Genomic DNA, 121896 nt, shown 5'->3' on the forward strand with positions numbered 1-121896 from the left:
AGGCTGAGGTGGGCAGATCACTATGTCAGGAGATTGAGACCACCCTGGCCAACATGGTGAAACCCTGTCTCTACTAAAAATACAAACATTAGCTGGACATGGTGGCGTGTGCCTGTAATCCCAGCTACTCAGGAGGCTGAGGCAAGAGAATCGCTTGAACCCGGGAAGCGGAGGTTGTAGTGAGCCGAGATTGCACTCCAGCCTGGTGACAGAGCTAGACTCCGTCTCAATAAAAAAAGAAAGTTCTACTTTTTATACAGTAACCACACTGATACTTAGGGAAAAAAATGAATAAAACTACCTTTAAAAATCAAGAGACAAGCTGGGCATAGTGGTGCAAGCCTATAATCTCAGCTACTCAGAAGGCTAAAGCAAGAGGGTCCCTTGGGCCCAGGAGTTTAAGGCTGTAGTGTGCTGTGATCATGCCTGTGAATAGCCACTTCACTCCAGACTGGGCAAGGTAGCAAGACTCTGTCACTTAAAAAAAGAAATCAGGAAACAGAGGAGACAGTGAGACAGAGGGAAAACATTATGGCAAATTAACCCACATACAGCACCTTTTCATTTTGTTTTTTATCTGTCTTAACTCAGGTCACAACAACTCCATCCCTTATCATCAGGTATGTGTGTCCAGCACCTAACTATGTTAAACTGGGAACAGTTTAAGATACCCAAGTACAGCATGGACTTCAGTAACGAAAACCTTCCTGCCACTTCCCAACTGATTGCCCTAAGACAGTGCCTTTACTTAACTTCTCAGCCTCGGTTTCCTATCTATTGCATGAGCATAATCATCTTGGCTAACAGTGATAGGGCAAAGGTCAAATTCAGTAAAATATGTGAAATATCTGTAAGCTATAAAGCACCATGCCCATATTTTTGGACATTATGTTTTATACATCGATTTACTTAACATTCATCCTGGCAACCTCCTCATTTGCATGCCCTCTGGCAAACAGAAATCTAGGACACAGCACAGCAAACTTGGAAGCATAGAGAAAATGCAAACTATGAGCAAACCTAGCATAAACACACAGATTTACCAGGAAATCATTTATACTGTAAGCAAAGAAATAAATTTTGGTGCATAAATGTAGGGGATTCATTATTAACTGAATCTTACTCTTTAGTCAAAGAAGGTTTCCTGAAGAAGGAGGGATGTCAGGCAATTTTTAAATACCAGAAAGTTGAGCCTAAGATGCACTTATGAGGGGTAAGTAGTCCATTGACCCAGGACAGCAAGTAGATGTGTCTAATCCCATCACCCAGGCTACTAAGAGAAGAAGAGGGGTATGAGAAGACATGAGTACACAGACCAAGTTCCCTGTTTCACTGCGAGTCACATGAAGACCCTGAAACGTGAGGATGTCAACTCAGAGCCTACAGATGGCAAAATCAGGATTCTTATCCTCTACATACTTACAGATCTCTACTACCCTTGGAATTCAGGGCTGCTTAGAGATAGAGAGAAAAAGACAAGGTATCTCATGCGGGCTCTCACGCTTGCTCTGATTCTGGCTTCCTCTCCTTGGCCTTTTGTATCATCTCCTGGGGGTCTCTAGAGCTACCTAAGTAGCTAACAAGCAAGCTGAAAAGCTCATCTTCAGCAAGATCACTTTTGCAAGCGTAACAGCCTCAGATGAAATAGATTGGCTTCTTAAAGGACTTTGGCAGCACTCAGAAAAAATCCTTTTGAAGCAGCAGTGCATGTGAGAGGGAGTGGGGAGCAGGGACGGTTGGGTGGGCTTACGACATTCTAACAACCAAAGGTCTCATGATACCTTGGCTTTTCCTAGAGAGACAGGACTCAGGTGTTCTGGGCCCTAATGATCCACTCCTGTTTTCACTGCCTCCTCTGTCCCCCACTTGTCCTTGTCCTTCCTCTAGGAGGCAGCAATACAACAGGGCTGTGGCAGTGGGCTCGATCATCCACTCTCCAAAACGCTTGAAGAACACAGATGGACTCTTTCTTCTGAGTAAATCCTCCTCGATTAGAAAGCTCTTCGGCTGGCCCTATCTTAACATCTGCCTGAGGTCCATATACTGTCTACGAGATGCTCATTAGTACTGCAGGCCCTAGAGTCATCGGTAGACCTTGGACACCAGTAAAACATGTAGAACCATCTCCTCCAGAGCCAACAACTTACTATGAAACCTTCACATTTGCACTGCCAAGCAGGCAGAAGGGGGCCTCAGAAAACCACAAGCTTTGTCTCTTTTCATACACCTCTAATATCGAGGTGTCAGGTCAGACAACTCTACCAAAACTGCAGTATAAAATCCTTTATACTGTAAGCAAATAAATTTATTTCAATGGACCACTTAACCCTCATAAGTGCATCTTAGGCTCAGCTTTCTGGTATTTAAAAAATTGCCTGACACCCCTCCTTCTTCAGGAAATCTTCTTTGACTAAAGAATAAGATTCAGTTAATAATGAATCCCCTACATTTATACACCAAAATTTATTTTTTTGCTTACAGAACCAAATTTATTTCTTTGCACCAGGACCAAAATTGCATTATACCCTCCTCAAGAAGCTTCGTAAATGATTATTTGGTTTTGAACTTTGTTTGTTTTTGGTGTTTTGCCTGTCCTACTCAGAAGGCAGCTTTTATCCTGACGACGTTTCAGTTTTAGCTATGGCTCTCTCTAAAGCTGCTAGTTTTGTATGGGTAGTTCCTTCCTTAGAAGGAAAATCTGCAGTATCTTTTTTAAGTTCTGCGTCAGAAGACGGCCTGGACGGAGGGTGGGGTGATTGATGAGTTGGAGCTTTGCTGCCACCTGGTGTCCGACCGAGGAGGATGACGCAGTTCCCTAGATAAAGACTTGCAAGCTCTAGAGCCTCATCTGCTTTGCCGTGCGCGTGGGTGATTGTGCAGAGTTCTGGGTCACGCGCTTGGCTCTGATTTAAGGAGGTCAACCACACATACCCACAGGCAGAAAAACGGAGGCTGGCGCCTGCCGTCCCACCCCATCACCAGGACAAAAGGGGTGGGACCAGCACTCCCCATTTCCACAACCTTTCCCATGGCCTTTGGGTGACTTTTCCTGCGCTCCTCCCCCAATACGATATTCTCCCCTAAGGAATAAATGGAGAGACAGAGGGGGAAGCAGGAAAATGTAAGCAATGTGACTTTCTCTGGGCTCCTCATTCCCCTGCAGAGAGCTCTGAGGACTAAAACCAAGACTTGAAGGAGAAAAAGAGGTTTTAATATCCAAGCTCTGAAATCTCCAGGTTATGCAAACCATCAAAGTGATGTGAATGGCCTCCCGTAAGGAGGGATGGAGAGGACCCTGTGAACCAACTAGAAATAAACACTTAGGAAAAATAGCTTCAGCTTATTTAACTAAAGTTACGTCTGATGGCTGTTTGTGATTCCTCTGCAAGCTTGAACCTCTAATAGCACCTGCTATGTATTACGTATGCCCAAAGTGGGGACATTCATACAAGACTCCTTCACACTTTTAATAATGATAATGCTGTGAACTTTAGTTAATTAGAAGGATCAGGGACTGGGCAGCCTGATTAATTCAATTTTCTAGTTAACTAAGAGTTAATGTGGAAGTTATCCCTCTTTTCTAGGATTTTTGGTAGTTACAGCTCTCAGTGCTCATCTGTGTCTGTGGAATATTTCTGTCAATGTGAAGACTCTGACACATGCTTATCAAATTTTAGAAGGTATAGGCTTGAAAGGTTTGGTAATGCGTTACATGGCAGAAGTCATTCAAAAGTAATTTAACGGGCTTATATTATGAGTTAAGACTAAAGTCCTGGAAATATATTTTTTTTAAGTTAACCATACAAATACAGGATGTTGAAACTTGGCTTAATAGCAGTTCATGTGGGAAGCCCCAGGCATTTTAGTAACCCAATGTGGCTGCCAAAAATGACAAAGCAGTCTTAGGCAGCACTGAAAGAGAAAGGCAGTGTTGGGAGCAGGAAAGATGGGAGCTCTACTGAATATGCCATGGTGGGGTCATGTCTGCAGATCTCCATTCTATTCTGCCTGCCACAGCAGAAAAGGAAAAGGAACTGATGAAAATTTTAGAAATCACGGCATATGAGGAAAATTCAAAGCTGCTGACAATGTTTGCAGTAGAAGAATGGAAGGCCTAGGGAGAAACTGAAGAGCTATATTCAAACATGTGAAGGGTTGTCATGGGAAAAGAGGACAAGGCTTAGAGCTGTTAAAAGAAAAACTTTAGACAAAACAAATTTAACAGAGTTTATTTGTCCAAAGAACAACTCATGAGTTGGGCAGCACTCAGAACCAGAAGCAGTTCAGAAGACTGCTGCAGCAGCTTGGACAGCAAGTTTATGGGCTAAATGCAGAAGGAAGGCAAAGAAAACGTATTTCAATATCGACTAGAGTCTTTACCAATCAGCAAGCACAAACTAACTTCTGTTGGTGGTTTCTGACTGATAAAGGCTCTAGTTTCATTTCACTGTTTTATGCTGGGATTTGGTTTGCTTAGTGGGAACTTAAAGCCCAGGAGCCATTCCAGCCTAATGACCTCCCAATTTACATATATATATATATATATATATATATATATATATATATATATATATATATGTTTTTTATTATTATTATACATGACCTCCCAATTTAAAAAATATTTTAGCAATTCCTCACCTATCAGCCTCTTGTTATGATAGACTGACCACAACATGGCCAGAAACACCACTCCCTGTCATGATCATGGCTGGTTTTTCTTCTTCTCAGCACAAAACTCCTGAGTCACAACATCAGGCTCCTGGAAGAAATATTCCTTTTGTTGTTCACCCATTTTTGTCACCCTAATCACAGTGAGACCTTCTCTCATACCTTTAATGGCTACAGATATACATTTAATACCCTTGAAAGAATACAATGCACCAGGACCAGGGAGATTGCAATGAGGACTATAAGAGGATAATACCAAGACACTGGAGTATGCTCCTTAGCCAATGCCCCCATTAACCAGATCAACTAAAATGAACAAAATAAAAACAAAGGTTAATGGGTAGAACAAGCTATCAACTTAGTCTCTGGGTCCAGAGAGCAGTTAGTAGAGAAGATTTCTAGATTTAAACTCAGAATGTATTTTCCTGGTTTGTCATTTAAATGTCTCTGATTATGTCATTGGACATTTCAGTGTATTCCCTGAATGGTCCATGCATGCATCAATAGGCATGAGAGCTGTACTCTAGAATTTAGATCAAGTTGTTTAACTATAGCTTGTAGGGCTTCAGGAACAGAGGAGTTTATAGATGAAAGAATCTTGAGGATAATGAGTGAGGCTAGAATATGATATCCACAAGGCTACACTCTATTTTTCTGGTGAAATATAATTTTTCTCTCTACAGCTGGTCTCATTTCTACCAAAGATGATCACAATAAGACCAATTTGGTTGCAAAATATGTCCAGTCTGCAGTAAACTTGGCCTGATTATTTATCTAGGTGCAGCAAGAATAATGATTGACCATATGAGCTCTTTTAAGCCTCCTTTGTTGGGACTTTGAAGTAAGGAATCTAAAAGGGGACTTTCAAAAGCCTCTCCATGCTAAGAAGCCAAGCCAAGGACCCACCATCAAACTTTGCCTGCCATGTGTAAATTTTAGTGAACTGCTCTCTTCTCAAGATTCTCAAAATATTTTTAAGGCTCTCAGGTCTTCTTTTAATAAGACCAGGGAACCCTTCAAGACAGTTACCAAGCCAGTTTGCTACAAGGTGCTTTATTGGTGTTGAAAAGTCAGTCTTCGTTCTTTAAAACTGTCTGGACCATGTGAGTATATTTACATTCTCAAACATGACATTCCAGTCAAAGCCTTGGTAAGATAACCAATGTTTCCAATTGTGTCCTGTAATAACAAAAACCAATTCTTATTGAACTTATGCAAATAACTATATTGCCATGAAAATAAGAATGCTCTTTCATAGTTTCTGAATTCTGAAGGGATCAGTAGGGATAAAATGAATGTTTCAACTTTGTTCACAAAGGTAAACTTTACCAAATTGCTATGTATAGCTAGCTTAAGAGAGAAGAAAAAGGCTTCCTTAAATCTGAAAAACAAAACATCGAAGAATCAGCAATGTTTCAAATGCAAAGACCATGAAAAACCATCATTCTTCTTCATCAGTTTGTTCAGTCCCATGAAATTAATCCTTCTTCTGCCTGATGTTGTGTTAGCAGGTTTTGTTTTGTTTTGGTTTGGTTTGGTTTGGTTTTTCGGGTTTTTTTGTTTGTTGGTTGGTTGGTTTTTTTGAGACGGAGTCTCGCTATGTTGCTCGGGCTGGAGTACAGTGGTGCGACCTCCGCTCACTGCAACCTCTGCCTCCCAGGTTCAAGCAATTCTCCTCCCTCAGCCTCCCGAGTAGCTGGGATTACATGTGCCCATCACCAATGTTGTGTCAGCAGTTTTATGAATCAATTATTTTCTTTATTAGAGTTCTGAAAATTCTTACCCAATTCAATGGTGCAATATTAAAGTTAGAAACCAGTACTTGTCAGAGTCCTTTCTATGACTCTCCTTAAAGACTAAACACATTAGCATTATAGTTGACGAAACTTAATTTTAAGACTTAAGATGGTCATGGTTAAAGATCTGAAGAGAGTTCACTACAATAATGATGCACTTGACAAGGAAATGTGGTTATTTCTGTGGCATACATTTTAACACAATAATCAAAACTATGACGGATAACATCATACCAGGATGATATGGTTTGGCTGTGTCTTCACCCAAATCTCAACTTGAATTGTATCTCCCAGAATTCCCACCTGTTGTGGGAGGGACCCGGGGGAGGTAATTGAATTATAGAGGCTGGTCTTCCCCGTGCTATTCTCATGATAGCAAATAAGTCTCACAATATCTGATGGGCTTATCAGCGGTTTCTGCTTTTGCTTCTTCCTCATTTTTCTCTTGCTACCACCATGTAAGAAGTGCCTTTCACCTCCCACCATGCTTCTGAGGCCTCCCCAGCCATGCAGAACTCTAAGTCCAATTAAACCTCTTTTCGTTCCCAGTTTTGGGTATGCCTTTATCAGCAGCATGAAAACGAACTAATACAGTAAATTGATACCAGTACAGCGGGGTGTTGCTGAAAAGATACCTGAAAATATGGGAGTGACTCTGGAACTGGGTAACAGGAAGAGGTTGGAACAGTTTGGAGGGCTCAGAAGAAGACAGGAGAATGTGGGAAACTTTGGAAACTCCTAGAGGCTTGTTAAATGGCTTTGACAAAAATGCTGATAGTGATATGAACGATAAGGTCCAGGCTGAGTTGGTCTCAGATGGAGCAGATGGAGATGAGGAACTTGTTGGGACCTGGAGCAAAGGCAACTCTTGTTATGTTTTAGCAAAGAGACTGGTGGCATTTTACCCCTGCCCTAGAGATTTGTGGAACTTTGAACTTGAGGGAGATGATTTAGGGTGTCTGATGTAAGAAATTTCTAAGCAGCAAAGCATTCAAAAGCTGACATGGGTGCTGTTAAAAGCATTCCATTTAAAAAGGCAAACAGAGCATAAAAGTTCAGAAAATTTGCAGCCTGACAATGCAATAGAAAAGAAAAATCCATTTTTTTTTAGGAGAAATTCAAGCTGGCTTCAGAAATTTGCATAAGCAGCAAGAAGCCTAATGTTAATCCCCAAGACCACCAGGAAAACGTCTCCAGGCCATGTCAGAGATCTTCACAGCAGCCCCTTCCATCACAGGTTTAGAGGCCCAGGAGGAAAAAGTGGTTTTATGGACCAGACCCAGGGTCTCCTTGCTGTGTGCAGCCTAGGGACTTGGTGCCCTGTGTCCCAGCCACTCCAGCCGTGGCTGAAAGGGGACAATGTACAGCTCAGGCCGTGGTTTCAGAGGGTGAAAGCCCCAAGCCTTGGCAGTTTCCACATGGTGTTGAGCCTGTGGGTGCACAGAAGTCAAGAATTGAGGCTTGGGAACCTCCACCTAGATTTCAGAGGATGTATAGAATTGCCTGCATGCCCTGGCAGAAGTTTGCTGCAGGTCGGTGGGGGCACAAGTGGATAACCTCTGCTAGGGCAGTGGGGAAGGGAAATGTGGGGTTGGAACCCCCACAAAGAGTCCCTAATGGGGCATTGTCTAGTGGAGCTGTGAGAAGAAGGCCACCATCCTTCAGGCCCTAGAATGGTAGATCCACTGGTAGCTTGCACCGTGTGCCTGGAAAAGCCACAAACACTCAATGCCAGCCCAGGAAAGCAGCCATGAGGGAGGCTGTACCCTGAAAAGCCACAGGGGTGGAGCTGCCCAAGACCATGGGAACCCGCCTTTTGCATCAGTGTGACCTGGATGTGAGACCTGGCATCAAAGGAGATCATTTTGGAGCTTTAACATTTGACTGCCCTGCTGGATTTCAGATTTGCATGGACCCTGTAACCCCTTTGTTTTGGCCAATTCTCTCATTTGGAATGGCTGTACTTACCAAATACCTGTACCCCCATTGTTAACTAGGAAGTAACTAACTTGCTTTTGATTCTACAGGCTCATAGGCAGAAGGGACTTGCCTTGTCTCAGATGAGACTTTGGACTGTGGACTTTTGGGTTAATGCTGAAATGAGTTAAGACTTTGGAGGACCGTTGGGAAGGCATGATTGGTTTTGAAATGTGAGGACATGAGATTTGGAGGGGCCAGGGGCAGAATGATATGGTTTGGCCGTGTCCCCACCCGAATGTCAACTTGAATTGTATCTCCCAGAATTCCCACATGTTGTGGGAGGGATCCAGGAGGAGGTAATTGAATCAAGGGGGCCAGTCTTTCCCATGCTATTCTCATGATAGTAAATAAGTCTCACGAGATCTGATGGGCGTATCAGATCTCTTTTGCTTTTCAACTTTTGCTTCTTCCTCATTTTTCTCTTACTGTCACCACCACATAAGAAGTGCTTTTCACCTCCCGCCATGATTCTGAGGCCTCCCTAGCCATGTGGAACTCTTAAGTCCAATTAAACCTTTTTTTCCCCCAGTTTTGAATATGTCTTTTAAAAAAAAATAGACTTAATTTAGAATTTGATTTTGAGAAGTTTGTCCAATAAATCAAAGGTTTAAAACACTTTGTCAAAATAGGATCCCAGGTTACTATGAAACAATAGTCATTCATTTAACCAGAGTGATAATTTAAAATTAACCTTTAAGGCTGGGCTCGGTGGCTCACACCTGTAATCCCAGCACTTTGGGAGGCCCAGGCGGGTGGATCACCTGAGGTCAGAAGTCCAAGACCAGCTTGGCCAACATGGTGAAACCCCATCTCTACAAAAATACAAAAAAAAAAGGTTAGCCAGGCATGATGGCGGATGCCTGTAATTCCAGCTACTCAGGAGGCTGAGGCAGGAGAATTGCTTAAACCCAGGAGGCAGAGGTTGCAGTGAGCCAACGTAGTGCCATTGCATGACAGCCTGGGCAACAGAGTGAGAACCTGCCTCAATAAAAAAAATTAAACTAAATTAAATTAACCTTTAATTTTAAATTAATAATTAATAATTTTAAATTAATAATTAATAATTTTAAATTAATCTTTAATTTTTCTGTAATAAGAAGCCAAAATTAGATAAGCTTAAACTTATGTTCATTAATGTTTCAGCATTTTATCTTATTTGGAAATGATCTAAATGTTTAAATTAAGAAACAATATTTAAATGAAGTTAAGAAACATCAAAGACAAATACAGAGAGTTACATAGTTACAGAAAAACCTTAGCTCTTTTAATAGAGAGAACTCAGTTTTCTTAAGTAATTGAAGCCCTAATACAACAAGAACAGACCAGTACTGCAAGAAAACTTTGTACTCACATTCTTTTGACACTGAAGCTTGTAATTTTTAATAACATCATAAATTCATATAAATCTTAGCCAACTTGATCACACATAAAATTCCTTTTCCAAGATTTCTCTTCCACAAACCTTCTACAACTTTCTTATATCCATTCAGTTTAGTCCTACACCTTTCTCCTGTCCTACTGTGGAATAATGAGTCATTCAATTTTAAGACAAAAATTACTTTATTTTTCCCTTAGCAACAAAACAACAACAAAAATCCTCATGCCTAATAGTTTTACTTACCAAAAACATGTCTTACACACCTCATATACGAGTTGTTTCTCTTATTATTTCTAGTTTTAATTATCACATGTTAACCAGAATTCTTAACTCTCATTAACTTTAATTTTTAGAAGCATGTACTTTCTCATAGTACAATTTTTCAATGTGGCACAAGACATGTTTGCTAACAGACCAAATATCTTTAATTTTTCTGTAATAAGAAGCCAAAATTAGATCGGTTTAAAGAAATTAATGTTTCAGTATTTTATCTTATTTGGAAATGATCTAAATATTTAAATGAATATTCATCATTTAATTTCATTTAGTGAAATTCCAAGGGTGTAAGTTATCAAAGAGATTTGGGAAACTATTTTTAAATAGACACATTAAAATACAAAACAAAGCTAGCCATCATCAAGTTATTCTCTGTTAGCTATTTTTACAGCATGTGCAGATCAGACAGTCTTCGTGAAAGCAAGAATCCTAAATGTTAAATACGTGATTTTTGTTGCTATTTTTCTGCTACATATAATATACATGAAGTAATGGACACTGTACTTCCACTTGTACATTTATTCTTAGGTTGACCTCATAGATCTATAATCTGAAACATGCAGTAAAGATAACATAAACTTATTTGACTAGTAAACCCAAGTAAAATTAAAATGTTTTGCTGATATTGTCCTCAAAACTGGTAACTCAAAAGACACAACTACTTTTATTAAACCAAAAATACTGAACTAGTCTTGTTTTGTTTTCCAAAGATGTACTTAAGTCATGTGAACTTGAAAAGCATTTGGGTTAGTTTCTATACTTCCAAGAGTTTAAGGAATACTTAATTTATATAAGCATTCATTTTTCTCTAAGCCAATTAGAGCTCTTTTATAATTTTGTCAATACCATCCAGAGGTAGAAAAAGGTTACATATATATAACATAAATAGACTTACTTAAACATAGACATATGCAGAGATCCTATAGCTTTCATTTTAGTTTTAGTCACATACCAGGTACAATATATAAAACTCATCAGTTCGTAAAAGAATATCTGAATCAGAATTGTATTTCTGGCCAATGGAATGAGATTATCTGCCCAGATGGCTAGAACATTTTTCCAATATTTGTAGAAAAGACTTGAAAGATTTTGTGTTTGCTAGTTTCCACACAGCTCCTTTTTTGTTTTCCTCCAGTGAATCATTTCCCTTAAATTTGCATTTCCAAAGTGCTCTAAGATATGACAAGGTAGAAAATTTACATTTCAAAGACATGGAGCTTAGACTTTATGATTAAATCCCATCATTTGCAGAAACAAAAAAGCATATAGGTGAAGGACCAGTTAAGACAAGAAGACCAGGAAAGCCACCTTAAAGAAAAGTGAGTCTTGTTAAGTAGCCTTAAGCCAGTTCCTTTCCCATTGTAACAGTTTTTAGTGATGCGGTCTTTCTTCTCTTTCTGATGCAGAGAGGCCTTACAAATGAAGGTTTCCTTTATGGAAGTACATTTTTCTTACAAAACAGTCCCAAAATAATCAGCTGAAAATAGTACTTATGCTGAAAAGGCATATTTTGGAGACTAATTTAGCTGAATAGGCAGCTTCCTAGCCCAGCCTGTGTTTTTCAAACTATATTACTGAGTTTAGAGCAGAACCCATAATGAATAGGGCAGACAAGGCATTTTCTATGCCTGGACTCAGCATGAGACCAGAATGTTTTACAAATAGTACTTCTAATCTTGCCTTATAGTCAGAGACCGGTTTATTCTTTTTTGTTTGTTTGTTTACAAGATGGAATGACAGAGCAGTGGACTTTTTTTGAGGGAATATTTCAAGAATGGATTCTAGGAGATTATTTGCTATTTTCATAGCCTTTTATTGGTCCACTCCTGAAATATTGAGTGGTCGAATCTGCCAAGGCGTTTGAGCCGGAGCAACTCCATCTTGAATAGGAGCTGGGTAAAATGGGGCTGAAACCTACTGGGCTGCATTCCCAGATGATTAAAGCATTGTAAATCATAGGATGAGATAGGAGGTTGGCATAAAATACAGGTCATAAAGACCTTGCTGATAAAACAGTTTGCAGTAAAGAAGCCAGCTCTAACCCACCAAAACCAAGATGGCAACAAGAGTGACCTCTGGTCTCCCTCACTGCTACACTCCCACCAGAACCACTGACAGTTTACAAATACCATGGCAACATCAGGAAGTTACCCTATATGGTCTAAAAAGGGAGGCATGAATAATCCACCCCTTGTTTAACATATCATCAAGAATTAACCATAAAAATGGCCAACCAGCAGCTCTATGGGTGGCTCTGTCTAAGGAGTAACCATTCTTTTATTCCTTTACTTCCCTAATAAACTTGCTTTCACTTTATTGTATGGACTCACCCTGAATTCTTTCTTGCACGAGATCCAAGAACCCTCTCTTGGGGTCTGGATTGGGACCCTTTTCCTGTAACACATATTTGATATCTTTCTCAAGTACCTGCCATTTGGCTCCAGTTATTAATTTATGGGCTTTGCCAGGTGCAAGTATCATGTGACTAAATTGGTAAAGATCAAGGGTCTTAGATTATATACTTCAATGAGAATTTTAAATTCCTAAACAATTTTCTGAGGTTTTTCCTTTGAAAGGGGGAAACCATTTACTATTGATCTGAACTCAAGTCTTTGACCAAAGAAGTTAAAGAAGCAAATCTGGTTTCCCTGGGGGCCTAATTTTATAAGGCACTTATCTACTTTTATTTTCATGTATGGGGTAGGAAGATATCTAAGTGAAAAAATTTGTAGATTCAGAGTAGGAGAGAAGGATAAAAAGAAAATAAGAGTAGTGAGATATTATTTTTTCTGTTTCATCAGTTAGTTGCTTAAGCTTTTCATTTGCCTTTTGTAAGGATTTTTTTGGAGGGGCAATTTTTGATTCATTTCGTCTTTTTGGAGCCTCCATATGCCAATAAAAAAATACCTCCCATTGTTTCTGAAGAATTTTGGGTCCTTTATTTTCTAATGCACCTCACAAGTGAACAATTTTAACTAGGTTAAAAATTCTTCACTGTGGCCATTGTAACTCTTAAGTTGTCTTTGGTAAGGTCTACCCATTTCCCTAGAAAAGCACAGGGCCTGGGTCCCTAGTCATCATACATGAGATTGGCTAGAGTTTCAGATGATGGAGTTCTAGACTCCTTGGATCCAGATGAACCCATGATTCCCTGTCTCCTCATATCTTACCTACTAGAGGCCTCTCTTCTGGAACCAGTTTGGTTTTTATCATGACTTCCAGACCCAGTCCAGATTTAAAATGTTCAAATGAACTCAGAGAACTTGACACCAGTTGCAGAGCTTGTGTACAAGAGTAATCTCCAAATGCACAGCAAGAAGCAGTGAGCACAAAGGCTTCAGTGAGGTACCTATGCCTGTTTACTCATTGCTCCCAGGAGTCATCACGGGGAGTGGGGGTAAACTCCTTCAGATTCGAATTCTGACACCAAAACTGTTAAAAGAAAAACTTTAGACAAAATGAATTTTTGAAAGTCTATTTAAGCAAAGAACAATTCATGAATTGAGCAGCACTCAGAACCAGTAGTTCAGAGAGCTCCACGGCAGCAGCAATGGGCAGAAAGTTTTTATAGGCTGAATACAGAAGGAAGACAAGGAAAATATATTTGGCAAGGTGTGGTGGTTCACACATAATCTCAGCACTTTGGGAGGCCAAAGCTGGGGGATTACTTGAGGCCAAGAGTTTGAGACCAGTCTGGGCAAGGTAGTGAGACCCCATCTCTATTTAATAATAGAATATATGTAAATATTGATGCAAATATTGAAATTGATACCTTAATATAATATTAAACATAAATATATTTATATAATATATAGTATATTAAATATATTATAGTATATTAATATATAATATGTAATATATAGTAAATAATATAATAAATGTTAAATATATTTTTATGTTATAGATATATATAATATAAATATGTTAAATATATATTTATGTATTATATGTATTATATAAAATAAATATATATGTTTTTTGTTTTTGTTTTTGGCAATTTCTGATTGTTAAATTCGCTAGCTCTGTCTTACTGTTTACATCGGGCTTTGATTTGCTCAGTAGGAATGTAAAGCCCTGGAGCCACTCCAGCTTAATAGCCTCCCAACTTTAAAAAAACTTAACAGAACTTTCTAACAGAGTTGTTCAAGTCTGCATTGCAAGAAAGTAGTGGGCCCACCATAGAGTTCATAAGGTCTAACACTGTAAGATGTCACAGAAATAATTCCTATCATGGGTTAGGGGTTGGCCTAGAACACACACACACACACATACACACCCACACACACCTATAACATCTCTTTTTGGCTCAGCTACTTACCAGCTGTGTGACCTTAAACAAGTTTCTTAACCTCTCTAAGCTTCTGTTTCCTGCTCTATAAGAAAATAATGGAGCCTATGTCATAGAATGGTTGTGAGAACTAGACAGAAAATACATGTACAGCATTTAATGCCTGGCACATTAGTAAATATTCAACAGACATTAGATCTTACACTAACTCTCAGAGTTAATGATCTTAAGTTCCCCATAAGTTATGGAGAGGTGAATATAACACAGTAGGAAGGAGCATAGGCTCTGGAGCCAGACTGCCTGGATTTCAAGTGCAGCTCTGCCATGTAAATAATTTAACTTCTCTGTTTCTTCATTTTCTCATCTGTAAAATGGATATCGTAATAATCCTTACTTCAAAACTTGTTGTGAGGAGTAAACGAGCCAATATATGTCAAGTGCCTAGAAGTGTGCTTACTATGTGTAAGTACAGTCATGCATCACTGAGAACAAGAATATATTCTTGGAAATGTGTTTTTAGGAGACTTTGCTGTGTGAACATCATAGAGGATACTTACACAAACCTAGAGGCTATAGCCTACTACACACCTAACCAATATGGTATAGCCTACAGCTTCTAGGCTACAAACCTACAGCATGTTACTGTACTGAATACTGTATGCAATTATAACACGATGGTAGTTGTGTATGGGTAGATATAACCATAGAAAAAGTAGTAAAAATACCATATAAAAAATAAAAAGTAGTACACCTGTTTATGACATTTACCTTGAATAGAGCTTGCAGGACCGGAAGTTGCTCTGGGCGAGTCAGTGAGTGAGTATGAGTGAATGAGAAGGCCTAGGACATTACTGTACACTCCTGTAGACTTTATCAACACTGTACACTTAACCTACACTAAATTCATAAAAAAGTAGTTTTCTTTCTTTGATAATAAATTAATCTTAGCTTACTGTAACTTTTTTACATTATAAACTTTTTAATGTTTTCAAATTTTTTGACTCTTGTAAGAACAGCTTAAGACACAAACACATTGTATATTTACACAAAATTATTTTCTTTATATCCATATTCTACAAGTTTTCCTATTTTAAAATTTTTATTTTATTTTTTACTTTTTATACATTTTTGTTAAAATCTAAAACACAAACATACACTTACCTAGGCCTACAGAGGGTCAGGATCATTAATATCACTGTCTTCCACCTGCACATCTTATCCCACTGGAAGGTCTTCAAGGGGATTAACACACATGAAGCTGTCATCTCCTATGATAACAATGCCTCCTTCTGGAATACCTCCTGATGGACCTGCCTGAGGCTGTCTCACAATTAACTTCTTCTTATTAAGTATAAGGAGTGCCGGGCGCAGTGGCTCATGCCTGTAATCCTAGCACTTTGGGAGGCTGAGACGGGTGCATCACCTGAGGTCAGGAGTTCGAGACCAGCCTACCCAAAATGGTGAAACCCCATCTCTACTAAAAATACAAAACATTAGCCGGGTGTGGTGGTGGGCACCTGTAATCCCAGCTACTCGGGAGGCTGAGGCAGAAGAATTGCTTGAACCCAGGAGGCGGAGGTTGCAGTGAGCCAAGATCATGGCATTGCACTCCAGCCTGGGTGACAAGAGCAAAACTCCATCTCAAAAAAAAAAAAAAAAAAAAAAACTTCAGAAAAAAAAAGTGTAAGGAGTACTCTTTAAAATAATGATAAATAGTACAGTAAATACATAAACCAGTAACCATAGTCATTTATTTTGAAGTATTATGTACTATACATGATTGTATGTGCTATAATTTTATGTGCTGGCAGTGCACATAGGTTTGTTTATGCCAGCATCACCACAAACACATGAGTAATACATAGATGATTGATGGATAAATAGATAGATAGGTAGACAGATAGATAGATAGATAGATAGATAGATAGATAGATAGATTAAAGGGATATGACCTTCTGCAACTGGGGGAGCTGGCTAAGCAGTTTCTGTAAAATTGTTGTCTTCATGTCTGATGCTGGAACTTGAAGTCCTCAGGGCAAGCAGTTGGGGAAGGAGTGAGTGTACAGTGGAGAACAAGAATAAGCTAGAACCCACAAGCATGAGCCAAAACCCACACAGATAAATAACTAGTGTCAGTTCTTGTTACCTCAGCATGAATAGTATGAGTGTCCTACAGAAACCAGGGCCCATCATCATTGGAACTAAACAAACACACCTGGCCCAGGAGTCAGAGAAGCTGAAGGAAGAGTCAGATAGGCTGGAGCAATTGCAGGCCCAGCCACCGCCTCGCTCCAATGGATAAGCGAGAACTTGTATGAGCTGAAACGTGGATGCTGCTTCACTTCCCATTAGACTCTCTCTGGGGGATCCCCTAAGTGGCAATATATAAGAAAAAGATTCTGGGAAATACAGTTCAGCCTAGCAAAATTCACACATGACAAAGCTACTACATTGAATCAGAGAATACAGCTAAGACTTGAAGTCAAAATGAAGCTCTTGTCTCAACTCAGACCTTAGGGCAGGCCTGTGGCAATTGATCTGACCTAGAGAACAACAGAAAGGGGAGTGCAGCCTCCTTACACAATGGAGAATGGCAGAGTATAGACAGGGGATTCAGTGGCTTTACCAATGTGGTAGCACCGAGAGACAGGATTATTACTAAGCTAAGGAGGTTTAAGTATCAGAGCTCTTACTTGCAAAGATCTGTCCAAGATGTTAGGGGGACACTATCAAATCAATAGTCATAATTTTTGCATTTCCAAAATTGTTCAATTTAAGGCACGACACGACCTGGGTCCCTCCCTCAATCTCTGCTTAACCTGGTCCAGTGGGCATCTGATTGTCACTGGGTTCCCTATGTGTTATTTCTTCTCCCATAGAAAAAAGCAGGTGAAATGGAGAGGTGGCAGAATTTTTTGTCCCCAAAACTTCTTCAAGGGGACAGAATCTCCTAAAGAGAAAGTGTCTTTCTTTAAGGGTTGATAAAGGAACAATGGGAAAAGAGGCAAATTATCACAATCTGTAAAGAAACGGCCCAGCTGGTCACCAAACACATTTCCTCTTCTTCATGGGCACAGGCCTAGACATTTCCCACCCCCTCTCGTGGCCTGTGATGGATTTCTAATGGAATATGAAAGGAAGCAATAGGCATTGTTTCCAGCGTTTGCTGAGAAGAATCATCCATATACACTTTGTCTATGTACTTTCTCCTGCTGGCTGAGGTAAAAGAGAGAAGACATCCACCACCACTACCACCAAGGGAAACTTGAGAGCCTGTGTTAAAAATGGAAGAGCCACGAAATGGTTTCTTCAATCCAGAAGCCATGTCAGAATGTCACATAAGTAAAAACTGAAGTCTTACTGTGTGAATTCACTGAGATTCAGGGCTCTAATCTATCGCAGAAGCTAGGATCCTGTACAAAGACACATACCTATATAATTGTTTGTTTTTGGTTTTTGGTTTTTTGGGGGGTGTTTTTGTTTTTGATTTTGTTTTTTTGAGATGGAGTATCGCTCTGTCACCCAGGCTGGAGTGCGATGGCGCGATCTTGGCTCACTGCAACCTCCACCTCCCGGGTTCAAGCGATTCTCCTGCCTCAGCCTCCTGAGTAGCTGGGACTACAGGTGTGCACCACTATGCCCAGCTAATTTTTGTATTTTTAGTAGAGACGGGGTTCACCATATTGCTCAGGCTGGCCTTAAACTCCCGACCTTGTGATCCATCCACCCGGCCTTCCAAAGTGCTGGGATTACAGGTGTGAGCCACCACACCCGGCCCAAATAAACCATTTCTTTTTAATCAAAAATAAGTATCATATGAACAATGTGGTAAAGAAACTTAAAGAGAGAAAGATCTGTTTTGTCAGCCATGAGAGCTTCATAAGTTAGACGGATTGTGTATTGGACCTTAAAAGTTAAATGCGGTTTAATAGGAAAACATTAAAGAAAGCAGTTCCACGTGGAGAAACAGTAAGAGCCAAAACTAAGATGTGGACAGGGTAATAGTAGATTGGCTAGAACATAAGTTTTATGTAAAAGAATACTAGGCAATTAAACTGGAATGGCATGTTGAGGTCAATTTTGGAAGGTTTTCCGCAGGAGGCTAAGAAAATTGGCTTTTATATTTCTAGTAGTGAGTTATTGAAGGTTTTTGAGCAGAGTGGTGATGCAACTCACATGGAACTTTAGGAAGATGGTGCTCATAGCAATTGTAAGATGGCCTAAAGACAGAGAGGGGAAGCCATAGCCATAATCCAAAAATATGAGAATAAGAACATGAATGACAGCAGTGTTGTGAGACAGTTTTTTATGGGTCTCTCATAGCTTAGTTGTCCAAATAATGCGAAAAATGTATTGTAAGCTCTAAAGCACAATATAAATATCAATTATTATTTTTATTACCATTAACATTATTAAAGGAAAAGGAAGGGGATGAAATTCCAAGCCAATGTTTGCTGCTTAAACAAGCAATCCTCAATAAAGTTGGAGGTGGGAGACAACAGATTAAACTAATGATTAAAGTGGGTTTTGGGAATTATTTGTAATTGTCAATTTTTTAAATTCTCTCACTCTCCCCATTAATATGGAAACTTCAGAGTCAATCATATCAGAACCAATGGGAAACATCTGATGAGGGATTGGAGAGAGACACAGAAAGATTATGCTGGGAATTGTTATTAAGAAGATTCTCCCATGAGTAATGGTAAGTTTATCTTTAGCGATCATAAAATTTTATTTAAAATGCATTTCTGTGTTGCTTACTTCTCCTAACTTCATTCATCTTCCACTCTTCATTTTTTGTATCCACAAGTCACACCAGCTTTGCTAAAGTGATAACTGATAGCACTCAGTCAGGATTGAGACTAAGCATAGCACAGCCTTTTCACAGGACTTGCAATGTCTATAGAGCATAAATTGGTGGGAGGGAAGATGAAAGTTGTACTTGCTTTTGTATTTGGATAAAAACAAGAATGTAAGCATCACTCCATGGGGACCCAGTACTGGGGAGATGCTTTTCTACCCTGGTACCTTTTAAGTGCATTACACTGAAATATTTATGCATGTTGCATTGCAAATAAAAGGAATCAACTAAATGCTAAACTCATAACATGATTAATTTATTGGACATCTATGGTCCTGTACCTCCAGTAATCACTGGAAGTCTTCAAACAACAAATAACTCTTTAAAAAAAAAAAAAGATAAAATAATGAGGTCAGCAGGAATAATTGGATACTCTGTAAAGGTCAGAAACGTGATATCAGAATAAAGGAAAGAGAGTTTAGTTCAGTTCAGAAACACTCACTGAGCCTCTACGATGTAATGGGCATTTGTGTAAGTTGCCACAAATACAAAGATGAAGGAGACACAGGGCCCGTCCTTGGGGAGCTTCAGCCAGTGAAGGAGAAAGATGCCTAAAAATATAAAACTGAGGCAGTTACAAAAATCAAGACCTTCAGATGTCTACATTGTCAATAAAAGACTGAACTTGGGAAAGTCCACCAACTGATACAAGAAGAATTATGTGGAAGGTTCTCCATTTTTGTCTAGGCTCTAGGAGGAAGAAAAATTTTTCCTTGATAGTTTAAAATCTCAAACTGAGATCTCAAATTTAGGGGTGGATAGTTTAAAATCTTGAACTTGAGACTGGATTTAGCACTGGTTCAACATGTGGAGACAAGAAAACCCCAAGGTAAGAAATTAACATTAAAATTGGTCCTGATCTGATCTGGTAGATTGTTTTGTTTTGTTTTGTTTTGTTTTGTTTTTTTCAAAAATGGCCATAAGAACATTTCCCATGCCACATGCTCTTCTTACAAAATCCCTTTGACATACCTGCTATCAAAAGATGGAGTCCACTTTCCCTCACCCTTGAATCTGGGTGAGCTGCAACCATGACAGAAGTGATACCCTATGCCTTCCAAGGCTAGGTAGTAAAAGGTAAGACAGATTTTTCTGGCTCTCTTCTGGATGCTCACTGTTAGAACCCAGCCCCATGCCATGAGCCCAGTCACTTCAAGAAGACACATGTAGGCTGTAGGCATTCCAGCCAACAGTTCTAGCTGAGGTCCCAGATAACATTCTGTGTCAACCACCAGACATGTGAGTGAAGGAGGCTTTATATGACTCAGCCCCCAGGCTTTGGTTCTTCTCAGCTAAGGTCCCAGGTACCACGGAGTAGAGACCAGCCATCCCTACTGTGCCCTTTTTGAAGTTTTGTCCAATAGACTCCATGAGCTAATTAAATGGTGGTTTTGTGTCACTACACTTGAGGGGGTTAGTTATGCAGCAATAGCAACTAGAACAAATGGTGATACGTCAGAGGTACAGAATGAAAGCAAATATAAGCCATTCTGAAAAAACACTCATGACTCAAATCACAGGCAATGAGAGAGAAAGAGACAGAGAGAGAAATCCTCCAACGAAGATGACCTACCCATCAAAAGTACAAATATACAATAAGAAATCATTCATGAGTGTGAGTCAATAGACACAATAAACTGCAGAATTAGATCCCAAGAACTTTGAATAATAGTATGATAATCACACCAGCATATAAAATAAGTATATTTACAATTATTTAAATTTTTTAAAAAACAACAAGCAGTTGTAAAACTTAGGAATAGTTTCACTGCTGCAAATAACACAAAACCCAAAATAATTTACTTTAAGATAGAAGGTTATTTTGTCCTATGTAAACAAATCCCAGAAGTAAGAAGTCTAGGGCTGATATGATAACTCAAAGAGTATGGTGAACTCATAGTCCTTCTATCTTGTGGCTTCTACCTCATAGTTCAAGATAATTTGATTCTCAAATTGTGGCTTCTACCTCATGGTTCAAGATAACTGCTCAAGCTCTAATTATTACATCTGCATTCCGCCAACAAGCAAAGGGAATCCAGGCTAAGAAGTTCTCAACCCTCCCTTTAAGAGCACTTCCTGGAAGTCACACCGTATTGGAGCACATTATTTGTGGCTTCAGCTTTTTCACAGGACTTTCAATGTCTACAGAGGATAAATGTGAGGGAGGGAGGAAGGATAGAATTTGTATGCTCTTGGGTCTTTGCATAAAAACAAGAATGTAAATATCACTCCATGGAGGCACAGAACTGGGAAGATGCTTTTCTACCCTGGTACATTTTAAGTGCATTACACTGAATTATTTACACGGACAGTTTGCTTATACTCTGTACTGGGTTGAATAGTGTCCCTCAAAATTCATATCCACCCAGAAACTCAGAATTTGACCTTTCTGGAAATAACATATTTGCAGGTATAATTAGTTAAAATGAGATCACACTGGATTAAGATGGGCCTTAATCCAGTGACTAGTGTCTTTATAAAAAGAGGAAACAGACAGACAGACACACAGGGAGAACACCAGGTGATAATGGAGGCAGAGATTGGAGTACGGCATCTACAAGCCATGGAATGCCAAAATTGCCAGCAGCCACCATAAGGCAGGAAAAGGCATGGAAATAGCACACACATCTGTAGGAGAGGCTGGGAGGTGCCTTGATTCTATGTTGCCAGAAATGACATAACAATTACATTCATTTAGTACCAATGTTTGTTAGCTATATACTCTGATTGCCTCTTCATACAGTGATTTTTGTAATATTATTTTCCATAGAGAAACTAGAAAAGTAATTTAGTCTATCTCTAAAATGACTAATCAAGATTTAACGTGGTGGGATTTGGGGGTATTAATATTTTAGAACGGTTTCTTTCCATGTCACAAGCAGTTGTTGCTAATTTCATGTATATTTCTAAAATTGTCAAATTTAGGGAGACTTGTATTAAGTTTCTTTTATATCCGAGACATTACAAGTGTATTTGCTGCTTATGGTGTTGCTAAGGGTTTCTGCCTTACAAACACAGGACTTCTAATACATACATTTTTAGAACGCCTATCAAAAAGAGAAATAAAGTATGGTGTATTGCCAGACATGGTGGCTCACACCTGTAATCCCAGCACTTTGGGAGGCCGAGGTGAAAGAATTACTTAAGCCCAGGAGTTTGAGACCAGCCTGGTCAACATCATGAGATCCTCATCTCTACGAAAAATAAAAAAGATTAGTTGGGTGTGGTGGGACACATGATGTAGCTTTGTAACACAGGGTGATAGCAAGATTGGAAACTTATTTATTACTGCTTACATTGTAAATTGATGCAACCAGTTTAGAGAACAATTGAACAATACCTGCAAAAGTTGAGCTACACGTATTCTAAGTCTGGGATTCTACTTGGAGGTATCTACCCTGCAGAAACTCTCATGTATGTTCACCAGAGAAATGTACAAGGATGTTCATTGCGGCACTGTTATATTAGATAGGAGTTCTAGAGTACTAGAGCACTGTTGACTATAGTTAACAGTATTATATAGTTTCAAATAGCTAAAAAGAGGATATTGAACATTCCCAACGCAAAGGAATGATAAATGTCTGAGATGATGAATATGCTGATTATTCTGATTTGATCATTTTACCTTGTATGTATCAAAACATCACTGTGTATCCCATACATATGTACAATTATTATTCATCATTTAGAAAATAAAATTAAAAAATAAATAAATCTCTACTCACCCAGGCCCTTACACAGTGGCATTTCTAGAAACTTATTTCCTTTTGCCAACAGAGCCTCCATTCCAGGCTTCCTCTCTTTGGCTCCAAAACTCACAAAGGAGCCTAAAGTTGGTCTTTGGATACACAAAAGATTCACCTATATTTCAAAATAAATTCTAACTTATTTTGTTAGACATAAGTGAACAGCTGTCTAAGGTATTTTAAGGTATTATATATTAGTATCTCTGCAAGACAGTACTTTGGTAAGTTATAAGAGGTGGTCATTTCTCAATCTGCTAGAACTTTAGGCTATTGTGACTTAAAGTATTTTCTCAGTTGGGGTGCAAGGCTTATTACTGTGATTTTCATTTCTGGCTACAGGAGGGATGTAACAGTTGAGACTGAGAGAAGGAAGTGGTAGGGTTAAATTGAAAAGTATTTCTGAGGTAGCAGAGACCAGGCTTAGTGGCTAATCAAATGTGGCAAATGAAAGAAAGAGACTTAAGTACCTGGGTAAATGGTGATGTCATTCATCTACCATCATCTATAATGGGCAATATAGAAAGAGAAGCCATTATTGAGTTTTAGGTGTGTTGACATTGAGGCACCCATAGGACACAGAGTGGAAATGTCCTGTAGGTGGTAGTGTAGTATACATGGAATCCAGAATCAAGAGAAGAGGTCTAGCTGGAGAATATTTATAAGCTCTTAGCACTTACATAGAAACTTGAAGTTATGAGCTGAGCATATCATTCGAAGAACATATAGAGCAGTAGATTTTAATTTTGGGGGGATGATGGATCCCATTGGAAATCTAATAAAAGCTATGGATCCCTTCCCCTCACTTTTTCTCTTCACCTCCCAAAAATTACCCTAAGTGTATATAAAATTCTGCGTATACCAAAGACCTTACTTATGAAGTTGCTGATGTCTCAGGTTTATGTACAACTCTGAGAACATTCAAGAAAGTGCTGCCTGGCTCACACCTGTAATCCCAGCACTGTGGGAGGCCAAGGCAGGTGTATCACCTGAAGTCAGGAGTTTGAGACCAGCCTAGCCAACATGGTGAAACCCCATGGTGTATTTTTAGCCTCCACTAAAAATACAAAAAATTAGCCGGGCATGGTAGAGCACATCTGTGATCCCAGCTACTTGGGAGGCTGAGGCAGGAGAATCACTTGAACCCTGGAGGCAGAGGTTGCAGTGAGCTGAGATCACAACTGCACTCCTGCCTGGGTGACAGAGCCCAGGATGTCTCAAAAAAAAAAAAGAAAAAGAAAGAAAGAAAGAAAGTGCTCCCCAAGCCCTTATCCTACCCTTATCCCACCTATAGTGTAACCTCTCTGGACTTATGAGGCACTAGCCCACATGGAAAGAGATCAGGGCACTGGAAGAATGCTTTGCTTTCTCTACTTCCTATCTCCTCCCTATGTAAACCCATTGATGAGGTTCCTACCTCTTAAACAACAGTTAAATAATTGATCCTGGGCAATGTCATCACCACACCCCCAGGACCTCCTTTGGAACGCCTAATGTCTGAACTGATGAGTAAGCCCTATCCCTGTGTTTCAGAGTGCTGTGAGCCTGCATGACTCACCAACTCTGATTCTTGATCTGTTTTGTGAACTCCCACTAGTTCTGGGCCATGCTCTGGGCCTTGAGTTTTACAATAACTTTAAAGATGAAAATCTTAAAATCACATGCCAAAAAAAAAAGTGAGAGACAGAGATCACATGCTATTTTCCTAGGTCTCAGATCATAGCCAAGTATTTGGCGGGGTACATTTGATAGGGCTGGGAGAGATAAACAGGATTGTCTACGATGAAATAAAACGGCTGCTTTTACTGCATCCAATGCTTCTAGCTGCTCTACATAACAGTTTGCCTTCTGTAAATAATTGTGCTAAACAATAGACCCACCTACAGGATGCTAAGAAAAGTGCAACCGTAGGAATTTAAGGCCATCTGTTAGCTTTTCTACTCTCTCTGCTCATCTCTGCCCTATCTCTTTTCAGAAAAATATTCATTCCCCATGTGGTCAACACAGCAGGATTCTGGACTCCACAAGTACGTGTCCAATGTTACAGGTTGACCAACTCATCCTGGGAAAATCCAGGCTGTCTCCATTTTAAATTGAAATGGAAATTTTGTTGGAAATAAATGGAAATTAATGCAACGTTTATTCCATTTAAATTGAAATTTTAAATTGAAATGCCTATATCCCAGGAAGCCCCTCAGTCTGAGGCACTGACAAGAAAGTATCAATGGTCCCTGTATCTTATCCTCTCTGCAGAGCAAGAAATTTATGGCATCATCTTGCTGGTAACTGACTTGGCAGCAGGCTGACCAAACAGTAGCATAACTTACACATATGGGCTCCCAATTCAAAGTCTAATCAATCATTATAAAGATTACAAAGTCCTTCTCCCTTTCATCACATTTGTGAACTTTAAAACTGCAAAGTTAAGTCTTGGATTTCTGAATGCTTTGGCTACAGCACATTTTTGTTTTGTTGTCAATAAGTGCACTTTTTAAAATGTCTATCCTAAAATCAATCACCTCAATACCAATCAATATTTGCCAGGCTTCATTAGATTTTGAGATCACATTGCTCTTAATCAAATTATAATGTGCTCTTACCCACATTCTCCTTCTCCAGGAAATTCAGACTTTCACCAGAATCTGCCCCAAAAGGTTTCTGGAAATGCCCTAGAGATGCTATCCAGTCCTTGGAAGACCAGCAATCTGCCACTAGGCCCCGGATGGTCCCTGGCCCATGAAGCCCTGCTCATTCCACGATCTCCCTGTCTCCCGCTTTCCCACTCCCTACACCCAGCCTCCTCCCAAGAGTGAACACAGACTCTTTTCCCTAATCGCCACCGCAGCCCTGGGAATCTGATGTAAATGTAACAGGAAACCAAGGGGAAGTGCCAGCTGAGTAACGTAACTGCTCCTGCTTGGGACAATCCTCAGTACAGGGTGACATTGGGTTGTGAATGGGAACAAGAACTTCATCATCAGGTAGGTCTAAATTCTGCCCCTACTAGTTGTGTTACACTGAAAACCCCATCTACGCTGTCTGAGCTGGCTCCCTCCATCTGTAAGATGAGGAAAATGATGGATAGTATCTATCCCATATGAAAACTCATACATGAATGTTCAAAAAGTGGAAACATCCCAAATGCCCATCAGCTGATGAATGGATAAACAAACTGTGGCTGTATTTATCAATGGAATATTACTTGGCAGAAAAAGGAATGCAGTACTGATATACGCTACAGCATCAAGGATCCTCTAAGTGAAAGAAGCCAGTCACAAAAGACCATACATCACATGACTCCAGCCAAATGAAGTGTCCAGAATGGGAAATCTATAGAGAAAGAAAGGAGATAAGTGGCTGCCTAGGGGAGGGGGTGGAGGTGAGTAGGAAGGAAGTGGGCAGTGACTATTAATGGGTATAAGCTTTCTTTGTAGGGTGACAAAAATGTTCTAAAATTAGATTATGGTTATGGGCACACAACTCTGTAAATATACTAGAAAAGTCCAATGAATTTCCCCTTTAAATAGGCTGTGTAAATTATATATCAATAAAGCTATTAAAAATAATAATCTGTCTGGGCCCGGTGGTTCATGCCTGTAATCACAGCAATTTGGGAGGCCGAGGCGCGTGGATCACCAGAGGTCAGGAGTTTGAGACCAGCCTGACCAACATGGTGAAACCCTGTCTCTACAAAAATACAGAAAAATTAGCCAAGCATGATTGTGAGCACCTGTAATCCCACCTACTCGGGAGGCTGAGGCAGGAGAATTGCTTGAACCCAGCAGGCAGAGGTTGCAATGAGCCAAGATCGTGCCGCTGCACTCCAGCCTAGGCAACAGAGCAAGACTCTGTCTCAAACAAACAAACAACAACAAAAAACTTTTCTAAAGAAATACGATCTTATAAAGACACAACTTTGACAAAAATATACAAAGAACTTTTTATCAAACCAAACATGTTTCCCCACCTAAAATTTCCAAGTACTGCTAAGGATTATTTCTAAAAATTCTGGATTAATACCTGTGGGGTGCCTACCATGTACCTACCAGGCACATGTGCAAGGTGTTGGAGGTACAGCAATGGAAGACAGTTTTTGTCCTCAAGTATAACCAAGACAGTCATCCACCCTGTAATAACACAATTAGCCATTTCTCTAATTTAAATTTCTAACTCTAGTAACCATCAACACCCACCTGCTCAAGTTAACAGAAATCCATGGAGTATCCTCAATCTCTCATGACTTCCTGTCATTACAACCCTGGACATTTTCCCCCAACATATCCCACTTAGCAACTTTAGCCCAGGCCCCAAGTGTTAAAGCTTGAGGATCCACTCTTTTAACCCACACACCAGCCATTTTTCTCAAGGCATAGCAGTGTCCAGGTGGCTGCATAAGTCCACATTGGGTCCAGAAGCATCTCTTACCTCCAGTTGCTCTTGTGTGGAAACCAGTCATCCATTCAAACTACTCCTGCCATTGTGGTAATATAATTTTGTCTTAGAGGAAATATACTTTTCCTGCTGCCCAACCTTGGTCTGGGCTAACCCAAGCCATCCAATATATTTCACTACATTTTAACCACAAATAGAAAAGGTCTTTCCTTCTAAGAGATTACTATGTTCCCACCTAAAATATGTCTGATTCCTCCTCAGCAACCTCCAAGCTCTGAGCCCTCCCCATCTAATAAGTATGTAGGAGGGATACCACAGCTCCATCCTCCAGAACCAGCCCTAGTTAACCCAAAACTCCTTGTTACACTCTTCCCCAAACTCCACCCCCTAAAAAGTGTTCTTTCAGAACAAAGTGAATCTACCCCAAAGGTTTATTGACTTATTCTCTAGGGACAGGGAACTCATCACTAAATAGACATACTTGTGCATACACACACACACACACATAAACACACACACAGTTACTCCTACAAAGTGCTCCAAATAAGAGTGGTCATGACCAGAAAATGTGAATTTCCGATGTTTCCATGTTGAGAATGAGAGATTGACCAACTTCTCACTCCCAACTAGTTGAATTCTAAGTCCTCACCTGGGCCTGACCAGTTGCTCTGGCCTCCGGGTTTCCCAGACTCCAGTTTTATTTCAGTAGCCTAGGTACTTTGGCAGGAAGGGGGCTGGAGAACTGAAACGATTGGCTGGAGATGAAATCACAGGGACACCTAAAACTGTCTTCGTGTGGCTGAGTCAGTTCCTGGAAGAGGGCCTCAGGACCAGGTGGCATCTCTTGTTTTGTCACAATGCTAAATCTGAAAGATATCTCAAAGACCAGTTCTTTAGGTTTCACAGTAATGATGTTAGCTATAGGAGTAGATGGGGGAGTTATAAATCATGTGACCCCCAGTTTTGTGATTCTGGGGCAGTAAACAACTTATAGAAAAACAAACTAAGCAATGGCAGGTCATGGTTTAACTATGCCTATTCTACAGCAAAGTCCAAGGCCCTACCACAATTTTAGGCTTGTCTTATGAACGCAGCTTCAGTCTACAAAAAAAAAGCAATTTAGCCTGTGAGGTTAGAAGCAAGATGGAGTCAGTCACGTTAGATTTCTCTCATTACTTATTCCAAAAAGGTAGTTTCACCAAGAGTTTGGGGGGGTTCTATTCCTAGAAGGTTGGGGGGTTGGACAGACTTCCCCATAGATGTGTCTATAATGATGATGATGGAAAAGTTTTGGTGTCTTCAGACCACAGAGGCTGTTCCTTTATATCTTTTTTGGCACCACATATCCCTACCTTAACCTCTGTTCCAGGATGCCCATACTCTCTCTGTTCACCAACCTGGCCAGTAGCCATCAAGTGGCTCAATAAAGTGGGAATGGGTGGAGAAAATAAAAAGGAAGGAGTTGAAAGAAGGGCCACTTGAATGCCCCAGTTGCCATCCCCTACTTTGGCTGACCCACAATTTCCGTAAAACAGAATTCATATTCTTCACAAATGTGATATTTTAACTTGCTGATATTCACTCAAATCTATTCTAGTCTTGAAGAAAGTGGTGAAGACCTACCAAGCTTCGAATATCCTTTATTGAGTTTTTTTCTTAATAACTTAGGTGATGAAAACATTCCTCCCCTAATTTGACCACCATCCAGTTCTGGGGGGTGTCCACCAAGTGACACGAAGGGAATCAGCAGTTTCCCATAAGCATCTAGCTAAGCATGGTGGACAGAGGTGGTTGGTAATGAGGCTGGCTCATCCAGGGAAGGGAGGGCTGGTGAGGTCACACAGACTCAAATAAAGGCCCCACATTAGGGGACACTTTCCAATAGGCCAGGCTTCAGGGAGAGTTAGAATCTCTACCATCTGGCTAAAAGTATTGCATAACTCTTCTATTCAGGTGGGATTTCAGTTCCTCTTAAATTTCATGAAATAGTCCAGAAAACCTGAAAGGCACCATTTTTGTTTTATAGTGAGCTGAGTAGAGAAGATACATGAGCAAGGAAATGGTATACAAAACTCCAAAGTTTGTCTAACACATTACAGAAGCTAATCTGTCACTTACTAAACTGACTTATGTAACTAGTGTTGTTTCTTCTGCTCAGAAATTAGCCCTAGACTATTTAAGGAAAAAAATAGAAAGTGTCTCTGGCTAGATAGCTAACAGCAAATAGAGATCCTATTTGTGGAACCAGCTATCATGGTGTGTGTATTTAAGAATCACAGCAGGTTCCAAGCTGAGTATCCTACAAGACGGAGAGACGTGATCACCCCAAACTCAGCTAATGCTCACGTTATCATGCTGCAGAGGACCCCATTCACCTGAGCAATATAAATGAAAATATAATGGAGGCTACGAGCTTCTTTCTGTTCTGTGCCCCTGGGCCAGGTCTTCTGTCTGCTCCAGGCTAGGGGAAGTGCAGGAAGGGTGAGACTCAAGGTGGGTTTTTATTCCCTAATTACACTTGCTGAGCTGTTGGTACAGGACATGTGAAGGACTTGGTGCCAAGACTTGCTGCAGTGACCAGTAAAGAGGCCTTGGTCAGACCTGCTGTGGCAATTACAGGCCACAGTAGCCTAAAGTTCTAGCAGATTGAGAAATGACCATCTGTTATAACTTACCAAAGTACTGTCTTGCAGAGATACTAATATATTAATACCTTAGTGACCTCTAATGGTATTGTAAAGGGACTGGGAAACAGGAACAATGCTGCCTTAGGAGCATGCTGACCAGACAGCTTTCCAAATGCATGGATCCATTGTGCCTTGGCCACTCACAAGCCAACTAGTGGCCCAGAGCGCTGGCCAGGCAACCTGAAGTCAGGCAATGTGTCTTCCCTGGACACCACGTAGCTGGAGTAGTATTGTTTCCTGAGATCCAAAAAACAGAACAGCACAGAAATATTGGGCAGTGACAGCAGTTGTGACACCATAGCATGTTAAAGGACCTTTCGCTGTAGAAAGAGCCAAGGACTCAATACTACCATGTTTGGACCCCTCAGACTAAGCCTTGGAGTGGGCTGGGTTTGCACGGGTTCAGCTGATGGAATAGTGGTGGAAGCAGCTGAGCCAATGCTAGGCTCCAAGTGGAACTTTAGACTCCTCAAGTGGCGGCCCTGAGAAGGGCTGCTCAGCCAGTGCAGTCTAAAGTCAATGTTTGGAGAACTGCTCATCACCCAGGTCTGGAAACCTCACTCCCAAGGTTATTAGCACATCCAGTAGTAGGTAGAAAAAGAGGAGGAAGACTCATGAAACTGATTCTGCTCACTGGTTACAGCAATGACCTTGGCTGGGGCAGAGGTAAAAACTCATCTGAAATAAGGTTCCTGGAGTATTTATCATTCTATTTCTCTCTTCTAGGCAAGGAGTTTCCAAACCTAGCCCAGGGCCAATGCCTGGAGCTCTTGTTTGAAATGCAGATTCCTGAACACCAGCCCCAAAGATTCTGATCCAACAGGTGTGGGGTATACCCACGAATCTGTATGTCTATCAAGGGTCCCCTGTTCCAGGTGATCCTGACTTAGGGGATCCAAGAACCAGTATTTGGGAATAACCACTCTAACACACCCCGTCTCCATATATGATTGTCATTCACTGACAATTGGTGGTGCCTCAGATGAGGAGCCCGTGTAACTAACAGCCAGCATGTTCCTAGGCTCCCACATGGATGCACCTATGTGTCATGGGGCATGTGTCTCTGAGATCTGCCCCCCAGCCACTTCACACCGTCCTTGTAGCACACATGCACATTACACCAATTCAGTTCAGCAAATGTTTATTGGGCACCTACAACAGGCAAGGCACAGTACCAGCTGCTGTGGGTTACAAAGACAAGAAGGCTAGGCCTCACCCTCGAGAGGCTTACAGTCTAATAGGGAGAGACACACTCACAGGTAATAAAAATACAAGGCAAAATGAGGTGAGCTCTATGGCAGAGGCAAAAACAATGGGAGAACAGCGAGCAGAGATAGATCAGACATATCTCAGCAGATCAGATGTTGGATGCAGGGAGTGACGTTTCAGCCAGGCTCTGGGAGGTGGGTCGGATTCGCACAGGTGAACTGGAAAAAAGAGGACACTAAGGCACAAGCAAGGTATAGAGGTGGGAAAGTGCAATGAATGTTCAGAGAACAGAGATGCCTGCCTTGACCAATACATAGGAGGCCAACAGGATAACAGAGGGACCTAAGCTGGGGAAGTGGTTTCAGGCCAGATGGTGTGATCGCTCATAGTAGGATTTCTTTCTTTCTTTCTTTCTTTTTTTTCAAATGAAACAAAGTCTCGATCTACCACCCAGGCTGGAGTGCAATGCCACAATCATAATTCACTGCAGCCTCAGCCTCCTGAGATCAAGCGATCCTCCTGTAAGTAGTTGGGACTATAGGCACAGGCCACCATGCCCAGCTAATTTTGTGTGCATGAGTATTTTTTGTAGAGACAGGCTCTCACTTTGTCGCACAAGCTGGTCTCGAACTCCTGACCTCAAGCGATCCTCTTACCTTGGCCTCCAAAAGGGCTGAGATTATAGGCTTAAACTACCACACCCAGTTATAGTGAGGAGAATTGACTTCATTCCATTGGTAATGGTGAACCATTGAAGGTTTCTGAGCAGAGGAGTGACATGACTTCATTTCCACAAGTCTGAGCACACTGCTGTTTGTAATACATGATTAGCTTTATTCTTTTTGTCAACCTTACTCTATGGCTTACACCCCATCCTGGTCTCAAAGCAGAAGTGTGAACCTGAGCCCTGTGGCCACACATACTTTCCAGGCTGCACAAAGCAGGAAGCAGTGGCCTTAGCTAGGTAAACTCTGAGCTCATTTAACAGCTTTGCACCTTCTCCACAGAAAAGGAAGTGAGGCTTTCCAGAACGATTTGAGAATAAGAGGCAGGGCACAAGGACGGTACTTAACAAACTTCTGTCACCTAAGCATGGCAAGAATAAGCTGCAGAGAAAATGGGAGTGCAGAAGAAAATGGTGGAGAGATGCAAATGATCTAACTAGCATCATCCAAACTGAACCCTCTCCCAGTATGACTTCTGTAATAACCCACCTCCACCTCCAGCTAGTGGGAAGGGAGATTCCACAGTCTGACTCACTAGATCAGTTGATGGGGTTTCTAAGCACTCTACACATGGAAGGATCTCTGTGCATAGAGGCTCCTAGGATCCTGCTTAACCATCCAGTGAGGAAGGAGAATGGTGCCCACCCGCTCCTGGGCCACCCCAGCCTGCGAAGGGATGCGAGGCCACTGCTGTCCAGGTGGACACAGCAATGCTGGTTAGCGAGGGCTCCCCCAGAACCTCCACACCAGCCGAAGTGGGTGCTTGGGTGGAGAGCACAGAAGGGGGTGAAGTCACAGCTGGGTTTCCGAGGAGAAATGCTCCTGGGGTGCTGGCGTGCACCTCCGGGCCTGGCCCACTGGGGCCTCCGGCACCATTGCTGATGGTCCACAGGCATGGGTAGGGGCTGCAGAGACAGAGAAAGAGGGGAAGGGAATGTTCAATGGCACTCCAAGGAAGGAGTGCCACCTGACAAGCATGTACACAGTGCTGAGAAGGGCATGGTTACAGGAGGGCTTCTGGCCATGGCTTTATTTCTAGCTATGACACAGATTGGTCCTGTTTCTGCAGAAAAGCTAAGAGAAGCAGCAAAGTATGGTGGAATAATGATAAGATTAAGTATTCTGGTACTGGCCCGGCCACCAGCGAATTATTTGGTTTTAGACACAGAATTTCATTTATCTGGGCTCCCTTGCAGCCTATGTAAAATTGGCAGGGCAGTAGAAAAAAAGGTATTAAAACTGTATGATTTCTGCATATGATCTCTCCCTGGCCAATGTGGCATTATAACCAGGAAACATCACTGTCAGAAGACTGAAGTTTAAATCCCAGCTCTACCACTTAATTAGCTCTGTGGCCTTGGCTAAATTATTTAATATCTCTGAGTGTCAATTTCTCATCTTCAAGATGTGGATTCATAATTTTACCTACCTTACAGAGATTGCTACAAGGATTAAAAAAGAGGAATATATGGTCCTTAGCATGTAGTACTCAGTAAATGGTGGTTGTTATCATTAATTCTTCCATTCCTGGTCTCCGCCTGTGAGCTCTGGTGCCTGGCTGAAAGGCTGGGAGCTACAACATTTTCTTTGCCTTCTCTAGTTCTGTAGCACTGGTTCACACACTTGGTTGCACATTCGGCACATTGGAATCACTAGGGGGGTTTTTTAAAGTAATATTGGTGCCTGGATCCCACTCTCACCCCACTCCCCTGCCCCAGAGATTCTGATTGAACTGATCTGGCATGCAGCCCGAGTACGAGGATTTTTTTAAGTTTCCCAGGTGATTGTAATGTACAGCCAAGCTTGCATCTTAATATAGACGCAGTTGGAACAGGTGCAATGAACCCAATGTTTTCGGCCTGTAGTCATCACTATGTTTCTTACATTTTAGAGTTTCTGCATTGCCCAACACTGTATTGCTTGATAATATGCTTATTATCCAATGGCAATATTGAATACATTTGTTTTGTTTTGTTTCTAACAAAATATTTATGGAGTCAGGAATGAGTTAAACACACCAACAGGGAAGCCAGAGTTGGCAATGCCATCCTTCACCTGGTGCCATTTTTCAATGCTACAGGCCTCTTTGGACCATATGAAACCTTCAGCAGCCCATCCTCTGAGCTCTCTCTGAGCTAGCTCAGCTTATGGGGATTCTGGCCCCAATCTTCAGAAGATGCTCTTCTACATTATCTCTTACAGACCCTTTCTGATGCCTCCTGGGCCAGTGGGAGAACCATGGGCTCTGAGAGGTACTGCTTACTGCAGAACCTTCAGGAAGTTTTTAAGGCCTCTGAGCTTCAGTTTCTTCATCAGCAAAATAGGAATTTTAATACCTGCCTTATAGTTGTCTTTGACTACTACAGATGACTTATATATGGATGACATATATATGTAAGTATCTAGTATACAACTTGGCACATGATTGTTTAATATCTTCAGGGAACCTCATCTCCACTCTCTTTCTCACTTCCTACCACAGCCCAAATCAATGTTTTTCCCTCAGATCCTCTAGATCAGTGTCAAATGCAAATGATCCTCTAGATCAGCGTCAAAATGCAAACCATAAATGCCAACTACATATGTAAGTTTAAATTTTCTAGTAGCCACATTTAGAAAAAAGTTAATTTATTGTTAATATTTTATTTAACAAAAATATTCAAAATATTATTTCAACATGCATTTGATGTAAATACATATAATATATGTATATATTTACATCATAATATTTACATAATAACATCTATATTTACATATACTGTTATATTTTTATATATTTATATATTTTTAATATATATTTTATAGATATTAAAATATATATATTTATACAAATTATAAATATATATTAAAATATATATTATCTATTTTATATATAAGTCTATATTATATTTAAAAATATAAAAATATATGTAATATAGTAGTATATATATTTTATATATTTTTTTATATATATATAAAAAACTGGGATTTTTATTCTTTGTTTCACACTAAATCTTCAAAATCCTATGTGAGTATTACACTCAACTTGGACTAGCTGCATTTCAAGTGTTTGACAACTACAGGTGGCTGGTGGCTGCTGCACTGGACAGCACAGCTCTACACCCTTGTGGGCCACAGCAATATCAGCAACACCCAGGAACTTGGTAGAAATGCAGAATCTCAGGCCTCCACCCAAACCTACCAATCAGATTCTGCATTTTAACAACAACCTCAGGTGATTCTAAGCCACCACATTCTCCTAACCTTTCCTAACTTTTTCTGGACTTACAAATCACAAGTCATCTGATGTCTTCCCAAGTTCCATCCTTTTTTTTTTTTTGGAGGCAGAGTTTCGCTCTTGTTGCCCAGGCTGGAGTGCAGTGCCTCAGCTCACTGCAACCTCTGCCTCCTGAGTTCAAGTGATTCTCCTGCCTCAGCTTCCCAAGTAGCTGGGATTACAGGCATGCACCACCACGCCTGGCTAATTTTTGTATTTTTAGTAGAGATGGGGTTTCACCATGTTGGCCAGGCTGGTTTCAAACTCCTGACTTGAGGGGATCTACCTGCCTCAGCCTCCCAAAGTGCTGAGATTACAAGTGTTAGCCACCGCACCCAGCCAAGCCTCATCTTTTAATTTTGAATCCACTTTGGACCTTCTCAAAATTCTGCATAACCATATTGAACATAATAGCTGACATTTACACAGAATGTTACTGCTTACAAAGCACATTAATGCATTTTCTCATTTCTGCATTTGATGCTCACAGTAACTCTGCAAAGTAGGTCATATTATTTCCATGATACCGATAAGAAAGCTGAAGCTCAGTAAGGCTAAGAAAATTGCCCAAAGCCACAAAATCACTACTAAGAGGTAGAACTGGGACTCAAACCCCTGCCTGTCAGACTCAAAGGGGCCTTCTCTTCCCACTTCACCACTCAGATTTCTAGAAGTCAGAACTTAATGCAGGTTGCTAGTGTGAGGATTAAACCATGGGGTCCCCCATGCTACACTTAACTCTGTTACCAGGGTTGTGAGGCCAGGCATCCACAATATGTCCCCCTTTTAGGATGGGTGACTCATGGGAAAATGGACAATCATGGGTCTTGACTTCTCAGTGTATATTTATACTTTTCCTCTTCAATTCCTCTACAGTCAGTATCTATTTGCTACCACCATAGTTTAAAGTATTTCTGACTGGTTTAAGACAAATGATCCCAGGCCATAATGTCTTTACCCTTTTATTTATTTATTTGTTTATTTTTTGAGATGGAGTTTCACTCTTGTTGCCCAAGGTAGAGTGCAATGGCGCGATCTCAGCTCACTGCAACCTCTGCCTCCTGGGTTCAAGCGATTCTCCTGCCTCAGCCTCCTGAGTAGCTAGGATTACAGGCATGCGCCACCATGCCCAGCTAATTTTTGTATTTTTAGTAGACATGGGGTTACATTATGTTGGCCAGGCTGGTCTGGAACTGCTGACCTCAGGTGATCCACCTGCCTTGGCCTCCCAAAGTGCTGGGATTACACGTGTGAGCCACTGCACCCGGCCTATCCTTCTAAATAAAAGAAATAGTATATGACTGAGCTGTTTCTCCCCTTATGAAAGAACTCCATCCTGTTGCCACCTTGACTTCTTAGTGTTTTAGAAGTCAAGACAATAGGTTAGACCAAGCCACCCTAGGAAAAAGAATGAACTTGAGTCCCCAGTGCTAAAGTAAACCCCCAAGACGACCAATGAGTGAGTTGATGGTGTTGGTCTTACCTGGGCCCTGGATTGATTGGTCCGTTGGTGTGGGGTACAGACAGGATGCTGGCATGGGGTGTGGAGGATAAGGAAGTCCAGCTGTCAGGTCCCGAGAAAACTTGCAGATTATTGCTTGAGCTTTCTATCAAATTCACTTGGGGAAATAACAACAGTTGAAGTGATAGCAAATGTAGAAGACATAAAGATGGTGACCAGTGACATTATCCTAGGGCAAAATATAACCATGGCTTGCACTACAGGCACCAACAGTTTGTTAGTTCTTTCTCAGGGAAATAGAAAATAAAAAGAAACGTGGGTTTCCTCAATGTTAACCATATGCCAGGTGTCATTCATAGTTTAATCTTCACACCAGTGACTCCTTAACTCCATCTTATAGATACGCCTCAGGGTGGTAGAATGATTTGCCCTGGGTAACACCGATCTGTCTAACTCATTTCACCACAGTCACTCTCTTTTAAGAAGGGACCATACCAGCCTCCCCTCAAGCTAAGCCTAAGGGCCACCAGTGCCCCAGATGAGATTTCTGAGGTCCAGGAACTTATTCTTCTCAGCCATCCCTGAGTAGGTTTAAATATCTCAAGTACAGTGCCTTTTGGCCAGGCATGGTGCTCACACCTGTAATCCTGGCACTTTGGGAGTCCAAGGCAGGGGAATCCCTTGAGCCCAGGAATTTGAGACCTTTCTGGGCAACACAGAGAGACACCATCTCTACAATTAAAAAAAAAAAAATTAAGAAAAAAACATACCTTTTTACAAAAAGAAGAAGATAGTATGATCTCACTTATATGTGGACTCTAAGAAAGTTGAATACATAGAAGCTGAGAGTACAACAGTGGTTACCAGGGGTGGGAAGCTGGGGAAATGCGATATTGGTCAAAGGATATAAAGTTGCACTTGTGTAGGATGAATAAGTCTAGAGATCTAACTTACAATCTGAAGACTATAGTTAATAATATTGTACTGTGTACTGGAAATTTGCTAAAAGAATAGATTTCAGGTGCTCTCATCATGAAAAAAAGTAACTATGTGAGGAGATGGACATGTTAATTTGCTTGACAGCAGTAATCACTTCACTATGCATATCAAAACATCATGTTGTACACCTTGAATATATACAGTTTTTATGGGGGTGGGGGAAGAACGTCTTCCATTTCTTTGAATCTCTATTTGCATAAATAGTATACAAATAAGAGAGAGGAAGAAGGCAGAGGGAGGGAGGAAGGAAGGGAAAAGGGGGAGAAGGGAGAGAGAGAAGGAAGATTCCAACGTCTATCTCTGGTGCTATGGTTTGAATGTGTCCCCCAAGGTTCATGTGTTGGGAGCTTAATTCCCAATGCAAGAGTGTTGAGAGGTGGGGCCTTTAAGAGGTGACTAGGCCATGGGGGCTCTACCCTCAGGAATAGGCTAATGTCAGTATTGCAGGAATGGGTTTCTGATAAAAGGACGGGTTTAGCCTCCTGCCCTCTCCCCCTCTCTTTCCCCCACCATCCATGTGATGCCTTTCGCAATGTTATGATACAGCCAAAAAACCCTTACCATATGCTGGCACCTTAATCTTAAACTCCCCAGCCTCCAGGACTATGAGAAAATAAATGTCTATTGCTTATAAATTACCCAATCTCAAGTATTTTGTTAAAGCGCCACAAAGGGGACTAAGACACCTGGCCATGTCTCCTCTTTTTACGATCTGGCACTTCCAAGCTCTCCAGCCCTAACTCTTACATCTTCCCTCTGTCCCCGCTCCCCCCTACACTCTGCTTCAAAGCTGTTCCCAGACAACCTAGGGTCTTTCCCCTTTCTGTATCTTTGCTCAGCCCACTCTCTCTACCTGGAATGCCCTGCACCTCTGCCTTTGGCACATGTCATCCTCCACCTTTTACCCCTGCCCACTCCCACTCTGTCCTTTTCTATTCATCTTTCAAGGCTCCATTTAAATGTTAACCCCTCTGGGCAGCCTTTGCTCCTCCACCAGGCATATCTAGCTGCTCTTTTTTCTTCATTCCCATGGCACCCTGACTTATGTGTTTTATAGACTGTTTCTCAAACTCTAGAGCGCTTATGAATCCCCTGGTGATCTTGTTAAAATGCAGACCCTGACTCAGGAGTAGAGCCTGAAAGTCTACATTTCTAACAAGTTCCCAGGTGATGCTTCTGCATTATATTAGGATTCATTATTTACGTATTTGTGTAACCCCGAGCTCCTCCAGGGAAGAAGCTATATCTTTTTTTTTTTTTTTTTTTTTTTGAGACGGCGTCTTGCTCTTGTTGCCCAGGCTAGAGTGCAGTGGCACAATCTTGGCTCATTGCAGCCTCTGCCTCCCGGATTCAAGCAATTCTCCTGCCTCAGCCTCCCAAGTAGCTGGGATTACAGGCGCCAACCACCACACCTGGCTAGTTTTTGTATTTTTAGTAGAGAAGGGGTTTCGCCATGTTGGCCAGGCTACTCTCGAACTCCTGATCTTGTGATCCGCCCGCCTCAGCCTCCCAAAGTGCTGGGATTACAGGCATGAGCCACCGCTCCCGGCCCTGAAACTATGTCTTAATCACTTTCCTATCCCACTGCCTAGAAGAACATGGTACACAGTAGGTGCTCAGAAGATGTGATTTGATGCTGACCGCAGGAAAGAATGAGGAAGTAGAGTGAGCCACTGCTCAGTTTCTGCTATTGGTAAGCTACATAATCTCCCTACCTGGCAGCAACTGTTGAGGTTGCCAAGAATAGCAGGCTAAGGGACACAGGGACAGGTAGCTGGTGACCAGGAGGACCCTCTACAAATGCAGAGCTCAGGGTGTCACTGAGGAAGGAAGGAGGCTGGAATCCAAATACTCTCCACTGTCTCCCATGCCGTGAACTTTACTTTTTTTATTGTCAATCTCTTCATATTAGTATAGAATCTCCGTAAGGGCAGGGCATTTGTCCATTTCATTCCTGTGCTTGAAACAGAGCCTGGCATATAGTCGATCCTCAATAAATATTTGTTGCATGAATAATTTAATGAAAAAGTAACCATTGTTTTCATTTCTCCCTTCTTTCTACAAATCTAATAATCAGGCAAGGTCCGGGCCTACATAAGGCAAAGGTGGAAAAGGCAATAGTCAGTGAGAAAAAAGCACACAAACAATACTGCTAACTTAAAAAAAACAGCCAGACAGCAAAAATTATTTTAAAATATTAAGGTTGGGTTTGCATGTCTCCAACTGAATCAGACTAAGGCCTGAACATATAGGGATCCAGCTTCCCAGAGACCTTCCTAATAATTCCCTAATGCTAGACCCAGTATTCCCTGAACTGAGCCATGAATGCAACTATAGAAAAGAGACATGTGAAGGTGATGAGCTGAGTGTTTCAGACCCACACAACTTGACATGGCTTTTAGAGATCTGCCTGAACTGCTCAGAATATCAGTGTCCTGGTCTTTCACGCTCATTAGAAACCAGGAGACTGGGGGTTTTATGAAACAATTTTTTTAAAAAAACTAAGATTGTTATACCTAGTTAATCAAATATTTGTACATAAAATAACAATAAAATAAAACACAAAAACAATAATATCATAGATGTATATTAGATGACAGGGGTTCCATCTTTAGCTACTCCTTTTCCTAGCTGTTTATCCATTTCTCCTGACTGCCCCCACCCCAGCCCATACCCCAAGGGTTTAATCAGCAGAGTCACAGACCTGAGGGAGAATGGTTTCTGTGCATGTACGCAGAAGGGTAGGGAGCCTGCCGGTGTCCTCGGAGACCCGAATAGTGCTCACAGCCATGGTGGGTGTGGGGAGCAGGCAGAGGCAGAGGAGCGGCATACTGGTAATTGGAGTTTCCTGCTGTGCACACTCCGTCTGGATTGGAAAAGATCCAGCCTCCCACTAAAATAGACAAGAGGAATACACCAAGACTGAGTCTGTGAACTCCCACACCAAAAATCAGGTGACCAGCTACTTTACACAGCTACAATTCTTGTAAATGACACTGATGCCAGCCTGTGTGATGGTGCCAGCCTGTGTGGTGGTGCCAGCCTGTGTGGTGGTACCATCCCCTAGCTGCCACTGCCCTTGCCCATGGGCAGCTAACTTGGCTTCTCTGGAAATGCATGACCAGTCCTGAAACTGCCTTTGCAAAAATTGTATCAGTGAGAAAATTTTGGCAGTTGAAGAGATCTGATCTACCCAATCTCCCTCTTGCCTTTAGCCTTCAAGCTGCCAAGCTAGCTTTGGGAGACATTTAGCTTATAGTTTAAATAATAGTAATCCTTCTCTAAAACTCAACTGCCTTTGTAAAGCTAATGAAAGACTACCAGGCTAGGAGCATAGAGGAGCCTGAATTCTGCTAAGATGTAGACACAAATGATTGCCAGCCATTATTCCAGACTTTACAAGATACACAACTTTCCCAATTACTCCTGCAGATAACATCACTATTGTAGAACCTAAGATAGGCCTTTAGAGATATCTTTTCAGGTTTTTGGCATATCTGACACCAGTGGCTCCACCTGGACCCACCAACCCCACCTGTGGCCCCACCCAGAAGTGACTCAGCACCAGAGGACAGCTTCAATTCCCTGTGATTTCATCTCTGATCCAACCAATCAGCAGCAAGCACCTATTGTCTAGCTACCCCCACTTCTTCCCTGAAATTGCCTCTGAAAAAGGTAACCTAACCTACAAGTTTTTGAAGAGATTGATTTGAGTAAGAGCTCTGTCCCCAAAATGGCATGGCCAGATTCATGTCTATTAAACTCTTTCTTTATTGCAACGCTGTGATCTTTGTGTCAGAGGTGTTTGAACCAGAGTGACTCCATCTTGAATAGGGGCCAGGTAAAGTGAGGCTGAGACCTACTGGGCTGCATTCCCAGATGGTTAGGAAATCTTAGTCACAGGATAAGATAGGAGGTGAGCACAACATACAACAAAGGCCTTGCTGATAAAACAGGATGCGGTAAATAAGCCGGCCAAAACCCACCAAAACCAAGATGGCAATGAAAGTGACCTCTGGTTATCCTCACTGCTAGTTATATGCGAATCATAATGCATTAGAATGCTAAAAGACACTTCAACAAGCACCATGATAGTTTACAAATGCCATGGCAATGTCAGGAAGTTACCCTATGTGGTCTAAAAAGGGGAGAAATCAACCCTCAGCTGTGGAAATTGCCCACCCCTTTCCTGAAAAACTCATGAATAATCCACCCCCTGTATAGCATATAATCAAGAAATAACTATAAGTATACTCAGTTGAGCAGCCCATGCCTCTGTTCTGCCTATGAAGTAGCCATTCTTTTATTCCTTTACTTTCTAAATAAACTTGCTTTCACTTTACTCTGTGGACTCGCCCCGAATTCCTTCTTGCATGAGGTCCAAGAACCCTTTGTTGGGGTCTGGATCAGGACCCCTTCTCAGGAACATCTTTTTGTGCAACCAGCAGGAAGAACCTATCAGATGGTTACAGTCCTATCAAAGGACTCTATCAAAGGGTGGAAAACCTCTAAAGCAACACTGGAATATAGCAATATGAAATACGATGAGTTCATGTCCTTTGTAGGGACATGGATAAAGCTGGAAACCATCATTCTCAGCAAACTATCGCAAGGACAAAAAACCAAACACCGCATGTTCTCACTCATAGGTGGGAATTGAACAATGAGAGCACATGGACACAGGAAGGGGAACATCATACACCAGGACCTGTCGTGGGGTAGGGGGAGCGGGGAGGGATAGCATTAGGAGATATATCTAATGTAAATGACGAGTTAATGGGTACAGCACACCAACATGGCACATGTATACATATGTAACAAACCTGCACGTTGTGAACATGTACCCTAGAACTTAAAGTATAACAAAAATAAATAAATAAATAAATAAAAAGAAATACGATCTGAATGCAGAAGTTAATAGAAATGCAAAGTTAAGGTGCTTCAGGCTTAATTAAAATAAAAGTCAGTCTAGGAGGCATTACACGTATATGTAACTCATGGACCTTCAGCTACCAGGGAAGGTAGGGAATGATTAATGTGGTTACGCAGGAAGAGTGAAAGCCTCTCTATTTCTGCCGAGTGTGAAGGTGCCTTCAGTTCTCACTCTAAGCAACAGATATCATGATGCCTTCCAACCCCACCCCACAAAGAGAATTCTGACAGCACAGAAAGGGAGAGCTGGCCTAGCCACCTTGACAACAAGCATTTTGGTTTTTGGTTTTTTTTCCTTTTTTCTTCTTTTTCATTCCACTTATTTACTGGCAGGCAGCAAGCATTTTGCAGAATATTTTGGACGACTGCAAAATGTTTTGTAGAAAGATTCTGAACAGAAGACTATTTCGAGTGAGTTTATGGGCAAAGACTGAGACTTAGTACTGCAGGCCCCAAAACAAGAAGCTTGTTCTCCCGCTGACCATGCCTCAGCTAAGGGATCAGTGGATGGGGATACAGATAGGAACAGAGCTGTTCCTTAAGAACATTGGCTAAGGATTGTCACCTGGGCTTCGGCAATGAGGAAATGGAGCTTGATATTAGAACCCACCGCCTTTGCTTAATACTTTTTAAGTACAAGTAAGCAAATTGTACAAAGTTCATATTACAATCATTCCCAACAAATCCTTTTCTCATCTTCATTTTCCCAGAGTTGCACAAACTTATGGCCCAAGGGGTCATAACTAACAGACTAACAGAATCAAGATTCATGCACCCAGCGGGCAAAACCAGGCAAGTGGCCCCTCAGAACCAGACTTTGCCACATATAATGTACACACCTCAAGAAGTTTGCTGAGAAGATTGCAACACATGAACTTTGAACTCCTATGGTTCTGCACATGGCCCTAACCTAGAAAACGAGGTTTTTATTCCAGTTCATTCCACCTAAAGGAAAAAACTGAGGGGGAAGTGAAAAAAGAAAAACAGCTCAGAACAGTCTGAGTTATGTGAGGCATGCAAAATTTATCAGGCCCAGAGGGATGTGAGTGTGAGAAGCAGCTTCAGTCAAGGGCACCCCCTGCACCCATGCCCGGGAGCAATTCTTTAAAGGCATTTTTGTTCCTGACTAGCTGCCTCACCCATTATCTTCACGTTCCTGGAATGTGTGATACAAAGAACAATATATAACCAATCAATAGCTCATGGTACAGTAAACAGTTTATGAATCGCCTCTTCTTTTTCCCTTTAAAAATCCACTTGTAACTGCTGCTAACCCAAGTATATATTCAGGGGAACTTGAATCTGTGCTCCCAAGTTGTAGTCCTCAAACTTGACCCAAATAAACTTTTTACTTATATTAATGTTGCCTCAGTTTTTTCATTTAGGTTGACAGTCATTTTTGAAGAGTGCTTTTCGGCCGGGGGCAATGGCTCATGCCTGTAATCCCAGCACTTTGGGAGGTCGAGGCAGGCGGATCACAAGGTCAGGAGTTCAAGACCAGCTTGGCCTATATGGTGAAACCCCATCTCTACCAAAAATACAAAAATTAGCCGGGCATGGTGGCACATGCCTGTGGGCCCAGCTGCTCGAGAGGCTGAGGGAGAGGAGTCACTTGAACCCGGGAGGCGGAGGTTGCAGTGAGCCAAGACTGGGCCATTGCACTCCAGCCTGGGCAACAGAGCGAGACTCCGTCTCAAAAAAAAAAAGAGTGCTTTTCTGAGAGCTGCTTCTCTTTATGCGGCTATACTCCCAGGTCTGTTATGGAAGGTGCAGTAAGATTGAAGGGAAGGAAGAAGTAAAGAACTCTGCAGCTGGCAAACTGCATAAGGGATCTTTGCAAGCCAATATAATCCAAATTAAAGAGGGTTTCAGACATCAGGGTTAACTTTCCTACTCTGATGTCACTGATCGTGGGTTGCATTGCAGCTGCAGAGGATTCCCTCCACCAACCTGGGACGTGGACAAGGTAACACCCTGATGGGAACATCCAACACTACCATCAGAATCCCAGCTATATTACTCCACCTCTTCCTACAGCCTTCCAGCCCACAAATAAAGACTCTTCCCCATGGAGGCTACAGCCTGCATGACACATTGCTATGGGGACCAACTCCAAAATTAGCAAACACTAAGAACAGGAGAACTCCAAAACAGAGAGACCAGAGTGGCAAGCATAACGTTAGGAGGCAAGCCGAGAACACACTGTTGAGGGCTCAGAGCCTTACTGACACGAAAACCAGAGTCTAAGAAATTCATCATTTTCATTCTTATCTCCTGCCTACGATTTTTTTAAGTCTCTTAAGCCTAGGAGCATTGGCTCTCTCTCTGGAATTCTGGAAAGGGCACAAATTTGTCCTTAATAGAATAAACCGTGTGTTGGGTTTTGATTTGGAAGTCCTTAAGCAGTCCTGACAGGCAAAGAGTCTGAGTGTGGAAGGAGCTGGCTCCAGGTACAGCCCCACGCGCCTCCCGCCTCATGTACACCCAACTCACAGTGAGAATAGGTCACATGCTGGCTCTCAGAGATGGCCTCCGGGACGTCTCTTAGGTGATTTCTGAAAGAGTAAAGAAAATGCACCATGGCTGTCCAATTTTTTATGTATGTCCACTATAAAGCATACCCAAAATTCTCCTTGAAGAGCAATCAATGTCTTAGAATAAGAAAACCAAACACCTTTTTCCTAAGCTCCTGTCCTTCCCCATTCTCCTTCCTTCGGGGTGCTGTCTCTACTTGTGCAATTGCTCTTGGAGTTGCGATTTTACTGTTTACCCCTCTTTACCACATTTACAGCTATCCCTGTTTATTTTGATCTGAATAATTTGGGGATATTGCTCCTGACTGACAAGATTCAAGCAATAATAACAGCACAATTCCAGGGCACAATTACATATGTGATATGCTAGATCCACCAATGACCGTGTGAGGGGAAATATTAACATATTTTTCTAATTTTGTAGATTAGAAAAGTGGATCTCGAGGAGGTAAACTGACTTATGCAAGAACAAACAGCCAGTAAATTACAGAGCAAGGATTCAGTCAGGACCTCTTACTCAAAGTCCTAAATTCTTTGTATTATACCATGCTACTGTCACTTTGAATCTAGATTGTGTCATCTCACATATCAGTTTATCCTTTAGGCCTTTTGTTAACTGAAAACGTTATAAGTGTGTCTTGTATATTATCATAATTTATTCCAATATTGGAGCTAGGCACAGTAGCTCACTCCTGCAATCTCAGCAACTAAGGAGGCGGAGGCAGGAGGATCACTTGAGGCCAGGAGTTTGAGACTGTCTGGGCAACATACTGAGACCCCCTGTCTCTTTAAAAAAAACACATAGCCAGGCATGGTGGCACATGCCTGTAGTCCCCACTACTTGGGAGGCTGAAGCAGGAGGTTAGCTTGAGCCCAGGAATTTAAGGCTGCAGTGAGCTATATCACACCACTGTACTCCAGCCTGCGTGATAGAGCAAGACCCCATCTCTAAAATAATAATAATAATATATTCAAATATTGGACAGGACAGGGTCATGTGATGCATCATTATGAACATCTGTCCATTAATCTAGAGCCTTATCAGAGCCTTTAAGGTGAACAGGAAAGATTAGACAGTTATAAAAACTATTTAAAAGATTTGAAACTCAAGCAATAAAATCTGAACATTAAAAAGATAATCATATTATACTGTAGGCTTTGTCAATTAAAAAGTCAGTGATAAGCACCATCATCTTCTTTTTCCTGGGATGAAAAAGACATAGAGTCTGGGCACGGTGGCTCAAGCCTGTCATCTCAGCAATTTGGGAGGCCGAGGCGAGTGGATGACCTGAGGTCAGGAGTTCAAGACCAGCCTGGCCAAGATGGCAAAACCCTGTCTCCACTAAAAATAAAACATAAAAAATTAGCTGGGCATGGTGGTGGCCACCTGTAATCCCAGCTACTAGGGAGGCTGAGACATGAGAATCGCTTGCACCCAGGAAGCAGAAGTTGCAGTGAGCCAAGATAGTGCCACTCCAGCCTGACTCTGTCTCAAAAAAAAAAAAAAGAAGGAAGGAAGAATGAAAGAAAGAAAGAGAGAGAGAGAGAGAGAAAGAAAGAAAGAAAGAAAGAAAGAAAGAAAGAAAGAAAGAAAGAAAGAAAGAGGGAGGGAGGGAGGGAGGGAGGGAGGAGAGGAGAGGAGAGGAGGGAGGGAAGGGAAGGGAATGGAAGTGAAGGGAAGGGAAGGGAAGAAGGAAAGGAAGGAAAGGAGGGAAGCAAAGGAAGGAAGGAAAGGAAGAAAGAAAAAGAGGAAGGAAGGAAGGAAAAGAAGGAAAGGGAAAGAAGGGAAAGAAAGAAAGAAAGGAAAAAAGAGAGAAAGGAAGGAAGAAAGAAAAGATATAGAGATGGCAGGTCGCTGCCCCAAAGTAGCAGAATCATCACTCATACCCCCAGAAGTCTCCGACTTCTTTTCTCAGCAGAGGAAATGTGAACCTGTCTCCATTTTTCACTTTTCCTAGGCTAAATGTAGTTTTAAAAAAGCAATTTATTAATGCCATGCTACTCAGAAGTAATTAGGAAAAAGGCAGAGTGAATTATTATAAATCTAAATCATTTAATTTTTTTAATGTGATTGTGCTACTTTCAAGAATTCATAGTAAAACAGGTCTTTAAAAAAAATTGTTAGTTAACAGTTCTCCTGGATCCCTATTATAACGAATAGATAATTATGATTTGAATTTTCTAGATGTTGTTGAATATTGAATTGAATATTGAAAGCCTATTTCTTTTTTTTTCTGAGACGGAGTCTCGCTCTGTCGCCCAGGCTGGAGTGCAGTGGCGCGATCTCGGCTCACTGCAAGCTCCGCCTCCTGGGTTCACGCCATTCTCCGGCCTCAGCCTCCCGAGTAGCTGGGACTACAGGCGCCCGCCACCACACCCGGCTAATTTTTTGCATTTTTAGTAGAGACGGGGTTTCACCATGTTAGCCAGGATGGTCTCGATCTCCTGACTCCTGAGCTCGTAATCTGCCCGCCTCGGCCTCCCAAAGTGCTGGGATTACAGGCATGAGCCACCGCACCTGGCTGAAAGCCTATTTCTATAAAAGGTAATGAAAGTGCTACTAGTCTAGTTCCTTTCAAGATAATCATAAATTCCACATTTGTATTTGCATAAATCATTCATTAGAAGATTTCACTAAAATTTCTTTACTTACCTTTCCTTGGCATCCAAGAAGGCTTTGGCAAAAGGATTGTACTTGATTTTGAGAGCCGTTATCTTGCATTTACAAAGACAAGAAGTGTTAGTAAAAGTAGGATACACATGGGCAAACAGAACCCTTTGTCTTCTGTAAAACCAGTTTAATTCCCTCTCTTTTCCTTCCCTTTTCTACCAGGCACGATGGCTTATGCCTGTAATCCCAGCACTCTGAGAGGCAGAGGCCCTTTCCATCTTTGTATACTCCAGCACTTAATCACCATTGCGCTGTCTCTGGCAAAGGACATTTTATCACTGCATGTGGTGAAAATGCTAATGCCATGTAAAGTGAGAAAAGAAAGGGCAAAACACTGGAAATGAGCAAAGCCCTGATGTGCGAAGCCTAGCATTCATTTTTTTACTCATGTATTTATTTTTTTTCAACAATCCCTGATCCCCTACTACATGTGATTTACTTTTCTAGTCACTTGGTACACAGTGGAGAGCAGCACAGGTGTGATCCTGCCCCTCTGGAAGAGTGCCATCTAGCATCGAGTCCCTCATTCATAAATAATCACTTACACATGGGGCCATGTCAATGCAAAAAGCAAACTATCACTGCCATTCACTGTCACTCTCTTTATCTGCCTTAGCCTGAGCCTGCTTCATTTCTCATTAGAGACATCTGACGTATAGATAGATAGTGATCGTGATAGAGATAAAACAGAGACAAAGAAATATTTATTTTTCATCTCTCCCCACTGGGATGTAAGTGCCTTGAAGACAGGGTATTCATCTGTTTTATTCATTGCAGTATTTCCAGCATCTAGAACAATATCCAGCATGTAGTAATGCCCAGCAAATATTTGTTGAGTAAATAAATATTTACAGAATATATATATACACACACACACATATATATATATATATTTTGAGACGGGAGTCTTGCTCCCAGGCTGGAGTGCAGCAGCTCAATCTTGGCTCACTTCAACCTCTGCCACCTGGGTTCAAGTGATTTTCCTGCCTCAGCCTCCCAAAGTGCTGAGATTACAGGCATGAGCCACCACACCCAGCTCACAGAATATTTATGTCAGCAAGGATCTGAGACTTGATGGCAGAAGGAAAGCAAAATAAGACCCAGATATGGTTTGGCTATGTCCCCACCCAAATTTCATCTTGAATTGTAGCTCCCATAATTCCCACGTGTTGTGGGACGGTCCCGGTGGGAGATAACTGAATCATGACGGCAGTTTCCCCCATACTGTTCTCGTGGTAGTGAATAAGTCTCACGAGATCTGATGGTTTTATAAGGGGTTTCCCCTTTCTCTTGGCTCTCATTCTCTTTGCCTGTCACCATGTAAGATGTGTCTTTTGCCTTCCACCATGATTGTGAGGCCTCCCCAGCCATGTGGAACTGTGAGTCCATTAAACTTCTTTTTCTTTATAAATTACCCAGTCTCAGGTATGTCTTTATTAGCAGCGTGAAAATGGGCTAATACAGAGCCCAACTCCTTCTGGCTCAGAACTTGTGAGAAGAAATCAGGAGAAAGAGGAAAAAGAGGTGTGGGGTCAGATAGGTACAACCTGGTCTTTCTCTTGGCTTAAACCTGGAGAGGTAGAAAAGCATACAAGAAGCTAGCAGGGGGTGCAAAGGAAACACTGGCCTCCTTCACCCACCCCCACGCCCACTCGCCACTCAGGGTGCATCTGCATGGACTTGGCAGGGAAGCTTTGTTGGCAGAGGGAGGCACTGGGGCTAGGCTTTCCAGAGCTTGATTGCCATGGAGCATGTTCAAGACCCAGGAGTAGCGAGTCAGGCCGGGAGATTGCTGGATGGGTCAAAAACGACCAGTCAGGTGGTTCAAAGAGAACTGTCCAGCACCTGCAGCCAGGAAAAGCTTCTGAGGGTTTACCAAGTCAGCAGCCAAATGACAAGTTCCGCAGACCACCAACTAAACCAACAGCACACCAGTGGGCAGGGGCCTTGCCTAGAGACCAGAGGAGGTTAGGACATGGTCTCCAATTCCACATGCACCCCCCACCACCCCGTTTCCCAGAGTTACAAAGGCCATACCTCCCCTCATAGACCCAGACTCCAGCCCAGGGAGAAAAGCTGGGAGAGAGGGCTATCTGCAAAATGGAATTACTTTATCATCGAAAGACTGGCCACCAGCTGAGGGACTGTTTACATTATTAGCTAGTTCATTTCTGTTTCCATTGACCGGCTGCAGGGGCTCTGCCAAGAGGCCAGTTTACTTACAGAAATGACATTTTCTCTGCACATCTGTGATGTGAGTTAAATCTGCAACTTCATTTCACCTGTAGGCACTAAGACAGTAGCTTCCAAACCTGGATGATCAATAGAATCCTCTGGGGAGACTTTTAAATCTACAGAATCTGAGCATCATCCTTGGAGATTCTGACTCAGTTGGCTGAGTGGCAGCCCAAAATCTGTCTTTAAAGCTTCCAAATAAATATAGATGGAAGCAACAAGATCTTTTTTTTTTCTGAGACCGAGTCTTGCTCTCTCACCCAGGATGGAGTGCAGTGGTGCAATCTCGGCTCACTGCAACCTCCGCCTCCCAGGTTCAAGCAATTCTCCCGCCTCAGCCTCCCGAGTAGCTGGGATTACAGGCACCCGCCACTGCACCCAGCTAATTTTTGTATTTTTAGTGGAGACGGGGTTTCACCAGGTTGGCCAGGCTGGTCTGGAACTCCTGACCTCATGATCTGCCCGCCTTGGCCTCCCAAAGTGCTGGGATTACAGACGTGAGCCACCACGCCCGGCCAAGATCTTATTTTTTTTAACCTATTAGAGTGTCAAAGATGACAAAGATTGATAATAGTGTTGATCATGGTGTGGGGGCTACAAATAGAGATGCCATTTTGAGGGAAGCAATTTGGCCATGTCTATCCGTTTCTAGGTGTTCACTCACGCAAGCAAATGACAGATGCACCAGGATATTCATTGCAGCATTATCTATAATAGAAAATAAAGGGCCGGGCATGGTGGTTCACACCTGTAATCCCAACACTTTGGGAAGCCGAGGTGGATGGATCACCTGAGGTCAGGAGTTCGAGACCTGCCTGGCCAACATAGTGAAACCCTGTCTCTACTAAAAATACAAAAATTACCCAGGAGTGGTGGTGCATGCCTGTAGTCCCAGCTACTTGGGAGGCTGAGGCAGGAGAATCACTTGAATCTCAGAGGCAGAGGTTGCAGTGAGCTGAGATCACACCACTGCACTCCAGCCTGGGTGACAGAGCGAGACTCTGTCTCAAAAAAAAACAAAAAAAAATTAGCCAGGCGTGGTGGCAGGTGCCTGTAATCCTAGCTACTCGGAAGGCTGAGGCAGGAGAATCGCTTGAACCCAGGAGGCAGAGGTTGCAGTGAGCCGAGATCACACCATTGCACTCCAGCCTGTGCAACAAGAGTGAAACTCTGTCTCAAAAAAAAAAAAAAAAAGAAAACAGTTGGAAACAACTTAAATGTCCATTGGTGGGGGGCTGATTACGTGAAATAGTGTATTCATACAATGAAATATTCTGCAGGCACTACAGAAAAGGAGATATACCTAGGTATAATTACATAGAAAGGTAATCATAATACACCCTTAAACTGAGGAAAAAGAAATTTGCAGATTAATAATATATACAACATGAGCCAATTTATATGAGGAAATCTACATTCACATATATATTTACATATACATAGAAAATTTGTCAAAAAGACACACTCTAAGTTATTCTTCTTCGTGTCCATGGGGAGTGAGTTTCCAAAAGCGGAAGAAACCAGTATAGCTTTACCTTGTAGTCTTCATGTTTACTTTATATACTTCTGTACTGTCAGTTTATTATGTGTTTTTAAATAAATAAATTTTGTCTTTAAAAAATTTTTTTAAAGCTTAATCAAAAAGAATTCAACCCTCCCTGGGTTCTTCTGATTATCAGCAGATCATGTGAACAGACCCAAAGCAGCTCACAGACAGGCCAGGCGCTAACAACTCAGCCCTCACAGCCAGGCGGCTCAAGTCACTGGGCAGCAGCAGACTAACTGTGCTGATATTGAACATTAACAAGCAGGAATGATAGCATAATAAAACCCAAGGGAGGGTGCATGTTTGGATCACTTGCTACAGACTTGCTTCTAGAGCAGGAGACCTGACAGCTCCTGCCCAATTGTACCCACTCAAGACACACTCAGCTCTGCACAGGCCAAGGACACATAGGGTGCTGACAACAAAGACTCCAGAGTTTCAACAGAACTCAGGAGTTTCGTGACAATGCACAGCTGTGCCTTGTTGGCACCAGGAGAGCACATGCTGGTGAGCCTTTAGCAAACAGCCAAGAGGGAGGGAGAGCAGCTACTCCATTGTTTAACTTCATGTCTGCTGAGTGTATCCAAATCCTGGAAAACCTACCTTTCATCTAAAAGGACCGCCCCTCCCATCCTGCCATGATCTCCCAGGTGACAGTTACACACACACACACACACACACACACACACACACTCTTACCTCCTCATTCTGATAGGCAGTCACGGCTATGAACTGGGTTTCAGGGAAGGAGCAGTTTGTTACCATTCGATGGGCACTTCCAACACGCACTATGTGAACCTGGGGTTCATATTTATGCAGAGAATTCAACATTATCTGTCGAGGCAGGAGAAGAGAAAGAGGAGAAAAGCAAAGCCCCGTGTATCGCAGGTGATAAAGAAGCCAGCATCTCCAGTTGGTCCCAAGCTCAGCACCACCCCGGTTAGGGACACACATTTCAAATCCTAGGCCACCTGAGCTGCCACCACACCTCTAAGAAACAAATGAAGGGAATTTTCCAGAAGCTCCAGGAAGCATAACACTGAAGCCTTTACAAGGGTGAGGGGTGGGTTGTCAGAGAGGAGTTATTCTTTTTTTTTTTTTTTTTTTTGAGACGGAGTCTCGCTCTGTCGCCCAGGCTGGAGTGCAGTGGCGCGGTCTCAGCTCACTGCAAGCTCCGCCTCCCGGGTTCACGCCATTCTCCTGCCTCAGCCTCCCGAGTAGCTGGGACTACAGGCGCCCGCCACCATGCCCGGCTAATTTTTTGTATTTTTAGTAGAGACGGGGTTTCACCGTGTTAGCCAGGATGGTCTCGATCTCCTGACCTCATGATCCACCCGCCTCGGCCTCCCAAAGTGCTGGGATTACAGGCGTGAGCCACCGCGCCCGGCTGAGGAGTTATTCTTAAGAGTGTTCAGTTTTCTGCCAAAATCTTGGCTTCCTTTTTTCCTTCCCCTATTTTCAGCACAACAATGTGGATTTCAATCCATCAAAATATATTGTTTGCCTTTTTTTCATTTGAGGAATCCTAATAACTCAAAATGCTGACAATGGGTGCATTTTCCAAGTGACTAAAGAATAGCGAAATCTGGCATCTGATGGCTACACTCTCTCTGAGTCAAATGAAAGGTGTAATGACAGTCTCCTGCTGTGAAATCTGGTAGGCAGTAACAATTTACTGTTCAATTTCCCGTTTTAATAAGGAACTGGAAGCTTCTGAGTATCACAGACTCGGGTAGTGTTACCTCTGGACACATGAACTCCTATGGTCCCTGCCATCTGAGCACAGAGATCAGAGAAGGGGCACATGGGCACAGGGTGGGAGGCTGAGGGAAAGCCAAACAGGCAGGTGGGAAAGAGAAGAATCCAGACCCTTTACTCTCATCTGTGTCTCCAATCCCCAGAAACTGCCTACATTATAGAAAGTAACTAGCAACCTTCTATAGCAGACTAGTATTCACAATCCTAACACAGAAAACAAGACGAAAAAGCCCCAAATGCTTGTTTACTCTAATTGGAGACCTGAAATAAAACCTTCCTTGTTTAAGGAAGGTTTGTTTGGAGTTTTTTTTTCTGAAAAACCAAAGCTGATTCAATATTCTATTGATAATTATCATAATGCCCAAGTGGAGGTAGTAATTATTTCATTTAGAAGCAGCTTTTTATGAAGGTATTTGTCTATTGCCAGCATGCCACTTATACTAAAAAAGGGGAGAGGGACTAACAAAACCCTGGTACCCACAAACATCTCCCTCCCAGAGCTGGGTAAAAAGCACAGCACACAAGACGAAACTATGAAAAGGGCCCCGGTGATTAAGTAAACCACTGCTCTCTCACTCTCTTAACATCAGGAAGTCCATTAAAAACTGAAAGCACCAATTAAGAGCTGTTTATTCTTGTTTACATTTGGACTCCCGGGAATAATAGGCTTCTGTGGGAGAAGAGGCTGGTGAGGACACCTCTAATTGCCTAAATGCACCCTTGATATTTCTTGATTGGTGTTGTGGGGAGGCCGGAGCGGGTGGCCAGGCCTGCCCACCTCATTCATACCTGCCCGCCTCCATTGAGCTTGTTGGTCAGCTTCACTTTGCTGAAGGAGATGGGAGCTTTCATCCAGTGGGCCCCAAAGTTGGGGGAGTCCGGGTGAATGTAGACGCAGCTGTGGCTGGAGACCTCTGGCTTGCCAGCGGGCACCCATTCCCCGTTGACATACTTCCAGCGGTGACTGTCCGTAGGGACAAAGTCCAGCAGGAGGGAGTACATGGCATTGGGGTCCAACCCTGTGACACTAATCTTTAGGACTGGAAACATCCGTCTAAAAGGAAAGGCAGAAACTTAGCCACAGGAGGGACGTTAGAGGAACTCTCACCTTGTCCAGGGGCCTCTCAATACTGAGACCTTCCACGGAATGCCCTGTGAGGAGGCCAAATAAACAGGGCCCAAGTCCACAACCCCAATTCTACTGGAGCTTCTTTTTATAAATGAATTTAATACTAGGGTTTCACTTTAAAACATGCTCCATTTTAAAGTCTGAAAACCACTGATGGAGTCATTTGACACAACAGGAACCTGAAGCCCAAGATGTATCAAATGCCACATCCCCACAGAAAGCTCTCTTCAAAGATTTCCCACTGGCACACTGATGCCACTGACCAGCCCTTCCCAACCTCACAAAGAACACTATTTCTGAATAATAGTAATAGCATTTATAGCAAAACATGCCAGCCTGGGCAACATAGTGAGACACCCCCATCTCAAAAAAAAAAAGAAATTAGCTGGGCATGGTAATCCCAGTTATTCGGGAGGCTGAGGTGGGAGGATTGCTTGAGCACAGGAGTTAGAGGCTGCAGTGAGCTGTGATGGTGCCACTGCACTCCAGCCTGGGTGACAGAGTGAGACCCTGTCTCAAAAAAACAAAAACAGGGTTACATGTTAAGTAAGTGAGAGGAACTCTTAACCGTACAAAGTGAGACCAGTTCTTTCCTCCAGGATGCCTCAGGGCCTTTAACATACCCATGTACACCACGGGACTTTTTGAAGAAAGCGTGGGAATGTGCACACCCTAAATGTATGTGACAGTGGGATTATCATTTAACTAAGCATTTTATGAGAATTTGTGTCCAAAGAACACAGTTTGAGACATGCAGATCTAGATTCATCGATCCTTCTTCTACATGCTAGAATAATAACAACAAGTTTACTCTCACAAATATTTGGAGAAACTATCCAAGTACCTGGCTTATAAGTCTAGAACATTTTCATCATCCTGAAAAGAAACCCCATGGCCATTAGCAGTTACTCCCTATTCTATTTAGACTTCTTTTTTTTTTCAGATGGAGTCTCTGCCTCCTGGGTTCAAGTGATTCTCCTGCCTCAGCCTCCAGGAGAGTAGCTGGAATTACAGATGTGTGCCACCACGACTGGCTAATTTTTGGATTTTTAGTAGAGACAGGGTTTCACCATGTTGGCCAGGCTGGTCTCAAACTCTCAACCTCAGGCGATCCGCCTGCCTCAGACTCCCAAAGTGCTGGAATTACAGGTGTGAGCCACCATGCTTGGCCTCTATTTAGACTTCATATCACCAGAAAAAAAGCAGAGAGAAGTAGTTTCTGCCCGCTAGGCAGGAGAGAGGCAGAGTTGATGTCCTTTGTGATTCCAACTCCAAAGTCACTGCCTAAGGTAAGATTTTGGAGCCAAAGCAAGGCCAGGCTAGCCAAAGGGCTTGGGTGTAATGGTAATATGGCCAACACTTACAGAGCACTCACTAGGTGCCAGGCATGGGAATAAGCACTTTACATGAACTAACTCAGTGAGTTCTTCACAACAACTTTATGAGGCTGTGTTGGTGTGTTCAAGGAGAGAAAATTAATTTAAATGGGAGGCTAGGACAAGTATATAAATTAAGTAAAATTTCTAGGGAGAAAAATGCATCAGACGATGCATTCCAAATCCAGGTCTTCGCTGAGAACTGCATTATCCACCTCAACACTCCTCATCCCTTAGTGAGATGATTGCACTTTTACATTAACTAAAATGATACACCTCCTCTAGGGCGGCTGCCTGTGTGATGTAAAATCTTCATGTTGCATTTTCTTTTGTTCTTTCTTCAATAGAAGGATTATTGTCTTTTATTTTCTCCTACTATCAGATTAAACGATTCCCTTTTACGATATATTTTAATGTTTTCAATTATCTTAATAATATTGGCCAATTGTAGACAACAGAAGGATCCTGAGAACACAAATGCCGTTTGCAAAGAATCATAAAAGTGGGCATCAGAAATGATTCTAGGGATCATATAGGGTTATTCTGACAGCCAGCAGTCAGACCTGTTTATATGAGATATATGGAGACATGGTCTCTGTGTTCTGGTCCAGTGTTTCTTCTGAAGTACTAAAGTTTACTTTTTATATTATTTTAAAGAAAACACAAGAGTGGCATGTGTATAATTGTCATTTTGCATACTAAAGTTAAAAAGTACCAAAGGAGTTTAAGTCCAGCCTGGGCAACATGGCAAAACCCCATCTCCATAAAAAATACAAAATTTAGCCAGGCATGGTGGTGCACACCTGTAGTTCCAGCTATTGGGGAGGCTGAAGCAGGAGGATCACTTGAGCATGGAAGGTCGAGGCTGCAGTGAGCTATTATCACACCACTGTACTCCAGGCTGGGTGATAGAGTGAGATTGTGTCTCAAAAAAAAAAAGTACCAAAACTTTTCTCAATAAGACTATATAGTACACATAAAAGTAAGAACAAAAACTCATAAAACATATAATATATTACTCATGCACTAAACTGCCAGAGTAATGATGCAATTGTTCAAGCATGAGAGCATGGCTGGTGTCTTCATGATAAGAAATGTTAGGACGTTTCATAAAGTTCTGACTTATGATTTAAGAAATGACTTCATGCAAGACACTTTTGTTTGTTTTATTTTTATTTAAAGGTGTCTGACTGTGTTGCCCAGGCTGCTTTCAAATTCCTGGGCTCAACTCCTACGTCAGCCTCCCATAGTGCTGGGACTACAGGTGTAAGCCACAGTGCCTAACCGCAAGATTGTTTTTCTAATGATAATAGTTATCATGTACAGTCAGGCCTCCACATTCCCAGGGCCTGCATCTGTAGATTCAACCAAATGCAAATTGAAAAATTTGAAAAGAAATAATACAACAATAAAAAATAATACAAATAAAAACAATATGACATAACTATTTACATAGCATTAACATTGTATTACGTATTATAAATAATCCAGAAATAACTTAAGTATATGGGAGGATGTGCATAGGTTATATGCAAAATATTCTAGTCCATTTTATATAAGGAACTTCAGCATCCTCAGATTTTGATATTTGCAGGGGCCTGGAACCAATCCTCTGTGGATGCCACGGGATGGCTGTACTGAGTTTTGCTCTGCACCTAGGACTTTGCGTAGGTGAATATTTCACTTAAGTGAAATACAACTTAAGTCTTACTTCACCCACAAGGAGGTTATTATGCCAGTTTTATAGATGAGGAAACTGGGACTCAGAAAACACACATTACATTTCATTCACTACTCCTTTTTTTTTTACTCTCTTTTCCTTTCTTATTAGCTTCTCAAAGCTAACATGGTTGAGCCCAGTGAAAGGAAAAGTCCCCCTCAAAGTTTTCCCAAATCTTAATACCTACTTAGAGATTTATTTGCCCATTTGACAAATGGTTTTTTAGTGCCTGCTCTATCCCAGGAACTGTTCTAGGTGGGAATTCAATGACAAAAATTGCAGACCCAGTATCTTCTTGTTCATGAAGCTTACATTCTAACAAAGTCAGGCAACAAACATGTCAATAAATCTTTGTTGTTTCTTTAACATGTAAGATCATTTGGGGCTGGGTGTGGTGGCTCATGCCAATAATCCCAGCACTTTGAGAGGCCAAGATGGGAGGATCACTTGAGGCCCAGAGTTTGAGACCAGTCTGGTCAATTTAACGAGACCCCATCTCTATTAAAAAAAAAAATCATTTCAAATTGCAAGAGTGCCAAGAAGGAACTAAAATGCATGATGTCACAGAAGGAGACTAAAGGATGAGAAGCTACTTTAGCCATATCTGAACAGGAAGTGACATTTGAGCTAAGACCTAAATAATGAGAAGGAATGACTCATGCAAAATGTTAGAGGAGGTGCACTTAGAGGCAAAGGAAATAGCAAGTACAATCGCCCTTAGATTTAAATAGCCCCACTCTATTCAGAAACTAAAAGAGAAGACCAAAGTGGCTGAGGCAAAGTAAGGGGAAAATTCCAATTATTATCCTCACTGCTAATAGGTTAGAGTGCCCTCCTCTTAACTCTCTCAACTATATTATGTGAGATCTCATAAAGAGTGTAGCATGACTTTTCGTTCCAGAATAAGAAAATGTGTAATGGCTTTCCATCTTTCATGCTATGGTCAGAGCTGTAACTGATGTTTCAAAGAAGCCATGATCAATCAAAAGATGCTTAACATCATCAGCCATCAGAGAAATGCAAAATCCAAACCACAGTGAGATGCCACTTCATGGCCACTAGGATGGCTGCAATATGAAAAGCAGACAATAAAAAGCATTGGTGAAGATGTAGAGAAATTGGAATCCTCATACATTGCTGGCAGGAATGTAAAATGACGCAGCCACTTTGGAAAATAGTCTGGCAATTCCTCACTTGGTTAAATATACAGTTTCTCAATAATCCAGCAATTCCACTCCTAGGTATATACACAAGGAAAATGAAAACATAGTTCCATGCAAACATTTGTACACAGAGGTACATAGCAACATTATGCATAATAGCTAAAATGTAGAAAAATGCAAATGTCCATGAACTGATGAAGGATAAATAAAATGTGTTATATCCATACAATGGAGTATTTGTCAATAAAAAAGATGAAGTGCTGATACATGCTACAACATTGATGAACCTTGACTACATTACGCTAAGTAAAAGAAGTTGTTCACAAAGGACCACATATTGTATGATTCCCAGGATATCAAATGTCCATGATATGAAATAGGTAACTCTATAGAAACAGAAAGTAGATTAGTGGTTGCCAGAGGAGGTGACTGCTAAGGGTGCAGGGCTTCCTTTTGAAGCAATAAAAATGTTCTAAAATTAATTGTGGAGATGGATGCACAACTCTGCGAATTACTGAGAACCACTGAACTATACACTTCAAATGGATGAGCTGTATGGCATGTGAATTATATCATCATAAAGCTGTTAATAAAAACAAAGAAGTCACAGTGTCTTGTCTCTTAGAAGGAGGACATATCTGGGAAATGGTAGAATGATTAATTGCTCTATTTTCTTTAGTATTGCATTTGCCAAGAACTTTATAATTATTTTTTGTTTTTATCACTACGTAAATAAACTGAGAAATGACTATTTTTTAATCCATTCCCTATTTTAATACATTTTTAATACATTCCCTATTATGGCAATGAGGAATAAATAAGTCAGTCAACTTGCCTAAGATCTTGTAACTGGGAATGGAACTCACCCTGCCTCCAAGCCAAGTTCCCCTCCTCCCACCCCACTTTCCCCTCTTTTGTCTCACAATGACACGGACGCATTATCTAGGGATCCAGTAACTAATTGATCTGTGATTACCACTCGTGATCAGGCTTTATTTTCAGGAATTAACTGCACTTCCAATCAAGGTGATTTTTTTCCCCATTTTTTTCCTAGATGTAGCTAACATAGAGAAACCCAGAGTATGAGGGATAAGAAATATGTAAATCAGTCCCTAAGTAACAGCATAATTTCACTTAATCCACCCTGGAGAGAAAGCCTTCTTGGAGAGAAAGAGAGGAAAATGTAGCAGGGTAAATAAGCACTCCTCAAGAAAACCACACCTGAAGAACCACAGGTGGTTGGGCTTTGCCCATAAACTGTTGGGCTTTTATTATGAGACCAGCTTTCCAGTTTTATTTCACTGACAGGGAATCTCCAGAAGTCAGTGCTGCTGGAGGAGGCTATGAGAAGTGAGGTTTGCAGGAAGAAAGAGGGGCAGAGATGAGGCAGATTTTACAGGTGAGGGAATAGCAGAGAGTTAAAAGCAAATTCAAAAAGTTAAACTTGTAAACACTTTCCTCCATCTCTCCTCAAAACTCTACTATTTATCAAATACTCATCAGAACTTTTAGAGGGGTGTGTGTGTGTGTGTGTGTGTGTGACATACATGGTGCATGGATGCTGACATTTATGTGAAGGTGAGCAGGCATAAGAATAGCAACAGGTGTCAATTAAAGATAAATAAACGAAGGGAAAAAAACAACAGCATTAGGGAAGCAAGGTGGCCTGGTTAAAGGCAGATTACATAAATACATATGATCTTCTTGAGCTGTAATTTTAAAGTTCAGAGAAAAATACCCATGGGCTGTAGGGACATGGAAATGTATTGGCCTGATGTGCAACTTTACTTTTCTCCTCTCTTGTACTGCCCTTACTGGAGACTATGAACAGCAACTCAGTGGCACTGCACCAATACCCCTTAATCATCGAGCACTGGTGAATCATCGAAACTAATCGGCAAATTTAAACTTAGCAATTCCCACCTCTTATTTTATGATGACAAGAAATATAGCATTTTCCCCTTAGGTGAAAATGTTACAAGTAAAGAAAACAAAAGCAAGAGATTTGATTTTTTTTTTTTTTTTTTTTGAGACACGGTCTCACTCTGTTGCCCAGGCTCGTGTGCAGTGGTGTGATCACTGCAACCTTGACCTCCCCAGGGTCAGGTGATCTCCCACCTCAGCCTCCCAAGTAGCTGGGACTACAGGTAGGTGTCACCATGCCCAGCTAATTGTTTGTATTTTTTGGAGAGACAGGGTTTCTCCATGTTGCCCAGGCTGTTCTAAAACTTCTGAGCTCAAGTGATCAACCTACCTGGGCCTCCTGGCTAGTTGTTTAAATTTTTTGTAGAGAAGAAGTCTCCCTATATTGCCCAGTCTGGTCTCAAACTCCTGGGCTCAAGCAATCCTCCCACTTCAGCCTCCCAAAGTGCTGGGATTACAGACATGAGCTGCCATGCTAGCAAGCAATTTAATGTATTAACCTCTGAAGTCTGAAATGAATTCTTTCTGCAAACTAAAGTATAAGTTTCCAGCTTAAAGGATGGACATGAAAGGGAATACTGGCTGGATACACTAGAGATGACTCAAATGAGCTCTAAAGAGGTATTATACTTATTACTGTTGTATCTAAAGGACTATTAACTATGAATAACTAAAAGTTTTCAATTTTAAAAAGAGAGGGAGGAAGAAAAGGCTGAAAGGGAAAAGAAGTAGTAGACTGGGGGAGGGGAGAGAAAGAAAGAAAAGGAGGAAGAGAGAGAGAGAAAGGAAGGAACGAAAGAAGGGAGGCCAACATCAGGATCCCAGTTTCTGGAGATAATTCCGTGTTTTTCGGAGAAAAGCCTTTCTCTTTACAGCTTCTGATCAATGTCAGAGGCAAGCTTCCTATTTATATATGTGAAAGTAGATCTCCACTTGACAATGAGTCTTTTCACTCTTTCATCGGCCCATCTCATGCTATTTCAAGATTTGCTATTTTCATGCAGAACAATGAGACCTCAAGTGTACAGGAGTTACCACCCCAAATGATGCTTTTTCAAAAAGTCAAGGTGACAATGTCAATGAAAAAGGGCCCAGGTGACATTATGAATGAAAAAGGCTAGGACTGGGTAATCATACCAGGAACATTCTTCTCCACAGGGAAGGGCCACAAATCTACCTGCACCAGGTGAAGAAGTTGGTGTGGAGGGCAAGGATTTGAAGGAGACACACAGAGTCTATAGACATAGGAGAATGGGTAGAAAGGAGGCATAGAGGAATAAATAGTTAGGGAGAAAAGAGAGAAGGAAGAAGGGAGTAAAGAAGATGAAGCAAGAAAGATGTCTATATTAACAAAGGTAAAGTGTGACTAATGGTTTAATCTGAGAAACTAAGAGGTTGGGGGTAATTTCAGACCAAGTTCATTCATTATTAAGTACATCAATTTCTTATGGACTTGTCTTCCCTTCTTTAATCAAAGTATAAAGGAAACTTTCTATCTCCTGGCAAAATCTTGACCCTAAAGGGCTCAGAGAGCTTAGGAGAATTTAAGAAAAAGATTTCATCTATAGGAAGACGGCAAACACAGCAGGACATCCATAGATAAGAACAACCAAGTTCACCGCAATCAGACTTTTTCTACAAAGAATATTGTTCATGTAGCTAATATTAAATGACTTTAAAGATGAAGGATTTTGTTTTGCTTTTTAAAGACAGGGTCTCACCGTGTTGCCCAGACTGATCCCGGGCTCAAGGATCCCTTGCCTCAGCCTCCTGCGTAGCTGGGACAACAGGAGCACACCACCACGCTGGGTTGATGTGAAGAATATTACATTTTAAATATAGGGGAAAATTACATAGGCAATAAAAAGGCAAGATAAAACTTTTCTTAAATGGTAAAAGTACATTCCAATGTAACATATTATTAAATTGGAATTTATCATGGTTTCAGAAACTTTTATTATTTATTCCTTATTGAAATAGATGAACCATATATTGACTTGGTAATTGTACTTATTTTTACTTTAATATATGGCCAATTTGACAGCCAAATCAATAGCATAAGGCTAGGTATTACTGTAATTAGTATCCAATAATACAAAGAAAAATAAGCAGAATGTTCTACCTATAATCAGATATAATAAAATTTTTACAGTTGCATCTTTGCCCATTTTTAAAGGGTCAAAGACTAAATCCAATTAAGAATTTGGTGTAATTCTGTGAAATTAAAACTATGTTTTATGTTTTCTTCTATGAAAGAAGCTAAAAATAATGTGTAAATACAGGTCAAGAGAAGGAACTATAATTACAGTAACAATATTAAAAGCAATAAATCTATATGAAATAAGTGTGGAACCCATTTTGAGAAAGAATATATAAAAATCAAGCAAGGTTGATATTCCTGCTGCTGGTATAATCGCAATTTCTTGAAATGCCCTAATTCAGGTATGGCTTTCATTTTAGAAAGCATTTTAATGCCATGTAACAGCTCTTGAGTTCATAACTCTTCAAGATTGACAAGAAATAGTTCATTTTCTATACTGTGCTTTATTAAAATATAGAAAACCGAGACATCAGGAATGGAAGCACTTTGCACAAGGACAAAAGCCTGACAGAAAGAAGTTCAGATGGCCTCGGCTCTTCTCTTTTATCAGAATTCTCTCGAGGGTGTCATAATTAGAGTTCAGCCAAAACTAAGCCTACTGAAAATGCCTTTCAGCATTTTGTACTTTTGTGACCATGTGTATGAAAAGCTATGTGAACACCAGCTGAATGTTGGAGCTAGTTTGGCCAAGCTGCGAGCGGTGAGATTTTGTTTCAAAATATTTGCGTCTCCCCTACGAAGTGAAATCTTCTAATATTACCTGGACAGCCCCTTAGCAGACTAGGTTTAATAGAATCTGAGAAATGCCACCAGAGATCAGTTTCAGTTAATCCCTAAATTTGTTGCACTGATAAGAAAGAAGGCATCTTCTTTTCTCTAAAGCAGAATAATATGTTTTCATTCACTATTACTGCAACAGCTTTCATATCATCACAAACACACACAATCTCAAATGAACACTCACCACAAACACACACGGGGAAGCAGATGAAGTGATAGGCAATGAGTTTACATTTGCCCTTTTGCTTCCAATCTTCAACTAGCCAAACATTTCTGGCAAGTTTGCTATACTTAGGAGGAGATCATCCAGCTTCCAAATAAAGTTGTCTTTCACCTTATCTGGACGGAGTTGGGGCTCAGGTCTGCGATAGGGTATGCAGCTAGTCACAAATTAATATTATTTTCTGACATTTAAGTCCATTTTCCCATCCCAATGGGGCATGCCCTCCCACTTTATGGTAATTTCCCCAGAATTTCTCCATTTAAAATGCACATAAGACAGGTGGCTTCATCCTCTGATGATCTCAGATAAATTAATTAAGTTGGCTGGAGGAAAGCCATTGGAGACAGTCGTTCCTGTAAGCATGTTTAATCAGATCCCGCCGCCTCTGAGTGAAGAGCGGCAGCCTCTTCAATATTCAAGGGGTCTCATCTCTCCTGCCAAGCCCTGCCAGCCCACGCGGGGCGGCAGATAAACTCACCTGCCATTCTTGGTCACAATCATCTCATTAGTGACTTCCTTGAATCTCTGCCAGAGAGGTGCATCCTCCAGGATGATCTGAAGTTGCTTCTCCGTAGGGTCGCCTTTTTCCCTCCCTGCCTGAAGCTCACTCTCCACCACATTGAGCAGATGAGAAACAGTGCCATCGCTGGGCTTCCGAGTGCCCAGCTCACTCATGGCCATAGGCACTTCTCGAACTTTGCCGAGAGCCGTTACCTACCTTGCCTGCTTCTAGCTTCTTCCTTCCCTCACTTGCCTGCTTTTCAAACCCACTTGAACAGTGCTTGGGGAGCGGAGAGAAGATACCCTGGCTCTTGCCTAAGCTCCTAGGATGACACCCCTTAAAAGTCTCCACATTATGCCACCAACCTGTTAAGCTTTAGTTGGGGAGCGGGGTGGAGGCAGGGGAGAGGTAGGGAAGAAAAAGCCCTCTCTTAATTACTCATTGGATCAGGTGGGAGAGAGCCTGGCTTTCCCATTGGCTGCCGTGCACAGAGTAGATATTTAAGAAGAGTACTCCATCCAAATTATCAGGCTTTTATCTTGTTGTACCTGAAGAGGTCTAATCGGTGTATTGAGGACCATTTTCCCATTAATTAAAATTATTCCAGGCCCAGACTGCACTGTCAGGCAAATCATGTTTGTGCATAAATCATGACATGTGGCACCTATAAAGAAAAGGGTCCTGGGGAGAATCGACAAACTTGATGCCCAGGCTATAAGCTACTCTCCAGCATCTTAGACGAAGGCTCTGGAGGGAAGAAAGCATGTATGGAAGGTCCAAGGCACTGTGCCAAGAAACATGACTACTGTACCAGAGAATAAAGGAAGACACTCTGTGTGCCACTGCTCAAGGGTCAGGGCTCCGGAGAAAAGAAAAGAGCTCAGAATCTCTTTCTCCCAGGGTGTCCCCTACTGATCATCTCTCTCCTGAATGTCCTATACTTGCTCACACCCCACTTTTCTCAAGGGCCCTCCTCACCTCCTACAAATGGAGCTGTGAATGTTGTCCTTCCTCCCTAGAGTCTAGAACCCCAATTTTTGTTATCTCTAGCCTTTGCCAGAGGAAGACAAAAAAGCAGCTAGTATCATATTAATCTCTCTAAGGAACACTCTGCCCCCAGTCAGTGAAAATAAACTGTTTACATTATTAGGCAGAGCAATTTCAATCTTTGGTCCAGAAAGGCATTCTGGTTTTCTCTTTAGACAATTCATCCTTATTTTTGCATTCCAGGATGAATCCCACATTCCCCGGGAAGAAACACTAGTAGAAAGCTTTTCTTTTGCCCACAACACACAGTACTAATGGCGAGTGAGTGGATGGCGGGTGGAAGAGACAGGAGCAGAGGAAGCTCTACCTCCTCTGGCCCCCAACCTTGAGTAGAGCCTGGGGGTTGTGAGTTTTTCTCTCATTTCAATACAAAGTAAGAAAACAAGAACAAAAGGAAAACAAACCCAAAAAGGTAAGATAAAGTCAGGGTAAGGATGACAGAAAATGTATTCAGGATCTCCTATGCTACATACCTATGAAGCATCACATACAGCAAGGAACAAACAGAAATGGCCTGTGCCTTTACAGAATTAACAATATGATGGAGAAAATAAATGATATAAAGTAAACAACAACTAAGTAATTATCAGTAGTGATAAGTCAATGAAGGCTACTTAAAAGGGTGAAGTGATCAAGAAAAATTTGTGCACAGCAGGGTAGGGAACTCCAGTTAGATGGAGTTGTATAGAACAGCTTCTTTGAGGAGGAGACATTTCAGATGAGACCAAAAGCTCAGCAAGGATGTAGTCGGGGAACAGTTGGCAGAGTGCCAAGCAGAATTACATGTGAGAAGCATGGCTTGAGCCAGGTAGAAATCTCCAGGGAGGCCAGTGTGACCAGAATGTGGTGGTAAAAAGAGCAGAATGAGATGTTCTTTGAGAGAGGGCCAGGCCAGACCATGAGGCCTTAGAAGTCATGATGAAGAATTTGAATGTTCTTCAGCATGAGATAGGAAACAATTGGAGAGTATTAAGTAGGAAAACAGCATGATTGGCTTTGTGTTTGCAAAAAATCTAATTGATTTGTGAAGAATAGGAAAGGGCAAGAGCTGAAGTAAAGAACAAATTAGAGGCTATGATAGCAATTCAGGCAAGAGCTGGTGATGGCTTAGCCTAGGGTAGTGGCAGTGGCCAAAAAGTGAAGTGTACAGGTTCTAGATACACTTTAGAAGTCTATATGACAGAACAACATGAGAGACTGGATATGGGGGTGAGGGAGAGCAGAGAACCATGTGCCTGATCAGAACAATTATTAGATGGCAGGGCCATTTACTGAGATATGGAAGGTGAGGGAGGTGGAAGGGTAGGCAGAGGTACAATTTGGTTAGGAGACTCAAACATTTCAATTTCATACAGCTAACACTGAAAAGAATGTGGCAGGCTGAATAAGGACCCCCTGCAAAAGAGGCCCATTTCCAAATCCCCAGAACCTGTGAGTGTATTACCTCACATGGGAAAAAGGGACTTTTCAAATGTGATTCAGTTAAGGGTCTTGAGATGGGGAGATTAACCTGGGTTATCTGGTGAGCCCAGTGCAATCACAAAAAAAAGAGGGAGGCAGGAGGATCAAAGTCAGAGGAAGAAGATGTAAGGACAGATGCAGAAGTCAGAGGGGAGAGAAGATGCTACACTCCTGGCTTTGAAGATGGAAAAAGGGGCCAGAAGACACGGAATGTAAGAAGTCTCTAGAAGCTGGGAAAGATAAGGAAATAGATTATCCTCTAAAGCCTCCAGAAGGAACATAGTCCTGCCGACACCTTGGCTTTAGTCCAGTGAAACTAATTTTGGGCTTCTGATTCCCCAAACTGTAAGATAATAGGTTTATGTTGTTTTAAACCACTAAGTTTGTGGTAATTTGGTACAGCAGCAATAGGAGACTAATGCAAAGACTATTAGGTATATAAGTGGAGATTTTGAGAAGGCGCTGCTTAGAACTGTGACACAATTGTGGCTCTGAGCTTCCAAGCAGCCAATGCAAAGTGGGGGAATATAATCTGGCATACATTAAACTGTGTCCCTAAAATAAAAGCAAGCCTTGACCTGTGAGAAATTTCCCCCATAAATCTTTATGAGGAAAACGCTGTGAGATACAGTGAACAATGTCTCCCCAAACAGTCTACCAGTAAGATAAAAATCTTTCCTTTAAATAGTTTTACAATCTAGAAGGGACAGAAAGACATGCTTGTGGAATTCCAATACAGAAATGTGAAGTGTTCTGAAGCACCAGTAAGGGAGAAATGAAGAAAAAACAGAACTAAGACTGGAATATGACAAGGATGACCACTTACACTACTGTTATTCAACATAATACTAGAAGTTCTAGCTACAGCAATCAGACAAGAGAAAGAAGTAAAAGACATCCAAACTGGAAAGCAGGAGGTCAAATTATCCTTGTTTGCAGATGATATGATCTTATATTTGGAAAAAACTAAAGACTCTGCCAAAAAACTATTAAAATTTATAAACAAATTAAATAAAGTTGCAGGATACAAAATCAACATACAAAAATCAATATAGCACTTCTATAGGCCAACAGTGAACAATCTGAAAAAGATATCAAAAAAGTAATCCCATTTACAACAGCTACAAATAAAATAAAATATCTAGGAATAATCTTAACCAAAGAAGTGAAAGAGCTCTACGATGAAAACTATAAAACATTGATGTAAGAAATAGAAGAGTACATTAAAAAGTGGGGAGATAAACCATGTTCATGGACTGGAAGAATCAATATTGTTAAAATGTCCATACTACACAAAGCACTCTACAGATTCAATGCAAGCCCAATCAAAATATCAATGACATTCTTCACAGAAATAGAAAAAAAAAATCCTAAAAATTTATATGGAACCATAAAAGATGCAGAATAGCCAAAGCCATCCTGAGCAAGAAGAAAAAAAACTGAAGGAATCATATTACCTGACTTCAAATTATACTAAAGAGATATAGTAACCAAAACAGCATGGTACTGGCATAAAAACAGACACATAGACCAATGGAACAGAATATAGAACCCAGAAATAAATCCTACAGTGAATTCATTTTCGACAGAGGTGCCAAGAACATACATTGGAGAAAGGACAGTCTCTTCAATAGATGGTGCTGACACGAACTGGTAAACCTAAAAGAAATGACCAAATTCCTGAAAACATACAACCTCCCAAGACTGAACCAGGAAGAAATTGAAAGCCTGAACAGATCAATAACAAGTTTCAAAATTGAATTAGTAATAAAAAAATTACCAACCAGAAAAAGCCCAGGGCCAGATGGATTTACAGTTGATTTCTACCAGACATATAAAGAGCTGGTACCAATCCTACTGAAACTATTTCAAAAAATAGAGGAGGAGGAACTCTCCCTAACTCATTCTATGAGGCCAGCATCATTCTGATACCAAAACTTGGCAGAAAAAAAATCTTCAGGCCAATATCCCTGATGAACATACATGCAAAAATCCTTAACAAAATACTAGCAAACCAAATCCAATTCACCACAATCAAGAAAGCTTTATTCCTGGGATGCAAGGTTGGTTCAACATACATAAATCAATAAATGTGATTCATCAAATAAATAGAACTAAAAACAAAATCTGCATGATCATCTCAATAGATGCAGAAAAGGCTCTTGATTAAATTCGACCTCGCTTCATGTTAAAAATCCTCAACAAACTAGGCATGAAAAAGGAACACATCTCAAAATAATAGCCATCTATGACAAACCCACAGCCAACATCATACTGAAGAGGCAAAAGCTGAAAGCATTTCCCTTGAGAACAGAACAAGACAAAGATGCCCACTCTCACCACTCCTATTCAACACAGTACTGGAAGTTCTAGCTGGGGCAATCAGGCAAAAGAAAAATAAAAGGTATCCAAATAGGAAGACAGGAAGTCAAACTATCCTTCTTTGCAGATGATATGATTCTATACCTAGAAAACCCTACAGTCTCTGCCCAAAGGCTCCTAGATATGATAAACAAATTCAGCAAAGTTTCAGGACACAAAATCAGTGTACAAAAGTCACTAGCATTGCTATACACCAACAATGTCCAAGTTGAGAGCTAAATAATGAATGCAATACCATTCACAATAGCCACCAAAAAAAAAAACTAAAACACCTAGGAATATGGCTAACCAGGGATGTGAATGATCACAACAAGAATTACAAAACACTGCTTAAAAAAAAAATCAAAGATGACCCAAACAAATGGAAAAACAGTCTATACTCATGAATAAGAAGAATCAATATTTTTAAATGGCCATACTGTCCAAAGCAATTTACAGATTCAATGCTATTCCTGTAAAACTACCAACATTTTTCACAGATTTTGAAAATATCATTTTAAAATTCATTTGGGACCAAAAAGGAGCCCAAATAGCCAAAGCAATTCTAAGCAAAAAGAACTAAGCTTGAGGCATCACACCACTCAACTTCAAACTGTACTACAAGGCTACAACAGTAATTACAACAGCATGGTATTGGTACAAAAGTCGACACAGAGATCACTGGTTCAGGTTAGAGAACCCAAAAAAAGAAACCATACGCCTACAACCATCTGATCTTCAACAAAGCTGACAATAGCAAGCAATGAAGAAAGGACTCCCTCTTCAACAAATGGTACTGAGATAATTGGCTAGTTATCTCAATCTTCTCAATATGCAGAAGATTGAAACTGGACCACTATTTATCACCAAATATAAAATTCAACTCAAGTTGGATTAAAGACTTAAATGTAAAACCTAAAACTACAAAAACCCTAGATGAAAACCCAGGAAATATCATTCTGGACATTGGTGCTGTCAAAGGCTTCATGATGAAGACTTCAAAAGCAATTGCAACAAAACAAAAATTGGCCAGGTGCAGTGGCTCACACCGGTAATCTCACAAATTTAAGAGGCCAAGGCAGGTGGATCATCTGAGCCCAGGAATTCAAGACCAGCCTGGCCAACATGGTAAAACCCTATCTCTACAAGAAATACAAAACTCAGCTGGGCATGATGGTACATGTCTGTAGTCACAGCTGCTCAGGAGGCTGAGGGGGGAGGACCACTTGAGCCTGGGAGGTGGAAGTTGCAGTGAGTCAAGGACATGCCACTGCACTCCAGCTTGGGTGAGATAGCATGACCCTGTCTCAAAAAAAGAAAAAAAAAAAAAGATTAAAAGTGGGACCTAACTAAACTTAAGAGCTTCTGCACAGCAAAAGAAACTATCAATAGAATAAACAGGCAACCTACAGAATGGGAGAAAATAATTTGCAAACTATGCTTCTGACAAAGGTCTAATATCCAGCATCTATAAAGAATTTAAATAAATCAACAAGCAAAAAAAAATATTTATTAAAAAATGGGCAAAGGACATGAACAGACACTTCTCAAAAGAAGACATACAAGCAGCCAACAAGCATATGAAAAAATGCTCAATATCACTAATCATTAGAGAAACCCAAATCAAAACCACAATTAGATACAATCTCACACCAGTCTGAATGGCTATTACTAAAAAGTCAAAAAGTAACAGATGCTAGTGAGATTGTGGAGAAAAGAGAATGCTTATACACTGCTGGTGGGAATTGTGTAAATTAGTGTAGTCACTGTGGAAAGCAGTCTAGAGATTTCTCAAAGAACTTAAAATAGAACTACCATCAGACCCAGCAATTTCATTACTGTGTGTATACCAAAAGAAATATAAACCATTCTCCATAAAGACACATGCACAAGAATGTTCATCACAGCACTATTCACAAGCAAAGACATGGAATCAACCTGGATTCCCACCAGTGGTGGACTGGATAAAGAAAATGTGGTTCATATACACCTTGGAATACTATACAGCCATAAGAATGAGATCATGTCTTTTGCAGCAACATAGACAGTCATTATCCTAAGTGATTTAACACAGAACAGAAAATCAGATTCTACATGTTCTCACTTATAAGAGGGAGCTAAACACTGAGTACACACAGATACAAAGAAGAGAACAATAGATACTGGGGCCTACTTGAGGCTGGAGGGTGGGAAGAGGGTGAGGATTGACAAACTACTATAGGCATTATGCTAATTACCTAGGTCACAAAATTAGCTGTACATCAAACCCTGAAACATGCAATTTACCCATGTAACAAACCTGCACATGTACCCCTTGAGCCTAAAAGTTGGAAAGAAAAATATTTTAAAATAAAATAAAAATTTGGGGTCAACAGAAAAGAATGTTATGATAAATAAATACATAATGCTGAGAAAACTGAATATCCACATGCAGAAGAATTAAACTAAACCCCTATCTCTCCCCATATACAAAAATCAAATCAAAAGGGATTAAAGACTTAAATCTAAGACCTCAAACTATGAAACTATTAATACTAACAGAAAACATGGGGAAAACTCTCCAGGACATTGGTCTGAGCAAAGATTTCTTCGGTAATACCACAAAACCACAGACAACCAAAGCAAAAATAGACAAATGAGATCACATTAAGTTATTAATAAAAACCTTCTGCACAGCAAAGGAAATAATCCACAAAGTGAAGTGACAACCCACAGAATAGGAGAAAATATTTGCAAACCAGAATTATTAAGGGATTAATAGCCACAATATATCAGGAGCTCAAAAAACTCAACTGGAAAAATAATCTAATAATCTGATTTTAAAATAGGCAAAAGATCTGAATAGACATTTCTCAAAAGAAGACATACAAATGGCAAATGAAAAGTGCTTGACACCACTGATGATCAGAGAAATGAAAATGAAAACTACAATGAGATATCATTTCATCCCAGTTAAAATGGCTTTTATCCAAAATACAGGCAATAGCAAATGCTGGTGAGGATGTGGAAAAAAGGGAACCCATACACACTGTTGGTGTGAATATAAATCAGTGCAACCACTATGGAGAACAGTATGGAGGTTCCCCAAAAAACTAAAAATAGAATTACCATACGATCCAGCAATCCCACTTCTAGGTATATACCCCCAAAGAAAAGAAATCAGTTTTTTTAAGACATACCTGCACTCCCATGTTTATTGCAGCACTCTTCACAATAGCCAAGATTTGGAAGCAACCTAAGTGTCCATTAACAGACAAATAGATAAAGAAAATCTGGTACATATACACAATGGAGTACTATTCAGCCATAAAAAAAGAATAAAAGCCTGTCATTTGCAACAACATGAATGGAACTGGAGGTCATTATGTTAAGTGAACTAAGCCAGGCACGGAAAGAGAAATTTTGCATGTTCTCACTAATGTATGAGAGCTAAAAATTAAAACAATTGAATTCAGAGAGTAGAATGCTGTTTACCAAAGGCTGGGAAGTGTAGTGGGAGAGTAGTAGGAAGTAGAGATGGTTAATGGGCACAAAAATATAATTAGATAGAATGAATAAAATCTAGTTGTATTGTTGACTACAGTCAATAATAATTTATTGTATATTTTTAAATAACTAAAAGAGTATAATTGAAATGTTTATAACCACAAAGAAATGACAAATGCTTGATTGAGGTGATGGATATCCCATTTACCCTGTTTTGATTTTTATGCGTCGTATGCCTATATCAAAATCTCATGTGCCCCATAAATATATATACCTACTAGGTACCCATAACATTAATTTTTTTTTTTTTTTTTTTTTTTTTTTTGAGACAGAGTCTTACTCTGTCACCCAGGCTGGAGTGCAGTGGCATGATCTTGGCTCACCGCAACCTCCACCTCCCAGGTTCAAGCAATTCTCCTGCCTCAGCCTCTCGAGTAGCTGGGATTACAGGGGCTCACCACCGTGCCTGGCTAATTTTTGTATTTTTAGTGGAAATAGGGTTTGACCATGTTGGCCAGGCTGGTCTCCAACTCCTCTCCTCAAGTGATCCACCCGCCTCAGCCTCCCAAACTGCTGGGATTACAGGCATGAGCCACTGCACCCAGCCTAAAAATAAAATATTTTTGAACAATTTTTTAAAGTGAAGAAAATGACTGCCTTTTAGCCCTATGAGTAAATAAAACAATAACAAGATTTTATAATCTAATCTTTTAAATTTAACAACATACAAAGAATATTTTTCCCATGTCACCAAATAATTTTCTACATTATTTTGACACTTGCAAATTATCCCATCTTATAAATGAGCCATTTTTTAACCAATCTAATATTCTTATGTATTTACTTTTTTTTTATAAGTTTAAACAATTAAAATTCCAGATAATAAATATTTAGGAACATCCATAATTGTTTTCTTACACTGTATTTTTTAGAAGTAGTGTTGACAATAATAAAACATGCTGATCATATTTACATCTCATTTATAACAATCTTGTAAGTGGTATAATTATACCCATTTTATAGGTGAGAAACTTGAAGGTCACAGTGGTTAAGTAACTTGACCACAAGTATCTAGACAATGACTACTAAGGCAGGTATTTAAGCCCAGGGAGTTCCAAACAGATAGACTTCATTTTAACCCTTCGATTTCCAGGAATTCATTCATTCAGAGACACAATGAGAAAATCAGGAGATTCTAATTATCTCCATAATATAGATGAAAAAAACAGGTAAGAAAGGAAAAAAGGACTTGTCCAATATTCAATGAACCAGGAGAAGAGTTAGAAAAGGAATGACTCAGCCAGGCACGGTGGCTCACGCCCGTAATCCTAACACTTTGGGAGGCCAAGGCAGGTAGATCACTTGAGGTCAGGAGTTCAAAGCCAGCCTGGCCAACATGGTAAAACCCCGTCTCTACTAAAAATACAAAAAAAATTAGCCTGGCATCGTGGCAGGCACCTGTAATCCCAGCTACTCGGGAGGTTGAGGGAGGAGAATAGCTTGAACCCAGGAGGCTTGCAGTGAGCCGAGATCATGCCGCTGTGCTCCATTCTGGGTGCCAGAGCGAGACTCCATCTCAAAAAAAACAATGAATGACTCCCCCCGCCAATTAATCTCCATCTGAGCACAGAGTACCAAGGTGTACAAATCATGTCACTTTTAGGGAACCAGCAAGAAAGACTTTGTCATGAGTGGTCTCAATTCCCTTGTCAGGCTGGGTTAATAGAAAACTAGCAGGTGGAGCTCCTCCATCCCACTGTATTTCCCTTAACCATAAAAATTCTTTTCTACCTGTTATATATTGGGCTGCCATGGAAGGTTTTGTTATGAAGAAAAAATAAGTGAGAAAGTGTTTTCATATTTTCTAAATTAGATATAAAAGTTTCTTAAAATGTTTCCAAATCTCTGGACTAAATAATGTCTAAGGTATTTCCCAACTCTAACAATCTAACATTTCCTCTGATATGTATTGATGGTGTAAGGAAAATGGCTGTGCTTCAGTCAGGAGTAGGCTGAGGTAGACATCCAGTACAGCATGACACACTGGGTTTGGAGTGCAGGCACACAATCCTATGCATTATATAATCACATGTATGTAGTCATTTGATGTAACCAGTTTGTGTGAGATGGTACCTGGCTTTGAGCCATTATTGTCTGTGAGTAGTATAACTACACTGCTGACTCTGTAGGAGGGGAGAGAATAAAGCCATGTCCCAACTGCCTATGGTCCCTTGAGTGTTCTTTCAGCTACCCACCACCAATCCACCAACTCCACTTGGACCTCAGCTCGGGCTGGAACATGACAATTGGCATAGTCAGCAGGATCCCAAGGTGAGTGAGTGAGTCCTTGGCCCCGATGATCCCGGGTGGGCCATGTGGCCCCAGCATGGGTTATGGTACCCGGTGGCAGCTGTGGTGCTAGGATGGGCCCCAGTGGAAACATGGGCGGTGGTGGACAGGTCTCCCATGAGCATGGAGAAGGGGCTGAAGCACCTGGAAGGATAGAGCACCAACAAGGAGCGGCTTTTGCCGGCAGAGTTGGATGGGCGTTTTTGACTGTACTACGGGAAGCACACACTCAGTCCCTGCGGGATGCACACAGGTAAAGGCACCTCCAGGCACAAGCAGAGTGCCAGGAGGCCCGGATACACAGCTTGGAATGAGAATTAGGAGCTGCCATTAGTGTGGGCCTGGGCCCACCATCCCAGCCAGAGACCCTCGCTTGTTCTGATACCTAGGAGGAAGAACCCCTGTTTCGGGCTCGCCCAGTTGTCTGTCAGAAAATAGAGCATGAACACCTGTTGGAGCCCCACAAATGGCGGGCACAGGGACCCCTACCATGACGGAGCACACGTCATGCAGTGCCTATACCCCAACTGAGTTGCGGGAATTAGGTAAACAGCTTTGGCAGCGCTTGGGGGAACCCCTACCCGCCTGGACGCTTCACCTTTGGGATGAGGGAGCCAACAGTATCGTCTGCTTCACCTCTGAAATGGAAAAGTAGACCTCCATTATGACCCATCTCTCCCTGCGTCACTGATTGCAGGTAAGCAGGCAGTTAGCACAGGGGCAAGGCGATCACACTCTAATTGAATAGCTGATGGTAGCCATATGAACGGTATGGAACAATTAGCATAGGGGCAAGGCAACCACACTCTAATTGAATAGCTGATCGGCATGGAACAATGCCAGAAAAATATCAGAAACTATGAGTAAATAGCAGTTGTATACAGATTTGGTGCAAGTAATTCAGGAGATGGGTATGTGGCAGGCTATGTTCAATCTGAATACCCGAGGGCCAGCTGATGAACACTTTACCTCCCACATGAGGGACCTTGTGTTAGGCTCTGCACTCCCGAGTGCCTTCAGCTCCCAGGCCGTTGTTCTCACTCTGTATGTGGGGCACCACATACATGAGGTGACTACCACCATGGCGGTCCTTAGGGAAGCAGAGGACCATCATTTGGGACCAGGGAGTCAGTGCCACAAAAAAGGAGAAGGTACCTGTTCCACAGGGGGCCACCTCATGGGACAAAATGGGACCCCAATGGGTGACCCACATGCAGATGTGGATTGATTTGATTTTGGCTGGGGCTGACCAAGAGAAAATTGATACGCAATCCAATGAAGTCCTGTTAACTTTGTGGAGGCAATTGTTCCCGAAGCAGCAATTCCAGAAAGTGCCCAAGAGGGAGAAGAACGATGCTGCTGGACCCAGTCCCACCCAATGCTCCAGCTCAAGGACTACTTGCAAACGGGCGGAGGTAGCCTTTTGTGTTTGATTAGGGAACTGGCCGAGGTGCCCGGCTTGGGGGGATACCAGACAACCAAAGGCCACATGTGAAATAGGCAATCCACTGGTCCCTCACCAGCGTATGGTGGGTGCTGGCACTGGTAGACATCAGTGCAGATTGTAGCCTCGTCTATGGAAACCTGAATAAATTTCTGGGCAAGGTTACATATACAGATGGCTATGGAGGCCGGTCAGTGAAAGTGAAACCTGTATCTTTGCACCTTGGCATCAGCCACTTAGCTCTCCACTTATAATTGCATATGTCTCTCCCATACCTGAATACATTCTGGGGGTGGATATTTTACATGGCTTGGCTTTACAAACCACAGCCAGAGAATTCAGACTCCAAGTACTTGTGGTTAAGCTGGTACCGTGTGGACATACGCATCGCCAGCCCCAGGTCCTGCCATAACCCTGACAAGTTACTTCCACCCATCAAAACTGCTTTCCAGGTGAGCATACAGAGAAAACTGAGACTATTAAGGAGTTAGAGGAGGTGCAGATAGTGCGTGGCACCCACAGCCCCTACAATGCTCTGGTATGACCAGTCAGAAAGCCTGATGGAACTTGGCAAATGATGGTGGATTACTGAGAACTAAATAAAGTAACACTCCCTTTACATGCAGCTGTACTGTCTATCACTGATTTGATAGGCCGCTTGACGACGGAATTGGGACAGTACCGCTATGTGGTAGACTTGCCAATACATACTTCTCAATTGACATTGCTCCAGAGAGCCAGGAACAGTTTGCTTTCACATGGAAAGGGCAACAAGGGACTTTCACAGTGTTGAGGCAGGACTATGTGCATAGCCCCAGCATACGTCATTGTCTCATTGCCATGGATTTAGCCACCTAGAAATGTCCAAAGGGGGTCCACCTATTCCATTATATTGATGATATTATGTTAACCTCTGATTCTCTTGCAGATTTAGAAGCAGCGGCACCCCTCTTGCAATAACATTTGGCAGCACGCATTTGGGCTATCAACGAATCCAAGGTCCAAGGGCCTGGATTCCAAGGCCCTGGATTCCAAGGTCCAAGGGTCTGCCAAATTCTTGGGAGTTATCTGCTGAGGTAAGAAGAAGGGCATACCAGAGGCCGTTGATAAAATTCAGCATATCCCCAGCCCACAATGATGAAGCAGCTACAGACTTCTGTGGGCCTCTTAGGATATTGGCGGGCATTCCTGCCCCCATTTAGCTCAGATGGTAAAACCATTGTATCAGTTGACAAAAAAGGGAGCTACCTGGGATTGGGACAATGATGCTGAAATGGTTTTTCTGGCAGCCAAGTGGGCCATACAGCAAGCACAGGCCCTACGAGTAATTAACCCAGGGTGCTCATTTGAACTTGATGTGCATGTGACCGCAGATGGTTTTGGCTGGGGCCTATGGCAGCGCATGGAGCACTTTAGAACACCAGTAGGCTTTTGGTCCCAACTTTGGAAGGGAGCTGATTTCTGGTATCTCTCGATAGAGAAGCAATTAGCAGCTGCATATGCTGCCCTTCAGACTTGTGAGTGTGACAGGAAGGGCTACAGTCATCGACTGAATGACTTACCCAATAGCGGGGTGGGTACATTCATGGGTAACCACCCCCTGGACTGGGATGGCACAGACATCCACCTTAGCAAAGTGGGGCACCTACTTAGAACAGTGGAGCACACTGAGTACAAGCCCCTTAGCAGCAGAATTACAAGAAGTCTTGGGACCTGTAGTTCCAATGTAAGATAAGGCTATGGGTCAGCCTGAGGTACTCTTAAACCCTGAGCCATCACTGTTTAAAGAAGGGCACCCCCCATTCCTGATGGGGCATGGTATATGGATGGGTCCAGCTGGGGTGCTACTGCTGCCTGGACAACTGTCATGGTCCAGCCTAGTACTGAAACCATATGGTTTGATACTGGGTGTAGACAAAGTAGTCAGTGGACTGAACTCAGGGCAGTATGGATGGTGATCACCAAGGAGGAGACACCTGTGGTAATCTGCACTGACAGCTGGGCAGCTTATCGAGGCCTGACCTTGTGGTTAACTACCTAGAAGTTACAGAATTGGCTAGTTGGCCACCTGCCCATTTGGGGCCAGGCCATGTGGCAAAACCTATGGGAAATGGGCCACCATAAAGATGTAACTATTTATCATGTGTCAGGCCCTGTGTTTTTGGCTGCCCCTGGCAATGATGAGGCAGATACCTTGGCCAAGATCCAGTGGTTGGAGTCAGCACCTACACAAGATATAGCCCTATGCCTGCACCAAAAATTGGGCCATGCGGGGGATAAACTAATGCAACAGGTCAGTAAGCGCTGGAGTCTATCCTTGCCAACATAAGATATCTGGGAGGCCTGCCAGAAGTGCCCAGCATGCACACGGACATACACCAGACAGGCAGCTGCCTAGGGTTACACAACAAGTGATGGTAGGGTGGATGCCCTTGGCTAGATGGCAAATAGACTACATTGAGCCGCTTCCAAGGTCACAGGGGCATATACATGTACTGACGGCTGTAGACATGGCCACCAGTCTGTTATTTGCCTACCCTTGCAGGATAGCTGACCAACAACACACCATTTAGGCCCTGCAACACTTGTGTGCCCTATACGGTTGTCCCCTGATCATTGAAAGCAATAGGGGAACACATTTTACTGGACAGCAGGTACAACAGTGGGCACAACAGATGGACATAAAGTGGAGGTTCCATGTTCCACAAGCTACTGGTATGACTGAATGATATAATGGACTCCTGAAAAACAGGTTATGCTTGCATGTTACTCCCCCATCTTTGCAGGGCTGGAGTTCATGGTTGGAACTGGTGCTCCAAATCTTGAATGAACGGCCACAGAAAGGTGACCTAGCCCTGGTGGAGGCACTGCTACACCAGGCCGCTGCCCCCATCCAGTTACAGATACGCACCAGGGATGACCTCCTCCGACCAGGTATGGGGACAAACAGTAACCTGTTGTTGCCTGCCCCAGCACCCCTAAAGTCAGGGGAACAAAGAACCTGGCTTTGGCCATGGACCCTCCAAGCCCCCCATTGCCAATGGTTAGCTATCGTAGCCCCTAGGAGGAGGGCCTACAGTATGATTTACATGTCACTCCTTAGGTATTTAATATATGGCCTCCATGATTGACCATTCATAGAGGAATGGCCAGGGAAGGAATCCTCCTCTGGGGTCCATATGTTTATCTGTGTGGCCTATTATGAGCTCCCCAGTGACTTTGGCACAGATACAGGACCCAAAGGAACCATGGGGAGCTGAGAAGGTGTGGTGCCATTGCCTAGGGCAGATGCCCTTGGTGGCTGCATTGTTATTCAGGAATGAAAGGTTGGCCTGTATTTTGCCTGAGGGGTGTGATTTACCCTGGTTAGTAACTGTGCCTGCTTTATCGTTTTGACCATAGGCTGACATGCTCCAACAGCATTGTGGACTGGGCACACACCTACACTGAGGTGACCAATGTTTCCAACTGTTGAATCTGCACTGCCCTTCCAGCAGCAGCTGTGGATGGCTTGCCCTGGCACATACATCTAGCTTCTATGGAAAACTGGACATGGTTAGACATTTGGGGTCCCAAGGCCAACGTTTAGAATGCAACATGACAAGTTTTGGATGGGGGATGCCACAAAACCCATAGCATGCCCACCCACTGGCTGACCCATAGCGACTATGATGGATGGGGCTGGTTAGTGGGAGAACATGTGGTGCCCCCACCACAGGTACCATGATGTATAGAGCAGCATTGGGGCAACGTCACGGTGGGGTGGTTACCTGCCATAGCCTGCACAAATATAACATATGTCACCACACCAAAGGTGCAATGGAATTGGCGGCCTCATCAATGCTGGGCCCCAGTGGACTTAGTGCCCCCCTGGAAATTTATAGACATATGAAGACACAGAACGGTCATCTTTGCGAGTGAATTGGACTGGCTGCTGTACCTAGGGGAGGCCTTATGTGCCTGCCACTGTTATTCCCACATTACCTAGATGCCCACATAACTGGGAGGCACTATGTTCCCAGTTTTTGTGAGTGCGACGAACCTCCTGGTGGCTCTACCCCTTAGCATTAACCATCCCTGGTGTTAATGGTGTCATCTGTAGAAATGCAAGTTACGGCCCTTGCACAGCACACAGCTTGAGCCTTGAATTACACCTGAGTTGCCCTCCTTCTGTTAACAGATGAGGTTGATCAAACCAGGAAGGTGGTACTGCAGAACTGGGTGGTGCTCAACATATTAACTGCTGTCCAAGGTGGCACCTGTGCTCTTTTGGGAACACAATGTTGTGCCTTCATCCCTGACAATGAACAAAACATAACAGCAGCTTTGCAAGAGTTTCCCAGGAAATCAAGGCAGTTGACAGCCTTACTGATGACCCCCTACAGACATGGTGAGCATCTTTAGGCTCTGGCCTATGCTGGACCCTAATAATTACGGGCAGCATAGCGGGAATATTAGTAGTGAGTTGTTGCTCCCTATATTGCTGCTGTGGCCTATGAGTCCAAAGTTCCACCCTGTGGGCACGTCTCCCCACTACAAGGACTCCCTCAGCCTAGAGGGTGGAGTGTAAGGTAAATGGCTGTGCTGCAATCAGGAGTAGGCTGAGGTAGACATCTGGTACAGCCTGACACAACAGGTTTGAAGCACAGGCGCACAACCCCGTGCATTATATAATCATATTTATGTAGCCATTTGATGTAACCTGCCTGTGTGAGCTCATATGAGGCTTTGAGCCATTATCGTCTGTAATATAACTGCACTGCTGACTCTGTAGGAGGGGAGAGAATAAAGCCATGTCCCAACTGCCTACGGTCCCTTGAGTGTTCTTTCCGCTACCTGCCACCCATCCACGAACTCCCTTCAGACCCCAGCTCAGGTTGGAACCTGACAGATGGTACTACATGACTGTTGCCATTTCACTTATTAGGGAGGGGTGAATTATTGTATATATATATATTTTTTTTTTTTTTTAAGTGGGCAAGGCATGGTGGGTCACACCTACAATCTCATCACTTTGGGAGGCTGTGAGGGATCACTTGAGCCCTGGAGTTCAAGATCAGCCTGGGCAACATAGCAAGGTCCCATCACTACAGAAAAATTAAAAATTAGATGGGCATGGTGGTATGTGCCTGTAGTCCTAGCTTCTTGGGAGCTTGAGGCAGGAGGACCACTTGAGCCCAGAAGTTTGAGGCTATAGTGAACTATGATCACACTACTGCACTCTAGCCTGGGCAAAACAGCAAGACCCTCTCTCAAAGTCTCAACAAACAAAAGCTCATAACATTTCATGGAAGCCTCATCTTCCTCAGATATGATATTCTGGCTTTCTATTATAGTGGGTTACTGGCTTTCTGAATTATTTTCTAAGAGCTTCACATTTGTGTTCCTGGCATATTTTGTAAGTAGGTCCTGGCCAAGCATCTTAGGGAACAAGTCACTCATTTTCTTCTCTCTTCAGGTGTCTTTGCAGCACAATACTTCCGTGAAATACAAAGTTAAATCTTAGACAATGTGCTATACAATATATCTTCAATACTTGAAAATAGAGACTCATATCTGCATCTTAGGATTAAATCACTAAATTGTTTTGCCTACAATATAATGAGCCCATATTACTTTTAACCGTAAGACCCAACAGCTGTGCTTGCTTCGGCAGCACATCTACTAAAACTGCAATGATACAGAGAAGATGAACATGGTCCCTGTACAAGGATGACATGCAAATTCATGAAGTGTTTCATATTAAAAAAAAAAAAAAAAAAGATCCAGTAGCTGGCACATAGTAGGTCCTTTATTATTATTGCTTGGTTATTATTTAATCTATCAAGGTGTAGTGAGGCAAAAACTGATGTTAAGAAAAAAATTAATAGCATCTAGAGGCATCACAATATTTATCGAGGCATTTTTAAGAGAAAACTGATATTTCATAAAGATTTTTTTCAAGAACATTTTTATTTTTAAATATTTTGGGGCCAGGCACGGTGGCTCACCCCTGTAATCTAAACACTTCAGAAGGCCAAGGCGGGAGGATCACTTGAGGAATTCAACACCAGCATGGGCAACATAGTGAGACCTTGTCTCTATAAAAAAATTAAAGAAAAATTAGCTATTTGTAGTGGTGCATACCTATAGTCCCAGCTACTCGAGAGACTGAGTGGAAAGGATCCCTTGAGCTCAGTAGTTGGAGGTTAGAGTGAGCCATAATTGTACCACTATACTCCAGCCTGAGCAACAAAGCAAGATTCTATCTCTGAAAAAAAAAATATATACATCTTTGCTGTATTTGAGATAGTCCAAATGTGAAAACATTAAAAGATAACTTCCCATTCAGAAATCAGAAAACATTTTTCAGTAGCAAATAATAAAACTATTATGTTTTAAGTCAAATGTTACATGCCTCTTCTCAGACTCTGGGAATGTTGCACTTTCAACAAAGTGTCCAATCAATTAAAAACAAAATACACAGACATCCCCCTCAAAAAAATCAATGCAATTAAAAATAATACTGACAATTCCCAGTCTATGAAGACTATGAAGAAGCTATGCCCTGGTGATTTAATATTAGGATGGAGATGGAAGACCTGAGATGTCATGCAAAACTCTGAGCACCTTAAAATTGTGGCTTGAATGAAACATTGCAGAAGAAGGAGAAGTAGAGGAAAATCTTCACTTGGGAAGGCCCCAAGAATGATCAACATGAGTGAATCAAACAGCCAGGCACAAGGAGGTCTAGAACTGCTTTTCTCCCAGCACAAGCATGTCTGAGTCTCACGTTAGACAGCTGAGTTTTATTCCTATAGAAGTCTAGCTATTTATGAAAATATCTGAGATGCATTTTCAGTTGCTTACGCAGAGTGCTCCAGCTTGCAAGTGGAAGGGTCATGCGGGAGCCCAGGCAAGAACCCCACTCACTTGAGACTTTCTCCTCAGCTTGGGGCCTGCAGGTGCCCACCTTCCCCATGTGGGCCACCTTATCAGAAGGAATCTGAAATGCTGAAGTCCACAGGAAACAGTAAAAGAATGCGGGTTCTGGATTCTGCCACAAATAATCCTGTGTCCGCAGACAATTAATTTTGCTGTACCTTTTTCTTCACATACTAGAAAGAGCTGAAAAGAAATCTGAGATCTCCCAAACATCCTCTGATTTTAGAGATGGGGCTCATGGTAACAAGGATAGGAGTGACTTTCCTGGCATCATTTCACCCATTCATTCACCCACTGAGTGTTTACTTTGTGCCAGGCATATTGGACCTCAGGGAGCTTACAGTGAGGAGATCAACAAGTTTCCCGCAATGGAAGTTTGGAAGGAAGCATAGAACAGAGAAAGCTTGCAATTCTCTGCAGGAACCAGGGACGCCTTCACAGAGGAGGGAACATACAAGCTCAGTTTTGAAGTAGATGTTTGCCTTGGGCCAGGGAGGAACTACATTCCAGGAAAAGGAGACTATTCCATGAAAAGCTCAGGAGGCATTAACGCATTGAGTATTCAAATAGCAGCAAGTTCAGCCAGTGGAATATCAGACTAGAGAGGAAATGATTAAGGGCTTGGAATGTTCCATATTTCCCACAAGGAAATAATTTTAGTTGGCACATGAACTAACATTTGTTACTATAATAGTTATAGCAGAGAAATGCAACTAGAATTTGAAACCTATGCCTTTAAGGAGAATGTTGCTTAGGACAAGAGTAAAACTAAACAGAGAGTAGTGTGAAATGCCTGTAAAGTAATAGTGGTGGTAAAACTTGAAAACCACAAAAGATGGAAGATGAAAGGGGGAGGGAGGAAGGGAAGGCGAGGCAGAGGTTGAAAAACTATCAATTACTATGCTCACTACCTGGGTGACAGATCAATCATACCTCAAACCTCAGCACCACGTAAGGAACAGGCAGGTGCAATGCAGGAAAGGGCATAGCAGAGGTATTTAGAAGGCAGAATCCATAGGAATTGGCCATCACTGGATATGGCTATTAAGGGAGAAGGTATCCAGGATGATTGTTCAGCTATCCAGTTGGACAATGGGGCAAACGGCAGGACAATTCTCCAGGACAGAGAACACAAGAAGAATCAGGAGGAATGATGTTGCATGTTCACCATGAGCAGGGGCATTAATTTCGATGAACATTCTGTAGTTCACAGACTGGCTATAAACACACCCGTGGACACCAACTTGAATATTGGGAACGGGGACCCAGGGAAAGGAGATGCCCAGTGCTGTGACCTCTGGACTGGAACCCTGCTCAAATGATTCGGAGGGCTAAATGTTTCTCTTCTGCTTAATAACATAAGTTCTATCTCACAGGCTCAGCAGCTGCCCTGTAGCTAGTTGTTGAGGGGGGCAAAAGAGCTATTAATTAAGGTGTGCAGTCTAGCTGACACCTGATAGTACTGCTGTGTCCTCTGGCACACAGCAGCCCATGTCTCCAATTTAAAGGGCAGAAATTAAAAGCCATGCAACCTGACCTCACAAGCTTGAGCTCCCCTGAACTGTGGCCGGATCCCTAGACATACACCAGGCAGAATCCACGTCTGCACATTTAGTCCCCGCAGCCTGCAGAAACCTAACACCTTTTCCCACCCACTTCCAGTGCCACCAGGAAATTAGCACTCACCCAGGTACTGGGTCATAATTAAACTGAACAAAAAGACAGCTGCTCCTACCTTTCTTTTTTAATCACCAACATGCAGCCTTGGGGATTACCAGCTTTGGGTTGATTTAGGGAGGATTACTCTTTCATTAGTTTCCAGGGTCAGTTCCAATACACTGTCATAAGAGCCCTTTAAGATACCCTTCCATGCCAACAGTTCATCCCTTTCCATGACTGAAAGGTTAGGTTTTTGCAAGCCTACTATTTGTCAGACCCCCAAATATCTGATTTTTAACCAGAAACAACACCCTAAAATGATTCTGCACTGATTTTCTAGGTATATAATGAGATGTCACTCTAAATCCCCAACGTAGTCTCTAATAATGATGAGAAGGAACAAATGTGGGAAAGGAACAAATGTGGAGAGCTCAAGCTTCTGCATAGCAAAGAAAACCATTTATAGAGTGAAGAGAACTCACAGAGTAGGAGAAAATATCTGTATACCACACATCTGATAAGGGGTTAATATCCCAAATATATAAGAAATTCAACTTAATAGCAAGAAAACAAATAACCTGATTTTTAAATGGACAAAGGACTTGAATAGATATTTTTTTAAAGAAGACATACAAATAGCCAACAGATTAATTTAAAAATGCTCAACATCACTAATAATCAGGGAAATGCAAATTCAAATCACAATGAGAGATTATCTTACACATGTTAGAATGACTGCCATCAAAAAGACAAAAGATAACAAGTGTTGGCAAGAATGTGGAGAAAAAGGACCGCTTGTATACTGTTGTAATGTAAATTAGTACAGCCATTATGGAAAACAGTATGGAGGTTCCTCAAAAAACTAAAATTAGAATACCATATGATTCAGTAACCCCACTTCTGGGTATATATTAGAAAGAATTGAAATCAGAAAAAAAAAATTGAACTCAGTACACTGAAGAGATATCTGTACTCCCATGTTCACTGCAGCATTGTTCACACAGCCAAGATACGGTATCATGCTAGGTGTCCATTAACAGAGAAAATGTGGTATATATACACAATAGAATACTAGTCAGCCTTTAAAAAGAAGGAAATTCTGTCACTGGGACAATATAGATGAACCTGGTGGACTGTGTGAAATAATCTATGCACAGAAAGACAAATACTGCACAATCTCACTTATATGTGCAATTTAAAATAGTCAAACTTACAGAAGTAAAAAACGGAATGAGTTACCAGGAGTAGAGAGTGGATGCTGACCAAAGAATACAAAGTTTCAGTTAGATAGGAGAATAAATTTTTGAGCTCTATTGCACAGTACGGTGACCATAGTTAATAATAATGTATTATATATTTCAAAACTGCTAAAAGAATAGATTTTAAATGTTCTCAGTTATAAAAAACGTAAAGTATGTGATACATATGTTTACATGTTGATTAGCTTGATCTTAATGTTAATTAGCTTGATCTAATCATTCCAGTGAATACAGATATCAAAACATTACATTGTGCCCCATACTCCACTAATATATATAATTGTCAATTAAAACTTTTTTTTTTTTTGAGACAGAGTCTCACTCTGTCACCCAGGCTGAAGTGCAGTGGTGCAATCTCAACTCACTGCAACCTCTGCCTCCCAGATTCAAGTGATCCTCCCACCTCAGCCTCCGAAATGGCTGGGACTACAGGTGTGTGCCACTGTGCCCACCTAATCTTTTAGTAAAAACAGGTTTTCACCATGTTGGCCAGGCTGGTCGCAAACTCCTAACCTCATGTGATCCACCCACCTCGGCCTCCCAAAGTGCTGGGATTACAGGTGTGAGCCATTGCACCTGGGATTACAGGTGTGAGCCATTATAAAATAAAATAAGTTTTATTTTACTTAAAAATAAAACTTAAAAAAATAGATGAAGAAGGATATACCATGCTAATGTTAATCAAAAGATAGCAAGAGAAGCTAAATTAATTTCAGGCAGAGCAAGCTTCAGGGAAAAGAAAGGTATCACAGATAAAGATGGGACACTGCATAATGCTAAGGGGGTCAATTCTCCAAAAAGGCATAACAATCTTTAATGTATATGTGCCTAAGAACAGAATATCAAAATATGTGAGGCAAAAACCAATAGAAACGCAAAGAGAAATAGAAGAATCCACTATTATAGTGGACACTTCAAAGCCCTTCTATCAGAAACTGACAGATCCAGCAGGCAGAAATTCAGTAAGAACACGCTTGAATTCAACACCACCATCAATCAACTAAATATAATGGGTATTTATAGACTAATTCATCCAACAACAGCAGGATACACATTATTCTCAAGTTCATGTGAAATACTCACCAACACAGACCATATTCTGGGCTCTTAAAACACCTTAACAAATTTTTTAAAAAACAGAAATCATGAAATTGGATCCTTATCTTATACCATATATAAAAATCAACTCAGAATGGATTAAGGACTTAAATATAAAACCTGAAACAGTACAACTGAAAGAAGAAAACACAGAGGGAAAGCTCCATTATTTTGGCCTGAACGGTAACAGAAAGATAGCTGGAAAATCTCAAATTACTTGGAGATTAATCAACACACTTCTAAATTACACATGGGTCAAAAAAAAATCAAGAGAAATTTGAAAATATTTTGAACTAAATGAAAATGAAAATACAGCTCATCAAATTTTGTGGGATGCAGCAAAAGTAGTGCCTGGGAAAATTTACAGCATCGTGTGCACATATTAGTAAACAGGAAAGCTCCAAAATCAATCATCTTCCACCTTGGAAAACAAGAAAAAGCAGAGCATTAAACTTGAAGTAAGCAGAAGACAAGAAATAACAATTAGAGTAGAAATCAATGAAACTGAAAAAAGGAAATCAATAAAGAAAATCAACAAAACCAAAAGCTGGTTCTTTGAAAAAAAATCAATAAAATCAATGAGCCTCTAGCCAGGCTAACTAAAAAGCCAGGGTGGTGGTGGGGAGGGCAAATTACTAATATCAGAAATGACAGAGGAGACGTCACTACAGATGTCATAGACTTTAAAAGGATAATAAAAGAATTCCATGAACAACTCTATGATCACAAATCTGATAACCTAGATGAAACTGATCAATTCCTTGAAAGATAAAATCTGCCAAAACTCACACAAGAAATGACAATCTAAATAGATCTATATTTATTAAAGAAGTTGAATCAATAATTAATAAACTTAAAAATACAGAAAGTTCCAGACCTAAATAGGTTCACTGTTGAATTCTGTCAGCCATTTAAGGAAGAAATTACACCAATTCTCTACGATCTCTTTCAGAAGATAGAAGCAGAGGAAATAACCTCCTGATTTATCCTATGAGGCCAGCATTACCTAATACCAAAACCAAACAAAGACATTGCAAGAAAAGAAAACTACAGACCAGTATCTCTCATGAACATAGATACAAAATTCCTCTACAAAATATTAACATATTAAGTCCAAGAATGTAAAAAAGAATTATATATCACAACCATGAGATTTATCCCAAGTATGCAAGGCTGGTTCAACATTCAGAAATCAATTAACATAATCTATCACATCAACAGGTTAAAGAAAAATAACACGATTTTTTGTTGTTGTTGTTGTTGTTGTTTTTTGTTTTTTTAGACAGAGTCTCACTCTGTCCTAGGCTGGAGTGTAGTGGAACAATCTTGGCTCACTGCAACCTCTGCCTCCCAGTTTCAAGTGATTCTTGTGCCTCAGCCTCCCAGGTTGCTGGGATTACAGGTGTGGGCCACCACACCCAGCTAACTTTTTTCGTATTTTTAGTAGAGACAAGATTTTGCCATGTTGGCCAGGCTGGCCTTGAACTCCTGGCCTCATGTGATCCACCCAACTCGGCCTCCCAAAATGCTGAGATTACAGGCATGAGCCACTGCACCCAGCCTATGATCGTATCAATAGATGCAGAAAAAGCCTTTGACGAAGTCCAATACCCACCCATGATAAAAACTCTCAGGAAACTAGGAATAGAGGGGAACTTCCTCAATTTGATCAAGAATATCCATTAAAAACCTATAGCTAACATTATACTTCATGGTGAGAAACTTAAGGTTAAGAAACTTAAGGTTAAGACCATAATGGCAAGGATGTCCCCTCTCACCACTCCTTTTTATCATCATACTGGAAGTCCTAGCTAATGCAATAAGACAAGAAAAGGAAATAAAAGGGATACAGACTGGGAAGGAAGAAATAAAACTTTGTTCATACATGACAGGGAGTCTATGTCAAAAATCCAAAAGAATCAACAAAAAAATCCTGGAACTAGTAAGCAATTATAGTAAGGTTACAGGACACAAGGTTAATATACAAAAGTCAATTGCTTTCCTATATACCAGCAATGAGCAAGTGGAATTTGAATTTAAAAACACAATACCACTTATGTTAGCCTCCCAAAACATAAAATACTTAGGTATAAATCAAACAAAATATGTACAAAATCTGTATAAGGAAACCTTAAAAGCTCTGATGACAGAAGTTAAAGAACTAACTAAATGGAGAGATATACCATGTTCATGAATAGGAAGAGTTAATATTTGGCCAGTCATGGTGGCTCACACCTGTAATCCCGGCATGTCGGGAGGCCAAGGCAGGAGAATCACTTGAGCCCAAGAATTCAAGACCAGCCTGGGGAACATGGTGAGACTCTGTCTCTCCAAAAAATTTAAAAATTTGCCAGGCATAGTGGTGTGCTCCTGTAGTCCCAGCTACTCAGCAAGCTGGGGCAGAGGATCACTTGAGTCAAGGATCAAGGCTGCAGTGAGCCATGATCATGCCACTGCACTCCAGCCTGGGCAATAGAGTGAAACCCTGTCTCAGAAAAAAGACAAAACAAAACCTTAATATTTTCATAACATCAATTCTTCCCAACATGAGCTATAGATTCATGGCAATCCCAGTCAAAAACCTGGCAAGTTATTTTGTATAAATATTTTTAAAAATGAATTCTAAAGTTTATATGGAGAGGCAAAAAGACCTTGAATAGCCAACACAATATTAAAGTAGAAAAACTAAGTTGGAGAACTGACACTACCTTACTTCAAGACTTACTACAAAGCTACAGTAATTAAGGCAGTGTGGTATTGATGAAAGAATAGACAAACATATCAAAGGAACAGAATTCAGAACCCATAAACAGACCCACATAAACATAATCAACTGGTCTTTGACAAAGAAGCAAAGGAAATACAATGGAACAAAGATCATCTTTTTAACAAATGAGGCTAGACCTGGACATGAAAAAAAAAAAAAAATGAACCACAGAGGCTAAATGTAAAGTAAAAAACTATAAAACTCCTACAAGATAATAACATAGGAGAAAACCTAGATGATCTAGGGGTTTGTTTTGTCTAGAGACAGGGTCTCGCTCTGTCATCTAGGCTGGAATGCAATGGCACGACCATAGCTCACCACAGCCTCAAACTACTTTGCTCAAGGGAGCCTCCCACCTCAGCCTCCTGAGTAGCTGGACTATAGGAGCACATCACCACATCAAGCTTATTTATTTATTTAGACTAAGATGGTAGGCCATAAAATAAGTCACAATAAATTGAAAAGGATTAAAATAATTGAGACTATATTCTGACTATAATGAAATTAAATTAGAAATCAAGAGATCTGCAAAATCCCCAAATGTTTAGAAGTTAACATGCCTGTAAGTAATCAGTGAGTCAAAAAAGAAATCACAGAAGACAAGAAAATATTTTGAATTGAATTAAAAACACAGTATATAAAAATTTGTAAGACACAGCTAATGCAGTGCTGAAAAGGAAATTTATGGCTTAAATGTTGTTAGAAAAAAGATGTAAAAATCAATGGTTTAGGCTTCTACTTTAAATAGCTACAGAATAAATGAAACCCAAAGTATGTGTAAGAAAGAAAATAGGCCGGGTGTGGTGGCTCATGCCTGTAATCCCAGCACTTTGGGAGGATGAGGCAGACGGATCACCTGAGGTCAGGAGTTCGAGACCAGTCTGACCAACATGGAAAAACCCATCTCTACTAAAAAAATACAAAATTAGCCAGGTGTGGTGGCACATGCCTATCAACCCAGCTACTCAGGAGGCTGAAGCAGAAGAATCTCTCGAACCCGGGAGGCAGAGGTTGCAGTGAGCCGAGATCATGCCATTGCACTCCAGCCTGGGCAACGAGAGCGAAACTCCATCTCAAAAAAAAAAAAAAGAAAGAAAATAAGAGGAAAAAATCAAATAATAGACAATGAACATTGAAAATCAATGAATCCAAATACTGGTTCTTTTATTGTAAAACATAACACAATAGAAAAGTACACAAACAAACAAATACATATATAGCACAATGATTTATCAAATACCATTGAACTACCACATGGTCTTTGAAGAAAGACCATGACCAGCACCCAGAGGCACCCTCACATCATGTCCCCTCCCAATCCCTATTCTCTCTGTCCCTCTCAAAGTAATGACTATTCTAACTCACGCAAATAACTTCCTTGCTTTTCATTATTTTATCACCAATGGAAGCACCAAAGAACTTGAAAGTCCAGAGTTATTTTACCTATTTTCTTAAACTTCATATGATAACACAATAGGTACTAGATACATCTGTTGGCCATTCACATATCTGGCTTTGTGTGTTCAAATCTTAACCAAGTTGCCTTTGAAAAGATCAATGAAAAAAGCTGCCAACCTTCTACCTACACTAAGCAAGGCAAGAGAAGGCTCAAATTACCAACATTAGCAATGAAAGAAAGGACATAAGTAGAAATCTTACAAATATTAAAATAGGGAAACATCATGAACAACTTTACACCAATTAGACAACCTACTTTACACAAAATAACTAAACCAGCTAGGTGTGTAGGAATATACCAAAATAGGCCGGGCACAGTGGCTCAGGTCTATAGTCCCAGCACTTTGGGAAGCTGAGGCAGGTGGATCACCTGAGGTCAGGGGTTCAGGACCAGCCTGGCCAACATAGTAAAACCCTGTCTCTCCTAAAAATACAAAAATTAGCTGGGTGTGGTGCGCTACTGTAATCCCAGCTACTTCGGAGGCTGAGGCACAAGAACCACTTGAACCTGGGAGGCCGAGGTTGCAGTGAGCCAAGAACACACCACTGCATTCCAGCCTGGGCAGCAGAGTGAGACTCCATCTCAAAAATATATATATTTATTTGTATGTATGTATGTATGTATGTGTGTATGTGTGTGTGTATTTTTTTTCCAAAATAAACACTTAAGGAAATGTCTTACTTTTTAAAAACCTTCCAAACTGTCCCTAGACCCATGTAAAACCCTAAGTCATTTAAAAGAGAGGACTACATGTCAAGTTAGGTCCCCCAAAACACCTTTAAGTGCCTATAATGTGTGCTACACACTGAGAATTCAAATTAAAGATACGGTTTTTTCTTACAGTTCTACAATCTTCCTTTGGCTTAAAGACTCCTGGAAATACAGACATGAGTAAGAGACAACACTAGATTTATTAAAGATCATAATGCTATCATTTATTGAAGAAAGAAAGCAAAAAAAAACTAACAATTGTGATGGGGGAGGAGAGACAGCTTGGCAACATTCCTTTTAAAGTTAAGTTAGCATAAAGAAAACAATATTTATTAAATGAAATAGATTTTCAAGGTAGGAAAAGTAGTACTCAAGAATGTATTTTTGGATACAAAAATTCAGTTACACAATCAGTAGCATTCAAAATTAGTTATGAGTATTTATACAATTACAAAAAATGGATTCATGTTTTAACAAAGTATTTTAAAAGCTCAAACATTTTAAAACAGGCACAATATTCTAAAGGCATATGCATTCACCATGGGCTTTTGAATGTCCTCACTCCCAACTTCACAATCAAAATTTACAGAAGCGGCAAAAGATCAGAGTTCAGAGGGCTATTTTTTTTTTTCCCTTTCCTTATTTAAGGTTGCAAACACATTGACAGAGGCAAAATAAACACGTTTCATAGCAGAAAGACCAAAAAATTGAATGTAAACCATAGCTCTCCCTTGGGAGATTACACAAATACAAGGTTCATCTGTACTTAGAACAAGGCTCATAACTTCTTGTAGCATGGACATTCAACAGGCACAGAGCAACAACATTCACCCAAATACCAGCTGCAATTTGTCCTTTAAGGATGCCTCACAAGGATATTATGTCCAGGTAGCTAGTCCATTTATATCGGGGACCAGTTGTCCTTTTGTTGTTTGTGGCTGTTTATTAAATGTAGTGGCACAACTTTGTTGTGAATATGTACCATCATTTGCTACAATCTAGACAGATCATCCTGTCTACAAAAAATCATTTTCTACATTTCTAAGACCATTATCAGTTTATCTGCTCCTGCTAGAAAAGGACATACTTTTTGTCAATTTACATTAACAAAGGCTCTGCTACTCCCCATTTACTCGCTGCAATGAAAACTGGTAAGCCAAGGGTAAAGCTTAAGTATCAGGGACTATGAATTTAGGGTAGAAGTGAAAATAACCAAAGTGGAACTAAATCCCCTATTCTTGAGTGCAACTGAGATCAAGTAAACTTCGCTGGACTTTCTTCTTAACTATAAAACTATTAACCAGAAGGTAAAGTCACACAATTTTACCTCCCAACAAACTTTTAAAATAAAAATTTCCAAAAAATTTAGATGTCTAGGTTTTGTTATATCTTACCAAGAGTTACACAGACATAAATTTGTATTTAACTTCAGTTAAACATCTATTCACTTTTTAAAAATGCTGTCTGCAAATAAACTACTGGAAATCTTAAGCTTACTAAAAAAAACATAAGATTTTTAAATTAAAAAAAAAACTAGGACAAAAATCTAGCAAATGGTTTCACATACCTTTAAACACTGATTCTTAAAAATTTATATGCTGAAAATGAGGTTTGAGAATACGTATTTTAAACCATTTATAATCCTACCGTCGACTCTAGTCAGAAGTTATCTGAGCAAAGAGAAAATAAAGCCTGGCGTAGACAGTCCCATAGAAAATAGAATCCATAGCCACTGGGCTGCCCTTCAATTTCCCAATTCGTTCCACTAAGTCTCATGATGCAAATCTGTCACTTTCATAGAGCTATCAAAAACAGAAGCCAAGCCAGATCCTCCACACTTTAAGATATGGTTCCTTATTATCTATTTTAACAGAAGTATCAAAAAGTGATTTTTTTTTTAATTTATTTTTGAGACAGAGTCTCACTCTGTTGCTCAGGCTGGAGTGCAGGGGTGCGATCTCGGCTCACTGAACTTCCACCTCCTGGGTTCAAGTAATTCTTGTGCCTCAGCCTCCCTCCCAAGTAGCTGGGATTATAGGCGCACACCAGCTAGCCTGGCTGATTTTTTTGCTGTTGTATTTTTTGTAGAGATGGGGTTTTGCCATGTTGGCCAGGCTGGTCTTGAACTCCTGGCCTCAAGCGATCCACCCACCTCAGCCTCCCAAAGTGCTCAGATTACAGGTGTGAGCCACTGCACCCAGCCAAAAGGTAATTTTATTTGGAATGCATTTCATGATTTTATTTCTTGCTCCCTGAGCCTGCAGTGATTAGGGTGGAAGGGAAGTGGCACTCAGGCAGATAATTCACAAAGTCACCACACAAGGGTGATAGATGATCCACCACTGAGATAATCAACCCAGTGAAAATGCTACACTGGGGACCATGTTTTGCCCTTCCCAAACAAGACATCTTGAGCTAGGATCTGAGCTACGGCTATGCAGAGGAGCAGAACTGAAGGCTCCATTTGAGCCCTTTCTGCAAAAGGGGATGCATTTCAGATAATGAGACAAGAGACGGGAGTGAGTTAGTACACAGCACGCCCAATACCCAACAAGCAGCCTCAGAGAGACTGGGAGAAGGGGGAGAGGGGACTGGAAGCCATCTCTTCTGTTCTGAAGGGCAGTGCTCCTCCCAAGACAGCACTCAGAGAGCCAACAGCCCAGGGCAGATCACGCCAGGACAGTGCTTCCACATGGCTGGCTGAGCACCATATTCCAATCTGCAAAAGAGTCACCTTATTGGTTCCCTTAACTTCCAAAATGCAGCAAGCCCTCCTTCACCCAGCAGTGAACGGAAGAGAAGGGAATGCAGGGCAGCAGGGAGACAGAGACCATCATTAACTACAGGTCTGAAACCCTAATTCTTTACTCACTCATCAGGTTGCTTTTAATCACTGCTGTTGCTTGGTAACAGGTTTCAGCAGATTTGAAATGGATTTCTTCCTCCCACAGTCTAACAAAAACAAGTAGGGAAACAACCAAAGAATAAGGCAACTTAAGGAAAAACGCAGGAAGACCCTGGGAGGCAGGGTCATGCAAAAGCTGCCAATGGTGTCCTGATGGGAGCTGTCTGAGCAAACTGGCCACAGGCCGTGAGTGAAAGCAAAGCAGAAGCCTTTCTACAAGACCCATCTCCTGCCAAGAACCCCTCCCTGACGCCTCCACTCGTGGGGTCTGGGATAGGCTCTTTACCTTCTCAGAGGATGGAGGCAATACCATTCACTGGGCAGTCACTGTGAATATTGAATGAGATAAAACATGGCAGTGTCTACAGCGCCGGGCACATAGTACTAGATAAGTATTTGTTAGATAAATTAATGCTCGGAGACATTCACTCTCATCTTCCAAAGTTGTCAGTTATTTCTGGGATTAAATAACACCTACCCTACTGAGACTCTACTTATGCCAAGCCCTATTCTAAGCACTTGACACGTCTCACTGACATCTTGCAATGACCCAGCAGGAACTGTTATTCCCACAATTTTTAAACAGATGAACAAACTGAGGAGCCAGAGGTTAGGTAACCTGTTCAAAATGACACAACTAGTATATGACTAGTCACAGCTCACAGCCAGATGCATCTGACTTCAAAGCGTACATTCACTACTAGTATGCTATACAGGTGACATCTTAAAAGGTACCTTGGCCTCATGTCCCACAAAGTCAATCCAGGCATTAAAAAGGACATGGGGCTGGGCATGGTGGCTCACGCCTGTAATCCCAGCACTTTGGGAGGCCGAGGCAGGAGGATCACTTGAGGTCAGGAGTTCGAGACCAGCCTGGCCAACATGGTGAAACCCTGTTTCTACTAAAAATACAAAAATTAGCCAGGTGTGGTGGCACATGCCTGTAGTCCCAGCTACTTGGGAGGCTGAGGCACAAGAATCACTTGAACCCAGAAGGCAGAGGTTGCAGTGAGCTGAGATCATGCCACCGCACTCTAGCCTGGGAAACTGAGCGAAACTCCATTTCAAAATTAAAGCAGTGTGTAGAGGGAAATTTATAGCACTAAATGCCCACAAGAGAAAGCAGGAAAGATCTAAAATCAACACCCTAACATCACAATTAAAAGACCTAGAGAAGCAAGAGCAAACAAATTCAAAAGCTAGCAGAAGACAAAAAATAACTAAAATTAGAGCAGGACTGAAGGAGATAGAGACCACGAAAAAAACAACGAATCCAGGAGCTGGTTTTTTGAAAAGATCAACAAAATAGATAGACTGCTAGCCAGACTAATGAAGAAGAAAAGAGAGAAGAATCAAATAAATGCAATAAAAAATGATACAGGGGATATCACCACCGATACCACAGAAATACAAACTACCATTAGAGAATACTATAAACACCTCTACGCAAATAAAGTAGAAAATCTAGAAGAAATGGATAAATTCCTGGACATATACACCCTCCCAAGACTAAACCAGGAAGAAGTCGAGTTCCTGAATAGACCAATAACAAGTTCTGAAATTGAGGTAGTAATTAATAGCCTACCAACCATAAAAAGTCCAGGACCAGATGGATTCACAGCCGAATTCTACCAGAGGTACAAAAGGGAGCTGGTACCATTCCTTCTGAAACTATTCCAAACAATAGAAAAAGAGGGAATCCTCCCTAACTCAATAGATGCAGAAAAGGCATTCAACAAAATTCAACAGCCCTTCATGCTAAAAACTCTCAATAAACCAGGTATTGATGGAACGCATCTCAAAATAAGAAGAGCTATTTATGACAAACCCACAGCCAATATCATACTGAATGGGCAAAAACTAGAGGCATTCCCTTGGAAAACCAGCACAAGACAAGGATGCCCTCTCTCACCATTCCTACTCAACATAGTACTGGAAGTTCTGGCCAGGGCAATCAGCCAAGAGAAAGAAATAAAGGGTATTCGATTAGGAAAAGAGGAAGTCTTAAACGTAAGACCCAAAACCATAAAAACCCTAGAAGAAAACCTAGGCAATACCATTCAGGACATAGGCATAGGCAAAGACTTCACGACTAAAACACCAAAAGCAATGGCAACAAAAGCCAAAATAGACAAAATGAGATCTAATTAAACCAAAGAGCTTCTGCACAGCAAAAGAAACTATCATCAGAGTGAACAGGCAACCTACAGAATGGGAGAAAATTTTTGCACTCTATCCATCTGACAAAGGGCTAATATCCAGAATCTACATAGAACTTAAACAAATTTATAAGAGCAAAACAACCCCATCGAAAAGTGGGCGAAGGATAGACACTTCTCAAAAGAAGATATTTATGCAGCCAACAAACATATGAAAAAATGCTCATCATCACTGGTCATTAGGGAAATGCAAATCAAAACCACCATCAGATACCATCTCATGCCAGTTAGAATGGCAATCATTAAAAAGTGGCATGGTGGCCACAGATGCTGGAAAGGACAGGGAGAAATAGGAATGCTTTTACACTGTTGGTGGGAGTGTAAATTAGTTCAACCATTGTGAAAGACAGTGTGGCGATTCCTCAACGATCTAGAACTAGAAATACCATTTAACCCAGCAATCTCATTACTGGGTATATACCCAAAGGGTTATAAATCATTCTACTATAAAGACACATGCACATGTATGCTTACTGCAGCATTGTTCACAACAGCAAAGACTTGGAACCAACCCAAATGTCCATCAATTATAGACTGGATAAAGAAAATGTGGCATATATACACCCATGGAATAGTATGCAGCCATAAAAAAGGATGAGTTCATGTCCTTTGTAGGGACATGGATGAAGCTGGAAACCATCATTCTCAGCAAACTAACACAAGAACAGAAAACCAAACACCACATGTTCTCACTCATAAGTGGGAGTTGAACAATGAGAACACATGGAAAAGGGAGGGGAACATCACATACCGGGGCCTGTCCGGGGGTGGGGGCTAGGGGAGGGATAACATTACATGTATACCTATGTAACAAACCCGCATGTTCTGCACATGTACCCCAGAACTTAAAGTATAATTTAAAAAAAGAAGTATTTCCAGAATCTCATATAAAAAAAGAAAATTAAAAATGCAGTTTATTTATGTAAAAGACCAGTGGAACTTAAAGATAATCACTGTGAGTGACTTACAGTAAAAATTAAAAAATGAAAAAGACTAGTGTACTACAAAAGAGACTATCTGAAAAAAAAGAAATATCACAGAATATCAAAAACTTGAATGGGAACAAGAACTCTGCAGTTTGAGATTTCTGATAGTCATGAAAAAGAAGAAGACCTGTTGCATAAAAACCATTTGATGCAAGATGAAATTGCCAGGCTCACGCTGAAAATAGACACAATAAAAAATCAAATCCTGGAAAAGAAATACTTAAAAGACATTGAAATTATAAAAAGAAAGCATGAAGACCTTCAAAAGGCTCTAAAACAGAATGGGGAAACATCAACAAAAACGATAGCCCATTATAGTGGACAGCTTACTGCTCTGACAGATGAGAACACAATGCTCCGTTCTAAACTGGAGAAGGAAAAACAAAGCAGGCAAAGACTGACGAAATGGAATCATACCATCGTAGACTGAATGTTGCTCTACATGATCATGATCAAAGTCACTCAACAGAAAGAGACCAAGAGCTTGATTTCCAGGGCACAGTAGATAAATTGCGTCATTTACAGGAAAATTTGAATTCTCATGTTCTGATTCTTTCTCAGCAACTTTCTAAAGCTGAGAGTAAGTCCAGGTGCCTCAAAACTGAGCTCCATAACACAAGAGAGGCTCTGAAAGTAAACGCTTTGGTTTTTGAACACATACAAAGAGAGCTAAACCAAACAGTGTCAAATGAAGGACATTGAAAAAATGTACACAAATGGCCAAGATAAAGTAGAAAAATGCACAGAAAAGCAAGTAAGATTATGTCAACTACAAAGACAAAATATGTTGCTTCAACAGCAACTGGATGATGTTCACAACAAAGCTGACAATCAAGAAAAAACAGTAATTGATATTCAAGCCAAATGTGATGCTACAGCACAAAATCTTCAAGCTGAGTGCATAAAGCACCGTCTTTTGCTAGAAGAACAAGAGGATGATCAATAAAGTTAATCATTTGAAAGAAAAACAATGTCAATATGAAAGAGAGAAAGCAGAAAGAGAAGTAGTTGTGAGACAACTTCAACAAAAACGGGGTGACGTCCTAAACAATCAACAACAAAAGCTTTGCTGGATGCTTCATTGTGTCACTGCGTCCATTGAGAAAGTGAGATGTAGGATTCAAGGAAGAAATTAGGTCAGATGAGAATTCAATTTCAAGAAAAATGGAATCAACTTACAGTGACTATAAAATGTACTAAGGAGACGCAAGGCCACGTACAAAAGCTTGAAATAGAAAATTCCAGTGTTAAGAAATACAATTAAAAAGCAAGATGGCCAAATTGAGCAGCTTCAGAAAATCCTGCGAAGTTCAAGTTTGATGCAGCAGTTATCGCAAGAAAATGAAACTACAGAAATAGATGAAGCTTCTTCTGAATTTAAATCTGGATCCTCTGTAGCAGAGGTTCCCAACCTACAGGCCACGGACAGGTCCATGACCTGTTAGGAACCAGCTGCACAGCAGGAGAGTTACTGTGGATCTTCTAGATCATCTGCATGCCATGTGAATCTTAAAACCAGTTTTTAATTTCTACAAAAAAAAAAAAAAAAAGCCTGCTTGGCTTTGGATGGGGACTACATTATATCTATAGATTAATATGGGAAAGAATTAACATCAACAATGTTGAGTCTCTCAACCTATCAACAAGATATTTACTTAGGTCTTAATTTTTCTTAGCAATGCTTTTTAGTTATCAGTGTACAGATAATCCACACAGTTTGTCGGGTTTATTCCCAAGAATTTAATATTTTAATGCTATTGTAAATGGTATTATTTTTAAATTTTCAATTCCTAATTCTTTACTTCTAACATGGAGAAACACAATTGATTTTTGTATATCAATTATATATCCTGCTGTGTTGCGAAACTCACTTGCTGGTTTCAGTAACTTAGTAATGGATTTGATTTGGTTTTCTACATAGATGATAATATCTGTGAATAGACAGTTTTACTCATTTCTTTTCAATCTAAAGGCCTTTTATTTTTCTCCTTCCCTCCCTCTTTCCCCCTACTCCCAATTAAAACATGATTGCAGTGGCTAGAATTTTCAGTACAACGTTGAATAGAAGTGGTAAGAGTTGACATCTCTGTCTTATTCTCAATCTTAGGGGAAAACATTCAGCCTTTCATCATTACATAGGATGTTAGCAGTAGATATTTTAAAGATGCCCTTCGACAGGTTGAGGAAATTCTCTTGTATCCCTAGTTTGCTGAGATTACTTTTTAAATAAAGCATGGTTGTTCAATCTAAAAAAAAAAAGGACATGGACATGGAGGGGTGAGCCTTCTAGGTGTCTTATTCCAGGCTGCTGGAGCTGCTGGAGCTCACAGTGACTAGCCAAGCCTCGTATCAGTTCTAAAGAAAAGGAACCATGAGCACTCCTGACCTCCTCCATGTCCCTTCTGACACCACAGCCCTTCTGAGATCTGTCTCCAAGAGGCACCTGGGATGTGAAAGAATCCCACAAAAGCCAGAGGGGTAGCATAAAATTTCCTTTCCTGGCTGAGGACAGGTTAGTGACCTGAGCAGATGACTGGATGCCATCAATAGCCTAGAAAGAACCTGGGAAGACTAGCTCCTATCTCTGGCCCCGTCAGGCTTGTTCACACCTCCCCAGCCTCAGAAGAAAAGATCAGCAGGGCACAGTGGCTCACACCTGTAATCCCAGCACTTTGGGAGGTCAAGGTGGGCGGATCACCTGAGGTCAGGAGTTCCAGACCAGCTTGGCCAACATGGTGAAACCCTGTCTCCACTAAAAACACAAAAATTAGCACGGGCGTGGTGGCGGGCACCTGTAATCCCAGCTACTTGGAAGGCTGAGGCAGGAGAATTGCTTGAACCCGGGAGGTGGAGGTTGCAGTGAGCAGAGATCACGCCACTGCACTCCAGCCTGGGCAACAGAGTGAGACTCCATCTCAAAAAGAAAAAAAAAACAGTCAGAGTTCTTAGCCACAGTAGGACAAAGAAAGGTTCAGCAATTAGCCACAAGAAAGGGGACAACCAGCAGGCCACTTCCTTTGGTTTAGCAGTGACAGAGGAGGAGCCCTAGTGGACCAGTTGGCCCTGTGCAAAGAACAGAAAGGCAATCCAGATAAATGTCATTTGTAGGATGACTCTGGAGGTCCTGGAGGGCCAGGAATGCTGGCTGACAAGACACGGCACTAATCGTAGTCAGGCAACAAGGAGAAGCTGAAAGGGAACACAAGGGACAGTGAACATCCTGCAGATCCAGGAAGAAGCTTCCAAAAGAGATGGGCAGGGAGCGCCAGGGAGGAGATGGCTTGGCTGATGAAAACGAGGGAAACAGTCACAGGCAGTTACAGGAGGCACAACCAGAAACAGGCCAGGAAACTCTGGGGTCATGAAGGAGGCTGAAGCTGTGGCTTTGGGTGGATCCAAAAACCAGTGTGGGCCTTGATTCCCTTGACTGCACAGTGGTATAACAATCCCTGCTTCCTCACAAGGCTCTCCATAAGAACCAGGTAAGATCATGGACACAAAACCACTTTGTAGGTTAGGCATCAGGCTGACATGAGACCACCTGCAGTTTATCCCCAGTGTCCCCAGCACAGGCTAAGTGCAAACACTGGGACTATTTAAAGGTCACTGGGCAGGCGTGCCTACTTCCTGCTGGCCGCACAGCAGGGATCTGTCTTCCCACCCCACTCTCCCCTGGCCCAACTCCAGGGGAGAATGGAAAATAAAATCAGTTTAAAAGCAAACATTTATAAATAATGGAGAAAAAAATATAGCTGAGAGCAGCAGGATTTTTCAACTCCTATGGGCTCTTGTCCAAAAAAAAAAACAGCAGCATTTTCTGCTGCTGCTCTGTTCTTTCCCCATCTAGTGCCAGGAGGTCATAAAGAAAGATATGCAGGGAGAGGGAGGGAGGGATGGGAAATAAAACCCAAGAGAAAAAGAGTCTGCACCTAATGTCAGAAAATACATTCCACAGTCAGGCGCAGAATCAGAACACCAAGAATGCTTAGATTCAAATTCAGAAACAGCATATACCACCAAAAAGTGCTTCTTTTCTACCTCACTCCATGGCCAGGCTCTCCAGGGGCTTGTCTAAAGCAGAGTCACTTGTTCTCAGATGCCAGAGTAGAAGTAGACTCACTCTATGCAGGACAACGGTGATGGCTTCCATGCTGAGGGACAAGTGGGCCCCAAAACTCTGTCCCTTACTGTTGCTCCCCTGTGATCTCTGATGGGGCTGCCTTTTGCCACCTGGGAATCACTTGCACCCAAGGCTTATGTGCTGTTGCTGAATAGGTTTGTATTCATGGGAATTCAGTGGGACAACATCCAGAGAGGAAACAGGTACATGAGGAAGATTCCACTCCACAAGATACAGAACCCACTTCTCATCCTGTGCTACTGACATTCAGGTTCGAGAATGTATTGTTGCTTCCAAAAGTAACCCTCAAATGTTCGAATCACAAGCAACACATTGCTGCAAGATAAAAGGCACATGTCTGTAAGACAGAGGTTTCGAAGACAGTTACAAAACTGTCCACCAGCTTCTGTCCATAGTGCCTTCCAAAGCTTCATAAAACTGGCCATGAATTATGCAAGACACACGGCAAAACACTTCTTCACAGCATCCCTAGGAAAGAAAAGACACAAAGATGAGTGGAACGTCATCACCCCAAAGGCACTCCTTTAGAGGGCACCCAGAGTGGAAGCTGCAGAGTAGAAAGCACCTAGACTGAAAGATCAGACCTTCACAGCATCAAACTGCAGCTTCAACATTTATTAGTAGTACTATTCTGGGAAAGTTCCTTGTCCTGTTTGAGTTTCAAATTCCTCATCTGTAAGAGGGGATGTCCCCACTTACCCGACAGTCTGATTATGGGATTAGCCATCATAATCAGAGAAAAAGATAATATAGACTGTCAGAAACTAAGAAATCAGTCAGGATTGCTGCACTTTAATATCGGTCAAAATCACAGAATGCACTGACAGCATTAAATCAAATATTAACTGGGACCTTTCTTCATTCTAAGCAGGCAGCAGAAGGGAGCTCACTATGGGTCCTGAGCACTTATTAATATGCTATATTAGCCTTATCACAGGTATTTACTGCTTGGAATTCAGTGTAGAGGGTGCAAGGAAGAGTTGGTCTTCAAGAAATTACTATTCTACCCAAGCAAGCACTTCCATTTCCACCACCACACCACACTGTGCAATGTGGCACTAGGCTTCTCATACCCCAGCTCTGTTCCACCTTCTCAACTGTGCTGCACTAAGGACATTGGGAGTCACATAAGGGAGGGAGAGGTGAATGGATGCATTTCCATGAGTAGGCACTGCATTTTAATATCAAGATGGTTCCAGGGCAGCATTTCTTGAGATACACTCTGCACTGTAGTCTCAGAAGAGTCTCTGCACAAGAAGGGTTTTATGGCCACATAAGTCCCCCTCATGGCAGCTCACAATACACATAGCATATGGAAGGATCTAGCAAGCCAGGCAAAGAGGAACCTACCTAATTTTGCTTAACCTGTTTCTCAAACTTACTTGATCATAGAACTCTTTTCTTCCACAGAAACACTATTTCTGTGGAACACTGTAGGAAAAGCTATTCCAGGGGAACTTACAAATAGAAGGGTGGGGCCGGGCATGGTGGTTCGGACCTGTAAACCCAGCACTTTGGGAGGCCGAGGTGGGCCAATCACTTGAGGTCAGGAGTTCGAGACCAGCCTGGCCAACATGGTGAAACCCCATCTCTACTAAAAATACAAAAAATGAGCCTGGCATGGTGGCGTGCACATGGAGGCTGAGGCAGGAGAACAGCTTGAAGCCAGGAGGTTGGAGACTGAGGTGAGCTGAGATCGGGCCACTGCACTCCAGCCTGGGCCATAGAGTGAGACTCCATCTCAAAAAAAAAAAAAAAAAAAAGAATAGAAGGGTGGGATCTAGCTCTGTGATTCCCTCCCTACTAGAGGAGTAATTCATCTCCTCAGCACATGAAACTCACTATCTCAAATAAAATTCCATCATTCTATCAATCACTTGTACATAAATTTTATACATGCCAATCCAGATCAAGACTGAAGCTCCGACGAATGACTCCAAGCAAATTTCACGAATGAGACCTGTGCAACTGCATTGGCCCCATACTCAGAAGGGTCCACATTGGGTTTAATGCCTTGATTTGATGTTGCCATCTTGAAATTCTTAATCTTTTTTTTTTTTTTTTGAGACAGAGTCTCCCTCTGTTGCCCAGGCTGGAGGGCAATGGTGTGATCTCGGCTCACTGCAACCTCCGCCTCCCAGGTTCAAGCGATTCTACTGCCTCAGCCTCCTGAGTAGCTGGGATTACAGGTGCATGCCACCACGCTCGGTTAATTTTGGTATTTTTAGTAAAGACAGGATTTCACCATGTTGGTCAAGCTGGTCTCGAACTCCTGACCTCGTGATCCGCACACCTCAGCCTCCCAAAGTGCTGGGATTATAGGCTGAGCTACCGTGCCCGGCCTATGATTTTTGAACAAGAAGCTCACATTTTTATTTTGCACTGGGCCCTGAAAACTATGTAGCTGGTTCAGGGACCAAAAAATATTCATATGTTGGCAGGTTGATCAATATCTCATTGGATCCTCAGTAATGATGAACTCTGGCTTACTTCACATAAAAATCTAGCTTCCCAGGACATCCCTGCCCATATTCTTCTCAGACAAGCCACCAGGCCCCAAAACCAGCCAGGTCTGCATGGAGTATTTCATAACTGTTACCCTCCTAGAATCTATCAACAAAGCCACTCAGCTGCCTTTCACTTGAAAGGCTTAACTTCGCATCCAATCAATCACTCCTCAATACTTTCAAATCACTGTCAGCAACAGTCTTGGAATTTGTTAAGACATAAGATTGCTCTTCCTCCTTCCCAAGTCATGCATAATTTTTCATTTCCTCAGTACTTTTTTTTTTTTTTTTGAGACAGAGTCTCGCTCTGTCGCCCAGGCTGGAGTGCAGTGGCGCGATCTCGGCTCACTGCAAGCTCCGCCTCCTGGGTTCACGCCATTCTCCTGCCTCAGCCTCCCGAGTAGCTTCGACTACAGGCGCCGCCACCACGCCCAGCTAATTTTTTGTATTTTCAGTAGAGACGGGGTTTCACTGTGTTAGCCAGGATGGTCTCGATCTCCTGACAGCGTGATCCGCCCGCCTCGGCCTCCCAAAGTGCTGGGATTACAGGCGTGAGCCACTGCACCTGGCCCAGTACAGTTTTTTTAAAAAGCTTGTTTTTAATTAACAGGTAATGATAAAAAAAAAAAAAGAACAGAAGTTAAATAGTTGCATTAGAACAAAGTCAGAGGCAAAGATCATACGGCTAATTTTGAGAGGTCCGTCACTGAAAGTGCTTAAAGAGGTATGGAGTATTAGAATTTCAGAGCTAAAAGAGGCCTCTTGGAGATGATCTAGACCAACTCAGCCTACTTATCGATGCTTTGAGGCCAGAGGGGTCAAGAGAGCTGCTCGAGGTCACACTGCTAATTAGGAAGCCCTGGTACTGCTTACTCTCCCTTTATAAACTCTTGTGAAACCTTCCCAGCAGTGGGATACTGCAAGCAGCACGAATTGAGATCCCTCCATATCTTACTCAGTGATATGAAATGACATTCACCTTTATAAAAAAAAAAAACCCCTACTCAAAGCTACGGGTTAAAAGAGTAATAATGTGCATATATGCACCATATATAAGAGTAGAATGTTCACAGCATTGTAAATCAGTGTACCTGGGTAAATATCCATCATTAGTTGTATAATTAGAGTGGGTGGTGGGGTGACCTTTAACTTACTTATCTATAAATGAGATGTATAGTATTTGTCTACTTGACTCAAAAGACTTCAGTAAAGATAAATAAAATAGGCTATACTCTCTGAAAGCAGACTCTGAATTAAAATGACAGAAATCATTATTTCCAAATACACAGTCTTACCTTGCAAATGGTATGAAGGAAAGGCTGTACCTATAATGAAAAACAAAACAAAGGGTCAAATGAGATGAAGGGAGTAGCAGATTATCCAGCAGAATGGGCTTCTGAGCTGTAAGAATACCTGCAGTGATTTATCCAGACCCTCTCCCATACTCAGCCTAGGGGATGAGCATGTGCACACAAAGGCCCACGCATGTGCATGCATGTGTACCCAAACACACACACTATGGCCATGTACAGATAGGCAGCCACAGAAGAAGGGCAAAAGGTTCATGTGGAGATAACCCGTATGACCTCAGCCTCAATGCAGTACTGCTATAACCTTGAGCTAGCAGCAATCACCTTAAACAGTCAGATTTCAAATACCCAGATGGCACAGAAACTCTATTCTGAAAAAATATCAAATAAAACCCAGAACAGTTGAACCGCACCCCCCTCCTTTATTTATTTATTTATTTTTTTTTTTTTGAGACAGGGTCGTGCTCGTCACCTAGGCTGCTGGAATACAGTGGCTCAATCATAGCTCACTGCAGCCTTGAATTTCTAGGCTCAAGTCTAGGAAGCTCAAGCAATCCCCCTGCCTCAGCCTCCAGAATTGCTGGGACTACAAGTATGTGCCACCATGCCCGGCTAATTTTTTAATGTTTTTTTTTGTTTGTTTGTTTGTTTGTTTGCAGAGACCCGGTCTTGCTACACTGTCCAGGCTAGTCTCAAACTCCTGGCTTCAAGCAATCCTCCCACCTCAGCCTCCCAAAGTCTTGGCATTACAGTGTGAGCCACCCACACCTGGCACAGTTGAACTCCTAACATTTTATAAATTCTAAACAGAATTTAACTTCTACCTAATTGGGATAAATTTTCTGCTCTGCTCCTATTAATTTTAAAAGAAGAGAAAAGAGAATAAAGAAGAAGAAGAAAAAAATGCTACCAACTACTCTATGAGTGAAAATGTAGTACGTCCAAAGGTATCTTGGTAAATTCCAGTTAGCTCAGCCCTGTCACTTAGAAGGAAACCATATACAAGGAACAGGCTCCATAATGCTAAAGAACCAGGCACTGTGTGTCAGGCAGACTGTAAGTTAGCCCTTAGAAAAGCAAGCACAGTCGGAACACATGAGTGTTGAAGGGAATATCACCATTCAGCTGGACCCATATGAATGCTGAACCTCTGAAACTGGATTCAAAATCAGTCTATAAGCAAAGCAAGGTGTGTGTATATGGGTACCAATTTCTGCCCTAGAAGAAAAATCAAAATATAAACAGTCTACCACTCAAATGTGCATGTCATTTAAAAAAAAAAAACATACACACACACACATAAACACAAACACCAGCATCCTTCTCCATATCTTATACTTAACATGTACAGAAGCTCAATTACTTGTCAACACAGTAAATTCCAAAAGGCAATTTGTAACTATATTTATTCAAAAGTCCAAAATTGCTAAAGGGAGGGATGGGAGTTAAGCTTACAGTCTCAAGATTCATTTCTACCAAATAGGAGTTAACCAATTCTTCAGAACTTTAAAATGTCCACAATCCTCCTTTCTTTACACTGTAGCAAACATTTTTTTCAAAAATAGGTGAGTCACATCTATACTGAAACTGTTCTGGCAGATACCATCCCTTGATAAACTTTGAAAGAACTACAGAAGTGTCTTGGAACCTACAGATTCCAACTATGCCACCACCCCTCTCACTCTGAGGTCGTATAGGCTTGAAAGGACCATGAACCTACAGCCCCATTCATGGTTTCCTAAAATGTCTCCAGCGGCCCTTTTACTATACTTGGCTCTGGAGTTACAATTTCCTACTCTTCAGCTGAATTACCAAAAGCCAACAAGCCTCTGAGCACATATGCTGATCCTACAGCCCACAGACACACATTTTTCCATTTCGTCAGTGACTGTTCCTCATCTCCTGCTGACAGTTCACTCTTTGTCCTTCTGTTAAATGATTCATTCTATCACAAATGTAACATTCATTATTTTTCTTACCACTTTCCTTTTTTGTTAACCTCTATTGGACTCACAAGCCTTTTTAACATCCCTTATAATACTTTTGTTGTCCTTGCACTTACCGGACATGAGTGGCTTAATAATATTTGTAACATCTCAAAAATCAACCATTAGTTCAGCAAAAATGCCACAGCAGGCAAACAAGGAGCCTCCTGTGACCACTCAAGACCACTAATGCCATCTATTGGCAGTGGGCTGGGTTGATAGGCATTTGCTCTGGAGCCTGACTTCACTTTCATCATTACGAATCCTTAAATTAAACAGCTTCTGTGTTTTCTTAATTCTCCCACCCACAATATGTGAGTTTTATCTCCTTTGGCTACATTATTCAGTGGGCTATGTGGGAGGGGATTGTTTAAAAGGTTACTTACCACGTCAATGACAAAGACTGCAAAATGCAGAAGATAAGTGCAAGTCCCTTGTTATGCCACTGGAAAAATAATAATATGGTTATAGGAGAGTGTGAGACAAGGGGCAAAAGCCAAAATGGTTAAGAAAAATTAAAATATACATTTACCCAAAAGGCAGAACACAGGGTAAGTGCAAAACACAACTAAAGGGAGAAAGGAAACATTAATTAATGACAATAACATGGCAGGAAAAAAAAAACTCAAAACTTGTTATTCTTCACAAATGCACAAAACTTATGCATCCTTCATCTCAAAGCAGTTAACCCACCTGAGCACCCATATTTGGCAGAACAGTTAAAAATCTCCATGAAATCAAACTAGCCAATAAAGATTCACATAGATAAGATGTTCTTTTACTTTCAAGTTTTCCCAGAACCTCTGCCCAGCAAACAAATCACATTTCAGGACCACCCATTCATCCGTCCATCCATCTTTTCATTCAAATGCACTAAAGTAAGCTTAACACAAATCTTTCTATTTTAACTCCTACCAAATGCTAGTCTCTGCAGCAGAAAGCACATGTGAGGACAAAGGTTAACCTGAGATACCAATCTCACAGTCAGTATGCCAGTTACTTGTGTACCTATCACCTAACACTTTCCCTAAGGCCATTCTTAGAAAGCTCTTTCTGCAAGAGACTTGTCCAGGCCGTGGGCATCTGAGGCTGGCCAAGGACAACTGGTGCTAGAGCAGTCAGCCATGCCTTTCCTCGCCATCCTTCTATAACAATAACTACTCAAATATGTCCTAAATATTCTCTGTGTCCAGCATTGTGCCCAATACTCTAAAAGGACACAAAATAAATAGCAAATGTGGTCACAGCTTTTGATAACTCACCTATTTGAACAAATGAGATTATATAAATGAAACTAAAAATAAAAGTATGTTCTTCAAGTTCCAAATGTTGCAATAGCTATAAAAGTCCAGAGAATGTAGGTCTGGAATGATTTTGACAACCACAGGGAAGAAAATAGGCCAAAAATGAGAGGCATTTAGGGTCAATGGAACAGGAAGATACAACAAAGCTAAAGACATTGTTGTCAGAGCAGGGTACAAGGATGACAGGCCATAAGGAGGCCACTCCCACTTTGGGGAGACTGATGAAAAACAGTAGTAAGTCCCCAAGTCAGATAATGAGGAATAAAGAGGCCATTCTATAAGACAGGACACCCACCCTAGAAAATGAGTCCTGTGTTTCTGAGCTATTCCCTCTAAGCCCTGCCTGTGTGTGGCTTCCACAGTCACCAGGAAGGTGTCTGAGCTCCCTTACTACCACCACACCACTGTGGCTCATCTGACAAGCAATGCCCTCTAGAGGTGCTTTTCAGAACTGGTAGCACCTTGACACCCACTGAAACACAAAGTAGGGGAGGAGGGGATCGTAGTATTACTTAGAGTGTTCCCTTCTGCCACATGGTTATAGGAATAGGGTAATAAGTCAAGCTGAATGGAAAAAGAGAAGAGGTCTTTAGATTTAAAAAGAAAAAAATCCTATACAATAGAAATAAAAACTCCCATTTGAGAAGTCCAGCTAAAAAGCAGACCTTACCAGCACCATGATAGTTGCAATCAAACGAGTAGGCTCAAACATTCGCTTCAGCTGTTTCACTGGTCCCATGAGGAAGATGGTACTAAAAGGCAAACACACGCACACAAGCCGTTCAGAACAGAACTGCACTAGGCACACTGAGTCGCCTCCCCAAGATTTCCTGTGGCAATAGTAGCTAACATTTGAAAAGCTCTCATTCTGACTGTGCTGAAGGGCCTTCTGTGCATTATTCTCATTTAATCCATCAACAACCAACCTATAAAGTAGGAACAATTACCACACCAAAGCCCACAGAGTTACTTTATCCAAGGCCACCCAACTAGGGAATGATAGACCCAGGCTGTAAATGCATGTGGGTGTTACTGTAGAATCGTATCATACCACTAGGTTGGATAAGCCTTCTCCTTGAGAGGTGTTACCTTGCCTCCCTGACAATACCTACTCATGGAAACAAACAAGGCTCAGGAAGTTTAAAGAAAAACCATACCTTACAGGCTTAGGTAGCTTATGTTAAAAAGTAGAGCATTTCATTTTCTTTCATAATCTTCAGGGAATAATTCTAATGATGATGATATCATCATGGGTTATTTGTTGAATGTTTGCTAAATGCCAGATATTACATATATTACCTCATTTCTTCTCCTCAACAACTTTGTGAGTTATGTATTACACTTATTTTAGAGACGAGAAAATCACACAGCTACCATTTGACTCTATAGCTATTGGATTCCAAAGCTCTAAAAAGACAGCCCCAGCATGCTGGGGTTTTTTTGTTTTTTTTTTTTTTTTGACATGGAGTCTCGCTCTGTCGCCAGGCTGGAGTGCAGTGATGCAATCTCGGCTCACTGCAACCTCCACCTCCTGGGTTCAAGTGATTCTCCTGCCTCAGCCTCCCAAGTAGCTGGGACTACAGGCACACGCCACCACACCCAGCTAATTTTTGTATTTTTAGTAGAGACAGAGTTTCACCATGTTGGCCAGGATAGTCTCGATCTCTTGACCTCGTGATCTGCCCAACTCGGCCTCCCAAAGTGCTGGAATTATAGGCGTGAGCCACTGCGCCTGGCCCCCAGCATGCTTTCTGTATGAATGAACTTGAGAGATGGCTAGCAAGAGTAATCACAAATGAAGCAGACTGTCATGTCTAACACATCAACTTGGCATGAGCCACCACACCCGGCCAATAAGTCTTCCTCTCTTTGAAGTGCCATTAAGTTGCAAGGCTTCACTCTCAAGTGTCCCAACTAAGAGAACACTTCTTTAACCTACACCGAATAAGAAGCAAGTCAAGGCTGGTCCTAAAAATTAAACATAGCATATACACAAAACCATAACAGACTACAGGCAAAGACACAAACTCCCAAATACCCTGAAAATAACAATTTGCTCCCTTTATTATTTCCCTACACAGTCTATGAAGAATCCAGCCCATAGGGATTTGCTAAAGAGCTCTTCTGGACTAAGCAACACACCCATATATTTATGCTCAGTCTAGACTATACAATGTAACTTACACTGTCTGCCCAAAACACAACCCAACCAAAGTTAGTACTGGAGAAAGCTTTAGAGGCAACAAGAGACATCTCTAAGGGTCAGCATTTTACTGTCATAAGCACTAATAAATTAAGCTTTACACAGGTAGCCAGAATCATGCAATCAATCACTTAATTAACATCCCCCATTTCCAGCCAGACACAGAGCTAAGTTTGGGTACAACTGGGGACAAGATAGACGTGCAGCCCTTATCAAGTGGCTTACAGATCTAACAAGTCAGTGTAATAAAATGCTACCTGCACTGGCACATAAATATAGATGTGATACTGAGAGTCCAATGGAAGAGGTCATCAATTCTGGAGAGGAGGAGGTAATCAGGAAAAGCTTCATAGAAGAGGTAGCTTTTGAGCCAGGTCTTAACAAATGAGCAAGTATCTACCAAACCAGGGGAGGTACAGACAAGGCAGCATTCCAGGCACAGAAAACAACCAAACAAGGGCACAATGGCATTTTGGGAAATGCAAGAAGTTCAGCCTGGCTGGGAAGCACACTGGATAGGGAATGGGACAACGGTGAAGCCAGATCTCAAAGAGGCTTGACTGTATGCGTGCTGAGGAATTTGGACTTCATTTGTACAGACAAAACAGGGGGCCACTTGAGGGGGCTAAGCAGGGCTATAAATGAATGGCTCTACAGCTCAGTGGAAAATGGCCTTGAGAGGGGCAATGGAGGAGACAGAGAGACCAAGCAGATGCATCTTGCTCAGGTAAGGGTGATAACAGGCCAAAGCTAAGGCCAGCTCAGATATCACCTTCTCTAGGAAGCCCTCCCTGACTCAGGTCGTGTCGGCTGCCCCCCCTTGAGAATCTCTTTCCATATCTTGTTATATCATGAGTTATATGTCTGTCTGCCTGGCAGGGACCAAACTGGACTTGTCTTTGTATCCTCTGAGCCCAGCACAGAGTGTGATCAATGCTTACCCATTGAGCATGCAAGTCAGTCAGTGAAGCACAAACAGCCATGGGGACAAAGAGAAAGGAGCCAGTAAGACAGGGTTACATCAAGCCCTGGTGAGGAATCATGGAGGGGAGACTTGGACCCCCAGGACTCTGAAGCCATTTACAGAGACACAAGGGAAGGGAAAAGGGGGAAACAAGATGACTGAGTTCAGGTTCCTGCAGGTCATTCAGGTAGAGGCCAGGCCAGTGCTCCCAGTTGGAGAGGGTGGAGTTGTTGGCACCAGTGTGACTGAAGCATCAGTGTGAATGAGCTTGACCTGGAAAATGTGTGCATCCACAACATGCAGAATGGGCTGCCCACCTCCAGGAAGCGCTCAGATGCCCTGCCCACATGAGCTGCTACTCAGGTCTGGGAAGGTCTGACACTAAATAAAAACCAGTTTCCCTTATGGCCACTGGAGTGATGAGCCCTTTGAAAACCATCAACTCAATCTCTGACAGCAGTAAGAATACAGCAAGCAGGAGGACTGGGTTGTAAACCCTGGAGAAATCACTGAACTGCTTTGTGTCGCAGTTTCTGTACATGTAAAATCACAATGGCAAAACATTTGCTGCTTTCTCCCAGGTGTTTCAAACTAAGATATAAAATGTTTTCAAATAATAAGATATGAATGTGAGATATTCTAACTATTTCTCTCCAAATCCCTTACAACTACTGGAGCCTCCTCTTTCACCTCCCTCAAGGGCAACCAACATCCTTTTTCCCATCTAATGATTGGCTAAAATTGGATTTTTAAAAAACAGTTACCTCCCAATTGATGCGATATTACCAAAGGTATAAAACACTGCGAAGAGGTGTAGTCCCTTCCTGGGCACCCACAGCAGAACAGTACCCTGGAATTTAAAGTACAGTGTTTGCACATGAGCAACCCTCCCACCCGGCCACACAAGCAGAGCTCCCAGAGGAAGCCCTGAGGAGTCCGTTTCCCTCCCCACCTCCCTTATTCCCCTCTCCTCTCATCCATGCATTTTAGTGAAGGGCAAAAGGGGAAAGGAGGTGGACAAAAGGGGGAATATATAGCAAAGACAGGTAGAAGGAAAAGACAGAGGAGGAAGGGAAATCTTACCAGCAGTGAGCAGAGAATTCCTATAGCAAAACACGCAATGAAGCCTTTTATCCTGGTACCCCAGCTTAATGAAGATGCCTCAACAACCTAAAATTGAAAAAAAAAAAAAATACATATACACACACATTTACTAAAAACAAAGCAAGCACATAACTAAATCTAGAAGTGTTAAGTTAAGTTGTATTAGGGAAGGCAAGGAGCTCAGAATCCTACACACTCAGGCGATGTAAGTCATCAAATCCAGACTTTATCAGAGCTGTAAAGTTATTATGCAGACATGAATCTCCTCTCTAGCAGCTGACAGCTGTGCCTCCAGCTCAACATCTTCAGAGGTAGAAACTCCTTGCCTCAAGCACAACCCATTTCACGAACAGGAAGGCAAGACAGCCAATCCTAGAGTAGCCCAGAGCCTTCCTACAACCCAGGCAGGATGAAGACCACACCTGGAAAGGCATGCGTCCACCAGGGACTCACAAGTCCACCTGGGATCCTCCACCAGGCAGGGTCCCAGGAAATAAGGAAAAGATGAGGGGACGGCACTCAAGCAGCTGCTCCACTGGTCATCGTCTCCTACATCAACTCTCACCCACATTATTCACTCTTGGTTCAGATATTGTACTCACAGGATGCTGGCATCAGCCAACTCATCCAAGTGGGAGACAGATCCTGGTTAATTAATTACTGTCCTATTCATCCTGAGTCTTTGCCATCATGATTAATCCCTCCCTGGAGCAAAGTTCAGGGGAAGCCAGGAGTTCCAAAAACACTACTGAAACAGGAGAGCCTGTGAGTAGCTCCCAGTGGTTCTTTTCCCATGTCAAAAATGACAACAGCCAGGCACAGTGGCTCATGCCTGTAATCCCAGCACCTCGGGAGGCCAAGGTGGGCGCATCACCTGAGGTCAGGAGTTCGAGACCAGCCTGACCAACATGGCGAAACCTTGTCTCTACTAAAAATACAAAAAATTAGCCAGGTGTGGTGGTGCCTGCCTGTAATCCCTGCTACTTGGAAGGCTGAGGCAGGAGAATTGCTTGAACCTGGGAGGTGGAGGTTGCAGTGAGCCGAGATCATACATTGTACTCCAGCCTGGGCAACAAGAGTGTAACTCTGTCTCGGAAAAAAATGACATCAAAGTTTTTGCACTGGTGACCCTACCAGTCTGTCCACCTGATGCAAGTGGGAACAGTTGTTCCAAGCTGGACAAAGACAGCTGCCGTAAGAGACCAACACCACACAGGGCAGCTAGGCCATGTATATTCACACAGGGCTCACCTTGTATGGCCAGTATAGTCTCCATCTAGCAATGTGGTCAAAGTTTCCTACTATATTTCCACCCAGCTGATGGAAGAAGGTAGGTAGTGGCAGAAAGTCAAGAGTCATTAGACTGGCAACTCCGTCAGCCTTGACTACCCCCAGCTCAGGGATCTGTTTTCAACCCTGTCTCCAGAGTTCCCGTCAAACCAGAAGCTTGAAAAGAAGGATGAGAGGCTCCCCTCAGGTGTGGCACGTATTGCCAAAGACTACCTTACTCTCCACTCAGGAGAAAGGTATTTAGGTCAGGTTATACATTCATATATATGGAAGTGGGCTCATGACCCTGCACAGAAGGCACAAATTAGGGATGATAACAGACAGCAGGGGCCCAGTGTTAAGATCTGACAGATGAGCCACCTGGTTTTACGCTGAGGTAAACCTCTCCTGGAGGAGTCTGGTTTCCCAAACCCCCTTGGACTCCAAAATGAGCCATGTGATGATGCTCTGGTAGCAGGCTTTACAAGGCCCCAGACAATCTAGTCAGGCTACTTCGGACTAAAGCATTTAAGCTGTCGCCAAGGACAGAATAAAATGAGAAGCTACCACTCTTCCTAGTCATGCAAAAACCAAAGAACTTACCTTGCCAAGGTGAGAAAAGAACTAGCTGCAGGTGGGAAGAAAAGAGCGGTAGTAGGATTGGCCTGGCTTGTTCGTAGGAAGAAGAGTGGTAGTAGGATTGGCCTGGCTTGTTCACAGAAAGAAGAGTGGTAGTGGGATTGGCATGGCTTGTCTGTAGGAAGAAGAGCGGTAGTAGGATTGGCCTGGCTTGTTCACAGGAAGAAGCATGGTAGTAGGATTGGACTGGCTTGTCAGCAGCAAGAAAAGTGGTAGTAAGATTGGACTGGATGGTTCCCTGAGCACCACATGGCATCAACACGGATAATTTTAAAAGATTCAACCTTTCTATTTGAAGAGGATAAACCATAAGGTTAAGAATGAAATTTGAATTGGCTTTGACATCTAGATTGCTAAATAACCTCAACAGAACAGTGAGATTCCAGAGAATGGCCTGAACCCGGGAGGCGGAGCCTGCAGTGAGCCGAGATCAAGCCACTGCACTCCAGCCTGGGCGACAGAGCGAGACTCCGCTCTGTCTCAGTGAGATTCCAGCCCTCACACAAATCAAAATAACCACAATAGGAAGCAGTTCAGCCAAGAATGTGTTTCTGGTTTCTACCTTCAGAAAGGAAAGTGACACTCCATATCCAAGTCTCTCAAGCTGAATCCATCCAAATGTTACTCTGTTTGCCAAAATGGAAGAGGTGGGGGGCATACTTCACCACTGTATTTTTCCATTACATGTGGTTGCAAGCTCTTTTACATTCACACTTGGTCAGGGAAGGAGGAAGCTGTTGTTCCACTTCTCATAACTGGACTCAGTGAAAGCAAAACACTTCTTTTTGCCAAATTATGAAAACAAAGTCATAAAATGTCTGTAAATTCATGACTGCTGGAAGCTGTGCTAGCATATTGTTTTTGGAAATTAGAGTAGCTAAAATGGTACCTGGATGGAATTTGTAGGCAATGCGCTCACAGGCAGTCTGACTGGCAGTTATTCACAAAGGTCCCTTTCACTCTGTGATGTGGAGAGAAGTGGAGCTCTTGCCAAGAATAATACTAAGAATTGTTCAGAAAAACAGGATTGGTAACCAGAAGAAGGTAAGAAAGAAATACTGCTTCATTTCCACACTTTAAAATTAGATACTATTCATACCTTTCTTGTCCCCAGAATCCTTTATAAAAAACATAAAACCTATACTTTCAGAAAGAACTCCATTGAAACTAAAGACTTAAGGTGTATTTATGAAGATGAGGTATCAATCACAAAATTCATCGTGAGGCTATAATTAGATACTGCCATGCAAATTTTATAACTACCTAGGAGAGGTAGGAGAAATAGAACTAGTCACACCTTTATGGTTTGCATTAAAGGAATAAAGGTTTTCAAAAGCACTCTCTTCTAGTGACCTCTTAAAGAGATTTTAAGAGCGCCTAATTCAACTTACCACACAAAATAGCAATTTCCCCACAGAATCCTCCAGTTCTACCAGCCCCCAAACCATGAAAAATATGAGACAATCAAATCAGTACCAATATTTTAAAGGAGGCTCTAACCTAATCAGTAAACACTAAGCTGAAACAGCCTGGAAGATGAAGTTAGTCGGCAACAAAACATTTCCTAGGAATTCAAGACTCTGGAAGTGCCATACAATGATGTTATAAACAGAAATCTCACTCAGAAAGAGGAAACTGACCAACTGACCAAAGTATTTTAAAACAAGAACGAAGCACCTATTCTTTTTAAATTAGATCCAACAGATGCCTCAGCATAACACATTAAAGCCCTTCTCACAGTATCCAACACAGACGTTCACCATTTTAGGTTAAAAACAAGCTCAGCATTTATGTTTGCAAACTTTACTAGTCGTCCACTGTTGAGGGTCAGCCCACTGCTTCGTGATGATTTTCGAGACAATAATATCTGCATCATCCCACTGTCAACACTCCACCCCTCAGGAGTCTGCAGGGAGAGAAAGTGTCTGCCTCTTAAGCACCAATTGTTCATAAAGGCTTGTTGACAGTCTATGGAAATAAAGCTTTAAATAACGAGGGTCAGCTACCTATGAGTCAGACCTTTCTTAGGCCCGGTCTGAGGTTCCACTTGAGATTCATAATAGAGGCTAGAAATCAAGAAAAAAGAACCCGTGAAATTACTCTGAGCCTTGACCAATTAATAAAGGCAACAAATTAAAAAGAACCCACCAACTTGTTTTGAAATATCAAAAAGTTAAATTTCAGTGACTCCAACATTCGATCCCATAGAATTACTCCCTCAAGGTGAAGATTCAGAGAGCAATCTTACATTCGGAGATGTCATGCTAAGTCCCAGTATCACACAAAACAAAACCGAATAAAATCAGCAACCACAAACGTGGGTGAAAGCAGCTTGCTGAGAAAGAAGAACTTGCTGAGAAACCAGAAGAAACACTGATTAGTTTCCAGTTGGCCATATCATCTTAACATCCTCATTTCACAGATGGGGAACGGAGGCTAAAGAATACACCAAAAAGCGAAGAGAAACGTTATTTTGTCATCCAAAAAGGAAAACAAAAGCTAAAAGCACCCTAAATAGAAATGCAGCATTCTGTGTGGTTCTACAACATAGGACATTAGTGGCCAGGTTTCAGCACGATGAAAACTTTTCTAATAGGCCGGGCGCGGTGGCTCATGCCTGTAATCCCAGCACTTTGGAAGGCAGAGGTGGGCGGATCACTTGAGGTCAGGAGTTCGAGACCAGCCTGGCCAAGATGGTGAAACCTCGTCTCTAGTAAAAATACAAAAATTATCCGGGTTTGATGGCGGGTGTCTGTAATCCCAGCTACTTGGGAGGCTGAGGTGGGAGAATCGCTTGAACCCAGGAGGCAGAGGCTGCAGTGAGCCAAGATCGCGCCACTGCACTCCAGCCTGGGCGACAGAGTGAGACTCTGTCTCAGAAAAAAAGAAAAAAAAGCTTTTCTAATAAAACACACCAACACGCAGGCAGTCTCCTGAGGCGCTGGGTGTCTAGAGTCTAGTTGTGGGCAGTGTCGACAGAGACACAGGATGTGGTCCCTGCCCTCATGGGATGGGGGCAGTTTCTCACCCCCAATCACAAGGCAATGTGTACAGGGGCGGGTGGGAGTGTCACACCCTACAACCTAAACCGGACAGAAAACCAAGGCAGAGCTCGGGGCGCGGCCACCAGCCCCGTCGCGAGGTAGGGACCGCCACCCCAACACCCCAGTCCGGGTCTGGGGCCCCGACCCACCCAGCAAAGGCTCCTTCCGCCAGGACCTCGGGGCCCCCAGCCCTACCCGGCCCTAAAGCGCATTCCCCGGCCGGTGGGGCCGGGGCCGACAGCCCAGTCGCCCGCCCTCCCACTCGCAGCTCAGTCCGGGGATTTCCTCCTGCGCCGCCCCCTTGTCAGGGAGGATGGGCTGAAGGGGCGCGGGGCAGAAAAGGACGCCGCGGCCACTGCCCCGTGTAGTGCCAGACCTCTTCGCGGAGCCCTGCAGAAGAAGAGGAGGAGAAGGGGCAGAGCTACCGTCCAGCAACTCCAGGGAGTCCCCGCAGGCTTCCCAGGCCCGGGCAGGGGACGCAGGGCGGGAGCGCGGCGAGAGGGGGCCGACGGCCCCGGGCTCACTCACCTCGGACAGGCCGCTCCGGTCCTCCGTGTCCTGCCCGCTCAGCACCTTCTTCAGCTTGTCCATTGCGACCCAGTCCCCACCAGCTCCAGCTCCTCAGCGGCAGCCTGTTGCGCTCGCTAAGTTGACGGCTCTTCCGGGTGCTAGGCAGCCGCCCCGCCGCCCGGGCGCCAACCGCGGCGCGCCCCGCCCAGGCACCTGCCCACCTGGGGGCTCCCGGCATGCCCCGCGCGCCCGCGCCCGCCTCCGCTTGTTTTGGTCCCGGGGGGCGGGTCGGGCCGGAGGGGCTGGGATTGAAGACCACCAGGCGCTGCCAAACACTAATTCGGCGTCCGGAGCAGTTTCAAACCGGAACGGGCCGCGCTCCCTCGCCCTACTTGATCCAGTCAACGAATGCCGAGCACCTACCACGTGCAAGGTTCCGGAGACGCAAAGACGGGGAAGAAGCCTTGTGCAGACGGGAACAAAGGCTGTGGTTCATCCATATTGCGATCGTGCCTACGCAGGAAAAGATTTTCTTTTTAATCACTCAAGGCCTTAGTCTGGTGTGGTGGGGCATGCCTGGAAGCCCAGCTACTCCGGAGGTTGAGGCAGGAGGCTCACTTGAGCCAAGGAGTTCCAGGCTGTAATGAGCTATGACCAGGATACTGCACTCCAGCATGGGCAACAGAGCGAGACTCTGTCTCAAAAAAAAAAAAAGTGACTGAAGGAATGTTGAAAGGAATAATAGATTGTTAAATTGTTTTGTGTTTGTACAATAGTTTGTTTTACTGACCTTAAAAAAACTAAAAGTAGACTGGGCATGGTGGCTCATGTCTGTATTCCCAGCACTTTGGGAAGATGGCTTGAGCCCGGGAGTTCCAGACCAGCCTGGGCAACATAGGGAGACCTCATCTCTTCAAAACATTTTTAAAAATTAGCCAGGCATGCTGGCGGGCACCTGTAATCCAAGCTACTTGCGAGGCTGAGGAGGAAGAATGGCTTGGACTCAGGAGGTCAAGGCTGCAGTAAGCCATGATGTCAGTACAGTAAGCCACTTGCACTCTATCTTGGGCAACAGAGTGGAAACAATACAAATGGCCACCAACTGATTAATGGTAAATAAAATGTGACATACCCATGCAATAAAAAAGAATGGAGTACTGACACATGCTACAACGTGGATGAACCTCGAAAACATTGTATTAAGTGAAAGAAGTGTGGACCCCGAAAATTTGAGACAGGTCTCAGTTAACCAGGAAGTTTATTTTGCCAAGGTTGAGGAACAGCACCTGTGACACAGACTCAGGAAGTCCTGACGACATGTGCCCAAGGTCGTTGGGGCATAGCTTGCTGTTATACATTTTAGGGAGACATGAGGCATCCGTCAATATGTGTAAGAAGTACATTGGTTGTGTTTGGAAAGGCGGGACAACTCGAAGCAAAGGCAGGAAGACTCAAGGGGGGAGGGGGCTTCCAGGTCACAGATAGGTGAGAGACAAATGGTTGCACTCTTTTGAGTTTTTGATTAGCCTTTCCAAAGGAGGCAATCAGATGTGCATTTATCTCAGTGAACACAGTGATAACTTTGAATAGAATGAGAGGCAGATTTGTTCTAAGCAGTTCCCAGCTTGAATTTTCCCTTTAGTAATTTGGGGGGGCCCAAGATATTTCCCTTTCACAGAAGCTAGACACAATAGACCATATATTGTATGATTTCATTTATAGGAAATGTCCAGAATAGGCAAACCCATAGAAACAGAAAGTAGACTAATGGTTGCCTAGGGATGGAGGAGGGGAAATGGTAGTAAGAGACTAATGGGGTGATTTAAATGTTCTGGAATTAGATTGTGGTAATGGTTGCATGCACAGCTCTGAACACACTAAAAACCATTGAATTGTATGCTTTGAATTAACTGTATGGCATATGAATTCTATTGCAATAAAGCCATTTCAAAAATGCTTAGAACAGTGCTCAGTATATATTTCACAATCCATTAATATTATCTATTGTAAAATGTAACAGGCATCCACTCTTATCTTTCTCCAATGTGTCTGAGTCTGAACCCAGAATATGGGCTCCTGATTTACCTACAGGTATATTTGCACATTGTGCAATTGGCCCATTACAAGGTGATTCATTGTAGCATTGTTTGTAATAGAAAAAAATTGGAAACAACTTAAAACTTCATGAATGAGGGAAGTGCTTAAATAAATTATGGTACATTCATTCACAAGAATACTAAGTAGTCATTAAACACAGAAGAATGAGGAAGGTTTAATCAATGTCTTCAGAAGGTTTTTTCTGACTGTGCCACACCATCCCCTGAAGGATCTTTGTAAACATAAGTCTGACTCATTTGTTGCCCTGCTTAACATCTCCCACCGTGTGGTAAACTGAAAAATGTTCCCCAAAAGATACCCATGTCCTAATCTCTGGAACGTGTACATGTTACCTTAGACAGTGAAAAGTG

At 41.9% G+C, this 121896-nt stretch overlaps 2 protein-coding genes, 1 non-coding gene and 1 pseudogene across 8 annotated transcripts; 2 read left to right on the top strand and 2 right to left on the bottom strand.

Moving 5' to 3' along the window:
* Positions 1 to 31193: 31193 nt before the first annotated feature.
* TBX19 (T-box transcription factor 19) lies at positions 31194 to 72417 on the bottom strand. Of its 2 annotated transcripts, none has more exons than XM_063811556.1 (8): positions 72362 to 72417; positions 54186 to 54450; positions 52338 to 52472; positions 47840 to 47901; positions 45146 to 45207; positions 40425 to 40613; positions 36743 to 36878; positions 31194 to 32908 (listed from the first exon to the last, which is right to left on the bottom strand). In XM_063811556.1, the coding sequence occupies exons 2-8, from the start codon at positions 54444 to 54446 to the stop codon at positions 32614 to 32616; spliced, it is 1140 nt and encodes a 379-aa protein (XP_063667626.1). In that variant the 5' UTR covers positions 54447 to 54450; positions 72362 to 72417; the 3' UTR covers positions 31194 to 32613. The 2 variants fall into 2 exon arrangements, with proteins under 2 accessions (XP_063667626.1, XP_001174854.2); XM_001174854.7 differs by lacking the exon at positions 72362 to 72417 and adding an exon at positions 64290 to 64706.
* A 9684-nt stretch (positions 72418 to 82101) lies between these two features.
* LOC112206989 (U6 spliceosomal RNA) lies at positions 82102 to 82208 on the top strand. Its single transcript, XR_002941468.1, has one exon. It is a non-coding gene; the product is annotated as a U6 spliceosomal RNA (small nuclear RNA).
* A 10328-nt stretch (positions 82209 to 92536) lies between these two features.
* On the bottom strand, positions 92537 to 119658 carry SFT2D2 (SFT2 domain containing 2). 5 transcript variants are annotated; one of them, XR_010157358.1, is made up of 9 exons: positions 119447 to 119658; positions 113946 to 114032; positions 113627 to 113712; positions 110366 to 110447; positions 108924 to 108959; positions 108778 to 108836; positions 106392 to 106421; positions 102487 to 103057; positions 92537 to 95057 (listed from the first exon to the last, which is right to left on the bottom strand). XR_010157358.1 is itself a non-coding variant. In XM_003308598.7 (8 exons), the coding sequence occupies exons 1-8, from the start codon at positions 119507 to 119509 to the stop codon at positions 103018 to 103020; spliced, it is 483 nt and encodes a 160-aa protein (XP_003308646.2). In that variant the 5' UTR covers positions 119510 to 119658; the 3' UTR covers positions 92537 to 103017. The 5 variants fall into 5 exon arrangements, 2 of the variants coding, with proteins under 2 accessions (XP_003308646.2, XP_009435626.2); XR_008536324.2 differs by lacking the exon at positions 92537 to 95057 and adding an exon at positions 100131 to 101637; XR_010157364.1 differs by lacking the exon at positions 108924 to 108959.
* Positions 98519 to 99712, top strand: LOC748374 (ankyrin repeat domain-containing protein 36B-like; annotated as a pseudogene).
* Positions 119659 to 121896: the final 2238 nt, after the last annotated feature.

This window comes from Pan troglodytes, chromosome 1 (assembly GCF_028858775.2).
Source record: "Pan troglodytes isolate AG18354 chromosome 1, NHGRI_mPanTro3-v2.0_pri, whole genome shotgun sequence".
NCBI lineage: Eukaryota > Metazoa > Chordata > Mammalia > Primates > Hominidae > Pan > Pan troglodytes.

Bases quoted from the DNA above. Each gene is read 5' to 3' on its own strand.
- TBX19 (XM_001174854.7), bottom strand. From the start codon at position 64,492: ATGGCCATGAGTGAGCTGGGCACTCGGAAGCCCAGCGATGGCACTGTT. The intron at 52,473-54,185 runs GTATGAATGAGG...CTGCCTCGACAG, and splicing joins AGCTCAATGGAGGCGGGCAG to ATAATGTTGAATTCTCTGCA. The intron at 47,902-52,337 runs GTAAGAGTGTGT...TGTAAATGCAAG, and splicing joins CTGCCTATCAGAATGAGGAG to ATAACGGCTCTCAAAATCAA.
- SFT2D2 (XM_003308598.7), bottom strand. From the start codon at position 119,509: ATGGACAAGCTGAAGAAGGTGCTGAGCGGGCAGGACACGGAGGACCGG. The intron at 108,837-108,923 runs GTAAATGTATAT...TTATTTTTCCAG, and splicing joins CCCTGTGTTCTGCCTTTTGG to TGGCATAACAAGGGACTTGC. The intron at 106,422-108,777 runs GTAAGTAACCTT...TTTTCATTATAG, and splicing joins CAGTCTTTGTCATTGACGTG to GTACAGCCTTTCCTTCATAC.